The 121,276-nt window shown below is 32.7% G+C and overlaps 6 protein-coding genes, 1 long non-coding RNA gene and 1 pseudogene across 17 annotated transcripts; 5 read left to right on the top strand and 3 right to left on the bottom strand.

The window, feature by feature from the left end:
• Nucleotides 1–1,645: 1,645 nt before the first annotated feature.
• Nucleotides 1,646–11,310, bottom strand: LOC148627104 (F-box/WD repeat-containing protein 9-like). 5 transcript variants are annotated; one of them, XM_088567398.1, is made up of 10 exons: nt 11,071–11,160; nt 9,657–9,716; nt 8,931–9,267; nt 8,553–8,692; nt 7,764–7,889; nt 6,955–7,067; nt 5,997–6,231; nt 4,953–5,066; nt 4,475–4,633; nt 1,646–2,555 (listed from the first exon to the last, which is right to left on the bottom strand). In XM_088567398.1, the coding sequence occupies exons 3-10, from the start codon at nt 9,226–9,228 to the stop codon at nt 2,466–2,468; spliced, it is 1,275 nt and encodes a 424-aa protein (XP_088423524.1). In that variant the 5' UTR covers nt 9,229–9,267; nt 9,657–9,716; nt 11,071–11,160; the 3' UTR covers nt 1,646–2,465. The 5 variants fall into 5 exon arrangements, with proteins under 5 accessions (XP_088423524.1, XP_088423543.1, XP_088423515.1 ...); XM_088567417.1 differs by lacking the exons at nt 9,657–9,716; nt 11,071–11,160 and adding an exon at nt 11,202–11,310; XM_088567389.1 differs by lacking the exon at nt 9,657–9,716 and having other exon boundaries at nt 11,071–11,176.
• LOC148627103 (putative hydroxypyruvate isomerase) lies at nt 11,304–16,768 on the top strand. The gene is made up of 8 exons (XM_088567451.1): nt 11,304–11,624; nt 11,856–11,967; nt 12,400–12,499; nt 13,367–13,445; nt 13,791–13,840; nt 14,764–14,833; nt 15,890–16,024; nt 16,254–16,768. Exons 1-8 carry the CDS (start codon nt 11,345–11,347, stop codon nt 16,304–16,306), a joined length of 879 nt encoding a protein of 292 aa, XP_088423577.1. The 5' UTR covers nt 11,304–11,344; the 3' UTR covers nt 16,307–16,768.
• A 141-nt stretch (nt 16,769–16,909) lies between these two features.
• LOC148627102 (phospholipid phosphatase 3-like) lies at nt 16,910–35,600 on the top strand. 2 transcript variants are annotated; one of them, XM_088567439.1, is made up of 8 exons: nt 16,910–17,230; nt 18,053–18,188; nt 22,592–22,743; nt 23,875–24,164; nt 26,525–26,582; nt 27,138–27,314; nt 27,945–28,027; nt 30,203–30,340. In XM_088567439.1, coding segments are annotated over exons 2-8 (819 nt in total). In that variant the 5' UTR covers nt 16,910–17,230; nt 18,053–18,130; the 3' UTR covers nt 30,204–30,340. The 2 variants fall into 2 exon arrangements, with proteins under 2 accessions (XP_088423565.1, XP_088423556.1); XM_088567430.1 differs by lacking the exon at nt 27,945–28,027 and having other exon boundaries at nt 30,203–35,600.
• A 2,427-nt stretch (nt 35,601–38,027) lies between these two features.
• On the bottom strand, nt 38,028–43,488 carry LOC148627101 (uncharacterized). Its single transcript, XR_015919716.1, has 4 exons — nt 43,317–43,488; nt 40,102–40,188; nt 39,678–39,716; nt 38,028–38,240 (listed from the first exon to the last, which is right to left on the bottom strand). It is a non-coding gene; the product is annotated as an uncharacterized LOC148627101 (long non-coding RNA).
• A 9,658-nt stretch (nt 43,489–53,146) lies between these two features.
• On the top strand, nt 53,147–55,918 carry LOC148627100 (uncharacterized). Its single transcript, XM_088567356.1, has 2 exons — nt 53,147–53,595; nt 54,525–55,918. Exons 1-2 carry the CDS (start codon nt 53,331–53,333, stop codon nt 55,541–55,543), a joined length of 1,284 nt encoding a protein of 427 aa, XP_088423482.1. The 5' UTR covers nt 53,147–53,330; the 3' UTR covers nt 55,544–55,918.
• Nucleotides 55,919–60,452: 4,534 nt separating this feature from the next.
• LOC148627099 (uncharacterized) lies at nt 60,453–65,008 on the bottom strand (annotated as a pseudogene). Its single transcript, XR_015919376.1, has 3 exons — nt 64,981–65,008; nt 62,624–62,660; nt 60,453–62,178 (listed from the first exon to the last, which is right to left on the bottom strand). The product of XR_015919376.1 is annotated as an uncharacterized LOC148627099 (transcript).
• A 4,973-nt stretch (nt 65,009–69,981) lies between these two features.
• On the top strand, nt 69,982–97,669 carry LOC148627098 (uncharacterized). 4 transcript variants are annotated; one of them, XM_088567317.1, is made up of 11 exons: nt 69,982–70,129; nt 82,464–82,691; nt 84,138–84,352; nt 84,831–84,965; nt 85,766–85,895; nt 88,959–89,020; nt 90,390–90,470; nt 92,086–92,586; nt 92,915–94,204; nt 95,294–95,338; nt 95,876–97,669. In XM_088567317.1, the coding sequence occupies exons 2-10, from the start codon at nt 82,544–82,546 to the stop codon at nt 95,336–95,338; spliced, it is 2,607 nt and encodes an 868-aa protein (XP_088423443.1). In that variant the 5' UTR covers nt 69,982–70,129; nt 82,464–82,543; the 3' UTR covers nt 95,876–97,669. The 4 variants fall into 4 exon arrangements, with proteins under 4 accessions (XP_088423443.1, XP_088423470.1, XP_088423452.1 ...); XM_088567344.1 differs by lacking the exon at nt 69,982–70,129 and adding an exon at nt 70,554–70,675; XM_088567326.1 differs by lacking the exon at nt 69,982–70,129 and adding an exon at nt 78,627–78,771.
• Nucleotides 97,670–99,269: 1,600 nt separating this feature from the next.
• Nucleotides 99,270–106,588, top strand: LOC148627097 (uncharacterized). Of its 2 annotated transcripts, none has more exons than XM_088567303.1 (2): nt 99,270–99,336; nt 105,698–106,588. In XM_088567303.1, exons 1-2 carry the CDS (start codon nt 99,304–99,306, stop codon nt 106,073–106,075), a joined length of 411 nt encoding a protein of 136 aa, XP_088423429.1. In that variant the 5' UTR covers nt 99,270–99,303; the 3' UTR covers nt 106,076–106,588. The 2 variants fall into 2 exon arrangements, with proteins under 2 accessions (XP_088423429.1, XP_088423419.1); XM_088567293.1 differs by lacking the exon at nt 99,270–99,336 and adding an exon at nt 100,011–100,174.
• Nucleotides 106,589–121,276: the final 14,688 nt, after the last annotated feature.

The raw sequence follows: 121,276 nt of genomic DNA, 5'->3' as shown, positions 1-121,276 counted from the left end.
CAATATACCTACAGACAATAACAGTCACTGACGTTGCAACAATGTATTTCAACAAGCCAAGACTTCAATATGCTTGCAATAGAGACCAACCAAAGTATATTTCTCCCCCTTTTCTATGCTGTGAAAGGCTTCTGCATGGATAAAGTCCTGGTTATGCCACTGACAGGGACCATTTGAGAAATCACAAATAAAATCACATTTACAAATACTTTTGTAATAGTTCAGCTTTCATTTTTGAAGAAAAAATGACCACATCGAAGAACCAAACAGTTATATTTTTGTTATACCATATTTGTTCTTAGAACTATGAAAAATACCTATCTTATTTTGTAGATTTAAGGTCAATTTATAAAATCATTGAATTATTACTTCTTTCCCACCAAACTTAAAATTTATTAAAGAAATGCTCAGTTATATCCTGTTCACACTTGAAAATTTGTCTCTTGAGCGAATCCAGGTCAGTTAGTCCAGGTTAATTCTTCCTGTTCATACTTGTTATCCAAGCTGTCTCATTGAAGGATTTTCCCTTTGGCAAAAAAAAGAAAAGAAAAGAAAAATGCCACTAGTGACTATAAAAAGAATTTCAGCCAACCATACAAATTAAATATAAATAATCATAGATACATGCAGTATGTATAGAAAGTGTAAAATGTTAACAAAATTGTAATGCTGAGACATTGAATAATTAACAACTTCCATCATAAAAAAATAGCATATGCAATTTCTCACAACAAATTCATTAAAAGGATGTCATGGAACTTCAAGCACCTCCTCAGCAACTTCACTTTTCACATTCACACTAGCACCAAAGATAATTAAATATGATTTGCCTCACATTTACACCACCTAAATTTGAGAGGTAATTTTAACCTAGGTTCCCCTTTCTTAAAAAATGATCCAGACTAAATAATTTCAGTGGAACACAGGTTAAATAGCATAGTGTGAACAGGGTTTTAGATTTGAAGAAGGTTTTTTTTGTTGATTTACATTCTAATCAGAGCATTTCTTGTACACCCACAAAAAGTTGTCATTGTATAATGGTAAGGTAATGTCATTGTGCACATGGTCCATGTTGTCATCTATAGACACTTAGTTTTCCTACATACAAAGTCAAGAATTTCAAAAAAACTGATTGGGACCCAGGCAACTTTAAAACCATATTGGCTTTTTCTTTCAGACACTGGCTTAGGTTTTTGATATTTGCCAGTTTGATGATTTTACATGGTCAGGGCATTTTAGATTGTATTAAAGACAACACCTAGAGTTAATTAATAAGTATAAATATCAGAATCAGAACAATAATATAAATAATCAAAGACTGAAGTCTTCAAAGTCGCTAATTGTCAAATATTCAACGTCATTGATTTGGGCTTACTTTCAACATCCGATATGGTACAAATGGAATATGCTCTAAAATTAGGTGACTTCCCTAAAATCTTGGTTCCCTTGATATTATTGCATACTCTTTTATAACCATTACGATCCAAATGTTTTCAATCATCCGGAACAAGATTAAACAACTGACAATAAATATATATAGATATCAGTGTCCTGATATTATATATATGTGACCTTCATGTAATCAATTGTAACAAAAAGCCTGTGTTTGAATTGGAAACTGGGTAATATTACATAAATTCAATGCTAACTGATCATTTATCTTTTAATATAAACTTCACATTCTAATACAAGCAAAAAACACACATAGACATGTGTATGATATGTTTTAAAAAAAGTATGTAATATTGATCAGGGAACCAGTTTAGGAACCAAATTAGGCAGCTGGCAATGAATATTCATAAATATTGGGGCGCGCTAATGTATATAACCTTTTATAGTCTTGTAACGAGCCTCAGAGCCTGAATCCAAAACTGGGTAATGTTCAAAGCTAACCGATCATTTCATGTAAATTTCCTGTTCTTGTACAAGCAAGAAACACATGTAGAACATACATGTATGATACTATGACACTATGGCGGTAAACATGGTGAGGATCTGCAGCATTACGTGGCGTATAACTACATATTTATGCAAACCATATGTGAATGTGAAGTACTGAAATTACGAGTGCAAGAAGTCGCTAACAATATTAGCGACTTAAAAATTTGATACCCTGAGTGACATCCAAATAACAAGTCAAAGACAGTAGTCTTGAAGAGGCCATTCAAAATCTTGTCCAGATTTTTTTGGATATTTACGTTTGCTCTTCAATCAACAAACAGTCTATTAATTGATAATCTAATGGAAAGTCAGACATTTCTCAACATGTATTTGAGACAGAATTGAAGTCGCTTTAAGTCAGCTCAGTAGTATTATTTCTCCATTTACTATTAACTATCAATTGGAAAAGCTATAAACCAGTACTGAATCACTTTCTTCAGATATTTTTGCAGTCCATTTTTGGTCCCATGTACACAAAGCTTAACATGCCATTTAAATCTAAGTGAAAATATTCAATGTTGTATTCATAGATTGAACATAGGGTCTTTTGGCATCCATATCCTGACCGACACATCACTCCCTGCACTTGCCAGCACACCATTCTGGTAGGAGATCTATAAGAATATCAGAACAAAAATAATTACAAAAAAAAATAATTGTTTAAACACATAAGGAATACTAATTGATTTTTTTCATATCACATGCTATAACAACCCAAAAGACATGATTTTACTAAGCCAACAAAATGCTTAGAAATTGAGAAATTCAGAAGTAAAAAAAAGAAAAGCTTCGGTAAAATTTGGATTTGAAAAATCAGATTTTATGTCATAAATTGTGGGGAAAACATCATGTCTGACCCAAAGACACAATTTGGGGAAAACATCATGTCTGACCCAAAGACACAATTTGAGTCAATGGCTGATAATGCATGTGATATGGAAAACTCCATATAATATTACGATCTTGTAACCTACAATGACACTAGAAAGCTCGAAAAATTTGTGTTCCTAGTGTTATCGCAAACACAATATGTGCTGAGGAAACCCAGTTTGTTTAGCGATGTCAAGGTCACAGTAGTTTCACTTTCAGTCCAAGCAATCGTAGAAAAAGTGAGTTTGGACATACAAATTGTTTTGATTTAATTAGAAGTATTTGAATGTGATACTAGATTCATCCTTTGTCAAGTGATTGCAGAGCAGTAAGTAGTAATATGTTTGATTTTATTAGAAAATTAAAGAACTTTAGTGAGCGCGCTCACATACCCCACGCGTTCCAATGTTGGATAATCAAGTAAATTTGTTTGTAAGAGAAATACATGTAGAAGGATCCCGATAAAAAAAAAGAATAAGAGGCTTTAGACCTTTATCTTCTAACTAAATTCTGTTACTCAGAATGGTAGTTTCAAACTACAGACTGTGATTTCTTTGAGTTTTGTTAATCCAAACCAAATATCATCATAGCGGAACGAAACATACACTTGACCTGTGACTTATCATGGTAAACTTATATACCAAAAATCATGTCATAATCTGCAAGCATTTAGAAAAAAGTCCGAAAAATGGTTATTTCAGTGAATTTAGCTAAGTTCAAGGCCTGTAATTTCGGTAAAAAACATTGTAGCTGAACCAACTACTGACTTGTCCTATGACTTATCATGGTGAATTTATATACTAAAAATCATGTCAATATTTGCAAGCGTTTAAAAAAAAAGTCTGGAAAACTGAAGATGGACTTATGGACGGGTCAAAAACATACCCTTCGCAAAATATTTTGCAGGATGCAGCTTGATAAGACCACAAATGTTGAACATTAAACTGTTGGACAAGTATGGATACAACATTAAAACTTGTTTGAGCTCTACATTTGCATTCTTATAAATATGATTGATACAGGTCAAGATTCTGACAAGAATGAAAGTGGTCAAATGACATTATGACTTAAAATTTTCAATTAGACAAAAACAAATTAAGATTTATACTTGGTTGTAGAAAAAAGGCATACCCTCCTCCTTACAGGAAGTTGACATCAAACAGCATCCAAAATGGCATAGCATAACAAAATATGCCCCATCTATATCAACTGAAATCAATATATCAATTGGGAGCTGATAATTTTGTGATGAAAATTTTATCTATTAATCTATATAATATAAATGGCAAAGTCCCACAAAAAAGGAAGCTAATATCAGACATCAGCCAAAATTGTTTACAATGTATGAACCATCAATATAAATTAAGACACATACCAAATTTGAAATCAATCAATCCTTTAATAGGCAAGATAATTGCCAGGACATTCGGATGGATGGACAGATGGATGGTCAGACAGGATGATTCCAATATACCAACCATGTGCTGACAGATTTTTGTCTCAAAGGTTTAAATGTTAAGGGCATAACCCTTTAAATTTTAAATCATGGTAATTTATAACACAGATGACCACTTTGAGAAAATGTGTAATGTCAGACTGTTTGGTTTTTGACATATGTGGTTCAGAGTTAATATATTTATTTCTGATTTTTAGACCTAATTACCCTTGCAACTTCTCCATCATGATCTTTAATAGTACTGATAGTTCCTGGATTTAAGCTTGGTTCTAGAATCTTTATTGTAGTATCAGTACAACAGGTAAACAGGGCACCAGGTGAGTAGATTATTCCAGTCACTTTACCACTATGACTAACATCATAGCTCTGAAAGTAATACATGAATATGTAAGTCAGATTCTTTTTTTCTGACATATAAATTCAATACATCGACTCATTTTAACTGGGCATACAAAATCAACACTCTTCAGCAAATTGAGACTTCGCTCATACAGCACATGAAAAGAAACTTACCAACCAAGATTAAATCTTTAAATATTATTATAAAAAAAATAATGTATTTTGAAACTTGTAAAAAAAATGCATTCCAATTATTCCATCGTATTCTTATAAAAGTATTGCCAGATTATGAAAGAAATAGAAAATTGACAATAGAAGGCAGAAGTTAAATGTATATATGAAATACCTGTACATGCTCAAACTGTCCTAGTGTAGTGTCATACAGATGGATACCACCAGTCTTGTCTCCAACCCATAGCTGATTGTAGCCTAGACTTAAACTCATTGGGTAGTTCTCTAACTGCAATTAAAGAACCTTAGTGAGCGCACTCACATAACCCATGCGCCCCAATGTTGAATACTCAAGTAAATCTGTTTGTAAGAGAAATACATGTAGAAGGACCCAAATAAAAAAAAAAAGAATAAAAGTGTTTCTTCAGGCTTTAGACCTTTATCTTCTAACTAAATTCTGTTAATCAGAATGGTAGTTTCAAACTCCAGACTGTGATTTCTTTGAGTATTAGTTAATCCAAAGTAAATATCATCGTAGCGGAACAAACCTACACTTGACCTGTAACTTATCATGGTGAACTTATATACCAAAAATCATGTCAATATCTGCAATCATTTAGAAAAAAAAGAGCGGAAAACTGTTATTTCTGTGAATTTTGTTAAGGCCCGTAATTGCGGTAAAAATCATCAGAGCAGAACAAAAGTTAAACTTGACTTGTAACTTATTATGGTGAACTTATATACCAAAAATCATGTCAATATCTGCAAGCTTTTAGGAAAAAAAGTCTGGAAAACTGAAGATGGACTGACGGACAGGTCAAAAACATTATACCCTTCGTTGTGTGGGGTATAATAAAATATACTTGTATTCAATGTTAACTGTCTCTGTGTAACATACCAGTAAACATTGTATCTCAAAAAGTGTGAATCTCAAATTAGTACACATGTAACATGTGAGAAAACTGTATGCATTACTTGTGCTAGATTTTATGATTTAACCATTATTTAAGTCATACATTAATCTATGATTTTTTATGTATCAATAACCAGTACAAAGTACACTAGTGCAAATAATTCTCCACACTAATATGTTACAATATTCATAATATTATGAGGTAAAGCTATCTTTAGATATTTGTAGTCATAAGGTGAACTTACATGCCTATAGTAATTGTAAATATCATTAGAGTATCATTGACTTTGTATGTATCACATTTACCTGAACAGTTTTATAGACCATGCCTGCTCTCCTGTCATATATTTTTATTGTTTTATCTTCACTTCCTGTAACAATATAGTCATTATCAACACCTAAACAAAGAACAGGTCCACTGTGGGATTTCTTTTTTCTTATTGTGCCTTCTCTTGTATCAATAGTGTACACAAGCTGATCAAATCCACAACCTATGATCAAATTTTCCTCCATGTGTAGACCTAGGATAGCTGATCTACATCTGCAACAAAACAAAAAACTTTCCCTACATGCATCCTTGGAATTCTTTACATGTTATATCTTTGTATTTACAAAGGCCAACTAAATTTAATTTCTGGATTCTAAGGACCTCCTTATTCTCTTTACAAGGTGCATCATTACCTATTCCTATTAATGTATCAATAAAACAATTCAATAAAGTACCCAACCTATCATTTTCTGGTTCTGAACAATGTAAAAAGTGCCCTCACTACTTATTTTCAGCAATAAAAAGGTGCAAAAAATACCCCCTCCCCTCATTTGTTTTGATGAAAATGGCCCAAGAACCAGCATATTTTCTTTAAATTGTGTAATCACATCATAAAATGTAGGATGTGGAGTTATACAAGAAGAAAGTACATGTAGTGACTACAGTAATATTTTAGTATTGGCAAATATAAAAGTTGAATATAATAATGTAAGTCAAAGCTAACAACTTGCACAAAAAAAATGATTAATGGTCTGAAAAATATGGTATGAACAGTTAATCTCCACAATGCTTCAATGGTTGATCTAGAAATTTAAAATCCAGAACTTAAAAAAAAAAGAAAAAAGAGGAGGTGTTCAAGGATAACTATTGTTCATTTTTGCCAACAAATTGGGAGGGTTCTAACCTCTGAACCCCTGGCACTGCCATTGGTTTGATAAATTTTTAAGAGCTGGTTAGTTAAATGTCTAATTTACAATGTCATTGGTAAAAAATTACTTAAAGTTTTGAGTTTCCACACATCCAGCTTCCACATCCCATGTTTTGATATATCTGTCCCATGACCCTGTACACAAAGTCTTGTTATATGATGTTAAAGACCAAATCCACCCCTGCAAAGACATTTGAAATAAAGAGGTATATTTTATGTCATTACTGAAAATAGTTAATTCAGGCTAGGTACTGCTGCTATCACATTACTATTCCTTACTCAAGATTACTCCTCAAAACAGCTTTGCACACTAAAGTCAAGAATATCACAGAAAACTAGTAGAGAGTTACAATTTAGGGGCACTTAAAACTTTTTTTATTCAAAAATGTCCAACATCACAACAACAGAAAATTAGAAATAAATTAAACTTGAAAAACTGTGAGCAAGCTCACAAAGAGAATACCTCCCTTTCAAATGAACTTTAAATGTAAAATGCTTGTTAGATCATTTCCCTTTGGAGTCACCCAACAGTAATCATATCCCTTCATGCACATCTACATATGATACTCAATCTTCATATGAACCTTCATCGAAATCCCTTGAGCACTTAAAATTTGGGTTATTTCCAACAGTATTTATATTTCTTCGAGTACATCTCCAGACCATACCCAACCTTCCTATAAAATTACATTAAATCCCTATAAAATCTCATAAAAATCCCTTGAGCAATTTAGAAGGTCTTGCACTTATGAGGTTTTTTACACATTAAACCTTTTAATTTGATTATCTCCTGTTGGAGTTCTCCTACAGTAATCTTTTATTTTTGCAAATTAACATACGACACCCAACCTGATATCTATGAACAATTAAATATTACCTTGTGTGCCTTGTCACTGGCAAATACTTTCATCTGAGGTTGTTTGGAAGCTGTTGGGTCATACTTAGACAGATCTAACAAGGTTAAATATCTATCACGAGATCCAGAAGCTAGTAGTCTACCATTCTGTAAATATGAAAACAGTACAAATGGAATACAACAAATTTCTAATAAAGATAAAAGATTTACAAAACAATTTCTTCAGTGGTAAAAATCTTTCTAAATCAAGTTTTTGAAGTCACAATTTTTCTAAATTGTCAAAACATAGGCACTGGCTACAATAATGTACCGGTATCTGAAGTGACATTCTGTACTGTGGATCTAGACAGAGGTCCCATTGCCCATTACAGAGCATATAAAATTTATTTCTGCAGACATTTTATCACAAAATTACAGTATATAATATAGATTTTGAAACCCAACATGACACTTTTGGTTATTTTAAAACTAATTAAAGGTTTAAAACAGATTGAATTACATACATATTTTATACAATTATAACAGTTTAGCATTTAAGTAAAATACCAGCATGTAGTCAAGTAAATTAACCTAAAATGTGTATTTTTAGTATAGGACAATGACTACAGTTACATATACTTTTTAACATTGGTTTACCTTGAAATGCAAAAATATGATACAAAAAATGTAAGATCCTAAATATGAACCAAGTATTCATAGGAATGATAAGGATGGAAGGGAAACAGTAGAATTGTATTATCACCTTTTTGCAACTTCATTGGCAAGGGGGAGATACAAATGTAACTGTGTTTAACGAGCTAGATATACAACCTCCATAAGATGTACTGAGTCCACTGGAGCAAATATACTGTCTTTATAGACAAGAGACTCAGTTTGGGTTGCTGGATCTGACCAAATACGACTACATTTCTCCCTTTCTACACAGGCTTTCTTCCAGTTAAAATCTTCATCTGTAAACAATTTACAAAATGTTATTATTTCACACTGATAATTTTCTGGAAATAGCAGAAGGTTTATACATTTGTACTTTGTGTAGATACATGTAATTATTTTTCATGATGCAATCACTTTTCTTGATACTGACAAACCATGAAAGTGTGTATTCATAATATGCAATTTAAAACAGTTTGTGTGATTCTTTAGTTAATTGATTGTTTAAATATTTGCTAACTTCTAATATATCTTTACCTGCAACTGGTGGATACGTTTTAGGCCACCTTAACTTTATTCTTGTTATCCAGTAAGTATCACTATCAAACAGATCTCTAAACAATGTACACACTTTACATAATGTTTGCACAAATCCTGCTTCTAAAAAATTACAAATATGTATCAGAAGTTCCAAAGGAAGTTTATCTAGTGTCAGACTTTCTAGATTTAATTCTGTGATTTCAGGTAAAATGTCATTATTTTTGTCTGTATCATCAATATCTGAACATGGAAACTGGTTCTGGTTATCAACACTGTCTGGTCCTATAGCAGCCATTTTATTGCTTTTATTCTTTCACTTTTTTACACACGAATTCTAAAATATAAATAACATATGTAACTGAAAAGAATTCTTACTTTTGAATGTTTTCAATAATGCTTGTCATGCATTACTTGTAGATTATTTTACATTTAAATCCAATTTTTGGTTTAACCATCTCTAAGAAATAGTTTTTTTTCATATACCTGACTTTGGTTTCGTTTTTTTAAGATTTCAAGCAAAAAAGGAGTAACTTTCTACAAATTTGTCATTCAACAGACTGGTTTACTATCAAATTGGAGCGATTTCAGCCGTAGACTTAAAATTCAAGTATTTAATTTGTTAGAGCTGCTGTAAGTATTTGAATACTTTTAAATAACTCATTTCAAACCATTCAGGTATTAACCAAAGTGAAAATAATTTCAGTTCCCAAGAAAAATGTTTACTGCTTTTCCTCTCCCCAATGAGACCGCAACCAGGTTGTCAGGTGTTGGTGGGTAACATCCCTTTGAAAAACATGCTAAAATGGCTTGCATTAAGTAAATACAATGTATGAAAAACAACTATTTGGACCATAATATGAATATCGGTATACATGTAGCTCTTTTCGATTTCCAATATATGCAATTTCTATTTGAATATAAGTAAAGCCCTTTTCAGTTTCCAATATATGTAATTTAAGAAACACCAGTAAAGACATCCATATCCATGAACACGTGATAAACTTGTTTTTTTTAAAAGAGTCAAATAGAAAATGAAGTGCAGCAAAACTTTAACGTATTGCGTATGATTACAAATTGTTTTTTGTTTGATCATTAACTTATTATCTAATTATTTGGTAATAAATTTAAACAAATAATAATGCTAAAATTTCATGTATAACTGGACATTGTTGAGAATGTTGTGTCCTGAGAACTTCAGATTGTTTGTTTGTTTGTTGGGGTTTAACGTCCAAGCAGCAATATTTCAGCTATATTCAGACGATGAACATGAAATTAATGATAAAATGAACATGAAATGAAAAAGGGATGGGACACAAGGACAATGGGGTCGACAAATTTTGATTGCCACTAGAAATAGGGAGAGGTGGGTAGGGTCGGGCAATTTAGCCTCCTGTGGCGGAGCCCTATGGTTCCTACTCCGGGAGAATACCACAGTAGGGTTCTTTAACGTGCGAGGAACATGGCATCATTCCCAACACGGTGCACCACTATGGTTTGCGGTCAGGTTTTCCGTATTATAGCCTGACAACCCCAGCATGTAACACGCCAGGGGTACCCCATTCCACCACCTGGGGCACCCATCCCAGTTGCTCTAAGGGCAGAGCACCCTAGCCCCTGGCTAGGGTTCTGAGCACTATTTAGTCGCCTTCTACGACAAGCTTAGCGCTGCTGCAGGCCTATTCTTTTGACACCCGGACCTGCACGGGTCAAGAACTTCAGAATATTGTTGATTAAACCAGAGACATTACATTAACCTCAATAATTTATACCGCCATGCACAACAGAGAATGATTTTTAACAAATTGATACAGAAAAAAAGGTTAACCATTGTACAGCTAGTGACAAATATGAAACTTTAAATGTCAACCTCTGTAAGAATCATGCAGTGGGTGAACATGATATAAAAAAACAGCATTTTGAAAGTTTGATTTGACTAGTTGCACCATCTGAATCAAGGAAAACAGACAAGATTTTCAAATTGAGTTATAATTTCATTGAAATGCACTGAAAATAAACATTTCAAGGGCAGATAACTCTGTTGAAAATGATCGAGAGTCCAAACTACTCCTGCTATGCTAGACGTTGTCTGGCAAGCTATTTTCTGACTTGGTATTGGGGTATGGAACGGAATTCCAACCTCTGAAACCAAACCAATTATTATTATGAGTCAAAACTAAATTTGGAAATTTAACTATGCCATGTCTGAGATTTTCTTTATGGGATGTCTTAAATCCAAAATAAAATTAGTTTTCATTGGACGAGATGTACATAATATATCCAATCTAATGGTGTCGTTCAGGTTTTTCGTCTAGATCAATAAAAAGCTCCATTTTGATGGTTGCACTATTCTAGTTTAAGTGCAACAAAGACGCATTTGTCAAAAGGTAAACATCCGGTCAAAGTGAAAGCACATGTTTACCTTTCAGACTGCTGGAACCCAACGATTGGTAGCTCTCGTTGGAACGTCTATTTTTAGACGTATACATACTGTGAAAATGCCACTTAAATTTGCAGCAAATATATCTATGCTGTTTCCTGAAAAAAACTCTCTCACTGACAGATATGAACAAGCACATAAATTTGGATTCAAGCTGGTCGAGTGCACATATCCCTATGGAGAACCCTTAGACAAGCTCATAGATGCAAAACAGAAGTTTGGATTAGAATATGTGTTGATGAATAGTTACATTGGTAATCTAATTTAGTATAATTTCATGTATATTGTATAATGAGTGTTCATGTCTTATTGTTAAAATTTGAATTCTGTACAGTTTATAAAGAAAGGTCCATATTACAACCATGTTTTACACTGAAATCGTCTGAAACCAATATGATACTTTTAGTGAGCAATTATCAGTTACTACAGAGAATTAAAGTTCAGACACTCCCCTAAAATAATAAAAAAGTACTTAAATTTTGTAGGAAATCCTGCAGCAGGTGATAGGGGCCTTGCAGCTATGCCTGACAGGAAAGAAGAGTTTAAAGACAAACTTGAAATGGTGGTAGAATATGCAAAGGGCCTTAACTGCAAAAGGTAATTTACCTCAAGTACTTGATATGTATTTAGATGTGTTAATTCAGTTTTGTTGGAAGAATCAGAGAAATATTCACCTTAAATTTTAAAGTTTTGATGACAATATTCCAAATAAATCTTTTGCAATTGTAACCTTATTTATTTATCTCATGGAGTAACTAATTGATTTCCATGGACGTCCAGTGCCTTGTTTGAAATGGAAAAGTAAGACTGAAGAACTGCTTAAAAAATCATATTGAAAATAAAAGGACAGGATCATGACAATGTTCATAAATTTTTACTCCTTTATATCATTATTTCACTAGTTTAGGGTTATTTGATTTGACTTGACTAGGTGATTGGACCAAATATTTTTATCAAGAAACTTTTCTCATGACAAAATCAAATGATTGGATTCATGGAAATTTAAAAAAATAAAATATTCTCTTGTAGGGTTCATGTTTTAGCTGGGAATACAGAAGGCTTAGATCAGAAAGTTTGTGACAAAACCTACCTAGAAAATATTGGTTATGCAGCTGATAGGTTTCACAAAGTAAGGTTTAAGAACCAAAAAAATGAAGGATGCACTTGATAACTTCGCATGTATGTTGCTTTACTTTTGGAACAGTTTATTGGGGAAGTGGTTTATTGTGTGCTTATGCAATGTTACATTTCGATTGCAACTTTAAATACAATGACAAAAATGATAATTTGAGTAAAAGTGAATGGATCTCATAAATTTTACTACAAGGTGCCATACCAAAAAAGTAAGACTGGGATTGATTATTGAGGGTGTAACGTGAGCCAAGTAAGATTGAAGGGCTTCAAAGGGGACAGAAACAAGTTTTTTTTCTAATTTCTAGATGATAACTTGATTGAAAAGGAATGGATTGCTTTGAAATTGTGCCACAAGGTGCCATATTCCCACAGGAAGTTTTGGATTGATTTTGCAGGTTTTGACTGGAACCATTTAAGAATAACAGCTAAAAAGTGACCATTTGGTTCTACTCAAATTTTTATTCCGTGTCAGATATCTAATGGTAATCAAAATTCAAAGCTGTGTCAAGTTTGAATGGTGTGTCCATACTTGCCCCCCCAACTGTTCAGGGTTCGACCTCTGCAGTCATATCAAGCTATACCCTGCAAATCATTTTATTTATGTTTGTATATGTGTATTTGCATAATTTTAGGATATACAAACCCTCAAAAATAAATAATAAGTACAGAATTAAAAATGATATTTGAAGTAAATCCACCTGTAAAAATATTCATTTAAAAAACACATTTGAGCACTAGTTGTAATCAGAAATGCACAAGAAATTGTACCATATATTTTTTTCAATGGAAAAATGTCGTTCCCACAAAAATTAAACCAACTTGTGAAATATTGCCCCATTGTCATCAGTGTTATTGTTTGTAGGATGGTATAACATGCATGATTGAACCAATCAACCGTAGAGTAACTATTCCTGGTTACTACTTGAGTGATATAAAGAAAGGTATAGAGCTTAACTAAAAAAGTATTTTGACTGAAAGAATCTTTTGACAAACATCAGAAAGTAATCATTCAGATCACATACACACAAAGGCAAGAATAAAAACCTCAACATCTTATTTAAAATATATGGAGGAGACATCTTGACTATAAAAGAGCTAGAGCAAACAATGAAACTTCATTTTGAAACCAAAATAAAACTTTGAATGTTATTAATCTTATAACTGCATTTTTAAAAACTTTGTTCAAAAGAAATTAGCAAGTAGAAACACACTGCTGTGTTGCTAAGGTTTAATGTACTGAGTACATGTACATGTATTACTAGTATGTAATGATTTGTCATTTTTAGCTGTGAAGATAATTGATACACTTCAAAGACCAAACCTAAAGTTACAATTTGTAAGTACCATAACTAATATTGATACAGGCATTGATTTATTGAAACAATTATAAAAATTTGATAGGCAACAGTTGACATGGTATTTGATAGGCATCAGTTGACAAGATGGTGATATAAAAAAATTAATGTAAAAACTTAATATTAAAATTTATCTTAACCTGGAAATTAAAGTCCATATTTATACATACGCTTAATTCAAATTTAAAATAGGTTAAAAAAGAATTAACAATACATGTATGAAACAGCAGAATTCTAATACTAAAAATAACTCATAACTAGTTTTTTTTCATGGGAGTAACAAGATTTGGGAAAGACCAACATATAATGACAAGTTAGTTAATTTGACTGATAGATCCATGATTTGTGAACTTAGAACAAGTTCTCATCAACTAATGATTGAAAGAGGAAGACATCTACATATTCCTATTGCAGAAAAAAATAGGTCAAATATGTAATGTCTCTATTAAAGACAAATTTCACTTTCTTTTTTAAATTATTGCTGTTACACAACACAGTGTGATATTTTCCATCAGAAAATAAATGCTTTCTTTAAAACCTTGAATGAAAAGAACAATACACAAAAACTGAATAAAATTCTTGATAATAAACTTTCTTGCATTCTGAAGATGTCTTCCAATTTTATATCACAGTGACTAGAAATAAGGAAAAACAAGATGTAAAACCATTTCACACTTTTTTACATTTGTTATATATTCATTCAATATACTTTGAAGTCTAAGTAGCATGCAATTGTCTATATGTAATTTACACAATATTATTCTGTTGTCTCCTATGTGAGCCTAAACCACTTATTTTAACTTAGTTTGAGATAATAAAACTATTTGTATTTGCATCTTAGTGTAAGGTTTTGGTGTGAAGAAATCTGGTATGACACTTCTTTTTTCATAATTTTATATTTTAGGATTTCTTTCATGTGCAAATACTTCATGGAGACTTAACAGAGAACTTAAAGAAGTATTTACCATACATAGGTTAGTAACACACTATCAATATGTGATGATTTGATGGCTGATAAAGCAGAAGATACTAACCTTGTCGGTGCACCTAGTCCATTCTACAAGTTTTCATTGGAGTTTAGGTTGCTTATTCACTTTTGTTTTTATTAACATGTTTTTGCTTGTTTAAAGAGTTTTGTTGAGTGTATCTATTTTGTCTTTATCTCTGGATTATGTTATTTTTTATATTACTATTCAAATCCTGCTTTCCTAGATTTCACAAGATTACTATGCAATTTTAAGAAACTGATATGAAGGTTGTTCAAGGGACTCCTGGGCATTCTGGTAGTATATCTTAATGAATTATTGTTTTATAAGGTTTGCATAAGGTGAAAATGTTGATTTTAGAGAATTTTTATTATGTACTATGATGTGAATAAGGCCCAGGGTCAAAAGGTTTTGTTTTTTTATGTCAGAATATGTCTATATTATTCCTGTATATGCAACTATGCCAGTATATAATAGCAGAAAGTAGTCTATTTGTTACATGCATTGTAGGAAATTGAAGTATTATATATGTATTGTGTTTTCGTAATTTGATGAAATATTGCTGCTCGGACGTTAAACCCCAACAAACAAACAAACAAACAAACATAATTTGATGATTAAAGTAAATATCCAAGTTTGGATATGGAGTGCAGAAGATTCACTGCACAAGTCAATTATTCCGTTGATCCTGATACAAGTAATTAAACTTATGATTATTAATGATTACAAACTTATTGCCCCTTTCATTGTCTAGAATTCATTAATGTTGTTGTTATTTCAAGATTATATTTGCTGTTTTGTAAGTGACATTTGAACTGTCAATGACAAGAATTAATATGTTCACTACAATAGCAAAATTTAATAATGATTTAGCACGACCAAGTCAAAGAGGGAAAACAAAATAATTGTTCCATATGTGAAATATTGAAATTTATAACAATATAGAAATTCAAATTCAGAATTTATTTTGTGTCTTTTTGACCTTTAAGAAAATGTGATGTGTTTTTTGATGAAGCTTTATCATATTTACACTTTTATTTACAGGTCACATTCAAATAGCTCAGGTACCAAATCGTGATGAACCAGGATGTAAAGGAGAGATAGACTATTCTTATGTCTTCAAACTTCTAGAAGATGTTGGATATGATGGATGTATTGGACTTGAATATAATCCAAAAGGTACTTCTGATGTGTCTTGAAACTGAAATAAAAATTGTCACCTTTAAAAGTCATCTAAAAATTTCAAAGGGTTCCTTTTTACACTTACCACTTCTTCTCCATAATGTCACCCATGAACTAAGAAGGTTGCCTTTGCCAGGCACTGGGAAGAATTCAAATTAAAATATTTAGAGAAATGATCAGCAAATTTGTTATGCAAGACTAATTATGTTTTGTGCTTGTATTTTAGGTGAAACCATTGAAGGGTTGAAATGGCTGAAGGACATGAATATCAAGTTGTAGATACAGAAACACTGTCCATTCTTGTAGAAATAAACTTTTATTACTGTTAGATGAAATGTTTAGAGTTTGGTTTTTCAAAACATTAGAGAAATCACAATCTTAAAAATTTGTGAAATGGTAAGTTAGTTGTGTGATCAGATTCTTTTAAATATACTTATTTTTTCATAATGATGTAAAATGGAAATTTTTATAAGTTATTTAAAAATGTTCATACATTTTTTCAGTCTTTGAAATTTCATCCATAATGTGCTTCAATGTATTATTGATAGATTAATGAATTATAGAACCTAGAAATCAAAACCAGAGTTATGTCCCTTTTGAGGGATTGTCATATATTCTAGACGTATTTAGTAGTTTTTAAATGTTGATAATGATCATGTTACTTGCTAAGCAGGCTTTATTTTTATAAAACTTTTTGTGTTATTAATTTCTGTGATAGTTACAATAAATTATTTTACATGTTCTGTGTTTATAGTTTAATATCTTTTCGGTGAAGATTTGCTTTATTGTGATTTTTCTCCTCATTCTCATTCTACAGTTTAAGATGTTTAAAGGAGCATTTATTTTCAATAATGTATGAGAAACCAAGTTTTTGTATGTTAAAGTAGACCATGTTAGTCCAAGGATTATCATTTTCAGTTGCTTTGAAAAGCTTATATGCCAAAGTATTTTCTTATGATAGGAGATGATTCAGAAATTTAATACTTGAAAACATTATTTTTGACTGCACTGTATATCTTCAAAGTTTATATCTGCAAGCAACATTTGATGTTTTACAGTGGACACAAAGAATTTCTTTTAGAAATTTTGTATGAAACTTTTCTATTATGTAACTATTGGAAGGACTTATGACTGGTTTGTCAACCCTGCTTGCTTTCTGACAATAGCACTATATCATCAGCATATAAAAGACAGTTGACACAGGTACTACCTTTTTTTTACGGGATCACTGTTATGTTTTCTCAATTCTTTGACGATATCATCAATAAAGATATTAAAAAGTATTAAGGGCTGAGAACATCACCTTGTTTAACTCCACATTCTGATTTGAACGCAGTGCTTAGACACTTTGTGAATTTTATTCAATTAGTTGTATTATGATACACAGAAAAAAATAATGCGAAATATTTTGGGAGGGGTTTCTGCTTTAATAATTTATAGAAAAGTCCTATTCTCCATAGTGTCAAACGCTTTGGCGTAGGTCTATATAACCAGCAGATCAAGGGTCCAGAAATTTTGACAGCCCATGCCGGTCATTTTATCAAACTTCAGCAGATGTTTGTGTCAGTCTTGCTCAGATCGAAAAACTTTTAATAAAAAACTTGTTCACATACATGTAGTTATTTTAAGATAAATATTGGAATTTGTGTTATTTCATCCACAGGCCCTTGGGACCAGGATTTTTTTTATAGAAGCATTTGTTTATCACGCATTTGCAGGTGAACGTTTTGGTATCATGTGTGCAGAAAAACTGAATTTCTCAAGGATTATATTTAATAGTAGGAGCTAGCTTCTGTGGTTGGTCCTACTGTGTTTTGAGCTCTGTCCGTTTGTCTCATATTATGAGATAATGCAAATTAGAAAAAGTAAACTTCAGGTCAGTGTACAGTTGCTTAAATTTAAATGATTTAGATTTGAAAACGGGAAATTATAAATAGATCAAAATTATTTTATAAGCGGTGATTTCATTTTCGGAAAATTACTAGTTCCGGCACCGATCTAGGTTTTTTTTTTATCACATTCCAGATCCAGTTACTTCCCCCCTTGTATGTACAGTAGTAGGGAAAAATTAGCAGTTGACAGGCTAAATCAATCTGATCAGATATGGGGAAGAAATCATTAATTTTGAGGATATTGATAGACCTTATTTGTTTGGCTATCGGTAAGTTATGGTGATATAATACCAAAAAATAATGTTATATGTATCTACTCTACACTACACTTTCTACAGTCACGGATTTTGATTCCTGAACAAATACATGAAATATGTTGAAGTTTTTCAGAAAATCACGAGGACAGTTTCTTTAATAAAACATAATTATCATTCTAGTTAATATGAATTTGTAAGTATTCAAAAAAAAAGATAAGGGTAACAGTTCACGAGATGACAAGCTGTAATCCATTGTTGTCACTCATTTTGTTTCTTGCCATCTTGGGCTTAGCCTTAGACAAGGAGATAAGCAAGATTATAATTTATAAACAAAGCCCAGTACACTCTATCTCACACAACACCTGAGCATGCTTGATGAGTATTAGGCATGGAAATTCTGCATATGTTTTGCCAGATCTCCAACTTTTTGTATAATTTGGGTTGTCAGTTGAACTGTTCTATACTCGGCGTCACATAAATAACATACTGTTAAAATTTGAATAAAAATATTTTCTACGACTTTATTGACACCAACCTTCGTTTAAATTGTCTTAAATGACTTGCTCATTCGTTTAGCCAAACAGCTTCTCAAAAACAAGTCGCTTATTAGCTTAAATCATGCGTAACAAATCCTTACGGGAAAATCCCATACTAATATCCGCCATGTTGGTTTTTACGGGACGATTTGTTTACAAACGAAGTGCGTAAGTTCCCGTCGAACTCCGGTGACAATCGTCTGCTTGATCAACTTCTCGGTATTATACGTTGTTCGCGTAAAATAAATCCGAGATATCCGAAATAACGCCGAATTGCATTCTGGGTTCTTCGGTTTTTGGACAAACCATTTAAACGTAAACAACATCTCCTAGCAACCCGATCACTGTAAACATGGCCGACTTTTTACAATGTAAATATTGCCACCTAGAATTAAAATCTGACCGGAATTTAACGATTCAATGTTTAGGGAGAAGCCGTTTGGCTAAACGAATGAGCAAGTCATTTAAGACAATTTAAACGACGGTAGGTGTCAATAAAGTCGTAGAAAATATTTTTATTCAAATTTTAACAGTATGTTATTTATGTGACGCCGACTATAGTTAGGAATAAGGGTACGTAACAAGCATTCTTTTTAAAGATCAATAATTGAACTGTATGTGAATGGACCTCTTTAAATTTGTACCACAAGGTGCAATGCTGCATTGCAACGTAGAAAGGTTAGGATTGATTTTTAGGTTGTGTCAGACTGGAACCATTTATGAATAAAATGCCACTGATTCTGGTCAATTTCTTATCCTGTGTCAAATATTTTGTCACAATCAAAATTCAGAGCTATATCAAGTTTGAATGGTGTGTCCATACTTGCCTCAGCTATTAAATAGAAAAGGGAACAGATATTGTGAAATGCAACATCTTGCCATTGTACTAAAATGTATAAACCCTATAAAAATGGTAAATACAGATATCACTAAAAGGTCTTCAATAAGTGTTAACACACCTTCAAAGTTTGACTTCTTTTGTTGTATGAGGCTCTGTACAGCAAAGCATTTTTTTTTTAATAAATATTTTAACCAAGGTAGGAAACTCACTCAAATTCTAGCCAGTCCTGAATACAACTTTTCAATACATTTACTACATGGCTTTATAGATTTTTGCTAAAACTAGCCAGCCCTGCCAAAAAATAGCCAGTCTCAGGCTGGTGGGCAAGCTACTATTTCTAACTCTGTTTTAACGGGTGATTGATTTTTTCAGTTTTTTTTTTTTTGGAAGGCTGTATCAGAACTATTTTTGTGATACTGATCCAATTCCTCTATTAGCTAAACCAGAAGTCAAAAACAGTAATGACAGCTATAAATTTATTCTCAATCTACAGTATAAAAACACTTAAAATTTGCTGAAACTGTAAGCCACAGTAAGGGCTCAAGGCTAGTCATTTCTATAATGATTTGTACCAATATGAAGTAATAACACAAATGTGACCTACATGTATCTGTATGAATCTGAGATATAAATCAGTAAGGAAAACAATGACAATTTTCTAAAGAATCTCTATAAAATATTGTTAAAAAATGTTTTGTATTACATGTAGACACCTCTGTCTTAAAATCAAGTTCAATGGCCTATGTTTTTTATTTTAAATGTTATAATATGTTCATTAAAGGTCATTGTTTAGAAAAATTAGGAAAATTTATCCTCTAAATGTTTCAGGTATGATCCACCTTAATTTTTTCAGCTAATACAAGTAGGCACTGTGTAAAAGTAATGAAAGGGATAACCAATTTATACATCTATTTTGTACATGTACATGTATGAGGGGGAATATAGGTACAAATGTACATGTACAAAATGTAATCATTAATAAAATCTTATTATATTTGCATGAAAGAATGAGATGTAAACAGAAATCTGTTTTAGTTATCTACACTTTTGATGACCTTTTTAATAGATCCTATTTGATCATACATTATAGTTTGTGTCCAGTCAGGGACATGTATTGTGGTTGTAATACATGTTAGTTGTTGTTTCTCTCAAATACAAATGTACATGTATATGTATGTTAACTTTTTAAATGAGCCAATTAAACCTTGCCAATACATTGTGTGTATGTTGAAGGCTAGACATTTCTCACTTTTTTTTAAATTTCATCAGTACATTGTATTTTATTACTTGGGTTTTTGTTGCATTCATATCCACCAACTTACATGATTTAGATGATATTTACACGAATTCACCACTTGTCCTGTTTACAGGTTTTACCAAAAACTTGATTTTGCTGAATTGATCATGAGTTTAAATAATTAATCTTTCACCCTCATTTCATTGATCGGAAAAGCCACACAACTGACAAAAGTTGACTGTTGGTAACCAGGTATAGAAGTGATAGGTTTATACATGTACATCATCACATACAAAAACCTCCATGAAGATTTATCAGCATCTTTAATTGTTAATGAAGCAAAAGAAAAAACATAAGTGCTTATAATTATCTGCTACCAGTAAGCAATAAAAATTTACAGTTCGAATGTACCCCTCATTGGACTTTGAATATTTGTATGAAATATTCTTTATGCAATATGTGTTTCTTCAGGGAGTTGCAATGTAAATGAAATTAACAGTATAGTAATTTATTGTAAAATTTGTTAAGATTAAAATTTATTTCATTCATGGAATATAAATACTACAATTTACACCTTGTTTACATGAAAATTGATTAAAATAGTAGGAATGTTCATTGAAGTGTGACAGTTAATGGGAAGATAAGTGTTCAGGTTGTCATGTCATCAATCACCTGTTGTCAACTATCATTGGATTAAAGTTGACCTACATCCTTGTAGATAAATTATACTCAAAACACTAATCTGGAAAAAAATGATGTAACATTTTTTGGTACATGTAAAATACATATGAAATGTTCTACTGAATAACCCCCACCACTTTAATGTGTGTGTGTGTGTGGGGGGGGGGGGTTAGTGATAAAAAAAAAATACATATGAAATGTTCTACTAAATAACCCCCACCACTTTAATGGAGGGGGGTGTTAGTGATCAAAATGTCTTTCAGAATTTTTTCTTAAAATTTTCAACTTCATATGAAACTTTTTTGAAATGATAATTAAAAAAATTCCCACGTGGCATGCTTATTAATTTGTACCCGATTAAATTATGGGTTTCCATTAGTATAACATGAACTTTGCCATTGTTTCTAAACACTACACAAAAATATAGTCCAAATGTACTTCCTTTCATATCATTCAGTACATCTTTATAATCTGTAAGGAAGTTTTTGGCAATTATTCATCTCAATAATATTCTATTGTTTCCGCAAATAAAATTAAGATCTAGTCTTCAAATGAACTGAAGATTTGAGGGACTCCTTTTTGGATGTTTAGTAGTAAAATGAAGTTCTGCAGTTATGTGCCAAGAAGCATTAAATTTGCTATGCATGTCCCATTTAATACAATTATCTGTCAAATTCTCCATCCTATCATCAGTATTTTATGATCAATTAACAGGAAGTGAAGATTAGTGATTTTAACCAAATAAAATTGGCGGGAATATTCAAATTGATAAAAAGTGTCTAGTTTTGAAAATCTTCTGAATGTGATTGCAAATTAAATTTGGGACATGTTTTAAAAATTCGGGAAAAGGTGAAACAGGACAAAAATTTTGTAAATGTTTGTGAAGTTGGATACTGTTTAACTATTTATTACAGTTTTTACCACAGAAATCAGTAATTGATTGAAAATTCAGTTTATACATATTAGAACAGTTCTGATTAATATGTGAAATACAAAAGTATGATTATAGTTTTATTTTACATCATGTTATCTTCTAAATTTTGTTTATGGTACAGTTTTCACAAGAATCAAAAACCCATCAGTGCTAACAGCACTTTGATTATACTTTTGTGTTTTACAGTATCAATTCCTATCCTGATCTTAAAGCTCAGTGCCAAACCATTCAAGCGAGGATTTTACTGTGATGATGAAAGTCTTATGCACCCACACAAACCTGATACTGTACCTACTCTAGCTGTCTGCTTTGTTGGTATTTTACTTCCTGTTATATCAGTAAGTACAGATTTATTGTTGATCTATTGTTTCATCAACCAGCCTATCTAGTATGGAGTAACCCTTAATTACCAAAGTATGGAGTAACTTTCAATTACCAGGATATAGAGTAACCCTTAATTACCAAAGTCAGGGTCACCTGGTCTATTTACCTTTGATTTGCTTGTTTAACAACTCTTGTTGTGACTTGTATGCAGACATTTAAATGTCTCATAAAGGGTTAAATAATCTTATTTTTAAGAATACTCCACAATTTGTAAATTATTTTGATTAATTAGATTAGGACATTTTTCCTTTATGTAGATTTAGAACTCTAAATCATCATTTACCTATAGGAAAGGGAAAAATGGGGAAATGTTCCTAGAGAATTAAGAACTTGTTCACTCTGTAATTCAGGTGATATAGGAGAAAATTTCATTTTCTTTTTATGTGTCAAAATTTACAAAATAATAGAAATAGATTATTAAAATCCTCATATACTAAATGACCATATTGTCATAAATTTTCTGTATTGATGAACTCAAACTCGTAAATTGGTTATGGTCAATTAACTTTGACCAAGTGTCAGCTCAATTGCTTGATTTGAGGGGATGCCTGTTGCTGACAAACTTCCTGCCAATTTTAATGTACAAAACCTAAAAGCCAAGAAAATTACCTAATAGTTATTTTTGTCACCAGATCAAATTGGGAAATCAGCAAATCCCAACGCGATCCCTGTGAAGTATGGGGTAACCCTCAATTACCATGTCCATTTAGTATCAACAGTAAAAGCATTATCACAGACTTCAGAAAAAAACTGATACTTTAATACCCTACAAACATAAAAATACATGTAGATATTGAGAGTCACTTTCTGTAAGCATCCAAAACAGCTGAAAATTTGAGCTAAATCCATGACATGTCATTTCCAAAAATATCTTGCAATCTTTGATTTTTATAGAGAACAACTGTAAATCCTTTATGATTTTAGTAACACTTGACATTGTTAAAAAAAACTTTTTCATATACATGTAAGTGTTCAAATACAAGTGTAATATACTTGTATTTAGAGAAATACAATGTATTTAAAAACTCTTCCAGGATTTACCAGGTATGCATAGATAAATTAATAAATGTGTTTTTCAATTTCAGATGATTATAATAGAAGGTGTCTCCTTGTCTGTTTTCAAAAGAGATCTGAAGAATATTGTACACAACAAACCCTATCTAAAAACATTATATAGAGCAGTTGCTCCATTCTTGTTAGGGTGTGCAATAACACAGTTAACTACAGATATATGTAAATACAGCCTGGGTAGATTACGGCCACATTTCATCACCCTGTGTAATCCTACAGTACCAGCTAATTGTTCAGCTCTTACTGGGTACATAGAGAATGATGTTTGTACAACAACAGACACTAAAGCTCTACAGGAAGCTAGGTCAGTGTGCTGTATTCAGGGGCAGATCCAGGATTTGAGTATAGAGGGGGGGGGGCGTTAATTGAATTAAATGCTGTGCAAAGCAAGGCAAAAAATATTGGTGAAACTTGTGGTGAAAAATTAAGATTTCATGCAAACATTTTTTTTTCTTATCGACGTCCATCCTTGGATCAGCATGTGCTATTGAAGCACATATAGGTTTGGTGAAGCATCTATAGGTTATAAGTGAATTCAAATCAGTTTTGTGCATTCAAAAAGACAATATCAAATATATGCAATGTCAGCTATCAGTATAAATGGTACTTAGGATAGCCTCTAAGAACATGACAGAAGTTTCTTTTTAAAGATGAAATTTACCATAATAGAACTTAAAAAAAAGAAGTACATGTACACATGTACATTGTAACTGTTTACATATCTGACATGTTTTAAGTATAAATTTTTATAATAGTTATGGAAGAGTAATCAAGGGAACCAAGGTTATAGCGGTAATCAAAAGAATGTAATCCAGGGACAAAGACTGGACATGGAAAACAGACATACACAACAAAGAACATAAAGTAACTAAAATCATACATACAAAGTAACAAAAGCAAATGAGCAACTCTGACTCCACTGAAAACTGGGAGCATGGACCAGGTACACCGGTAGGGTAAGCGTCCTCTGCTTTTCTAGAAACACACACCGAGTTGCTCATAAAAAGTCAAGTCCGGGGTAGACAAATGAGGAAAGGAAAACTATGACCTGTTGAATAAATCAGTTTTCATGGTGCAGATGGATACACCATAACAATCCACAAGTTCATGATGATGACCATAAAACTTCTGTAGCGATGACTTCAATCTTGTAGCAACATAACCCTGTTCCAGAAGCCTATTTGTTAGAGTTTTAGTGCGATACAAAAAGTCTGCGTAGTTTCGGCAAGCTCTGGCATAACGTATGAGTTGTGATATGAACACTTCATATGCAGGTGCTGAAGGGATGTTGCCACATATGAAAGGAAAGTTGACAATTCTGAATGAAAAGTCATCACGTTTGTTGTAAAGTTTGGTCAGTAGTTTTCCTTTACCATCGATTTCTAAGTGTAGGTCAAGATATGAGGTTAACTTCACAGTGTCTGTAGTATCCTTTATCTCAAGTTCTTTTGGATAGATGCGATGTATCAAATCCCCGAAATTAGGATTGTTTAAAGATAATACATCATCTGTATAGCGGAAACTGAGGTTGAAGGATCTAGCCAAACGATATTCTTTCTTTCTGATCAGATCAGCTATAAAGTCAGCCTCATAAGAGTGAAGGAATAGGTCAGCAAGTAAAGGAGCACATTTTGTTCCCATTGGAATGCCGACCATTTGTTGAAAAACATGTACACCACACTGGACAAATATGTTGTCAATTAAAAATTCCATCATTTTGTAAACATCTATATTATTTTTACCAGGAAAAAATAATGCCAACATGAAATATAAATCTGTAGTTATACTAGTTTACTGTGTTCCACATCCATGTATATAATTCACTAGTAATACTAGTTTTGCTGTGTTCAACATCCATACATCCATACATCCATACTAGCCATGTATATAAATCAATAGTAATACTGGTCTACTATGTTCAACATCCATACATGTATATAAATCACTAGTAATACTGGTCTACTGTGTTCAACATCCATACATCCATGTATAAAATCACTAGTAATACTGGTCTACTGTGTTCAACATCCATACATCCATGTATAAAATCAATAGTAATATTGCTCTACTATGTTCAACATCCATACATGTATATAAATCACTAGTAATACTGGTCTACTGTGTTCAACATCCATACATGTATATAAATCACCAGTAATACTAGTATACTGTGTTCAACATCCATGCATCCATGTATATAAATCACTAGTAATACAAGTATACTGTGTACAACTTCCATACATCCATGTACTGGTATATACCTGAATGTAGTTTATTGAATATTGCAAAGAAATGCATCAGAGACAAAAACCCAACCAAACAGTAAAAAAATAAGCAAAGGCATGTGGACTCTAGTAGTCTTTTGTTTATTTCATTTTTTATGCTTGTTTAATTATGTTCCATGGTTATACAATTTAACTTAGAATTCCTTTGAATTTTAGTTTAATCATGTGTCATTGTTTATTTTGATGTCTTCCCTAAAAAAGGAGAAGGGTTGGGGTTCTATTGAACTATGTGTAGTTAATTCAATCCTGCCACAACTTTTGCACCATGGAGTCTGTAGCCTTAATTAATTGTTTGTGTTTGGAATTATGCTTGGAATAGTAAGAATGAATGAAGAAAGATTTTTATTTTGTTTCAATACATTTTTGATTTTTTTTTCAGATTATCATTTCCATCGGGTCATACATCCTTTGCATTTTATTGTATGGTATATCTTGTGGTAAGTATTTTCAGATATTTTTGTCATTTCCTAAATTTTTAGTTTTGAAGTATGGACTTATATAAGTTAACTCTACATTTTATTTTTTCCACAATATTCTCATTTTAATCTTGGAATTTAATTAAATATACATGTACTTGTACATGTGCATATACTTGCATATGGGATTAGAGGAGCTTGCATACTTGTACACTTGTACATGTTTATAAGTATGTATACATAAAATGTTCATATCATACGATGTACATGTATAATAGAAAGTGAGAAACAAAGAAAAATGTAGAGTGAATGAAACAAAAACTCCATTTATTAAAGTGAGAGTAACCATTTTTAAGGATGACCTTTAAGTGTGAATACAACAAAAAAGTGCTTATTTAGTCGAAAATGCTTCCAAATATTTCTGTTAGAAGCAAAATGACAAGGAAAAGAGCCAAAACGTACATACCACCAATCTGAATTCATTTGTACAGTTAGTTGTAGTATAAAGACTGAACTGTGTAAAATAAGACCTATATTTAACAAGGTTAATTTGAACAAGGTATTATTCTTTTATAGGTTTATCTACAAGTGAAGTTCAGATGGCGGAAGTGTATATTGGTTCGCCCATTCATCCAACTGATTCTATTTTTTTTGGCATACTACACAGCATTGACAAGGATATCAGATTACATGCATCATTGGAGTGATGTTCTGGGTGGTGCAGTCCTTGGCTGTATAGTCTGCTCCTTTATTGTAAGTTCAGGTTATGTTTGGACACATGCTGTAAAAGTGATTATATACTTGGGTATCAATTTTTGTGATTTTTTTTATTGGTCTGTAATTAGAGGTTAAAAACATGAATTGGGTATGGTTTTCGGCTGTAGTGTAGGTTTACCTATGTTTTGCTGTGTGTTGACTGGTTATGATATGATGGTAAAAGGCAGAAATTGATGCAAACATGATCTGCTTTAAGTGAAATAATAGTAGTTGTCCAGAATGGTTGCCTTCATGAAAATTGGTACCCTATTAAAAATGACTACTTTTACTGAAGTGTTAGAGTGTTCAGTGTTTCAGCATGCTTTTCTTTGGTTACCATAGCTTTCCCTCATACAGACACGTAAGATTGTTTATAATTTTTTTTTGTGATAACCATATAATATTTGTGATAGCAGTAAGTTGAAATTTCAGTTTGTTCTTGATGATTAAGAATCCTTAAAACATTATGAATTAGGACCCAGTAAAAGATACTTAGTTTTGAACTTATTTTGCCTATCAGAAAATGTGAAATACATGTACTGCTACATTGTATTTTCCTTTATCAAAAAAGGAATTGACAGTGATTAATGCATTTTTCATATATTATTTATCTAATTTGATTTTCAGCTTGTATCTTTTCCACTCAGTGAAGGAAAAATAAAAACAAAATACAGAGCAAGATCAGATTCCTATTCATATGAAATAGTTTGGTATAAATATTTGAATATCTGTTGTGTATTCCTGCATTGTCATAACCCCACCTAGCCTTGTCATGCACTAACTGTCACCTGAATTATATCACTTATATATTAGTTTGGTACTGGGACTCTGTACCTCTTCTTAGAGCTTAACAATTTAAGATACATCTAAGAATGGAATGATGTTACATTCTCATTGTGATTGTATACTTTGAAGAAATTTTTATTTTCTAGTTCAGAACTTAGGATTGCTGTACTATCTGTAATCTCAGCTTCTTATCGGAATGGAAAACTTTGTTTCACAAATATAATAGAGATATCTATGATTGAAAAAAAATTAATACATAGTGCGTATATGTTCACTTGCTTCTTAATGGCATGCAAGCTTCTGATTTTAACCTGTAACAAAAATTAAAAAAAAAATATCATTTTTACAAACTGAAAATCCTTAACATAAAAGTATAACCAGTGCCATTGATTCCAATTTCACCAGAATTGGTTTACTTGGCCCTATGATACATGAGAGCTTATCACTGTGTGCACAATATCAGTTATCTTTTTTTATATTTTGGTACTTACAATTTATTTAAGGATCATTTTCTCAGAAAATACATTGCAAATCAAAGTTGGTTGAACTAGATGGAAATGGTATATGGATGGACTCTATTACATATTTCATTTCTTATTCTGCAATGTTATACAAAATAGATGACAGGAACCCCTTTTGATTCTGGCTTTCAAAGTGCATCTTATTTGACTTTACATTCACTGGTTTTGAAAGTTTACATGGTTATGATAACAAAAAGCCACTTACTATTTGGTATACAATGTCAGTTAGAGGTTCCAAACTGATCTTACCAATGTCAAACCTTTCAAAACATAATACCTGGTGGACATTTTTCAAGCCTTTATGGTTGGTGACATTTTTGTTGCACTTTTATCAGCGGCTTCTTTCCACAGCCACTTGGTGTGTTGATACAAACTTGATAAAAGTAGGCCATATCAAAGGATTTTTTTTTAGGTTTTAACAACTTACATTTTGTACCCAGCCACATGAAGTGGAAATGTATTATGTAATACCCTATGACAATAGTGTAGCTGAGTGTCCATCTGTCTGTCCATCCAAGGGTACAAAATTTGAAAAGATTACTAAGTTTGAGAAAATTTTGAACTGTTTGTGAAAGGTTCAACTACAAAAATTTTGATTGGAGTTACTATGGAAGTTAACAATATTCTTAGACTTCAGTAGTTTTTAACTTTTGTAGTTGTGGGGCCAGATGAAAGATATCAAGGGATCTTTTTCAAAGTTTATGTAGTTATTGAATATCATGATGTACAGATCAAATTTAAATTTCAGCTATTTTAAGGTCTCACATGTTTTTTTCTTTTTTTTTTATGAATTGGAATTATCTTTCTTTGAATATTAAATAATTGTGAACGTTAGTTATTTTGGGACATTACAGAGTCTAGATAAAGAGTTTGAATTTCTCTTTCAGTACCTCTTCCTGTGCCAAATTTTGTTTAAATGATTTAGAGTGATAAATCATGGAATATGAATAGGTGAATTTTTTTTTCAATTAACTGGATAAATATTTGAATTTTAGTTTGATCTGTTTTTAAGTGTCATTGGATTTAAAATTCAACACAATGTCAGTTGGTGACTTGTCATTTGATGTCCTGTAAAATATCCTGTTTTTATAACTGGTGATTTGTTGTTTTCTTTCTTCATCCACTTTTTTTCCTTGTTCATTATCACATGTTCTGAAGACAACAAATATTCAGTACAATAGACAGGCTGCTGACGGGATTGTTTATTTATCATAGGATATTTCATGAGAAAACTCAACTCTCAAAAGAATTGAAACACTCTATGTCCTTAAGAATAGTAATTGATATGATAACTACAGAGAAGTCCCAAACACCTTCTTCATCTCCTTTCTGTTTACAATAGATATGATAACTACAGAGAAGTCCCGAACACCTTCTTCATCTCCTTTCTGTTTACAATAGATATGACAACTACAGAGAAGACCTGAACACCTTCTTCATCTCCTTTCTGTTTACAATAAGATGTTACCTAACAAAACATTTTAAAAATATGATGCCACCACACAATAAATAACTACTTGATGTTGTATTATCAATACCTTATTTGTAAAATTTCTACAATCTTATTATTTTTTTTAGATATACATGGTAACAGATTTACCCATGGCATACAACAAGTCATCAGCTTGTGCCACCAACTCAGGGCTTCCATTGTACAAATCTACAAGGACAGATGATCATATTAGTGAGGGGTCTTCAAGCACATCCACATCACGCAGTAATGGAGATGTAACATTGAATATTGCTAACAACTAGATTGTGAAGTTAATGAAAAAAGCTTTGAATATCTATGTTGATTATTGAAAAAATCTCATTTAAATATGTCAGCTGGCTTTTAGTGTTAGATCAATTATAAATACTATTTCATCCATCCCAATAAATAAAATGAAACCCAACAACTGGATGATTTGGTGGTAAACCATTTTAAAGACTAAGTTATATAATCTGAAATGATAAGACTTCAAAATTCACTTTTATCAGAGAAATCAGTGGTTAGAATAGTTTACAGAAGCAAATTAAGACATTTTGGATGGATGTCTGAATTCATGTGTTAATTTTGTAATAAGCACATGTATTCATTTGTATACATATTCAGAAATTAGTTACTACTAATACTGTGGCTAAATCAATTTGAGCATGGGGAAGCACCATTCCAATCTAATTCAAATTAGACCTAACAATTGTTTCATTCTGTCATTGCATGTAGGAATTAAACCTTCTGTTCTGATGATCTTTCTGATCAGCCAATCATAATTCATCTTTCATGATTTTGAAAGCAATATTCAAAGGGAAAAACCCGAGGATTCTGAAATGGTAATCTGAACAGAAAGTAGAATGGAGTGTTGTTTGATCCTACATGACTGAATGGAACAATTGATAGGTCTAATTTTAATTAGATTGGCACCATTCTACATGTAGTTTTGCCATAATATAACATGTACCTGATACATCTCTCTTAATTATATCCTATCACTGTATTAGTAATTTTGTTTACAAAGATAGCAGTGAATTATCAAATGTTCTATGTGTAAAAAAATTGCACTGCAAAATAAATTTGGTAATTTTACTCTTTCTCCTGCCAAAATGTCACAACATTGAAATCAATCCACCAATTAAAAAATATAAAATTTATGTAGAGAATAGCAATAATTACTGAAAAATTCAATATAATAAATAGAATAGAGAATTGGTTTTCATGAATAATCAAAATATGATCACTCATACCAAGAACACATTGACATTTAACTTATGCATGGAACAATTTCCTAACATTTATTTGTAGGCATTCTTTGGCTCTCCTGGTCATATTTTGGTTATTTACCTTGTCAAATTATATATACTATCAATATCATGGTACCTAATGAATATATATTGTTTTACTTATGCGTGAAATATTCAAGTTGTATTTGAATAATTCTGTATTTCAATTATTTTTCATGTTTTGGGAAAATTTTATTTATGAATTTAAGATGTTACTAGTGTTTGTTCAATCTTTCTAAGTATTTTAAACTCATTTAAAAAAAACATGAAAAGTAGTACACCATGATTACTAAGTCTTATAAAATTATAACTAGAATATTTTTGTCTTCCAAGTCTGCATAAAATATCTGTATTTTTATTAATATTTTCCGTGAGCATCTTAATTAAAATATGCAATATATTTTGTACAGTGTAACTCTTTTTACCCAAGAAACTAATATATAGTATACATCGATGTGATATTTATGGTATACATCGATGTGATATTTATGGTATACATCGATGTGATATTTATAGTGTACATCGATGTGATATTTATAGTATACATTGATGTTATACTGATGTTATATTTATATACATCGATGTGATATTTATAGTGTACATCGATGTGATATTTATAGTATACATTGATGTTATACTGATGTTATATTTATATACATCGATGTGATATTTATAGTGTACATCGATGTGATATTTATAGTATACATTGATGTTATATTTGTAGTATACATCGATGTGATATTTATAGTATACATCGATGTTAAATTTATAGTATACATCGATCTTATATTTATAGTATACCTCAATGTGATATTTATAGTATACATTGATGTGATATTTTTTAATATACATTGATGTTAAGAGTGCCACTTGTATATTTGAGATAAACACCATATTTGTGTTTTATTATTAGTAACATGACCATTGTTTTGTTTGTATATTTATATATGGCTCTATAACTGGAATATTGTGGTATCAACATGTAGGTTGGTAAGTACAAAATGTTCCATACCATGCAGGTCAGTACATGTTTTATTTGAAGTTCTTTTTATTGGTTATACAAGGGTTTTTTTCAAGGCTAAGTGTACAACTAGAATATATCTTATTACAAAAATATGGTGTTTTATATCATCTGAATATAGCTGAAATATTCGGACGTTAAACCCCAATAAACAAACATTTTTTTTATATAGAATTGTGTGCTTTATATGTTATTTTTTCAATATTTCTAATCTGAATGCCATATTGATACTATGAAGAGGAAAAAAAATTGAATTTTGATATTTCTGGTAAGAGATCACTTCATAATATTGCTTTCATTCAAACATTGATTTCACCAATGTTACTTTATTATCAACATTTTTAGAAAACTAAATGGTGTTCTGCAATTCCTTGGGTGTAATAATAAAAGATTATTATACTGTGTAGTGTATAGTACATAAATATTGTGTACTTATCTGTATTGGACAAGTCTTTGCAGGGATAGTGCCCAATTTCTGTTTGCATTACGATATGGAAGAGTATAAAATATTCTGTACAATACACTAAACTGTATCTTAATCTATAAATTATACAGCTACAACGAAACAAGTAAATTAGTTGCCCTGTCATAAATTACCATACACTTACAAATGGTGACACGAGTTCTTTTTATGACCCTCTTTTGTTCATCCAATGACCTACTTTTTGATAATCCAATGTGGAAATCATATGGACTGTTCATTTGGACTTTTATAAAAAGGTCATTATCCAATATGAAACTTCTGTTTGTTTATTACGTGAAAGTTAGGGACCACATGTTGTAAAACAGAACTAAAATGTAGATGTTTAAAGACACTTGATTATTTTATACATGTGCTAAGACTGTCCACCTCCGATTTTTTTCACACATGTGCTAAGACTGTCCGCCTACGATTTTTTCACACATGTGCTAAGACTTTGTCCGCCTACGATTTTTTCACACATGTGCTAAGACTTTGTCCCCCAACGATATAAATGATTATATGGTATCTCTAATCTATGATGTATTTCATTGATTATGATATTCAAAAACTAAGGAATTTTTTTTAAATTGAGTTATTTAGACACAAAAAAAACTTCTTTTTAATACAAACTGAAACAATTATCTGAATAATTGTACTGAATGCAATACATTTTATAATTCATTTAACTTAAATATTTTTACATAAAAACAAAAAATAGAAAACAGTGGGTTATGTAACTAAGCTTCAATGGGTTTGATAAAGATTCGTTTTTTAAAGGTTTGATGACCAGTTAGGCAAATAGTTAATTTTTAAAAAAAATTAGGAGTTCATCTTTGTAATAAGTGATATGCAAGATAAAGAGCATTATAATGTAGCAATGAAAAATTGGGCAATGCTAGAAATTTATTGAGTAAAAATAAGAATGCCTTATTAGCTCACATGACTGAAGGCCATGTGAGCTATTGCCATCACTTGGCATCCATCGTCATCCATCATCATCGTCTCTGTTGTCATGAACAATTCTTCAACACTTTTCTTCTCTGACAATATTTGACCAATTGGAACCAAACTGGGTAGGAATATTTCTTGGGTTATCCTGCATAGAACTGATGTGGGGATTTTTGATCCGTCGAAAAACATTAAAAAAAGAACATAGAGGTCAGACAGTACTTTTTGCATATATCTCCAAAACTGTTAGATTTAGCCAAATTCTTTCAATTGCTGATATGATCCTTATTGTAAGGCCTACAAAAGTTTCTAGGGATCAAGGTTGTCAGATGACTCCTTGTAAGAGTTATTGCCCTTGAAAGCTGAAAAAATCATCTTGAGTGAAAATTTTCGGACAACAACTTGTTAAATCTATTACCTTTGAAAGGAAAAATTTAACCAGGTGAGTTATTCAGGCTCCTGGGAGCCTCATGTTTTTAGATTTTTTCCCTTTTTTATTAAGTTGATCATATGGTTTATGATTTTTTCACGGTTATGCTTATTTTTAACTTTAATAACATTCCACAGTGACAGATTCTCATAACAATATATTTTTATTTTGGGCATTCCTTGGAGACTTAGATTGTAGTAATATTGAAAATATAAATGTGTCAATATCTGTTTTCCTGTTAGTTCCTTGTAACTATAATGTTAAGTTATTTATAGAAAATAGAAATGATAACCACAGTGACATACATGTAACAATGTATGTTAGTATGTATCTTGTGGCATTTTTAATGGTATTATGCTGTTATCATTAGATATTTCTTGTCCAGACAATAACTTGAATATAGGTTTATAGATCATTATGGAATTATACTTCAAGGTACCATACCACAGAAGGAAGCCTGAGTGATCTCTATGTAACATTTCATTAAATATTGGCCATGACAATCAGGCTTAATGGCTTAACACATACTATACTTTCAAGCCCCTCTTTTAGCTGTGCAAAATAGAATATCTTCCATAAGCTTGTATGTTGACTCTAAGGTTATACAATGTAATAACTTTTGACATTTATTTACCACTGTATTGTAATCTAAGTTGTACTGAATTGTGTATACACCATAGGTGGTTGTCAGTGGCATGGTTATTTTTAGCTTAAGGGAGCCAATATTCACTGTATCTTCTCTAGACTTCACATTTTGTCAGTAGACATTTGGTTTGTATGCAATTTTAGAATTATTTTTCACTACCTATTTCAGAGTAATTGATTTTGGACATTGTGATTTTATGACTTTTCTTTCACTTCAGCCTGCTTCCCCCCCCCTCCGACTTTAATAGAAATATTGTGAGTAAACTGTTGAAGTTCTTATAATGCTATGGTACACCAGTGGTGTATGAATTTTTTTCACGAATTAAAATGTAGATATTTAGATTGGAAGTACATGTTTGTATCCATATATTTTTCCTCACTGTTTAGGGTCCTGCATTTGCATAAGGTAGACTGTTTTATTTTATAATGAAAAACAATTAAAAACAACTTGGCTCCTTCAAGACTTACATATACTATGTTTAATACTGTTTACACTCGCTCTTATGTACCTTGTTTGTGATACGGATGCAGCACACTGGAGAGGCCTTGATATATACTGCATTATATAATTGTGATCATAATTTGCATTCATGTATTGATTTACGTGAAACCAGCTAATTTGTTGTGTGATGTTTCACTCAGGCTGTGTATTTTATAATTGTTACTGTTATTGTAAAGCAAATCAATCATATAAAATCTATTTTTCTTATTTTGTTATTATTTCTATCATCTTGTGTTACAACCTTCATTGTCCCGGGGAAACTAGAAATACTTTGAGCAAGCTCACAAAGAAAATACTCCTGCTTAAATGGACTTAGATGTAAAACACTTGTTGCATTGTCTCTTTTTGTCGTCATCCAAAAGTAATCATATTTCTTCATGCACATCTACATATAATACCAAACATTCCTACAAAATTTTATCAAAATCCCTTGAGCAATTAAGGAAGAGTAGTGCATGCAAGGTTTTGGCATGTAATACCCTTTATTTGGATTATTTCCCTTTGGAGTCCTCAGACAATGATTTTATTCCTTCATGCATGGCTACATATGATACCCAACCTTCCAATAAAATTTTATCAAAATCTCTCGAGCGGTTTAGAAGGGGTTGCACTTGCAAGGTTTGAATATGTAAAACCTAATTTGAATTATCTTCCTCTGGATTCTGGCAACATAATTTATGCTCCTTGCTGCACATCTACATATGATACCTAACCTTCCTATAAAATTTCATCAAAATCCTCTGAGCAATGTAGGAGGAGTTGGGGTTACAATGTTTTAATATGTAAAACATTTAATTTAGATTACCTCCCTTTGGAGTCTGCCAACATTTATATTCCTTCATGCACATCTACATAAGATACTAAACTTTCCTAGAAAATTTCATCAAAATCCTTTGAGGGGTTTAGGAGGAGTTGCACTTGCAAGGTTTTAACATGTAAAACCTTTAATTTGAATTATCTCCCTTTGGAGTCTGCTGACATTATTTATATTCCTTCCTGTACATCTACTGGTACATATCTTCCCAATTTTCCAATATTTCAAAAATATTTCAAAATCCCTTGAGCTGTTCAAGAGGAGTTGAGCTTATTTAACTTGTAAAACCTGTTATTTGGATTATCTCCCTTTGGAGTCTTCTGACAATAATTATGTTCCTTTATGCACATCTATATTTGATACCCAACCTTCCTAATAAATTTCATCAAAATCTCTTGAGCAGTTAAGGAGGAGTTGCACTTACAAAAAGGAATGAGGACAGACAGATTGAGGGATGGACAGTCAGACGGGGTGATACCTTATATAATCCCCAAACTCTGACTGAGGGGGTATAAAAATAGAAATTTCACTGAAATGTATACAGACCTTCAAAAAAATTGCAACAACTGTGAATAGTTTGAAGTTTATTCAACATGCCATTTCCAACATATGGGATGACATGTAAAATCTAGAGCCCTCCTTTTTAGCTCACCTGGCAAAAAGGCCATGTGAGCTATTGCCATCACTATGTGTCCGTTGTCGTCTGTAAACTTTTTCAAATATCTTCTCCTCTGAACTACTCAATATATTGTAACCAAATTTTGCATGAATGTTACTTAGGTTTTTTTTTAAAAAATCCTTGTGTAGGGATTTCTGATCTGGCAAAAAACATGGCTGTCATTACTAACTAGAGGCTGTAAAGAGCCTGTATCGCTCACCTGGTCAATAAAAGTCATTATAGTTTTTGAAAGCTGATCTCTTGACCTTACCGTACTATTGTCATTATTTGTGTGTATTCTGATTAAAAGTAGTCAAAATAAAGCTGAGAATGTGTACTTTAAAATCATCTATGTAATTTACTACCAAAGTGTATGAATATTGTTTACATGTGTGAGTAATTTGCTTCCATGCTGTCAGTTAGCAGAGAAGGTAAAATTGTGGTAAAATAGCATACTTATCAAATTGTAAGTTAACTGGAAATAACCAAGGCCCTGCAGCATGGTAGATACACTATAATGATAAGTCATTAACAAAGTGGGTCTTCGGTGTTGCTATTTTGAAGATTAATTGCTACCAGGGTAGGGGGCCTTTGTCCTTAAAATCAAACTTGTGCTTCTTGTTGCTTTTCATCATTTTTTTCAAGATAGGTTTGATATGATATTTTGCAGATGAATAGACATGTTGGCCACCACTTATTTTTACCTAAAAGTCAAATTTTTGTGTTTTTTTTTAACTTGGAAATCATGTAACATCAATGCCTTTGATAAAAGAATAATTTTTAATTTTCCATTTGTATTACCACCAGTCTTTACAAGATTAATATCAGAATTTTGTTTCAGGTGGGTCTACATATGTGATATCTACATCAATTATTAGGTTTTTGTTGATTTCTTTTAAAAAAGTCCAGAGATTCATTTTCAAAATAAAATAATTTTGGTTATTTGGTGCATTGGAAAAAATCTGTTTGTGCTGTTCTTAATGTTGAATGATTTTTCAATAGAACTTTTAAAAATGTTTAGCATGAAATCTACAGGTAACATAGTATTTTTATGGTTAATTTTAGAAGAAAAAAATACAATACTACCAAAATTTTCTTTCAAGAAAAAAAAAACAGACATTGAAAGCAAAATAAAATATGAGCAAGAAACAAATGACTTCAATTATAATTTTTTGAATGTATTACATTTTATTTACAGAGATGTACATGATTTTTACCAAACCATTAGTTCATATGATACCATAATTTGACAAAAAGCACAATAAAAGTGTCAACTTTTTTCTTCCAATTTTCTGAGTTCCTCAGACCAGTCTGTTCCTTTTGTTGATTCTAAAGTCTGGACTTTTTTCAACTTTTTTAATTTCTTCATGTATTTCTACAAAATAAAACATTTTGGTTAATAAGTTGGAGTTGGTCTGCATGGTCCTAATCTGGAAATACTTTAACTCTATTAAAATCAAGGTTTCTTCTTGAAAGCAATTTAGGGGAACTGGATCTATCTGAACAGCTGCTGAATGTCACACTGATATGTCACATTGAAATGTCACATTCAGACAGATTCAATTCCTCTAAGTTGCTTTCAAGAATTGTCCATTTCCCACATTTTCAAAAGAGGGCATTAATGGAAGATTTAGTGATACCAACAATCAACAATTAAGGTCATAACCCCCACAATCAATTACTGCCTGACCTTTGTCGTATCAAACCTTGTGATATAAGTTGTGGGTCATCACCCCCACAATCAATTTCTGCCTGACCTTTGTCGTATGAAACCTTGTGATATAAGTTGTGGGTCATAACCCCCACAATCAATTTCTGCCTGACCTTTGTCGTGTGAAACCTTGTGATATAAGTTGTGGGTCATCACCCCCACAATCAATTTCTGCCTGACCTTTGTCATATCAAACCTTGTGATATAACTTGTGAATCATATCTCAGATAATCAATTTCTGCCTGACCTTTGTCGTGTGAAACCTTGTGATATAACTTGTGAATCATATCTCAGATAATCAATTTCTGCCTGACCTTTGTTGTGTGAAACCTTGTGATATAAGTTGTGGGTCATATCTCAGATAATCAATTACTGCCTGACCTTTGTCGTGTGCAACCTTCTGATATAAGTTGTGGGTCATCACCCCCACAATCAATTTCTGCCTGACCTTTGTCATATCAAACCTTGTGATATAACTTGTGAATCATATCTCAGATAATCAATTACTGCCTGACCTTTGTCGTGTGAAACCTTGTGATATAAGTTGTGGGTCATAACCCCCACAATCAATAACTGCCTGACCTTTGTCGTGTGAAACCTTGTGATATAGCTTGTGGGTCATAACCCCCACAATCAATAACTGCCTGACCTTTGTCGTATGAAACCTTGTAATATAATTAAATTTGTTTAAAATGCTTGTTTTCTGCCCCTTATTCCAAATAAATAATGGTCATAAGGTTCATATAACGTTAGGGGTTGTGATGTGACCCATTTTACGAATTTTAGAACCCGAAAGAAGCATTTCTTGATGTCGAAATGATAACTCCAGTAAAAGTGAATGGACCTGACCTCTACGTTTGTGACAAGCTTTTGCCCTGGAAAGCATTATATTTTCGTCATAAATAAGCAACTTCAAAGCTGGCAAATAGTGAGAATTGCTTTAGTCAGTTTTATAGTGACTTTGAGTACCTAATTCTCTCTGATCAGTAGAAGTCGCACATTCCACTATCATTATTAATTCAATATATTGTGTTTGATTATATTTTTCTTTGCCCACTTAAATTCAATGATGTCATAGGTACATATATCTTAGTTACTTACTTCATCTGTCGTTAGAGGTGGCTCCTTATAATCAATACTCTGGGAAAAAAAATACTAATGATTAAACATGAAAGAAGCCTTACAAGATTCACTATCTGTACATGTTAAGCTTTTACAATAGTTTTGATTTGATGTAAACAGAAAAATGTGTTTCAGAATTCCACTGAAAAAGAAGTTTTGAGTTTTTAAAAGTTCTAGATTCCAGACACATGTAAGCCAATAACAAATAATGGTTATAAAGCATGTTCTCCCTTTTCCAGTTGTTAATCTTTTAAGAACTAAAATGTGAAAACTTTGAAAACAACAAAAAATCGAAGGGAACTTCCTTTCATAATGACAAACAGATGGAGAGCTTTATACCGTATTATGTACAATGTACACTGTTAAACAAATATTTTAAATATCAGAAACACTATATACTCACATAACTGGGAAAGAAGTACTGTACCAATGGTTCTGACTTGTGTAAAGCATAAAACATCACGATAGGGAAAGACATGTATGATGCCGCCTGAAAGTATAAAACATCACGATAGAGGAAGACATGTATGATGCTGCCTGAAAGTATAAAACATCAAGGTAGGAAAAGACAAGTATGATGCTGCCTGAAAGTATAAAACATCACGATAGAGAAAGACATATATGCTGCCTGAAAGTATAAAACATCAAGGTAGGGAAAGACATGTATGATGCTGCCTGAAAGAGGAGTTATACATGTAGTTACTGTATACATAAATTTCAATTTACAAATTTTATCAAAGTTTCTGAGAAGGCAAGTCAGTTCATTATATTAGCTATATGTTGCTTAATAGACTAGAATATCTACATAGAGGCTCTAGAGAGCCTGAATCGCTGACCTTGTCAAAAATAGTCTTTTCAGCCTTCTAAAGCAATAACTCAAAATTGGACTCTTGACCCTACTGTACTATTGTCATAAAAATCATTTAATCAATAGAGCATCTTAATTTTCCACCCAGTTTTCAAATTTTAAAATAAATCTCTCATAGTCATTTATGGGCTCTTTAAGGGAAATAACTTTAACGACATCAGGTAACAGATCTAAAAGAAATTACAGCATAGGTCTGTCTCATCATGCTGATCAATTTTACTCTGTCAGTATTAAGCTTAACCCATTGGTTTTCGTGTTAATTCCAAAAAATCTCCAATTTGACCCCAATGGTCTATTTTTAGTAATGGCAGCCATATTCTTAGCGGGATTAAAACTGTTTAAGTCCAATTCTGAGGGTATATTAGGACAATTCAAACTGTATATCAGGATGATTTATAAATGTAATTGTATTGGAAGCCAAACATGAAGTGTACCCTGTTTAAAAGGAAACCAAGTATTATTTTGCTCCTCTCACATTTAAGATTAATGCCTTTCTCATATTTACTCAAAATGGAAATGCACCTAAATTGTGTTATAAGTTTCTGGCTAAATCATCAATCACTATCATTTCACTTTTTAACCAGTCCTTTCTTGTTTTGATTTTGTCCATCCAAAGGTTGCACATATTATATACATGTAGGGGAACTTCGACTCAGAAACAGAGTTTTTTTTAATTTTGTGTTAATTTTATGAAAAATGTGTTGTCTGCATTTTCACTACCAAAAAAGGTATGATAGCCTAAATGTGGAAACAAGATATTATGTTCTAATGAATAAAGTGACAACATAGTGGTACATGTATCAAGTTATCAACACAATGATGTTGGGGAAAATCAAAAATATCTATATCTTTATTATTACTAATACAAAAAGAATGATTATGGAGTGAATGTGTGTGTGGCAACAACTCACACGATACGTTGAAAATATCCAATTTATCAAGGAACAAGACTTTAATTCCTGTTCTGCATCTTGATGTTGCATGCCCCCAGCTCCTTCAACAATGAATACATTATTTACATCCTCAAACAACATCGGCAATAGAGCAACTTCAACATATTTATGCAGCATTATTTCTTAAAATGTTGGTATACATGTAACAGACATACAATACTATATGCCCCACCCTCAGAAACTCCTGAAACTTGGTATAAATCAATAACATCATATGAAGCTGTCCATATTATCAGGGAATTTTGAGTCTCCAAATTTTATTGAAGTAATGACTTTTTGAACTTACAAATTTACCATTTGTCGTAAAATATCATGTCAGTATCAGTTTTTACTCTTAACCCCTCTGAAACTACTGAACAGAAACTCCTGAAACTTGGCATGTAGGGTATAAAATTTATGTCGGGTGCTTTGAACTTACAAATTTTCCATACAAGCAGCAATGCAACATTGAAGATCTAAATTGTTCTAATAATAATTTTACATGGCATTTAAAAAACTGTCCATCAAATTCCACATAAAATGCCCTTGTCATGCTTGTATAACAATAATTGAAAGGTTTTAAATAGTTTGTCCCTTTATATACATTTGTATCATTATCCATTGACTGTGTCTTGCAGTATAATGTGGTCCGTCAGTCAGTAAATTATTCAATTAATCTGTTCTATTCCATCTAATGCAAACGATTTACAGACAGTACTTATAAGAAAAATGTTATAAGAGGCCTTCAAGAAATCTTTTTAAAAATTGTACATATCACTTCATGTAAATCTAAGTAAATGATTACAGATAGTATTTATATGGAAATGAGCTAAAGAGGTATTATACATACAAATAAGTAACTAGAGCAATGGTTAAACAAAGCAAAAGAATATTAAAAGTTGTTATCTAAAGGGTATAGCTAAATTATTTGCATGTAGTGTCTGAGTGCTGTTTGAAAAAAGTGTCAGTAATTTGACGACAAGGAGTCCACAATTGAACTCCTACTGTCCGCATTTAGACGACGTTGTGGGATTGAAGAATCTTCTAACAATCAAGAGGCCTCGTAGTGTATATAACCAGGGGATATAGATCATGTAATACCCTTTTTCCTCTTCCGTTATATACAAGCACTAGCATGTCCTCATATAGCCTCCATAGACAATCAAACTTCCAATTTGAAAAACTGTCCACAATTAGGTGAATTTCCCCTATGTCCTGGTGTGCATCATACAATTCAGGTAGAGCCATTACAAACACTTGACAGTGTAATACCACTATTTCGGAAACCAGTCGCTAGAACATACAAGAAAGTAGTTCGTAATGACACGAAGTAGTCCCAATATTGCACCCTATCACTCTCCTTGTTTAGTAGAGGTATACAAACTTGGTGTCATCTGAAAGCTGAATGAATCAGTAATACTCTAAGTAAAAAATTCATTTTCTTTATTCATTGTACGGTAAAACAATTCTGAACAAAAACTCTAGGCCCCTTGATATGGCTTAATTTCAAAACAAAAGTAGTGATTTCTGCACATGTCTACTTTCACTTCACCGTTCTTTCTTAGAAGACACATAAGGTATGCTGATATTTTTATGAATATGAGAGTTAAGGTAAAGGGTGACCATCATAATGATACCCCTCTACCACCATCTGTACTGATGTAAAAAATGAGCCTTTTAAAAAGCTGAATTTAACATAAAAAGTAATGGAGACCAGAAATAGTGGTATTATACATTGAAACAGTCAGTCCTTGCATAATGCTTGCGCCAAGTTTGTTTGGCTGCGGAGGTTAGTGTGTTTAGTGTACAAATACTTACCCTAGCTATTTCCAGTTTCCACATCCATGGCTTCATGACTGTAAAATCAATAAAGCAATTTTTTTTTATCAACTCTATGACTATGTTAGTGAAAAAAAAACATTCTACTTGGAGCAGGTGCCTAGACGAGAGAGTAGAAACTCTCTACAAAGGAGTCTGTAAAGGCACTTGTCTACGAGATACAGAAGAAGACCAAATGAAATATATTACTGTAAAGCACAATAACGTTCCCAATCAACATATATGGCAAGCCGATGTGGAATTTATTACCTATTTATTAATATCAATAAATGAATTATTGAGATTAAGGATTAATTATTGATATCAATTACTTGTCATTTATTGATATCAATAAATATAACATATTTATTCACGCGTTCATAAATAAATATTGATATCAATAAATGATTTATCAACACATAAATAGAAATTTATCAATATGTTAATAATTCATTATTGATATCAATAAATTGTACAATTTATCAACACATTAATAAACATTTTTGAACATGTTATTGAATCATTTATTGATATCAGTAAATAGATGAATTATTAACGTGTTAATAAAGAGGGTGCCAATATAGGTGGTTTAATCATGGTCAGAAAAGAGTTTGCAATTGCCTATTTTATTTGATATTGCCCGGCATGCATATTCCTGAATAAGATTTAAGACCAGGGGCTTTATATAAGAGGGACTGATCATTCTTAACAAAGTCTATATAATGTGTAAAACATCTGTGTCTCTCCGGTCTTTATGCTGGTTAAACTTAATGCCTATATGATTTGCATTTGACATATACAAACTGGATGAAGAGAAATTATTCATGATTTTAGTTATATAAGTTATAAATTTGACAAATTGATAATGACAAAGTTATGACGAAAATACCGACGAAAGGTGTGTTCTCAAAACACTAAAATATAATAAGAATGTCAAAATTTACCTGTAAGAACCAATTATCAAGGATTGCAAGAGGGAAAATTAATGAAATTGGTCCACTTCTAACAGTGAATTAAGTATTTCAAACTCATTATTATGTAATAAAACATATATCATTTTAAAGAAGTTTCTTTAATGTGTTATTTGGTAGTAAATTCGGATGGTTAAACAAACAGAAAGACACAATGAATAACAGCTTACTGAGGTATAGTTTAAGAAAATGAAAATTTTGATATTTCTTTCTCAAGACATAGGTACATTCATTTGGTCATCATTTTATTGTTATTCAAAGCACACTTATTAAAATAGCAATTGTCATACAGCAGATTTTTCTCTTTCATTTGATGTTAATTTCATTTTAATAATTGCAAGAGTTTTCACAAACATTCAATGACAAATCATACTTAATAATATTTAGAAAGTGAATATTTTGCTTATTTGTCTAAAACGACCTCGTTTTGAAATGGAATATGTCATTTTCTTTCAATATATTTTGTTTTCGTTTCATTTCTTAGTATTGCCGATTTTGTTTTCGATTTCTTTCCGTTTCGTGGATATTGATTTTAAAAATTATTAATTTCCTTTTTTTGTGCAGTAATATCATACCAGCTAGCCATGCATATGTTTATAAATCTGACTCCTTAATACGCCACCGTTGCTGAAGAGACAGGATTTCGAACCAGGGTTATTTGAAAATACGTCTTATACGCTGCCTAAAAAGTTTAATTTAATTTAATTTTAAAGTTAAGATATCCATATCTTATTAAAAATAATCTGTTTCTAACGAACAGATTATAGATGATGGATTTTCATAATATCTATAAATAAATTTTCTGTAGTTTTGATATTATTTCATCTTTAACTTGAAGCACCTTCCACACAAGCCGTTCAAGACATTTTGAAAATCGTGGCTAGGGCTTACATCATATTTATTGTATTTAGTTCTTTTTTCCACTTATTCATTGTTCATATCCACTATACTGCCTTGAAAACTAGTTTTATCAATTTTGACTTGGTGGCAATTTGATGCTGCCAATATCTGTGTTGAAATATAAGGGAAATAGTGAACCGTAATGGAAGCGGGAGGTTTGGCGCTATAAACCTGAGTTAACTCGCCTTTCATTTTGAAATGTCTACCAAGTCAGGACCATTGCGGTGGTTTTCCGACTACGGACTTTCCATTTAGATTATATACCATTTGACTACTGCCTAGATTTTATCAGTTCGGTCATTTTGTTATTACCCTTCATTTTTTTTGTTTCCTTATATTTTTTTAAATTTTTTGTCAGGAATGAAACTTTTTCGGTTGTCATATAACTTTGGCGATAGTAAGAGCCCGTTATTTTCATCCCCGTCTGTGTCCACACTAAGCCCCTTTGGGATTCGGTGCTGGAGATATTTTTGGTTTTGACCACCACCGTCAAAACAAAAAATATCTTCAGCGCCGAATCCAAAAGGGCCAATGTCCACACGCACATTTTTTGACTGAATTTTTCTTTTAGGTATCAACCATTTAATCAGTTAGGGAATTGGAATCTTTTGGTGAAAAAAATGTTAGTCGTTTTTTCATATTTATATCTGTTTCCCTTCTACTCTCGAGGCTAAGCTTTCACACGCCATAATCCTTTCCACGTGTCACATTGTTACTCGCTAATTTTTAATTACCAACAATGCACTAGTCCAGTGGTGTTCCGGGGTTTTGATAGGGAATGCAGGCGTTAATGAAATGATCGTAAGGAACGTAATATAACGACTGGATTATTCAGGTCAGGGAAAAGGAAGAACAGTAAACATTTTTCTTTGAAACTTAAACTATTTACAATTCGGAAAACAGCAATAAATACGGGGCGCCGAATGGGAATGATCTTGTGTCACAAAAATCAATTTTGTGAGACAAAAGTCTATTTTGTTTCACAAAAATTCAATTTTGTGAGACAAAATTCAATTCTTTGTCACAAAAGTCAATTCTTTGTCACAAAAGTCAATTCTGTGTCACAAAGTTCAATTCTGCGGGACTAAGTTCAATTTTGTGTCACAAAAGTCAATTTTGTATGCAAATTACTTTACAGAATCCTTTGGATATGCAAATGAATTCAAAATGTGTTTTGTATCTAGAAATATTTGACTCTCTTTTCTTGCTATTTGTCACTATAATTCAAAAGGGAAACGAAAGTTAGACTCGTACTATGTCGGTTTTTCATCTCGCCCGACCTGTTCCACTTAACAGAATTTCTTGTGTCATACACCTATAGTATCGGAATGAAATAAGTAATCTATCTGTATCTGGCAAAAAAATCGTGAGGATAGTGGAACAAAATAATATATCGCCGACTTTAACAGATTAACAAATTTCACCGCACAACAAATTTCTAATATGATTTTCTTGGCTAATCTGACATTTCATTTTTTTCCAGCAAAATTTTTGACAAATACATTATTAATACAAATTACCTTGTTAAATTTTAACAAATTTGGTTGCGATTAACAGGTCGGGCAAAAGCATTTTATTGGTGCACCAGTGTTGTCAACAATATGTGATGAGATAGAAAATGAGCTAAATTTATATATGATAATTTTTATTTTATTATATGCAGATGACTCAGATCTGATGGTTGAAACGCCAAAGGACAGAATCAATTAGATATTTTTCTCTAGTACTGTGAAACTTTGAGACTAATGTTAACAAGACTAAGATTCTTTGTTTTTGTAATGGTAGATTGCCCGACAATATAACATTTAATTTCAATAACCGAAATATCGATATTGTCAAAGATTTCAATTATTTAGGTGTTCTCCTTTCAAAGAGTGAAAAATTTGCGAAACACAGTACAATCACAGGCAGAAAAGGGACTGAAGACTATGTATGAGATACTCAAGAGAGGTAGACACCATAACCTATCGATTTCTTGTCAACTAGATCTGTTTGGTAAGGTTGTAAAACCTATATTACTATATGGTTCAGAAGGTTGGGGCTTCGGAAATACTGAACCAATAGAAAAGGTTCATCTAAAATGTTGCAAAATTTTGCTATCGTTATGGTTCATAGTAAATTGGGTCGTCATCCATTACTTTTAGATGTAAAACATAGAATGGTAACATACTGAACTAAACTTGTTTCTGGAAAACAAACAAAATATTCGTACGTAATGTATAAATTATTGTACGAAATACAATCAAACCGTGGTATTTCATTTCCATGGCTTCTGTATGTTGAAAGGGTATTCAATGAGTGTGGTCTTTCTTATGTATAGATTACTGAGACTCTCCGTATTGATACTTGGTTAAAGGCGGTGGTTAAAACATGTTTATTAGATCAATTTCAACAAGAGTGGAATGATATGGTTCATAAAAGTGCTAAAGCTGTGAATTATAGAATTTCTAAGGGAGATCTTGTATTTGAGAAATACTTTTTTTTTCGGACCACTAATCACAGACTGCCTATAGAACAAGGTCGATGGAACAACATTTTAAGAGAAAACAGATTATGTACACTATGTGATGTTAATGATGTAGGTGGTGAATATCATTATATGATGACATGTTCCTTTTTTTCTAGAGTATCGAAAAAAGTTTATCCATAGAAAATTTTATAGTAGGCCAACTGTTTTAATATTTAATGAATTGATGTCTTCACATAACAAAAATCAATTGGTCCAAATATGTAAGTTTATACGTGTTATTATTAAGAATGTGTGCCGTCCTGGCTAAACACATACACTATGTTGTAAATACTGTAAATATTGTACATATTATGCATAATATCTCTGTACCTATGTAATATGGTGATGAGAAATAAAGATATATTCGTTGTTGAGTTGAAAGATGTCAGAAAATGATCACGTGATTCACCAGGAGAAATCCCAATAAATCGAAAGTAGAAAAATCGCCTGTTTTAAAACCTGTTTTAACAAACAAATCTCACAGAAAACGTATAATAGCAATTTTAGCAATTCCAAAACAGTTTTACTGTAGAATGCAACTTAAAGAATTTTTTAATTTCACTTAAACGGCCTTAACCGTCCTGCGCGTTGCTCGAAGTAATCTGAAACCTGCGGTTACTATGTCCAATGAGAAAACTTCTTAAAAAATCGTGATGTGAGAATTCATTTGCACATTCAAAGGATTCTGTAAACAAATTTGCATACAAAATTGACTTTTGTGACAAAATAGGGTTTGTAAGTCTCGTTCTAGTTTCAGTTTTCCTTCCGGAAATTTATATGTAAAACGTATTTCATTCTCATGAAATCATGGAGTCACGTGACGAGACTTACATACCCTACTGAATTTTGTCTCACAAAATTGACTGTAGTCACACAAAATTGAATTTTGTGCCACGGAATTGACTTTTGTGACACAAAAGTGAAAATTTGTAGTATGTTATAAATTTTGATAATCAGAATTCATATTTGTTGAACAAAATTCACTTTTATACCACTGAAATGACTAACCAAATCAAGAAAGTCTAAGAATTACAAACTGAAACTACACTCAATCGTTTGCATGTATTTCTATGGAAGCCCGTTAGTACCATGTGAAACTCTTTTTTTATCTTGTTATAACAACTTAACTAACTTGTTATATCAACTTAGCTAACTTGTTATATCAACTTAATAACTTGTTATATCAACTTAGCTATCTTGTTATATCAACTTAGCTAACTTGTTATATCAACTTAGTACATGTATATAAACGATTTAAACGGCCACATCCCAAAACAATTGCATTGAAAATGGACCGAGAAAGGATATGCCGCTTTTATTTTTACCTTCCACATTTCTTTTGAATGCAGTAAAACGTTTTTCATTTAATGGCTAAATAGTTCATATGGGACTGCATAAACTTGCTAAAAAAGGTTCTTTTTGTTTCATGACACACAGACTAGACATCTTACACGGAGATTTGCCAAGGCACCGTCCTGTGATTTTTTTTTCAATGAAAAAGACATTGATTATAATAGGTTAATCAACCAACACATTTAATTCAATTAACAAATATACCTGAGTAAAACAAACAAATCAGTGTATGAGCATATTTCATTTTTATATGTAACATAAGTTTGTGTTTATTGTACTTATCATTTTGTTTCTTCTGTGGTCATACAAAGGGTATTTCAAGGGAGTTTTAGAAGACGATGGCAAATCCATATAATTTCAGGTTTATCTAATTGTCGCTTGAAAGAAATTGAAAGGCTGCAAATCCGAAAAGTACCATATTCTGGGTGTTTTGTGTATATGATCACCATTCGAATAAACTATCGATTCCTTTGCTACTTAGAGATTAAAGGAGCAATTTCAATAATCAAACCTGTAGTGATTGGGCAACTATTGAAAACTTTGATGATTTTGTATGCCAATTAAGAGTCAACTGCAACACTTGTATAGTCTGTCCAAAGCATATGCATTATCAACTTGTTTCCATAATTCGATCACTGTCCGATGATACTATGTGATTGTGATCCTGTATTTCTTTTTAAATCGTATCGAAACTCTTATAAAGTGGAGATCCAATACCAAGGGAGACCATAATGCTGAGAATAAAAATAAAAACAAACATTTTCATGTTTTCGTACAAATTGTATATAAGTAAATGAGTTAACTGAAGTACATACAGTTATGATTTTTAAGTGATAAATTGCGCCTAGTAAGCTCCAAAATTATAAATGGGCGAAAAAATAGTTTAAAGGTACACACACGACTGAAGAAATAATTTTAATTTCTTAGCATTATTGACAAAAGATGACACTCTTTATCATTAAACAAGTGAACTATTAATTTAACATCATATCAAGAAGCTACTGTAATCCAGTAATCCATAAGTCCATATCTCACACAAAGTAATTATACAGATTTTAATAGACCGGGATCAATGTTTACAATTTGTCATAAATATACTTATAATTTCATAAGATGTGCGAAGCATGTATTAAAAAGGTAATGTTTTAAACAATTTTAGACCAGAAAATGAAAAAAGGCAGTGAAATTAAAAGCAATATATTAAACAACTTGACAGCCATATCGAACTTGCTGTTGACATCCTATACTGCCAGCACCCAACATTGGAATGCCCTTAATTCCAAACAAATTAAATCGGGATCACTACCGATATGTACAAATCTGTTCCTTTTAAATGGTTCAAATTAAAAACAAATTTAAGGAATCAAAATCTAACGAAGTCGACGTGCATCTCGACGTAAAACAAACAGGATATGGATTACAAGTCAATCATGGACACCTATCTAGTCAATGGTTGTCGTGAACCTTACACGTATCTTGTCTTCTGTTTTTTTGCAATATCATCATAGGTTAAATTGGTTATTTTTTAGAACCGCTGTAGAAAATAAGAATCGTATATTTATTATTTACATCTTTATACGTAATAATTATTTCTCGTGTTCAAAATAAGGAAAACTATGTATGAAAATGATAAGAGACTCATGGAGCAAAGTCTATAACAATAGAATTACAAACGATGCCCGGTAAAAAAGCAATTCAAAGGTTTTTCTAAGTTGTTCACTAGACTAAATAGGGAAATTGTGCACTAAAAAACTGCTAAACACACTGCAGTCAGTTGTATGATAAGTGAGTGTGTACAGTATTGTTTCCCTTTTTTACCAAGAATGAGGTTACTAATTATGTCATTCATTTAGTCACTCAATTAATTGTTGTTTTAATCATAGGAGTATTTTTATCACAGGAACTTTTTAACTTATTGACTAGTTTTAATTAAAAAAATAACCAAGGATTAAGTTACTAATCCTCGTTAAGAGTAATAAAGTTATAACAGAATACTTTATTTAGGTGTCACGAACCAATATACTACATTTTATTCAAGGAAAGATAAAATGAGTTAAAGGATTCTAACATATCATTATTTAGCAGTATTGGTATCCAGCCAATATTGGCCTATAAGAAATTATAGATAAATGTAACTTGTGTAATTATAAATGTACATTATAAAACGTCACAATCTCTGATACATAAGGAAATATCAAACAACGAAAAATACGGTTTACAGTTAAAAGGCTGTAACTTGCATCATATGTTATAAAAAATATGAACTTTTACCCCGAAATCATTACACATCTCTCCAGCTTCCAAAAATAAACCGAGTAAAAATCACATGACATTAAAAAATGTTTTCCCTCTTCAATAGCTAAACAAGTTGCAAGACTGTCTGTTGTTACATGATCGAAAGACTACAATACGCGATATATATATTCATAGCGATATTATCTTCTTCACAAATAAAATCCGTTTACGATTAATAGGAGCAGAGCAAGCATCTGCAACCCAAAGAAATATATATGATGCTGATATGTTTCAATTGGCTTATTGATAGATCAACCCCCCGAGTGTTTCTTTATGTGCGGAATTAAATTCTTACAATTATTATCATAACATCCAATTTTATTGACAGAATATGATTTCGATCTTCCATGTCTAATGAATAACAAAACCCTGACATGGGAGGATGGAACCTTACAAGAATATGTGTTTTTCACTAGATATCATGACTACGATTTTCATTTGTTGTTACAAACGTTGAGCAAGAAAGCAGGTGGATCGCGCAAACATATATGTAAATGTTCTGGGCGTACAAAAAAGTTACTTTGGATCAAGGTATTAACATGTATAGTAGTTCTAAAGAGGAAAACCAGTAAACTGTTAAAGATTATATTGCATAAGTCTTGGCTAATTTTTCCTTTTTGAATTTTATATGTTTGTACTGTTATTGTACCATCATGGACCCTTGATTTGGATCTAATAATTTTTTTAAACTTTTAGATAAAAACTCAAGTTGTTAAATTAGATAGAACGGATCTTTTAGTGTCTCAAGTATTGATACTATATCCCAAAAGTCAAGAAAATGGAGTTATTTTCTATTAACAGGTCAACATGTGAACATTGGTTCTATTTTACTTGGAATTTTCTTGTTATACGGTGTATTTAGAAACTAATTAAACATTTACTGGTTGTCTTCCATAACAATTTTGGACTTAATAATTCGAAACAGCGTATGCATTTTGATCATTATTATACTTCTTTTCGTAGTTGAAAATGCCCCTCTACAACTTGAAAAAAAATATTCTAAAAATCGAGTCCTCCGTCCTTCAACTCACAATCACTAACACGGGAAGCATTTTTGAAGTTTCCATGCACTTGACACAGAATCATTCCAAGAACGACCATTCAGTGAAATTATTGCATATAATTGTCTAGTCAAGAGTACTTTTGCACTGAAAATAATAGTAATGCTGAATTAGTTGTGAAGCATATGGAAACTAATAGCGACACGACAATTCCAAATTACAGAATTTAAAAAATACACAAATGTTCGCACATTTTATTTGATTAAACGTTAGCTCATGCAATAAGTTAAATATATAAATCCTTGGCTCATGTAAAACAAAATTTCCTAAAAAAAAAAATGACAGTCTTAATTGAAAAAAAAAACGTATAATTTGTTTTGTTTACTTTGAAATCGGATATTAACGTGACATAAATGAAAAAAGTTAAAACTGTTTATTTAAAAAACAAAAATAATTAAAAATCATTTAATTCAATCACTCATACTGAACATTTTGATGTCTCTGCTAAGAGCATTTCTTAAAGGTATTGGTTCCAAATCTACATTTAAAACCATGTGCAAACCTTATCGTACTTATATAAAAATCATTTAATTCTTTTAAGATAAATTTAGAATAAGAAATATTTCCCTCTTTCTGTTAATTTCCTGTTAATTAGTGTGTTTGTTTTGACAGTGTTGCAAAGGAAATACAATGTCGTGTGTCACCACTCTTAATTATGAGTAATAGTAAAAATTTTAGCAAGTTTTTTTGGAAAGTGGGAGGAGCTCTTGAGTATTTGCATAAAGTACTGCTATCAGTTTGAGTATATACACGCCTTGTCAAGACATTCAAACGTTATTACAGGAGAATGAAGTACGTGATAAAAGTGAATATATCTGAGGGATTTAGTCAATTTTTATAATTTAAACTCGCTTGTGAAATGCAGAAGTGATAGAAGAAGAATATAAGACAATAGGAAAAAGTGACCTAAGGGAAATTTTGAACAATGCAAATGAGAATTGGTGATAGTATAAGTATGTATTCTCCTCCCTTGGGGAATATTCCGCCAATGCAGGATGGTTACAACTACTGGCCAGAACCTTATGGATTTCATTATGCTGACCAAAGACCAATGGATTGTTCTCCATACAAAAAGGAAGAAAGGATTAGAAGACCTATGAATGCTTTCATGGTATGGGCAAAAACTGAGCGAAAGAAGTTGGCTGACGAAAATCCAGACGTCCACAACGCTGACCTCAGCAAGATGTTGGGTGAGTATTCAACTTCAAACTCACATGACATCGCATCCAATGTACATCTTGTACTTTATTTAATCGGTATAGCTTGATTGGAATTACCTGATTGTAATATTTTTTTTCATTTTATGGAACTTTTTCTTGAACAATAAAAATGTTCTTAGTTTACAAATTATCCCTATCAATATTTTTTATATAAAAATCACCAGTAAGCCACGCGTATAATATTCTTTTGATATTTATATTTTTTATATTTTTTAAATGAGGGTTTGCTCTAATTTTTATGGAATTTCATACACATTCCTTAAGGTTTATCTGAACAGATTCTCCTGTTATCCTCTGCGATATTTCTGCCTAGCATGGTGACATTTACCAGAACCCAATAAAATGCCAATGAAATAACAAGTGTGCATTTCATTATAGCGTACATTCGGTTAATAAAAAAAAAGCATGATAATATTGAATGGTTCACACCTAGAAATGATTATTTAACATCTCTTTTTCAACTAAACTTCTTATCGACTAAATATCAAAATACTTTAAATGTAGACCGGAAACGAAATAAATTTCAATGTCCTCTAAATCCACGGTTTAACTTTTATTGCATCTTTATTTGTTCTTACTTATTCTATATTTATTTAGTTGATAATGATTTAACTTGGAAACTCACTTGTTTATTAAAATCGAATGAACACTATTATGTGTTCTAGTATATTTTAGTAATACAGCAATTCATTTGAATGCAAATATTTTGCGAATAATACGTGACACTGTTAGTTTAAGAAATAAATGGCTAAACTTGAATAATTTTTTGATGATTTGGATCATTTATGATACTTTAATATTTATTCTAAAAGAACATCTCAAAATAAATTTGTAATTTAATCAAATTAACAACTATCGACTGCAAAAATGACAAAAAAATATTTCTTTTCATTTTGAAGGAAAAAAGTGGAAGGATCTCCCAGATGATGAAAAGAAACCGTTTCTAGAGGAAGCAGAACGCTTACGACAACAACACATGCAAGACCATCCTGAATATAAATATAAACCAAGAAGACGGAAAAACAACAAGAAAATGAAATCTGTTGATAAACCGAGCAGAAATTACTACCACAGTTCAGGTTCGGACCAGCTAAAGCACGCAACAGAAAACAGACGGTACAGTGAAAATGACTCCTCGGGCGACAGCTTCAGATCTTCTGGAAAGTCGACATCGATCCATTGTCCCGAGCGAACGTCATCTGCTCCGTTATATATGCAACAGTTCTGGAATGTGACTGCTGCAAATGGACAACCGAATCCGGCGGTCAGAGACATGCATTTGGAACAAAACAACACGAAGAGAAATTTCACTCCCATAGACTATAATTCGAACTTGGCAAAATCTCCGTTCTCAGATGTTTTACGCTCGGCGTCATTGCAACCTTTGAAACCAGGACCACATTTTTATACACCAACCAGTATAAATCTAAGTTCTTCATCTGACAGCCTGACAACTCTCCGGGCACTGGTCAGTCGTCAGCCATACTTTAGTGAATCAAGGGAAGGAAAACATGACAATTTAAGTGTTTCATCTGTAAATCATACACCTTCCAGCTTTACCCCCGTAGTCAACAATCACCATATCCAACCAGCTCACTTTCCGGAACATTTGAACCCTGCTCAAAACAATTTCCTGCCATGCTCAGCTAGAAATAACTCAGGGATGAATTTTCAGAGCGGCATGTGCGGGAGCGAGGTTGACCGTAATGAATTCGACCAGTACTTAGAGGAGGAACCAACTTCATTTCTTCATCATATCGACAGGTGTCAAAGAGGAGGGGAACAGTTTCCTGGGATCCAGTACGAATCAAGTTCTATACCATTCTTTAGTGAAATTAATGGAGACAATAAGAATGGAGACAATAACAGTGGAACTATGAATATGGCAAGTCCTCTGTTGCCAGAATGTGTTCATTAGTTTGAATTTGTTTATTTATTAAAACGTTATCTTGAATTTTAATTGGTGCATGTATACTAATGTTCTATTTGTACAAAGGATATAAAATCAACGAGATACTTCTAATTGTGCCAAGTCCAAGCTATACTAAGCTGAAAACGAGAATAAGAAAATTTGGCTTTGAAATTTCGATAAATGTTTTATAAAGTGCCAAACCAGTTTTAATCATAGTGCCAGTGATATAGATCCAGATTTTGGGGAATAAAAATCAAGTGCTTTATTTAATGGAACTTAATGAGTTGGTATTTTTTCAGCGAGAATGTAAAATCTGTAGATAAATTTTGATTTCATTTTTATACTTGTTACATAATGAAAATAAAACTGATTTATTTTTAATGCCGTTTGTTTTTACAAGCTATGTTGATGGAATGTGTGTGGCGCGCACCTGTTGGCAGGAACGTCACCACTGAGTGATGGGATCATATTTGGTGACACAATAAAAAAACCAAAAAACTCAAAATTTTGTTCTGTCATTGAATATATTTTGTAGCACAACATGCTCAGGAGAGAAAACTGCACGAAGTATATCATTATGTCACAAAAACAAAGATTTAGATATTCTTTAGTTGCAATCGCAGTCTTGTACATAGCATCTGTAAACTATTTTAAGAGAAGAAACCATTGACAATTATGTAAATTGTTGTACCATATCAAATAAAAGAACAATCGAAAGGGTGCCATTAAAAATTGGAAATGACAATTACGTATATAGAGCTGACTCGACTCAGTGGCGGATGGATTTAGAGGGGATGTAGAGGGTTGGCGTCTCTTTTTAATTAGAAAATTTGTCATTTCCACGTGTAAAACTGACAAAAAAATGACAAATAATGTTCTAGCAGCCCCCTCTGCGAGGAACTCCGGAAATGTCTGGATCCGCCCTTGAGGCTAAAGAGGTTTCCTCTATAAATGAAGTAAATTTTGTCGGTATGTTCATAACAACAGTCGTTTTACCCCAAAATATTTTTTTGAAAGTGAAAAAGCTCTTGTCTCTGCTTCTCTAGTGAGAACTGGTTTGTTTCGGTACAGGAGGCAAGTAGATGCACCTGCATCTGCATGTAAAGGATCGTTGTTTTTTTTTTTTAATTTAGATTGCCCTTACTTTAGAGAATCCCTTAAATTCCAACAGTGGCATTCACTCGTTCAAGGGACACATATTTTTTAAAAAGAACTTTGCAATTTGATCATAGCTGTTTTAGTTTACTCTACTGTGTGTAGACAAATGTCACAGTGACTTATGCTAGTTCATGGAATGTATCGTTTTCATATTAAAGAACTCCCTTTTCATTGCTTCGCGTCCGAGTGAAGAAAAGTCAAGCATAAACTTCGAAGATCGACATTAATGTGGTACAGACAAAGATCTTGCACTTGAATATAGCATTTGTTGATACATGTCGCTTCAACACAACAGACTGAAATGATCGTATAGATAATGAATTATTGTTGTCCGTAGGTTTGCATTGAGTATTAGTGCATGAATCTCTTCAGAAATTGTACTATAGATTTTAATACCGAAATGAAAGGATGAGGTTGATGACATGAACCGATCTGGAAATAAAGGCAATAGATGGGTAAAATACAAACATGTTTTGTGTTTCCGTGAATCAAAATTAGCAATTAAACTGTAAAGACTTAAAGACTTCATGAATTACCACAATGTTCAAAAACAAAAAACAAAAACAAACAAAAAAAAAAAACCCCTAAAAAAGTCATCTTCAGATTTTCGCTCAATAACTTGAATTTATGAGTATGGAACTACAATGTTCCATAACATAAACAAAGGAAATTTTAATTTGATATTAATGAAAAAGGATAGAATTTGAACTGTTGTTAGGATTGTTTTCAGGTAAATTGAAAAAGATTAAACCTCAAAATATTCTGGTAAACGACACACTAGAGAATTGACAATGTGGTTCCTATACACCCCTGTATTTATATTTTGGATGAAGAGTATTTTTTTATTTATATTTTAAGTTCATTAACTACTTTCATTCAGAATTCCATGTTATGTCAAACTGTATTCATCCATATAGTTATCTGGGTTCGACCTAACAATCAAAATGAAGTTCAAACTTATTTCAAAAGAAGATATTTTGAATCTTATTTGCTCGCATGCATCATGAGTATCCGAGAGAAAAAAAACAACAACAAAAATTGATCGGTGGTAAAATGGTAAAACTTCTATTGAACAAGGGAGGTAAATCTTGATAAAAGGAAAATTTCACCTGTAGCTGTTTTACCTTCATGTGTATTCCATGGTGACCTTTTCTTGAATCAGCTTAACACACATTAATAGTTTCTTCTGTTGCACATATTTCTAGGTTAGGGCATTTTTTTTCGGCTCTACTGATTGATTGCACGATGTCATTTGTTCGTCACGGTTTTCTAGTATTTTCACCATTAATTTGATAAACTCGATTTGCTCTAAATCAATTTAATACATCTATATTCCGTCTCTCCCTTACAAAATATCAGCAAACTTAAACTCGACGGTAGTGAAATAAATTATAAGCTTTTGATTATAATGGCGGTGAAGTGATCGTAAAACGCAGCTACTTCACTTAATTTACAAAGCTAGCTATCCATGTAAATCTAAAGTTGTCCACAATCGTCTTCAGTTTACGACTTAATAAAGCTCTTATGTCTAAAAACTCAACACAAAACGGCAGCGCAAACGTCAAATAAGGATTTACAGCGCAGAATAAGACAGGTAAAGCCAACACTGAACGTCAACTTGGTAGATATATTGCCGTGTAATAGTAGGATTAATATATTGCTAGCTTTTATAACTGCACCAAGGGGTAATGGGAAAGTTAGCTCTCAAAATGGACATGAGCTCAGCATACTGTTTGTCGTTATTGAAGTTGTACATCTCGTGCATTTTCTTCTCGCATGGACATTTTAAAAAAGAAATGTTAATTAAATATACACCAAAGCACTATTCATTCAGAGGAAAAGACTGAGATTATGCATTGCGATTTTAATATTTAATATTGAGAACATTGGCACAATCAGAGAAGTGTTTACTTACTTCCTATGTACAATCATATTAATTAAACGTGTAGGCTTACGTCCATTTTTCTTCGTTGCCTTTCGTAGTTTTTTTACGTGTAAATTGTTTGAAAAATTATGAAATTAAAACATGAAATGAAGTTTTTTTTGTACCGATGATTTACAGTGTGCATGTATATTTAAAAAAAAAAAAAAAAAAAAAAAAAAAAAAAAAAAAAAAAAATTGGTTAAGTTGACACACCAGTGTTAACTTTATCATATCTGTCATACCTTTGGGCCGATACAGACAAATTTTTGGTGCGTTTAAACACTGGTACAAACTACCATATATGTCGCATCACGGTAGTGAAATATGCATTGTTTTTAGCAATAATTCGAGGAAGCCACAGATATGTATTGAATTGCAACTCACAATAGTCAATTCACCGTTTTTTAGCATTTAGTGCGTCTTCAATTTTCGATAAGTTTCCGTAGGATGTCGTTAACTTCCGTCACATGACTGGGTTCTGCCAAAAACATCCTTATCAAACGAATTTTCGATGTCAAGAGGGCGGAAACCAACACTTTCATTTCTTCAATGAAACTAACACAAGGAAATAAATGAATTCACCTTAAATGGGAAATAATCCATTCCAGATTCAGATCTTAGTTTCCTAGAATATTTACATGCTTCAGGGTAATACCACCCTTTGCATGTTACGGCGACAGCTAAGGTAGAACTTCCGGTAGGGATTCAGCAGGGTGTAGGATTTTGTGAACATAATGTTCGAGCTTTTATATTCATTTATGTCTGTTCTCATATTTCATCTTTATTCTAATGAAAACCTTTGTTGTAACAAAGTATGATACAGTACAGTATAGAACAAGAATAGTTTTTAATCGTTGAATATAGGCTGATTTAGAACACTGGAAGATTCCTGTCTGAGAGCTAATCCGAATTTAGTTGTCAGAAATTTGATTGCGCTTTCTAAATTATGTTTGCTTGAAAATTAAAATATTACGTTTTATAATTTATTTAATTAATGAGTTTTATCTCTAAGTCGGGCCTAAGCTGGTACATTCCATGTTATAGTGATATTCGTCTCCAATACATATACTACATACAGATCACACAGATCACACTTTCTGGTTACATATATACGTTTTGCTTATCTCTATTGTAAGGTTGTGTTTCGTTGTCCCGAGATAAATATACATATCCTTGACATTTAGTACGTTGAATATTGCTTTACCTTACTGTTAATAGTAAATACAGCAGTTTTGAACATCTGAGACAGACAGACAGAATCAAACATTCTGACGTCACAACCTTTATCACATATTTGGAAGTGATATCGATGTTTTTGTCCCTTCAATAACACCAGATGTTGCAAACCGATATCGGTCACGGGCTGATAACAGGTTATTGGTTCGTCGTGAACGGGACAACGTCATTGATATCAGCCTTCGTCAATGGTAATGTCGTAAAGTCTGAATATAAATCAAATGAAAAGAAATTACAAATGAAGAAATTGAATTCAAATATGACTTGAAATAGTCAACTAGAGTTTTTTTGTAAGGTTTAAGATTATGAGATTGCATTGTTTTATATCGTCCCTTACATCAACCCTCGACTAACATCAGCCCTCAAACAAAGCGACTAGAAAATTTCGGAGAAAAATTCTTGACTACATGTATTTACCGAAGTAAGTTAAAGTACGAGTGTTTATACACGTTTTGCGAACCTATAATGCGTTACAATAATGCTTTGAGCATTACTTTACCCGTATTTTTTTTTTTTTTTTTGGTGGGGGGGTGGGGGGGCATTTTATATTTTATGATTACTTGTGTTTGTTATTAAGAGGAGGCTTTTTAATGATTCGTCTTATTGATTTTTTATACCATAAATTTCGTTACATGACCTAATGCCTGCGTACTATTCAACATCAATTGCGAGGTAATTTTATAATATAACAATGTTTTGAAAATATTTCTTTTTCAAACGGCCTTATTTAGAGCATGGGTATGAATTAAATTTATTATACTAACAATCAAATATCTGCCTTTTGCTCTCTGTGTAAATAAACACAACCATTAACTAAATTAACTTTATTAGCCGTTATTAAATTTTCAGTCGATCTCTCACTCGTCAAGGCTGCACGGTGTAGTTCTATGGAGGGAATCGTCAATAAACTTTTTTTGCTGGGCATTACACCCGTCAGTAAACTCATGCATGACTGAAACGTCGCATGAAATTGATTTTAAGTAATCGCGAATTAAGTTCTGGACTGCATGAGTAAAATGGTGATCGTGTTTCTGGTCTGTGTCTATTCCATCATACTCTAAAATAGCATGTCTATGTTTCTATCGAAACTTCCTGTTTTTTTTGGGTTTTTTTTTTTGGAAATAAGAAGACTGGAGTTCACACTGTTCAGTACATTTATAGTTTTCAGAGAAATCATGGATTGCAACAAAATGCGTAACTGGTAAATATGTGATTAAAATGTTTAATTGTTTCGACTGCCAGTATGCCCTAAATTGATGGGAGTGATTGTTTCATATATTCAAACATGTGACATGCCTTGGAGTCTTTCTTTACAAGAACAAGCTTCCTAATAACTTTATCTCCTTTTATTTTTTTTACATTTTGATATTCGTATCGTTCCCATGAAACCTCGTCTGCTCAACTTTTGTCCAATTCCTCATCTAAAAAGTGAAGTTTGTCAATACCACACTCGGCACATTCCCGATTCAAACAAGACATTTTATGTTGGTGCGTATTGGCAGACCGTGCACACCATGTTGTATCAACAAGTTCATGTAAGGAACCATAGATAGATACCGCACAATTTTCTTTTTCAATGAGTGTTTTCTTTCGAAATTGCATGCATGATTTAAACAAACTTTTCATTTCAACATGAAGCCGACAACAGCATGTAAGTTTATCTTTGTGAGTAGCAGGGCGAACAAAGTAAGGCTTACATTTTTCAAATGCGCGCTGTCCTATCTTTATCTCAGGATTTTCTCTTTTAAAGTCAAAATATATTTTCGTTGGTGTTTTTTTATCTAGTATGTAACACTGGTGAGAAGAATATAGTTTAGGACCTATACGGACACGTTTAAGATCATTTTTATTGTTCGTAGGTCTGCTGCTGCTTTCTTTCAACCAAAAATCGTGCACAAGCCTTTTCGTTGTATCGTCTAACGCATCGTGCCTAGTTTTCCTTGATGTATATAGAAAGGAGGATTTCCCAGAATGCAACACTTTAGCTCTGAAGGATGTGCTCTTTTGGATTGTTTTCTGATTGACGCCTAATGTACTTGCTGAACTTTTCACTGCCCCCTTTTTTCAATTAGGTTTGGACCACTGATAGCGCATGTTACTAATTTCAGACTTGCCATTGCATCTTTATTCCTTTTGCGTTTAACAGACGTGAGGATTTTCTTTTACACTTTGAAGAGCTGATGATTCTACTTTATCTTTTTCAATCGAAGAACGGAATTTATTTACGGCGGGAGATTTCGCTGACCTTTTTTCATCTAAATTTGCAGAAAGAACAGCGGCTCTTTTGGATGGATTAACCGGTAGTTCGAGTTTCTTTACTGACCTTTAAAAATACAAGAATGCACAATGCCGTGAAATTTGTTCTAGTGTATGGCAATGTCTTAGATTAATAACTTTTTCCACTCTCCTTGCAATATTATATATTTATTTTTCTATTTTCTATTTTTATCTACAGTTTTAATATGGAAAAAGGGGGGAGGGGCTTCGTTGAAAACTATTGAGTTTGGCCTATACATGTATATAGCCTGGGTAGCGGGATAGCGAATTCTTTTTTTTTACGGATTTCTTACCAATTTTGTTGAATAGTTAGTTTCGATATGATTTATTTCAACAGAAATTTGTCATGGGGGCTCTTTCCTGGTATAGTGACTTGATATTGTCTAAATAAAGCATCTATGGACGCGCACATTTGTATGTGTGGTATCGTGAACTCACTAAACTTCTTTATTTTTTTTACTGTATATAGTTTTGTCCAATTTCAGGCCTACCTTGCTTTTTCCATTCTGTTAGAAAATACAGCATCATCTTACAATTATAAGATTCTGATACTTTGGAACGCCTCCTATAAAGTTTCATATATTCATTTCTTATGCGTCTTTTGTCTTGATTTGTGTTTTTCTTTCGTTATATTCTCTTTGTCTTTTTGCCCCTGCGTTATATACTCTTGCATTCTCTTTGCAACTGGTTTATTTTTATGGTAGGATATTCTTTTCTGTTCTTTTCTTTTCTGCAATTTTAATTCTTTGTTCAGTCGAATTCTTTCCGCTGATGATAACTTCCTGTTGAAAATTTAATTTGTAAATTGCGACGTAAATTCCATGCATGATGTCAATTTTCCCCCCAGAAAACAAACGCGTAACAAGACTTATCACATATCTTTTAACTTAATCGTTCAATTGATTTCTTTTTGTAGTACAAAATAGTATAACATATGAACATTCTCGGAATAAAATATAAAATAAAAGATATATGCTAAGACCTTTGATGCGACAAAAATAAGCGACTGATTCGTGACACTTATCCAGTAATTTGCCTTAAGAGCGTAATTACTTAAAATTGTAACAAGATAATTGGACTTAAAAAAGTTAAAGGTGTTCGGCCTGAATCATTGAATCAACAATATTTAGTAGAGATATAAAAAGCCTATTGAAAAGCACATTTAGAACATTTAAGTTATTTTGAAATATAAAATAGCGATAACATGTATTTTCTTACCGATTCTTCCATTTTTCAATATTGATCCTCTAAGTATCTACTTTTTACGCGTGTCGTACAACTATTCGATCACGTATTCCGTGGCCATTTTTTAATTTTTTGCGTTGAATTTTGTATGACGTCATAGTCCGAATCCGCGAAATTCTGTCATACAAAATTTTGGAAAATCTTTGAAGTTTTTTTAAAAGTGAGAGGCAAAAACTTCAATTTATTACTACATAATGTTACAAGTTTCCCGGTATTTTTGACAGCTTTCTGTCATGTTTTATATAGAATGACAGCGATAACATAATGATTTTTGGAATAAAATAGTTGGTATTTGCTATTTTATCATGAAAGAAATATTTTCTTTTCCAAAATTATTTTTAACACGAGTGCATTGAACTACATTAGATAGCGCAAATTACAGTTGCCGTCAACTTTGTGCGCGACGTCATATACAATTTTCATACAGCACTCTTTCACATCACTTATTTTCACATCAAATGGGCATTAACATTTTTTTTATTTACCGACTGAAAGAAACCATGTTATTTTATTTATATCTTAATAGTCTGTTTGTTCTGAATTTATGATAAAACACACACACACACACACACACACACACACACACACACACACACACACACACAAACTTCCATACTCATCTATTATATGATTAAAATAAATTGGATTACCACTGTATGAAAAAGTATTGTATTATTTTCACAAAATTATGAAAATTAGAATATTACAATGTATGGATTGTAACAGCCAAGTAGTCTGCAATGCAATGGTAAGGTTCTATAGAGTGCTCATAAAAGTTCGGGACACGCACTATTCTCTTCTTTTTAAAGATATACATATATGTAAGTGATCAAAACAGTATAGAATAACAATAACAAAAATAAAGAAAAATGAAAGTACAATACATAAGTTCAAATAATGGAAATGAGAAAAGTGTTTTTTTACGAAGTTTTAATGTCAATAATTAATGCAAATTATATAGTTTACGCGTACTTTCTATAGAAGTTTTTGAATTGGCCTGTTTCAAGCCTTTTTTATCATGCTTGTGACAAAACTTGGTGTATATGGATATTCGTTGGAAGTAAAATGGGTATGGCGAATTGGACCCAGTACTATCCTCTTGTGTCGGGTATGGTGAATTGGACCCAGTACCATCCACTCATGTCAACGCAGTGGAATCGTTACCACAAGACACATGTATGAGAGTTCGTTGTTTAATACCCCTTCCCGTGTTCTTCTGATTGGAGACCGTGCAGTGGCAATAAAATGGAGAGTGAATTATCTTCAGCAAATAAACAGAAGAGGATATAAAACTTTAACAGTAGTGGTATATCAACACAATTACATATAATAATTTATGTTAAGATATTGGAATTAAATATTTGTCTATTAAATCATAAAATATTGCCGTCAAATTGCTACTGAGTTTTAAGCATTCACAAGCAAAGTGCAAGTAATGCAATACTATTAGTTACACTTCTTAAGTTAATCATAAAGCTTAATGGACACTAAAACAAGTTATATCATTGGCATCCTCGTTAAGGTTTTGCAAACTATCAGAACCATGTCGTTTGCCTTTTGGGTTATACCGAAGAAGGGTAAAAATAACTTATGGCACACTTACCGATCCTTGTGTAAAAACGAGTGCTCATGTTTTTGGAAGGTAAAATCACAACAAAAACTTCAAGGCCATAGAGAAAAATTGGTCAAACTTGCATTATTAATATATAACACCGTTCTTTATATTTTTAAAGACCAGTAGATTTACACGGGTATTTCAAACCTTACTTAAAGGTGCGTTTAGACTTGTTGACGACCGTTTGTGATCTCTGAAAACATTTATTTTGTATTTAGGTTAAACGCTGGTACATTTGTTACGTTTCACCATATCCGTTCTTTTGTACCATTAAAAGTATATGTCTAATAACTTAAAAGTACAAAACCAGGTATAGAGTATCACTCTCCCCCAAAAAATCAAAGCCTTATGGGTCTTACCATTTCTCCCAGTCTGAATATATGTTTAAACTTTATTTTAACATCTTTATCGTAAGAAAAGTCTACGAAAAGTAATGAAGGGACATGCAAAGGAATGCAAAACGTGTACCTATAAAATGTTGCGCATTGCGCATTACCTTAAATAATTACTCGCATTTTTTCCCTTGATTCTCCTTGATTCGCCGTAACAAAAAAAATTGAAAAAACTTGAGTTATCCCCCTTCTCACTTAATTACTGTGTAGTGTTGTAGGCTTAGACAATCCATAGTTAACTTCAATTTAGCAAGGTTAATTTCTGTATGTATACGAGCATGCCGAGGAAAACGATGAGGTTACGAAAACAATGATCTCTTATACTATGGATAGTCTTCTCTTTATAAGTAAGGGTTAGAAGAACTTTGTCATATCTTCTGAAATTACAAAAAAAGTTCATTTTCAATGTCAATTGTTCAATAAATAGGTGTGTGTCTTATCTAATGTATTAGAAATTAGACATGATTTAAAGAATCACAATACAGTATTATTGTTTGTAAAATGAATTGTTTTACTTATTTAAAAGTTTTGATACATTGATGCTCTACAGTGTTGGAAAAAAAAAACACGTTTGGGAGTTCAATCAGATTGCAAGGGGAGAGTGTGTGTCTTATTGCATTTTGCATCGGTTATAACAATCTACTCTTGGATTCTACTTTCTAAAGTGATAATCTCTTAGGGTTCTGATATTTGTTTTCAAAAAGTGTTACCATTACCTGGCAATTACGAAGGGCTTTTTATTTTAACCAAGCTCAAGCTAGCGAACAATAAACTACACGTAGATAATGCTAGTGAACAATAAGAAAGCGCGGGGAAACTTCAATAGATAAAAAAAAAAAACATAACACATTACAAACCCACAACGGACTGAGCCATTCACTTGTATCAATGGATAATTTCGTGATAAAATTGTTGACAATACTATTTTTATACACGTACTTCAAATGCAACTGAGATTGAAAACTTTTAAAATAGACTTAACATTGATTGGATCTAAAGGGGACAGTGTCTAGTCTACTTATTACTATTTTTTAAATGTCTCATTTTTAATGTAAAAACAGATTGAAATTTTGAAATTATTTGTTATTTAGCTTTTCCTAAACAGGCGTTAGAAAGTAGTTTTCATACTGATATAATTTATTTTGGACACTGGGTTAGGGCTCTCATTTATAGATCTGAGATTGATAACTTTATAGCACAAATCAGTGACATAAAGAAAGAATAATGTTGAAAATAAGCCATTCCACTTCTATATAGATTCAAAATATATAGATACAAAAATAAATTCCACCCCCTTTTTGTCAGAACACACACACAAAGACATATAAACAGAAAAACAAACAAATTAAAAAAAAAATAAACGAAATAAAAACAAATAATTACTCGTCATTGTTAAATTTCACTCCTAAAAAATCATTTCTGTAAATTGTTAATTCATGACTAGAATGAGAAAAATAAGGTGTTTGTGTTTGCGGGAGGGGGGCTTGTCCGATTTTGGGGGAACTATCTATATGCACATCCTAGAAATTGGGCGATTAACTAACCAAAAATGTTGAAAACTTAATTGTTAACAAAAGCTTAAGGCTACGAAATATTTCATAACTATTTGAAAATGGGTCCTCCGAGTAACATAACTGTCAAATTTGAAACGAGACTTCTTCAGAACAGTTCATATATGGATCCTAGAAATTTGGAAGTGAACTAACCGGTAGTGAAATTACCTGACCCGTAATGACATAATACTTCACCGCCAAATTATCATGGTGTGCATATGAACCGTTCTGCCAAACATGGAATTTAAAGTTGCCAAAAAACGTCATGTAGGAGACCCCTCTTCAAGGTGTCATAAAAAAATTTCCAACGGCAAAGCTTTTTCAGGACATTCAGGGTTAATTAGTCACCATACCGGTTAGTTCACCACTAAATTTTCATGGTATGCATATGAACCGTTCTCCCAAACATGGAATTTAAAGTTCCCCCAAAATCAGGATCCCCCAACACATTGTTTGTTTTTATTCAAGTCACGAATTAACTATTTATAGAAATGCTTTTTCGAGGAGGAGTGAAATTTTACAGTGGTGGGTCATAATTTGTTTTTATTTCATTTGTTTTTGTTTTGTTTTTGTTTGTTTGTTTGGTTTTTTTTGTATGTTTTTGTTTGTGAGTCTTTACAGTATTCTGTCTATATGTAACTGAATTAAGTTGTATAATTTAAGTTGACAGAGTTATAAATGTTAGATCCAGACATTTACAAATAGGGTCCAAAATTAGTTTATTAATCATATCAGTATGCAAACTTATATCTTACGTCTATGAAGGCATTCAAAATTTTATTTCAGAAGTTTTCAATCTCAGTTCCAATAAAGCAATTTGAAATGTATTATAAGTACGTACATAAAAACAATAGTGTCAAAATTTTATTACGCAATTATCCAATGATATATACAAATGTAATTAATATGAAATAAAATGGCTAAGTCCGTTGTGTGTTTGTTATGTTCTATGGTTTTTAGATATTGGAGTTTTCCCGCGCTTTCTTATTGTTCGCTAGCTTAATCTGGCTTATTGTTCGCTTGCTTGAGCTTGCTTCGTTATTTGCTAGAACTGCGTTATATATTCATCGTTCATATATTTACACGGTTGTTGCCCTCTCGTATATCGAGTGTACCGTTACATACAGTTCTAACATCGTTGGGAATTTTTCAGACCCTTCTATAAGTTTACGTTATCTTCCCTTTTATCAATTTGATCCGATGGAGAAGTGTAGCGAATTCTGAGACGTTTGTATAATATTGATTTGTTGTGACATGCATCATTAATTTGATCCTCTATCCTACATAATAACATCTAAATGAACTGTCCCGTAATATCAAGCATCGTGTACTAAGTTACAGCCCTTGATTCATCCTACGAGGAGGAATGACCCGGCCAGCGAAAGCTATATTTTTATATAGCCTAGCTGGCCGAGTGGTCTAGGGCGCTGGAGTTTGTGCAGGCGGTGTTTCCATAGATGTCACAGCGGTACGAGTTTTCGAGTCCCGCGGAGGGAACGACCAAAAATTTGCATTCTAACATCGTTGGGAATTTTTCAGACCTTTCTATATATATATATATATATTTAGCTTTGCTTTATCAAAAATAACTTGTAATCAAATATTTTGTACCGAAAAATCGTTCGTGGCCATCCCTCCCAAAAATCAACTATTTACTTGTTTCTCAACCAACCCTCGACAAAACGTTTATAGACCGCGTGATTAATTCAAAATTATGCCACAAATTACAAAGATTTTGTTTCCAGGGTAGTTCTCTTACTTTATGTATAGAAACTCATCATGAAGTTGACTCAACTTTATTCCTTCTAATACATGTACACTAATCAACTTCCTATGCATATTATTTATGATACAAACTGTATTAAATTTGTTCCCTGTATCATTGCATCGTGGTACATATATAGGTGAAATCGATTGCCATTCGATTTGTGAACGATGAGTGATTGATGATCATTCTGATCGATTAGTTATGTTTGTGAATCATCGACCGAACCCAAGAGTGTAACATTATCATTCGATTTGTGACCGAAAAGTCACTTAAATTACCTTTCCTAAATAGTGTCACGACTATGAATTGAAGATAATTCAAACTATTAAAAATGTTGCCACACTTATACTAGTATTTTGATATATATTAGAATATTATCGAATGAATCCTCCTGATATGCATATTTCATGAAAAGTGCGTTTTTTCTTTAGAAGAAGCTGTTAAAATTCTCTTTAGCATGACTCCTCAGTAAACTAAACTCCATATTTGAATTCATACTTGATATAAACCGAAAAAAAGTACCAACATTGTATTCTTAAATTTCTAAATTGATTGACTCGCATTCAGCAGTGGATCATGATTAATCGACTTAAAATAGACTAACTGCATGATTCAACTTTACTATAAGATGACTAGTCTCCTACTCCTCTACACTCACACCAAATCAGAAAGCCTGCGAGATAACCTCTGGCATTGCTTGAGTAAATAGTCTCCGTGTAAAGCAATCTGATATATTCAGACCTCATTCGGAAAAGATGTACGATCACATATCGGTCTGAATATTTTTACAAAAGTAATTCACCAAAGTGTGTCCGATAACCTTTTTGGTATTTTTATGGTTCTAAAGTCTAATCTTAACTCCCTATCTAATTACTCTTCTTTACTAAAGCACCCTGGCTTTAGCTAGCTATTTTGTTTACGTGTTCCTTTCTTGTAGGTTTGATTTCAGTTGTTTTTGTATACAGCCTCCGTTTCAGCAAGGCGGTTAAAACTTTATCGATTTCATCCTAGAAATTAAATGGACTCGCATTAATTTCCTCTTAAATTAAATCTTCGCACATTTCGGTCTATCAAGAGTAATGTTTTGAACGGGCGAAACTGAAGAACATTGCCTTACACATTGTACTATTGTGTATAATCACTCCAGGAAGGCGCCCTGATGTTCTATTCACACCATTCCCGGATATCACGAACCTAATGAGTAGGAGAAAATTAAAATCGACCCTTACACCACCGGTTTATCAGTTCTTTCAGGAGCTATCTGTTGCAATGGTTACAAGTACACGCTTATCAATGGTTTTCAATGCAGTTTAAAATTATACGGAAATTAATGTAAAGTTACACCGTGTCCGATCCGGATAATACACGGTTTTTGTTTTGATGCATGATCGCCCACCAAGAATATGGGTACATGAAAACAAAGGGTGAGTTTCCTTTAAATTTTACATTTTTATCGTTGAAGAGTAGTTTGTAATGCTTCTTTTATAACCATTTATTAAATGTTTTGTATGATGTTACTGTTTCGCTGTTCTATGTTATGATAAAGTAACTTTTTTGTGATCACCTGATCCAGAAAACTATGGAACGGGGTCAAACTTGTTGAACCGTTTATTTTTTTTGTAGAAGAGAAAAAAAAAATCACTGATCGTGCAGAGTATGCATTTTTATGTTTTGAATTAAATGAATTTCTATATTGTTGGCAAATTCTGTCATGAAAAGTGTCTTGTTTTCTTCAAAATCTTATGTTGTAGTTCTCGGATGACCCGAAGAATACGCCCCCTTTCGCCACTTGTAGATTATCGTTATGTACCATTTAGGAATATCACTGCGGTGAGAACGGGGTTGTCATTTAATTATAACACAGCCTAGTGGTTTATTTGCCTAATTAAATAAACCCAGTCATCAAAGATTCTTTGCCAATTAGTCCAGGATCTTTGAACACTGAATCAAATACAAGTGTGGTATACTTTGTAAGTACAAATGTACATGTAGCTGTGTTTTCTTATAGCCATTTGTTTGTACGCAGTCAGTAAACTTGGTACCTTATCTAAAAATTGCTTCCTCAGAAGAACTTTGAAAGATACTTATGATGAACCTTATAGTGTTTTTTGGGGGGAATATCTCAGCCAAAATGTCCTCAACTGATTACTCGGCTGGTTCAAATTGTGTATTTAAAACACTGTTTAAGATTTTTGTTTTCCATTGTTTTCTTTTTGTACATGCACTAGTGTCATGCAAGTTTTAGTGTGTGACCAATAAATTTACATTATATTTTTTTATGTTCCCTGGGGTATCCTGCATAGAACTGATGTGGGGATTTATGATAATTCGAAAAACATGGCCGCCATTACTCAAAATAGAACATAGGGGTCAGACAGTAGTTTTTCGCATATATCTCCAAAACGGTTAGGTTAAGTCGAATTCTGAGAGGGCTGAAAGTATTCAGCATGATAACATCTATCTGCAGTTAAATTTTCATTTTAATCTATTAAGCCGTGTTGGAGTTTTTGCCCTTTTTCAACATTTTTTTTGCTATTTTTTATGTTATTTCTTTCAAAGATCTTCTCCTCTGACACTACTAGACCAATTGGAACCAAACTTGGTATGAATATTCCTTGAGGATATCCTACATAGAACTGATGTGGGGATTTTTGATCCTTTGAAAAAATGGCCGCCATTACTAAAAATAGAACATAGGGGTCAGAAATAGTTTTTCACATATATCTCCAAAACAGTTAGGTTAATTCCAATCTTGACCAGGTTTAAGTGTTCAGCATGATGAGATCTATCTGTGGTTAAATTTTCATTTTAATCTGTTCAGCCATGTTGAAGTTATTGCCCTTTTTTCGAAGGTTTTTGTGCTATTTTTTATTTTATTTCTTTCAAAAATCTTTTTCACTGACACTACTGGACCAATTGGAATTAAACTTGGTATGAATGATCCTTGGGGTATCCTGCATAGAACTGATATGGGGATTTTTGATCTGTCGAAAAGCATGGCGGCCGTTACTAAAAATAGAACATAGGGCTCAGACAATAGTTTTTCACATGTATCTCCAAAATGGTTAGGTTTAGCCCATTTTGGAAGGATTAAAAGTGTTCAGCATGATAAGATCTATCTGTAGTTAAATTTTCATTTTAATCTATGGAGCCATGTTGGAGTTAATGCCCTTTTTCAACGGTTTTTGCTATTTTGAATGTTATTTCTTTCAAAAATCTTCTCCTCTGACACTATTTTACCAATTGAAACAAAACTTGGTATAAGTGTTTTTTGGGGTATCCTGCATAGAATTGAAGTGGGGTTTTTTGATCCATCGAAAAACATGGCCACTGTTACTAAAAATAGAACATAGGGGTCAGACAGTAGTTTTTCGCATATATCTCCAAAACCGTTAGGTTTAGCCAAATTCTTTCAGTAGCTGAAATGATCCTTATTTTTAGGACTACAAAAGTCTTCAGGTTTGTCAGACGCCTTCTTATTAGAGTTATTGCTCTTGATAGGGGAAAATGACTGTTTTTTTTTTTTAGTTTTCAGCCAATGTCTTGAATACTATGATAGTTTTAGACTTCCATTAACTGAAATGATCCTTATGGTAAGTCCTATCAAAGTTTTCCTGAGTCAAAATTGTTGGACAACTTCTTGTTTAATTTATTGCCCTTGAAAGGCAAAATTTAACCAGGTGAGCGATTCAGGCTCCTGGGAGCCTCTTGTTTATTAAGGTTTTCTTTGGTCAGTAAATTTTGGTCAAATGAAGTAATGCTGTGAATAGTGATGTATGTTTCTGAGGACAAATAAGATTATGTATTGGAAAGAGTGTATAACCAAAATGATATGAGCACCTAAGAAGGCTAAGATTTAAGGTCAGAGTATCTTCATTCTTGGCACAAGTAATTATATTTTGGTTGTTCAAGATAACCAGTTGATTTATCCTAGTTATGTAGATGTTCTCTGTGATTTTTTACTGTTTTCAATATGAATTTAAGTTTTTTTTTATTAGTAGATTGATATTTGTGTTGTGACATTTTTGCATGAGAAAGTTTAAGAGTGAAATTACCCAATTTATTTCATCTTATGGAAATTAAATACACGGGAAACATTTGATCAATCTCAGCTATCTATATGATTATTGTTTTTTTTTTTTGTGGTGAACACTTATGGATAAAAAAAAATGGACAAAATGAAACGGACAATTCGAAATTTGTCAAGTCTGCAACTGTCCATAAGCTAAAAAGGTTCTATTCTTGTTGTTGCCATTCAATCTGTTATGAGTTTAAGATTGTAAACATAAGGAAAATGCTCATGTCTCTGCATATTTTGTGTTATTTTATCATTTTTTGCTGTGTGAAAATTGATTAAAGCTCTCTAGTCAAGCTTGTGATTCTTTTCCACATTCATACAATGTCAGTAAAATGCCCCTGCCTGTTGGATTTGGGAAGAAAATTTGGAACAGAGTAGGATGGGTTAAACTGGTACCAGTCATTGTGAAATTTGCCGGACTGTCAGACATGACTGGTACTTTTAGCCGCCAGTCCAGTAAAATATGTGTGATTTCCAGACCAGATGTCTAGTATGTTTTTTTTATAAGACACGCCTCAACCAGAACTTCCGGTTGAAAGATGGCATCTGAATCAAGGCAAATTTAAAGGTTCACCAGATTTTGTTAAGTTGCTGGACCAAATGTCCGACAGGTTGAAAAATGATTTCGCCAGGTCTGTGGTACATGTATTTTTGAGATGTCTTCATGATTTTCAAATAATTTTGCTAGCCTATATTCATAGGTTAATTCAGGGTAACAAAATCACTTCATGTACATACTACATTTTTTGTAACCGTTGATGAGATGGTATGATATTTATTGTTTTTACATCTACATTTTTTGAGAGATATTTTGTCATAATGTAGAAATTAACTACAGCATGACACTGTGTACTTTACAAGAAGGAATATCTACCTACAATGCTCATGTAAGCTAGAAAGAAACAAGACTTTTAGAAAAGGTCAACTCACTCAAAAAAAACTTATTAAAAAACATACATGTACAATGTAACACTCATTTATGATTTAAAGACAACAAGTGATTATTAATAAATTGTACCACTTACATGTAGTATATTAGCAAGTACATTGTACATATAGAACGGCCAAATTTTTAAAACAGAGAAATTACAAAATATTACTCTTTAGAGTAGAGTAAATACCTTTTTTGTCTTTTAAGATATTTTTATATTTTTTTGTGTTAAAAGGGGTAGGGCTTACCATCTTAATAAAAAGGATAATAACAATAAATTTCTTACTGAAAAAAAAAGCTCTTTGGTACCACTGTAAGAGTGGTACTATGCTGGCATTCAGTCATGGTATGTCTATTTCTATACAGTATCATTCACAACACACTGTACATGTAACTTCATCAAATATACCCATACCCAGAAAGCAGATTTTGTCTAAAATACACAATTTTTTTTTAAGCTAGCCCATCAGAATCCCCTTCTAATTTTGAAATTTTCATAAGACTACGCCATTTCACTCAAATAAAGTGGAAACCTTTGGAAAATAACCAATCTTTGGATAGACTTCTTTATTTCATGTTTTTTATCTTATATGACCAATAGTATAAACATTGACTTTCATTTGAAGTCTTCAAGTAAAAATGACATGTCTTTGAGGATTCTCAAAATATTATTAAAATTAACATTCAGCTACAATTTAAATAGATCAAAACAGAATCAGTTAATGCCATAGTAGGCTGTGGTTAGAAATTTATTTCCTCTCTACATAAAAAATTGCTCTCATCTTTTTACAAAAGTTTGGTTTTCCTACATGTAGATATTTGCAGACATATTGAATATAGAATATCATTCAAAGGCTCAAGATTTCCATCTTATTGCAGTGTGCAAGTAAGCCCAGGGAAAGTTATTTCTAAAATTCTAGATCACTGCAATTATAAAGATTTAAAACATGATCTGATCAATGATAGGCAACGTCCTTCCTGTACAGAAGATTTTATTTATATTTTGATACAAGTGCTTTGGGTTTAGCCATTTACATTTTAAAAAATAATCAACATGTATATAATTTGAGTTTACATTTCTATAGAAAACCCAGTTTATTGTTTGTTTGCAATTAGTGCTTGTTTGAATAAAAAAATTACAGCTGAGGGATTCAAATAAGTGCTTGTCTGACCCTCAGTTACTGAAACAAGACCACTGAATTTCATTTACCCAAGTCCTGGCGCTACAATACTTTACAATTTGAAAATAAAAAGGTCAAGGACTCTTGGAAGTATTTTTGAAAATCTGAAATGAAATAATGGGTCGATAAAAGGAGTAGGTTTGGTAAGGCCCTATTTTGGCCCCTGTTTTCAACATTTTTGAAAGATATGTTTTGGCCTATACTAGTTTGTTAACTTGAAAGGATAAGGGTTGTAGTAAATACTTCTCGGCTGATTTTGGTGATATCATGAATGTTTTTGACCTGATAGTGGTTAAAATTTACACAATATTAGTGAAATCATTTGTTTTTCACAAATATGCTAAAATATTGAGATTTTATGGATTTTTTATAATTTAGGCAACTTTGCTGGTGCTACAATCATGAGATGTGTTTCTGTTTTGGCCAAATCTTATAGAACTAGCTGGTGTAAACACTTACGTGTACAAAAATTATTAAAATCTTTATCTTGAACAATTTCAAATTTTGAGGCCAGAATTTACTATAACTGAAACTTCTCCTTTATCCTGGCTTGACTTTGATACATGAATGTGTAGAATAAGATTTTGTTCAATTTTAAGTTGTTTACTACTGTGATTAAAATAGGATTGATATCACCATTAAAAACATGTTTGTTTTTAAGTCGCTAATATTGTTAGTGACTTCTTGCACTGGTAATTGCAGTACTGTACATTTGTGTATGACTTGCATAATTATATATTACTACACCATCTTATGTTGCAGATTAGTTCCATAAAAACATCATTTCTAGCTTAATACAAGATCAAAATGTACCCCTTGAATACCATACACTTGTGTTTTACATGTGTGTTTTTATTGATATGAGAGTGGGAGGTTTACTTAAAAGATGAAATGATTGTTTAGCATTAAATTTTCTGCAATATAGCTGAGAAACGCCTAGTCTCTAATTCACAAGTTGCCAGTGGTTTTGATTGAGATACATTTGGGTCATCATGATTACATAGGCACCCAATTTTAGAGCATATCAAAACTGCATTTGAGTTCGAACCATTTCGGACTTGCTTGAAGTTGCAGAACTTATGATTGACAAACTGTTGCTTAATACAACAATATAGTTCTAAAATGTCAAATAAATTTTGGAAAAGGAATACACTTATTTTGCTAGTAATGTATAAATATACGATATCAAAAGATGTGAAATGGAAAAGAACACAATTGTATATTATCAATCATCGTCCTTGCATAGTCTTCCTTAAATCTACCGAAAATCTTCAAGTTTCTGCTCACTGAAATTAGTGAAATTTTTTAAAACTTTGAACCAAGTTCATATGTATATCTATGCCAGGTTATATGATGAAAATGAGAATAATCATGAATTAACTGAGAGTTTAATTCACCTGGATGTGGAAAGCAAACCAAAATCATTTGCAAATAATATTTGATGATTAGCAACTTTGAAGACTTCAGTTTTTGATTTTACATTGTACTTAAAATTAAAATAAGGTAAAATCAAATCTCATTGGATATATTAAATGAACCAATTTCCATAACTTTTTTTTAAGTTATTTCCCTTCAAAATTATATTTTACTTATTTTCAGCTCATACATGTACTACATATACTTCACATATCTTTGTAATGATGAAAGGGCAACTGTAGTTAAATCACATTCACTTTGAGTCACAGACCAATAACCTACATGCACAATTTATGAAGGATTCTCTATTTTCATCATCCATGGCAATATAAAAGTGATATGATAAGTGTTTCGTTTGTAGAAATACTCAAGAAAAACTGACAAAGTTAATTTTCATGACACACTTTCCTGTAGAAACCAATATTTAAAAAAAATCAAGACCACAGCTACATGTACTCTAGTATCTTATTATGGCTAAACTCATAAACAGCTGATCAGAATTTGAATATCTGTATGAGAACTTTTTACAGTGATTTAATACAGATTTATATGTATACTTGTTACTGTATGTTTAGAGGCAGTATAATGCACAATATCTGAGACAAAGCATTACATTAACAAAATCACCTTTCAAGTTCTGTAGCATATTATTTAATAAAAAAAAAATCATAGCTTCACAGAAATTTGTTCAGATTCAAAAAAATATTTCATGGTTTGATGGATAAATAGAAGCACCTGCCATCTGTCTGTCTTTCGCAGTTCATTTGATTGCTTGCGATAGATAAATATACATGTACATGATATTGAATACTGTGCAGTTAGGCAGTCAATCAAGTCCTTTTTTCCTAGCCCGAAGGTAAAACTAATTAGAAATTGATGTGACTTTTTGTAGTGCTGCAGAAGTTTTGTTGTCCATAATATAGTGAATCATGGACACTTTTTTTAATACTGTTACTTGAATATAAGTTTATTGATGTCTTTAAAATTATTTTTTTCTCAATTTTTATCTATTTCATCAATAACATAGAATTGTTCTTAAATATGCTGGATGCAATCATTTATTTAAATTTTTGAATCTATATGACCGGTAAAATATTATGGTCATATAATTCAGTGTTCTAGGATTCCACTTTCCCTGTCACTCAGGGCAAGTGCAATTTTGGTTTGGGAAAGTTTATTATTATGCCCCACTTTCCCTTTGGCACTTGGAAAGCTTGATATTTTAAAGGATATTTTTAATTTGGAAAGCGAACTTCAAGTGTGGGAAAGTTACTTTTCATATAGAGTTTTCCCATGGAAACCTAAAATTTTGAAAAATCCTAGAACTGCATAGAATGGTATGGCACTGTCTATGTCTGCTTCCATAGACACCTGGTTTTAATACAATTTCCCAACCTACTTGAATAAGGGGCCAGGAACAAATAACTTGAGTAAAAGGGATCAGATATTTTAAAGTGCCTTACTACAAAACGAAAACTGGGTTTCTCTGTATTGATGGATCAAGTTGTACATCACTGTCAATGACAGTCTGTCATCACAAAACTTGTGTCTTATAATATGCATTTTTCTCATCCATTGTTTTATGTTAGTTCTTTTGCTGCTATCACTGTTGTATATGTGGTATATCTTCTTGTGTCTGTTCCTCTGCTGCTATCACTGTTGTGTATGTGGTATATCTTGTGTGTGTTCCTCTGCTGCTATCACTGTTGTACATGTATATGCAATACATCTTCTTGTGTTTGTTCCCCTGCTGATATCACTGTTGTATATGCGGTACATCTTCTTGTGTTTGTTCCCCTGCTGATATCACTGTTGTGTATGTGGTATATCTTCTTGTGTTTGTTCCTCTGCTGCTATCACTGTTGTATATGTGGTACATCTTCTTGTGTTTGTTCCCCTGCTGATATCGCTGTTGTGTATGTGGTACATCTTCTTGTGTTTGTTCCTCTGCTGCTATCACTGTTGTGTATGTGGTAAATCTTGTGTTTGTTCCTCTGCTGCTATCACTGTTGTATATGTGGTATATCTTGATTTATGGATGTCAATTCCGTAATACATGTATATGTACCTAATTTTCAGCAAGAGAATAAAGATAACAAAATAAAATGTTCTGACTGAATCAATATGGTATTCCAGTACCTACCAACTTTTATATCTGAAATATAGTTTATCATTTTTTTTTCTATTATTGTCTTTTAATACAAAATTAACACTCATTTCTGTGTATTGCTATTCATTTTATTGAATACTATAGGAAGATTGACACCCATATTAATCTATGATGTGGAAAGGACCTTCAATCTTTATTTAATGATAACATATTTAACATTTGGATTGTGGTTGATGTGAACAATTTTATCAGTTATCGGAGGATTTTTAAGCTTTTGTCATGTCTGTGCATAAGCCTTCATAGTGGAATAAATAATCACATTTAAAATCTGGAAAATTATCTCCTTAGAAGTAAGTTGAACTTGTTCAAGGAAATTTGTCAATGTTTACAGGTATTTTACATTTACTTGTAATTGAATTTTAAAATTTTGTAGAGAACACAATTTACGTCAAACTAGCTGGCAGGGACATTTTTCTTTATGTTTTTATATGGTCACAAGGTACAATTACTTACATCTATATTTTCATTTGACCTAAAAATAGAAATATTATGGTTGTTTTATGTAAGGTCTGACAAGTGTTAACAATATTTGCCGTGTTGTTAGATACATTGTGTACATGGCAGTTCCTCATTGCATTTTATTCACTTTTCTTTCGTTAGGAACATTTTTTGTTGTTGTATATAATGTAATTCCTTTTCATCCCCTTCAATTTTTTTTAAAAGTTTTTCAGTCAGTCAGTTTAACCACTGACAATTATTTTTTATAAACGAGTACTTCTTCATCTTATGTACTGGTATGTAATGTGTACATGTGGTCATAATGTATCTGTATAGAAGCTTTTTATGAAATGTCTTTATGAGATTTGTATGGAAGCTATGAATTTTTGTGATATTTAAATAGACTTTTGTATTGACTGCTGATTATATTAAAGGTAATGAAAGGAAGTACACATTATTCATAGACAAGGTTAGCAAGTTTTTTATAATGTTTATCATGATCATATTTGCAAGGGTTCAAATTAGAGCTATTTTGAGCACTGGGACACCCAATTTCTGACCACCCAATTTCTGACCTAGGACCTTTGAAATTTCATTTACCTGGGTCCTTGCTCTTTAACCTTTTAATTTTAATAAATTAAATAATTTGAAACATTTTTAAGGACTTTTGATATCCCTGAAGTGGACCATTGTCTTGAGTCCAGCACCTTTCATTCTTATAAGTAAATTTAAGCTCCTGTTTTTGTGTCCAACTTTAAAAATATAAGCTTTGAGAAGAGAATAAATCTGTCCATGTTTTATGCAAAGTTTAGTAAGTTATAAAACTTTAATAGAATTTAAGAATGATTTCAGTTGTATATGTTCAGCTTCTGTATTATGAGTTGTACTGTCTGACCTGTCTGTGGTCAGATACCATATAGGGGGTTATTTTGGTGGGTGTAAATGTAGGTAATCTTGAAATCAAAAGATTTACAAGAAATTTTGGCGGATGATAAGTGGAGTCCATATTTGGGGAAATTTATTTCAGCGTTTTTAGACAGACTGCTAAAAAATGGCAAAGTTAGCACCCCATGAAAATTGCCTGCTATATATTATCATCTTTCTGTTTTTAAGATGGAGTGATAGAGGTTATTGGCAGAAGCATCAATGATCTGTTGACGAAGGAGTAAATTCATTAACTCTAGTTTTATGCCTATTATTTTGCTGAAGTTTCAATTTACTATTTGAAAATTTCTATTTGACTATTTTAAAGCTAAAATTTTATCTGAATACTAAAATACAGAAAATACATGCTATTGTGTCATGATTTATTCACAAGGAGGGCACAAAATGCAACTTCTACACAGTTTTCAAAGAATTTTCACAAAAATGAGAAGATTTTAGGGAGTTTTTTAATCCAAAAATATAGAGCGCAAGTTATGAACAACAAAATATTTTGTCTGAAGTTGTGATGGTACAGAAGGCTATTTTTGTATAAATATCAAAGAGTTTGACAAATGCGCTCTATATATTCTAAATAAAAATGACCCATTAAATAAGCTATTTTTAACACGTTTGGCAGAATTTTCTAATTTTGCTTTATTTCCATCTACAATTTTAGTGCAAGACAGGCATTGACAGCTTGTATGTATGCAATTATCAAATTTATTTGAAATGCGTTAGTTTTTTGGGCTGATTTTGACATTTTCTGAACATACTCCTTTATGATTTTCTATGTTGATATTCAAATTATTTTTTGTGTGTGCTGCATGTGTTAATCTGTTTCTGATTCACTATATGTGACTTTAAGGATCAAACACAAGTAAGGCATGTATCTCAGGCTTTTAGGGGTATTTGCCTAGTGATTTCCTGCTAATTTAATTTGTCTGATTATTTCTCATTTTACTTTCATTACTTTGCAGAGTTGTTCATTCTTTACAGGGATGTACATGTACTTCTTGTTTCCTTAAGGTATAGAAATTACCATAAAGTCAAGTGAAAAGGAATCTAATAGCCTTAGAACTACAAAAAACGATGTAGAAGAGTTTCAATTTATTATGCATCAAAGGTGTTTCAATACATCAATTTCTTGTGAAAATTCTTGAACAAGTCAATTATATATTTCATATGGTAAGTACATGTAATTTTATAATTACCAAATGGTTAATATGAAATAAAGATTGATTTTGTTAATCCTCTTCCAACATGCATTTTACTTGTACATGTAATGACAGTAAGCATTTCAGATTTCTGCCAGTCTTAGCCACATCAGTAGGATTTATAACATTATATTTCCTTTATTGGAAGAAAACATTATGTACAGTAAGCCATACATGTATGTTTATGTGGAAATTGAAGTCAATTTATTTTTCTTAACACAATAGCTAGTACTAAATATGACTTCAATGTAGTAAAAACAATCTGATTTCTAGCCACAGCCATGAATTAATTAAAGAATTTAAACATCCTTGACTTGTCAAATTTGTAAACAAAGTAGCCATAAAGATATGTTCTTGTCACTAGATTGTTAACATTGCTACATTTTCATGGCCCCTGAGGGACTGTGTGTGACATCAGATAACCAGAAAGGTGTATTATGTTCAATAAGTTATGTAACACTGTATGGTGACCAAATCCATTTATAGGAGAAAATAGGTGGATGATATAAAATATGAATGACATTTGAGATTAAATATATCATATCTCATAATTGTTTACTGCTATATATTGGTGTTAACTACAAAACACAATGTGTACTTGCTTGTGGCCAGTATTTGTTACACATGATTGTACAATTGTAGCTCTAAATTGTAAAGACTTTACTTAATTGAAATGTACTTCATACATTTATGTAACTCTTCATTGTAATGTACTTTTTACAAGTAGTTAACTCTTAGTTGTAATGTACTTTTAAGATGTATGAAGCTCTAAATTTTAATGTACTTTATTATGATGAACTTTTATGTACAGTTGTGCAGTTGCTGTATCATATTTGATTTGTGATGTTTGTGTGTTTTTTCTTTATTGTTTTTTTTTTGTATACATTGTTTTATTTCTGGAGTCCATCTTTCACATTTTGTTAGGTTTAAAATAGAATATTATAAAATATTTTTATTTCCATATCATGGACTCATTGAAATTGTGTAAATACCAAAATAAAAATTATAGTTACAAAATGTATACTGATTAAAAAAAAAAAGTTAACTGCATTTACAACAATTGGACTTTGGTATTTTTTACACCAATGAATCCTAGCTTCTTTCAAGATGTGATTTTTTTCAAAAGAATGATATATTCATGGTATTAAAGTACATTGTACATGTAAGAAGATGTAACACAACTTCAGGTAGACTTGTGAATAAAGTATAGAATGATGTCAAAGTTGAATGTTTACTGTAATAATATATTTGACAGACATGACAAAAATGTCTTTTATGTCATAGCTAACATGTGGAAAAGGAAGATAAACACTGTCACTGTTTCATTTACTAACTTTCATAGCAGTTTAGCATTTATTTCCTTATATATTTATTGATGTTACAATGGATTTGATTTTTCATTTCAGGTGTCTGTTATAGTTTGTGATCTGAGATAAATTAGTTACAAGTGAAGCTTTATTGTTTTAAAAAAAATCTCAAAATCAAAATGTCAGCAACTGAAGAGGCTTTGCCTGCAACAGAGACACCAACTGTTACCACGGTAACTATAACCGAACCAACACCAACCACAGCTGCCTCCACAACAACAAACTCAACCAAAAGTGTCCTAGTCTACAGAGTCAATAAAAAAATTGGTAAGTTGCTTACCAGTATATGTCTAAGCTTATAGGAATTCTCAACAGTACAATGCAATTCTTTGGAAGGAAATGTAAGGTTTTATGTTATTAAATGTTTTCAGTTTTGAGCATTTCCTTTATTTTGACTCTGAAATTTTCATTCGTTTGCCAGAAAAAGGGTGGTTATTGAATATAATTTTGGGTCTTTACTTGCTTTCACCACTTATTTTTAGTCTGCCTTAATGAATGACAAGAGATACACCTTTGAGTTTTGGTGTCAGTAGATCATATGTCAAGGTCACCATGACTAATATAAACTATTGAAAATTTTGGTTTCTGTTACATAGCTTGAATAAATAGATTTAGCTTAACTTGCACAGATATAAATGTTAGAAATGATGTAAGCAGGGATTTATTCATTGAAATGTTGGGGTCAAAGGTCAAGGTGTTATACTGTAATTTGTTTTTCAAACTTTTGAGACCTTGAGCTCTGTTCTTTTAAGGCCAAGCAATTAATATTCTTGAGCCATTTATTTTTTATACAACTGCAAAAAATTTGCAGTCATATAATGGTATGGTGCTGTTGTCATCAGAAGCTTACTTATGTTTAGAGTATTATTTCACTATGGTCATACTGGGATTTATTCTGGGGGTTTAGACTTGAACTGTTGAGGACTGAGGGACTAAAAAGAGGCTAGAAACAAGTGTTTTTTCTAATGTCTGGACAATAACTTGATTTTGAGTACATAGATCTCTTTTGAATTGTACTTCTTAGTGTCATAGCACAAAAGGAAGTTTTGATTGATTTTGGCATTTGTCACATAAGCCAATTAAGTATTAGAGGCCACAAAGGAGCCAGAAACATGCAATTTCTGGATGATATTATTTGGGTAAAAGGAATTGGATCTCTTTGACATTGTACAACAAAGAGTCATACACTGAAAGGAATGTTTGGATCGATTTTGGAGGTTGTGACTTGAACAATTTAAGAAATAGGGCCCAAAATGGGTCACTTAGATTCTGGTCGAAGTCTTATCTTGCCTCAACTGTTCAGGGATACAGTTTCTGTGGTCGTATTAAGCTGTGTCCTGTGAAGAATTTGATTGCTCCTTGTGTGAGGATATTAAATAAACTAAAGTAAATGCTTGTCATATTTGTTGTCATTATTTGTTACTAGATTAATCACTGTGAAGTTAAAAAAAATGAATTTAAAAAAGCCTCCATGAAATTAGGTTTACATTATGGAATATGGTCTACATCATTTGATCCAGCTTACACATATTCTAGAGTCCCGTGTTATGTCTTCATTTGACTAACTTTTATCTGCCGCCAAAGGAATAATTAGCAGTTAGTATTATTAGCTTGAATTTGCATGCATGAAGAACAAGTAACTAAAAATCAATATTAAATTTATTAGTTTCTTTTTTATGTTTATTTGTATTTTTATATCAATGAAAATTTCAGATAAAAATGATCCTGACAGATTTAAAGGAGAAGGAATAAGTTTTAATGCCAAATTAATTGGAGTTGAAGAAGTACCAGAAGCAAGGGGAGATAAGATGTGTCAGGAGAAAATACAGAAATTAAAGGCAGAAATCAAATCATTAGGTGTACACAAACAGAAAATAATCATCAATGTATCAGAGGAGGGCATCAAACTTATAGATGTCAGACATGGTGTAAGTTACAATTATAGATATCAGACATGGTGTAAGTTACAATTATAGATATCAGGCATTGTGTAAGTTACAGTATAGATATCAGGCATGGTGTAAGTTACAATTATAGATATCAGGCATTGTGTAAGTTACAGTATAGATATCAGGCATTGTGTAAGTTACAATTACAGATATCAGGCATTGTGTAAGTTACAATTATAGATATTAGGCATTGTGTAAGTAAACATTTTCAGACTGTGTTAGTCAATATTTTAGATATGTGATGTGGTGTTAGGGAAATTCTGTTTATGTCAGACATAGTGCAAGTAAAACTTTAAGATGCCAGACATGGTATAAATCTTATATATGAATGTAAAACATGGTTCAAGTTAAATTATAATTGTCAGACATTTTTTGAGTTATTGCAATATATTGATTAATCTTTGGTACTTAAAACATTAATGCTGTATGTATAAATGGATTGTATTTTTTTTTTCAGTTTGTGGAACATTCCCACCCGGTGCACAAAGTTTCATTTATCTCCAGGGACATGAGTGATTCTAGGGCCTTTGGTTATATCTACAGTACTGAGGATAAAGTTCACAAATTTTATGGAATCAAAACAGAAAAAGCAGTATGTATATGATGTTATCAAATCTGTCAATATATTTCCTGCCAATTGACATGTATTTACAGGAACATTATACTTGAATGTTTCCTTGATTACCAAATATAATCTGATATTACAGTAAACAATTGGCTGTTATTCAGTCCGTTAGACACAGTTAAGCTATAACTGAAAACTATACAATACTTGATGCAGAATAGATCTATTCAACTTTCTTGTAAATCTTCTGTGGTATTTATTGTTTTAAATCAACATATTTTGTAAATAAATTGCATGAATATTTTCTGAATTCTGACAGGCCTTTTAAAAATAACTAGTTGGGCATAATTAGTTGAACACCTCTGCTTAAGTGGTATATAGTTCATGCAAACAAAGTTTTAGTGTTTTGAATAGATATGCATGTAGAAATTTTCTAGTCTGGTTGTTTCAGCTATGTAGTTAAATAGAGATCTTGTAGGTTTGACTGAGACAATTTTTTTTAACAAAAAATATGTGAAGTTTCATGACATTTCATTTTTCAGATTGAAAAAATATTCAAAATTACTTACTTTTGCTAAACTTTTTCTGTATCTGTCTTTGTTTAGTTAGCTTTAAAAACAGATCTTGGGAAATATTAAAAATAATTATAGTTCAATAATTATAAGATATATGTATTTCATTGTTTTACTTATCAGATTGTGTTTTAAGTTAGTAAAATTATATACTGACAGTTTGACAAAATAAAAATAAAGTTAAATAACAGGGAAAAAAAGACAGTAAATAGAAATTATCTTTTCACCTATTTTTTTTTTTTTAATGACTTACAGTCTGAAGCAGTTGTTTTGACGTTAAGAGATCTCTTTCAAATTATATTTGAAAGAAAGAAGAAAGAAATGGAAGCTGCAAAGAAGAAACAAGAAGGAGGTGAAAATAAAGAAGAAAAAGAAAATCCCAATGGTATGGTTTTAAATGTTATGAATATTTTACCAGGATTGGAACAAAGATTAGGTGTAACATAAATTTTGTCATTTGTCTGTGATTCTAAACCATTCCTGTAGTGAGGAAAACTTAAGTTTCTTTCTTCCTCCATTTGCCTCAGTCATAACAAAAATTATTGTAAAAATTGCAAGCATCATATCTGCTTATTATTTTTAGATACTTAAATTATAACCTAGTTTTTGAACAAATCAGAGTTAAAGAAGTGAACAATAAAGTAGCCCATTTTCTATGTGTATAGCAGACACACGTCATGTAACCGCTGTGATTGACTGCCCAAAACTTTAAATAATAACATTGTTAATGTTTCAGACAACTTTATTACATTGCAATAAATTGACAGAGTAATGTATATCTCATGATTCCTAGTCAATTTAATACAAAAATGGCTAAGCTGATAGGACACTATTTCCTATTCATTTTATTAAAATTTCAAGGCGAGCAACTATAGATGCAATCCGTTTTACAGGAATCATTTTCTGTGGAGTGCTATTATGGCCGAACTTCTTCAAAAACAATAGCCTTACAAGCTTGAATTTTTATGAGAATCATTTTCCAATCATTTAGTATGTTTCGTTTTGATGATATTTGCATTACAGCTATTCAATATTGAAGTGGATCTAAGTTTTAATAATGGAAAATAGAACAGATATTGTGAAAAGTAACAAATGTACCATGGTATGATGCCTATGAAAATAGTAAATACTTACAGAGATGACTGAAAGGTTTTCAACAAGTGTTAACACCATGGGTCTGGAAACGGTCAAAAATGCCGGTCATTGACTGACAAATTTTGCAAATATCGGACAAGCATTTTCCAATATCGGACATAAAAAATTGTCAACCCTTATAAATTTCAGTCTATATGGTTTTATTAGTGTATAAACATCCTGTCTACCTGTCTCCTAATTGTTTATTGGAAATTAATTGACAGGTGGATGTCAATTTTAGCCAATGTGCAGCCACATGCGATTTACCGGTAACTGATCAGTTGATTGCATAATTGCATTAACGATACACGTGCAGCCCCATTGTGTAAACGAATTAATTGAAGTGACTTGGGCAATTTTCTTACATTTATTACTTGATTTATGAAGAAAAAGATTGAGATGTCCATCGATCATTTTCCCGCCGATCTTACAGAGGTAATGAAAGCACATATGGTGCTGAAATTACGAATCAGTCATAGTTAGTAATTATTAATTTGCCGATTGAATCTTTTTAACGCAGTAGCCAACAGCCCATTTAAATCAATATACAGAATGTATTCGAGATTTTCTTTTATAAATAATAACTTTTATAACTTTTTTTTCATCACTCAGAAGTTTTTGGCTGTTTGCTGATGTGATGAAAAAGTCAGAGAGATATAATGTTTTGTTTACATGTTGAAACATCCACATGTGGTCAAACCGAACTCGTTCACTCATTCAGATATTTTATAAAAGACAGAGTATGTAATAAAATAACACAAATTCCAATATTTTTCTTAAAATAACTACATGTACATGAACAAGTTTTTTTTTTAAAAGTTTTTCGATCTAAGCAAGACTGGCACAAACGTCTGCTGAAGTTTGATAAAATGACCAGCATGGGTTGTCAAAATTTCTGGACCCTTGGTAAACACACCTTCAAGTAAGCTCCGAAAGGCTTTAACTACAAAAATAATAAAATCTATGGTAACATAAAGAAGACACTTCTTCAAAATAAACAAAAAATCAAATAACAACACGAAGACATGTTCATGACCAAAATTGATATAAGGGTGAAATGATTCATTACTAACGAAGTATCATACTGCAAGGGTAGCATACAACTTGGAAATAGTGGAAAAACATCCAGTATTGGAAAAATTAGATTAAGGCAACGAAAAATCACCAAAAACATGCTCTATTCATAAATTATTTGTTGAAAATGTTGAATTGATCTTGAACTTGATATAACAAAGCAATAAATCGTGCAGTAATAAAAATTAACTTGAAGATATCAAAAGGAATAAAATATGGAAAAAATGCGTTCATTTGAAAATATTATCATTTATTACAGCTGGACCTGCATAAGAATATGTGTATCTCGAATATAGGACATTTTAAGAGCATTTTATTAAATTAAGTATGGACTAAAACTCAAAATAAAATGTTTTTTTTAAAGTCAAGCCACAGAATAGATAGAAGTCAGTAAATGTTGAAGTTTGTTATGATCAGACACTAACAGGTAGAGGATAGAATAAATCTTCAGAAATAACCATCTAAACTTCACTTTAAGGATAATAATGTGAATTTGATTAAAAGCTGTAATAGAGAAGCATATTGAATTCTGTGACTTACCCCCCTTTGACTAGTGTCAATAGAGAAGCGTATTGAATTCTGTGACTTACCCCCCTTTGACTAGTGTCAATAGAGAAGCGTATTGAATTCTGTGACTTACCCCCCTTTGACTAGTGTCAAAGGAATTACTTTATTATGGCTGAAAGGTGTAATGTTTGGTGGGTAGTCAATGCAGTAAGATGTCAAATCTAAAAGGAACAGATATGGTGAAAAATACCACATAAAAATTGCACCTGAAATTTTCATCCAATGAAAAACTAGGTTTTAATCTAAGTATATTAAGTAAACTTATTGGATAAGAAGGGGGTCACTGACTCCTGTACTTTCCACCCTTTCTTTTCCATTAAGATTTTATCTAATGTAAGTTTTCTGTAATGATTTTTTTTAGTTTTATAAACTAGAAAAATGTCTTTACTTGATAATACACATACCAAATTTTTATAATGTGATTTGACTTCTATTTTTCATGGTATATTTGTTTTAGAATAATGGGCAGATTCAAACAATGTTAAATTCTTGCAAATGTTTATAATTTGTTTCTAGTTTGTTTTTTCATTGGTATTTTTCTGGTAAATTTAAAATAAGTTAAGAATTTGTTCACTACACTTCTGATAGTAAAATTTAAGTGATAATTGAGTAGGGATCTTTTATAGGTATTTGGGTTTGTGAAAATGCTCAGTAACTGACTTATATCTTACAGTGATAAAACTAGATGGAGATTTAAATACAGAATCAAACACAGATGAGGAACCTGTCTATGCTGTAAGTCATTCCTGATGTGGTTGAGTTACCACCCTTATTTTAATTTCAGTAGTTAAATAGAATGTATGGAGGTGCATGGTTTGGTTTGGAATGAGTTTCTTATTTTACTAACTGAAGTTCACTTTTTTAAAAGGGAGATATTTTCACATTAAATATACATGGAAGTTATGTTGAAAGATATAAAGAGAACTTTTGAATGGGGACGGTTAAAGTATTCTAATTAAAAGAAATAAAAACATAAAGTACAGTTGGCTCTATAATTAGAACTCTATAGTAGCTTATACTTTGTCTTATTATCAAAATCCTGTAGGAAAGCTTACCTTATAATCTAGCCTTCCATGTAAGTAAAATTAATAGCAGATACAAAGAAGAAAACATAACAGAGTGAAAATGATAATTTCCTGTGTTTACTCTTGCTTTGATTTGTTAAAAGGAATATTTCATTATAATAATAACTATTGTAAACTTAACCTATAGGAACTTTACCTTTACAATGGGTATGATGAGATTTCTGAACCCATCTATGATGTGAGTTTTAATGTTGTTGGGATTTAGTTGTTGTTACTATTCATGTTGTTGATTTAGTCTAATATTTAGTAATACACAATTATGTTTTGATTGCAGTCACAATGTTCTGTTATTATACGATTTAAGATTTTTTTTGTTTTCTTCACTATTTCTAAGCACAATTGGTACCCTTATTATAGCCCCACAAACTTAGTGAGATATAAAGAAAGCAATCTGTCAGTCTGTTTGACCATCCTACCATCTATTTGTTCATCTGTCCATACATATAGATATATAATATATATAATAATTATATATATAAATAAATATACTGTCTGAAGCCTCCAAAGGGAGACAATCTTACATCATAGTTTGAATTTTGATAAAATTTTATTGAATGTTTGGGCATCATATGTTGCTGTACATGAAGGAATTAGTAGATACCTGCAAGAAAAGGAGAGATAACCTAACCAAAGGATTTCATATGATTAAACCCCATGAAAAAAGTTTACTTGCTCACAGCTTTTTTTTGTTTTATACCTGAACCTGACAGTATTCTAGCTATTTAATACATTTGAGAATTTAAAATGATAAGTAGTCTGTTTCGTGTAACTTCAATTGTGGTGTTATGATGATATATTTGTAAACTTTTATTCTTTTTATTACTTGACTTATATGAATTTGACTTTAAAAAAAAAAATACTTACTTTCTCATCTAATTATGGTTTAAATGTAAAATTATATCTGAAAAGATGCAAAGCAGTACATGGTTTGTTTTTATTTTCAACTGACTATAAGTGTGCTTTGTTCACAAGATATGATATTTTGTCTACAATTGTAACTACATTTTCTTTTACTTCAGGTTCCTCAGAATAACAAACCAGTGAAAGACCAAGGAAGTTCTTTGGTTGATTTAGAAAGTGAACTGGAAACAATTGGTCAGGTTAGTTTGTTATCCAGAAATCAAATGGAGTGCTTCATAAGATATATCAAATAATTTATACTTATATTTCCTTCATTGATGAGAAGTCTGTTTTTTTAATTAAAACACACCTTTTTAAACCAAATATGTGGGCAGATCACATAAAGACAATATGTCACGTACCATGGATGGTGGCCTATGACCTTGCACTTTGACCTGAAGGTCAAATTCCTGTTCTTCAATGGCAAACAAGTGTTTGAGCTTTATTTTTTTTTTTTTGCCTTTAAAGTAGGCTTTTGATATTTTGCATGTTGGTAGATCACCTAAAGACAATGTATCCCATGCCATGGATAGTGGCCTATGACCTTGAACTTTAACTTGGAGGTCAAATTTTCTGTTTTTCAGTGACAAACTTGTGTCCGGGCTGTAACTTTTTTGTCTTTTGATGTGGGCTTTTGATATTTGTCATGTGAGTAAACCACCTAAAGACTGTGTGTTTCATACCATGGGTAGTGGCCTATGACCTTGAACTTAGACTTCAAGGTCAAATTTTGTTTTTTCAGTGACAAATCTTGTCCAGGCTGTAACTTTTTTGCCTTTCAATCTGGGCTTTTGATTTTGGCATTTGTGTAGATGACCTTAATCAATTGTATATATGGATTAATTGCCACAACAGAGATGGATTCCATATCACTGATTTATAGTTCAATCAGAATTATGTTTATTAATAAAAAGTAAATTTACTTCATAAAAATATTATATACAACAATTAAAAAAGGCATTAGGAACTCCATACATGTAATGTAATGTTTTACATACATTTGATTATTTGATTACATGGAAATCACACGTGTAATAACCAAAAAATAGATATACATTTGTAATAATACATGTATATACACAATATGAGACAGGTTAAAATTTAAATGCTTCATAAGTTCATAGGTGATGTTGTGATTCTATCTTTCCTAACGTTAACCTTCACTAAATTACGTTATTATGTTTCCTGAAGTTTGATGGAAACTTCCGCCTAAGGGATAACAGAAGCAAAACAGACAACGGTCTAAAGGTGGACACTTTGTAAGTTGCCATAAATGACGTGTTCTTATGTGCAAAGAAGTGGTGTACTTAGATGATCCAAGCTTTGATATTCATTTGTACCTGAAATTTTAGTAAATCGTCTTTTAACATAGTTATTGTGTTCGTGATATTGATTTTGTCTATGGAAAGAACTACAGCTTGGACTCTTTTCATAGCAGGTGGCTTTAGAAAATACTGACTGTTCTGTTTTTTTTTCATATTTAAGGCTATGTGAGATTTCCTTATCTTACTCATGGGTAAAATAACCATGGGACTTTTGTTATATCACAATAAAATGTTTTATGACATCTTTTTCAGCAAAGATGACATTCTGAATTTCTGTACTAATGTACTCCACAGAGCGTTTGAAATCTTACCCTTTAGTGTCTTGATTCTGTCTTGCAATGGTGTTCAATTTTTTTTCTCACTGGTAAAATTGATTTGTGATAAATACACCAATGTTAGCAGTGTAAGATTGTTATTGTCTTTACCTTTCGAGCCACACAAATCATTCAATATGAATTTACCATTAGCTTTTGCTTTGCTTTCATTGTAGGGTATTGAACAAATGAATAAACTCGAAACCTTCTTTGAGGCTGAACAAACTACACCACCGTCAAATGATCCCTGGGGAGGCTCTGCTACTCCTGCCCCTGAAGCACCCACTACATCAGCTTCATCAGACCTTCAGGATATGGACTTGTTTGGCACTAAACCAGCTTCACCGGTTGATAAAAATGCTATTTTAGGTCTATTTGGTAACACACCCACAATGCCTGCTCAGAATCCTGGAATGCTCCATGCTGGTTTTGGGGCTCAGCCTGGATTTGGAGCTCAGCCTGGGTTTGGACAGCCTGGACCACATGGTGGAGTTCCGCAGGCTGGTTTTGGACAGCCTGTACCACCAGGAGGAATTCCCCAGGCAGGTTTTGGACAACCAGCTCCTCAGCCAGGATTTGGACAGCCCCAGCCAGGGTTTGGTGCTGCTCCAGTTGCTAATCCTTTTGGAGGACAGCCCATGCCAGGGCAGCAAGCACCATTTGGACAGAATCCTATGGTAAAACTATCCATCGTGTCATGTCAACTAGAAAAGTGAAACAGAAATAATAGACATCCCTATCTGATATGTACTCATGTAGCAAAAACACACAAGTATTAGTAAATTACTTATAAGTTTTAATGGCCATGCATTGTGATTGATTAGTACCATCAACTCCTCATTTACAGTTACATCCATTTGTGAACTGTGCAAACAGTATAGGTAAATCTAGACAAAGACTCACATGTCTACATCTTTTTTTATCATGAATAAACAATCGCACTTACAGATATACTATATTTGCCTTTAATGTAAGTAAAATTAAATGGTTTTTATCTCTTTTTAGGGAGGTGGTTTTGGATCAGCACCCTTTGGAGCCCCAGCATCAACAGCTGCAAATCCTTTTGGAATGCAGACCTCTACCCCCCAGACAAGCAGTAACAGTGATCCCTTTGGTGAATCTGTATTGGCACCAGTCAAATTAACCACACAGGGAGGAGGAAGAGACTCACCAAAACCTCCTGCCGATGCTTTTGGAGACCTGTGTGAACTTGGAACAAAAAGTACCGACAAAACACCAAAACAGCTGTTTGCTGAGAAAAATACTTCACCTAAAAAACCAATGAGTGAGTTGGTAAAAGCCACTCAACCAACTCAACAGGCAAGTTTTGAAGATCCCTTTGGCACATTTGATTCCTTCAACCTTCCTGAAGCTGGTAACTTCAAAACAACTCCTGCTAGTAATGATCCTTTTGATACTTCCTATGTAAACAATCCTTCAAAAGCTATGCAGTCACAAACAATGGCATTTAAAAACTCTACCACAAGTGGTGATAAATGGCCAGTGTCATCGTCAAAACCAGATCCATGGTCTTCCCCAAAAAAACCAAATGATTGGGGTTCATTTTCTGAAAAAGCTAATGCTTGGCCAATGTCACCAGAAAGAAGTGAAGGGAGTGACAGTGACAATTTTGATATGCCTTCACCAGAAGGTCCACCACCACCATTGCCACCAGAAAGGAAAGTGGACAAAATTGCAGCTATTCCACCTGCTCCCCCACCGCGCCCTGCACTTTCTGCACCCCACCTGCAAAACTCCTGTGATAAACTTGCTCCATCACTGCCACCAAGGAATTTACCACCAGAATCTCAATCAACAAGCATAAAACCTGTTCCAAGACCCCGACCTCAAAGCAAAGGTCAAGGTGATGCAACATTAAAAGAATCTCATGCTGCTTCTAGTCATAGTAACTCAAATGACAATACTCGTAAAAAAGTGGAAGAAAATAATAATTTGTCAACTGCTGCTGAAGATAAAGTGAGTATGAACTCTTCAACATCCTCATGTTCAAGTGGGCAATTTGTAATTGAGGACCCATTTCAGAACAGTGATCCATTTGCAGACTGTGATCCATTCAATTCATCAAATGGATTTTCTAAAGCATTTGACAACAGTTTTGGTGATCCTTTTGCATCAGCATTCTCTAGTCAATTAAAAGGACAGAAAAGTGAACATTTAGATAGTAAAGATGATCCTTTCGCTGCTTTTGATAAAAATACCAGCGATACCTTCAATTTTAAAAGTAATGGTGTTCAGAAAAATATGAAAGTTTCCCCCAAGCCTGTTGTAACAAATGTAAGTATGTTACTATTTATAAATTACTAATTTGACTAATTTTAAGTGTGTACCTTTTTGTTTATATTTTTGCTTTCCTGGTACTTATTGTTTATTAACTATTTTGAAATATAATCAGGTGCTTTCCTTTTCTTTGAATGAAACCATTTTCTTTTTCTGAACATTTTAATATAAATTCCTTCAATATTGCTGACAAATGACAAGTATTTATTGCTTACTTCTTCACCACCTTTGAAAACCTGTTCACCTATTCCTCTTACAGGAGTTTACTGCTTTGTGAAATTACCTGCACCTGAATACTTCTTTTGCATGCAAATGTATGTTTTGTTGTCATTGCCTATTTTAATCAGTCTGAAGATATTTTTTTTTGCTTTTAATTTACTTAATGAATTAGTTTTTGTACATCAAATCTTTACAACACAATTATTTATGAATTCATGCGTGCATTTTTCCAACTGATGATTGCTTATTTGTTATATTGAAGAAAATGCTTCAACTCACATAGTTTTTATTCTACACTTTATTATAATTAATAAGTATTAATTTAAGTACCATTCTGTGTAAGAATCAGGCAATGGGTGGCATATCATATTTCTCAATTTGGTCTTTATTTCCTCAAATGTATTCAATAGATCTAGAGAACAACTAAAAAAGTTATTTAAATTTATTCTTAAGTATTTATGACAGATTTTTTTTTACTTCTTGCGTAAGGAAAAAGTGCAGGAAAATTTTACCACCATTTGTCCATAGTGCATTTCAACTAGACTTGACCTATCAATATCTTATAAAGGCAAATTTATATACACTTGGATGGTTGGTTAATGCAATAAAATCTCAGTGTTTTTTTTCCTCCATGTACCACCCTTTTACACATTTTGCCTGATTCTTAGATGGAGAAATACTTAAATATATGAATTTTCCATAGCTGACTTGTAACAGCGAAACTGAAGACTTACAAAGTTTTCATTCAAATCTTCCATTTCATTGATAACTGGTTTTTTTTTTTTTTTTAAGTAGTTTGAAGTTAGATAATAATGTAAAGCCATTTGAACTTTTAACAAAAAATCAATATTTATCATCTATTTACAGCAGCCACCACCTGCCAATGACCCATTTGATACCTTCTTTAAATAGGTAGGTAGTTTTACAGACCTAGGTCAGATCTCACAGCCCAATGTCATGAATTTTTTTCTCAATTCAAATTTTTACCAATCAGATCACTTAAATTTTCAATTTTAGATCTTTTATGAATACAAGCCTTGAACATTTTACTGGAAGTGATAGGTACTGCCATTTATAAGTAATCTCTTCGTTTTTGTAGTGCACTATTACTTTGTGTTATCATTATTTTTACATAAAACTGACACAGAGACATCACCAGTAAAAAGGAAGAGAACCATTTTTGAAGTTAATTCACAGAAAGCAGCACCAGTTTGACATCTTGCCCTATCAAACTTACTGGAATACTGCTGATAATTTCTGTCTTGACTATGTAGGTCACCTTATAACAGCTTCCTCCTATAATGATTTATGTTAATCCAGTAAGCAATTGAATAGAATTTACCCATTATTTTCATCACTGTAAAAGCTGCAAGCTGTAGAGTATAGAGAAGCATATTCATTATTACTAAAAAAATTACATTTATGATTGTTAAATTTCTTATTTTCCAGCCATAGATACATCTTGACACAAGTAGACAGGGTACAGCTTTAATAGATACCAGTGTTCACTGAAATAACCTACTTTTGTCTAACATTGTATACAAGTTATTGTGTTTCACTTTACAATATGATTTCCCTCACTATGTCTGTTCACTTTAATGTAGGCAAATCAATTTATGCAAATGTTTGAACCCAAAGACTATTCACAGACCAACTATTTGCTGTACATCATCTTAATGTTTACTAGTACTTGTAATTACATGTATGATAGATGTCAATGGTCAAATGCCTGTTGAACCAAGTTTTAAGTAAATGCAATATAGAAAATGATTACAATGTAATACACATGTTTTTTTCTCTACTTTGTTATTGTATTACTGCATGTGACCACATATTAGTTTGTTTATATCATTTTTATTTTTACTGTATTCAGTATTTTATAGGAAGTTCAGAATTACACAAACCTTACAGTTGTTTTTATGTCTTTTTTTCTGTATAGGTTGAAATACTCACATAGAACTTCCTTGATAAAGGTTGTTCTTTTGACTTGCTATTTTTTGTGTTGATAGATGGAAAGAATTAGATTTCTTTCCCAACAGAAATATTTAAACCTATGCAACAATATAAGGCTTTATAACTCTCTTGAAGGTATTTGATGGTGATTATAGTCAGTAAAGATTCCTTCTTTCTGCTATTGGATGTAGACATAGCTTTACCAAATGGTTCATTTTTTGTTGTTGATGAATTTGCTTACTAAAATAAGTAAAAGATAGTACAGTTCTTATAACTGTATGTGTAATCATAATGAAATGAAATTTAATATCACTTCAATTTCATCTTTGTTATCTTACTGATTTTTATGACTTTTATTATAAAGTAATAAATCTGGGACCAATAGGCCATTGCTCAAAACAAGTGCCTTACTAGAATCTGACAATAAATTAATGAAGTTAAGAAATAAAGAATTTTACTGGTAGGCGATTAAAGAATAAATCATTAGAAGGAGTGCTGGATTTCAGTCATTGCCAGTTGGACTATTAGAAACTTATCAAGCAAGGTTGTTTCAGTTTCTGCATTAATTGTTTTGTCTGTAATTTCTGTGTACTGTGTTTACTTGATGTTTGTTTGCTTGTTTGTTATGATATTTTTGGTTTTGTTTCTCTAATTACAGGAGACGTGTTGAATTCAGCCACATTTCAGCCCTCTATATTGCTTACAATGGTATTTTATGATGCATTCTTAGGGAATACTTAAATTTACATAAGGTCCATTAATTGCAGGTGAATATTCATGTTTGTAATTTGATATTATATCTTCTGTTTATCTTTGCCCTTTAGATATTTTTTTTAAGTTAGAAGAATGAACTTTGTATTGAAAAAAAAACACGCATTTTACGGATATGGTGATGTTTTAGTTTGTCATGATATTATGTTGATGTAATTAATATACCTTTCCTTTAAACAGGATAAGTGCAATAGAAAATGTTAATTGTTACACATAATTATATTGTTGTTTTATTTAAATTATATATTTACAGTATATGTCTATAGGGACAATTCATAGACACCCCATGTCTGTAAAGGCATTGTGATTTTTGGAACATTACTACCTGTTCGGTAGTTTCTTATGCTTGTCATCTATATGCAACGAGGATTATTAAAACATATTGGCTGTGTTGATATTTGTGTGCAAAACATCGGCGAAGTTATTTGAAATGGTGCCTTAGTTTTTGAAAAAAATTGTGAAAGATTAGTGGCTTATTTATACCAAGCTGTGTCAGTTAATAAATACACTATATATACACACTTTGTTCATTTTTCTTTATGTTTGCCATTCTTCACAAAATACTTAAAATATAAGTACCGTACTGCTCTAACATATGAATTGAAACTGAAAAAGGTTGCTGTCAGGTAGTTACTGTACAGAAATAAAATGATTTTTTTCGAAGGGATCTTGTCACTTTCGTTGAGAATTGAAGTAGATCCTTGTAATGGAAAACATTAAAATACGTAATACTTAATATTTGACCCAGGTGACCCATTATCAAACAAGGAAGCTAGCAAGGTGTTCGATTTCTGAAAAAAATCAAGGAGAAAATTTTTACTCATCGTTATCAACGAATGTGGGATGAAGTGACTGATTATAAATAATTCCTGTATTGACCAAATAATTATCAGCAGTGTTGTACCTGTATATATTACAAATTTAGGAATAAGGAAAGTGAATTGTATCGTAATCATTTTTCAAAAGTTCATCGGTCAACTTACCATAAAGTATAAGACTATATATGTAGGCAAGCACTAATTGGTCTTAAGATCTTCTATTTTATCTCACAAACGAAGTTTGGGGGTTTATATAGGTTTCATCCTGTCTGTCTGCCCGTCCACAACTTTTCTATGCAGCTTTCAACATTGTAATGAAACTGGGATGTATTATAACCACACTGAGATGTGCATACTGTCTTGAATACCAGTTTGGGTATAAAATGTAGAAATAACGACTGATGGACTTCGGCGCTTTTATGTGTTGCCCACAACTTGATGGAGTGTTATATTACAATATTGGGATGCACATATAATACACCGGAGAAACAAGGAAGACTATATACTGTTCGTATTACCTACTCCACTGAAAACTCTAGTGCAGATTCTTGTACGAATCAAACAGTCCGGTTTTTAGGGGTTGCGATTTCTATAGAATTTATACGGTTTCATCTGCACGGGTTTTACATCTAGATAAAGTTAAAATATATGTATGCTATGAAATCATCTTAATAATTTCAATTCATAAGCATCTAGATGAAAATACACAAGAAGCATGAAGATGCTTTGTGACACTATATATTAGCCGAGGCGATTCATATCAAAAATTGTAATGGTATCGTCATCAAGATACTTATTTTAGTCTTGTCACTAGATCGAAATTTAAAGTATTTAAATAATTTTAAGGAAAGCTTTTATCTACATACGTTTAATCAATATATCTAGATGCTTATAGATAAAAAACAAAATTTAGGTGAAACCATCGCAATTCTGATATGAACCACTACTTATGATAACAAGGAAAATCCTTAGTGACTCGACTGCCATCGAAAATAATACAGTTTAATTAATATACATGCGAATTCTTAATGTAGTGTTATTAACATTTGTGATAAAAATTTATTATTTTCAAATTTTCTTGAAACTTTGATTTCTATGATTCGAATGTGACCCATTTTTGTTGCCACAGACTTGATTGGATTGAATTTGTCTAATATGTATGCCAGACACGCTATGGCAACATATTTAGTAATTCGATTTGTACAATACAAACAAATACCTTAAATGTCACAATTCAAATAAGGGAAATCCCGAAACTAAAGGAGTATAAAAACTTATAATTACCGCCATATTGTATGGCCATTTTCCATCTCAATTTTAAATTGTTCAGGTGAAATGATGTATGCAGAATGCCAAGCTTGCTTTCCAGTAAGACATTTTGTTAAGTTGTAAAATGTAGATTTAACATTTTATATATAGAGAAAGGTGATTCCCCAAATAAAATGTAAGAACAAAACTGTTGGGAATTTCCACCTAAAAATAAATCATCTCAGGAGGTAAACAGTTTGTGGTTTCTGAGTGATTTGGATTTGATATCGGATATGAAATTGAGTTTCGAAACATGGTATGCATTCCAATTATAAAGGCGGTGCATGTAGAACGCTAATTTTCATAACTTTGAAACCTTGTCTTCTTACAATACACTTAAAACGCGACCTTTTGGTCGCCAAAATTTTGTAGAATTATTTTAGTACGTTTATAAGAAAAACCTTAATTACTTAAGTTTTATGAAAAATTTTGCCCTATTTTATTGAAAAGATACTTTGAAACGTTGGTTAGACATCGATCCCCAGTCCGTAGTAGTTTCTTCTAACGATAGGAACGGTATCTGCCATTGGTTAATAAAGTTGCAAATTATAAAAATGAACTAAATAACAAAGGTTTATGACTTTTCATCGTTTAGAGTGTTATCTTTTTTATTCTGTTTCTTTTACGCGTTTTTCATATTTTCTTTCTGTCATTCAGCTCATTATAATAGTAAGTGCGTGGTTACGGATACACTCCTAGCTCAGTAGTTACTATAATAGTCTATAGTTGGTGTATGCTCGTAAATTTGAAGGGAAACAAGTACAAAAATTACTACAATTGTATTCCTTTCGGGTACACTTCTGGTTTAGGACCCGGGTGTTGTGAGTAGGTTTCCATGAGCGCGCACACCTCACCTCTTGTGTTAAGGGGTGATTTTTGCGGGCCCTACCCCATGGAGGTGAGTACAAGGGCATTTTGTATTGGACTTGCGTATGTCATCGGTACCATCTAAACATTTTCACAAATACGACGACAATTATCCAACAACACTCTTAAACGAAACTTTAAATAAAAATAAGAAATTATACAACTCTACAAACAATTAAACAGTCTGTTACTCAAATTTTATCTTCCGCAGTTATGCTTTATTTCCAGCATTCAACATGTCGAAGGTCATAATAATAATTTGTTTACGAAAAAGAAACATTATTGTTATTATAAATGTATATATAATCATCTTAAAGTAATCAAATTATAAATCTACTATTAAGTCAATGATATCAACATTCATACTACTTTTAAGCATGTATCTCAGTCTGGTACAAATAGTAGACCACGTTCACGGCAAATGTATTTTCAAGGTGGGTGTCAATATTAGTTCCGGTTTTTTAATTCACTGTGTTGGGTCCGTCCGGTTGTAATTCACAGCGGATATCACAAAGCACCGAACCTTGTCCGTCAAATGCAGAACCATGCAGAAACAAAATACTTGTATTTTCATTGTTCAATATAATTACGTGATAACTCTGGTGTTTGATTTAGTTGTTGGTCTAATTCTTGCAGTTATAGTTAACTGACATAAAATGGCGAAAAATTTAGTTTAGTTGGCATGGGAATAAACAAACTTAAATACATACAGAATAACTTCAAACAAAATGGACACGACACAATTGTTGTACCTTTGACTATGACCGAACGTGAAGACATATTTTCAGCCAAGGCCTTGAATCGTTGATCACCTTCCGGCTTTATATGTTGACTCTATCGACACTTCGTGTCGTACATTTCAAATGAGCTTTATACAACACGGAAAATTGAACTCGCTCCCCAACCCAGTGACATATGGTCAAGTATAAATTGTAGTTGCTGTCTCTTCAGTCAAAATTGAATCTTACGATTTTATAATCTGCGCATTATACAAGAAAATGGTGTCTACACCCAAAAAACAAGTTCATATTTAGTGAATACATTCATAATTACATATTTTATCATATGTGAAAATATTCAGTTGTATCTTGGGTATGGTTATAGTTGTCAGTTTCTTAGTGTAAATATGCTCGAAAAAAAAAACACCAAAGAATTAACAATTCTTTGCAGTCTCACATACGTTTATGTAACTACAAGGGAGCTGATATTTTTGGGCAATATTGATAACCGAATGTTCATACACCTTTGTTCGTTATTTCTTTGTCTGAAACTACACATAACAGTCAGCCACTTAATATTTTGACAGAAGTATGCTATAAATATCTTAAAAAACATACGAGATATTTTATACATTTTATTAGCTATCTTTTAAATTTCATAGGATATCTCATAATGCATATAAGATGTCGGAAGTCTTTATGTTTTCTCATTTGTTATATGGATTCAAGTCTTCATATTTCAACAGTTTATGATTAGTTAGGCATATTAGAGCCTTTATCGTCCCTTCTCTTTTTTGGACATGTGCAGACGAAGGAAGAACAGGCGGACAGATGAACACTATGGTCACTGTACGCCTCTCACAAAGCGGGACAGTAAAACAATGGAATGATAGTATCACAAGTCTTTGTTTATAGACTTGATAAGTAGAGATTGCCAATCTGTCAAAGTATTTCACAACAGTAACTTGAAATTAAAAGGAATCACAAATTATAAACTGCATAAAATTCGAGTTTTCAAGAATATCGTGAATTCTTGAACATAAAAATGGGTTACATTTGTATTCAATAACTGAACGCCAGTCGTTTTGACCTTTAAATTCAGGAATATTAAGTAGCAGTCTTTGTAAGAATCATGCAAATTCTATAATATGCGATACACTAATAAAAAAAAGGCTATACATTTTTAAGTCCCTAATATTGTTAGTGACTGCTTGCACTCGTAATTCGTAATATCAATACTTTACATTCGCATATGATTTGCATAATATTGCCACACCACATTATGCTGCTGATTGGTGCGGTAAAACCAAACCATCAATTCTAGCTTCACATGAGATCAAAGTGTACCTCTTAAATATCATACACGTGTTCAACATGTGATTTTTGCTTGTATGAGAACGGGAAGTTTACATTAAAAGATAAAAAGATCGGTTAGCACTGAACTCAGTCTCTCGATTCAGACACGGGCTCGTTGCAATTGACTATATAGGCTATAAACATTATCAGGACCCGATCTATATATACACTACCAATAATTTACCAACGTTAAACTAACACATTTCTATTTTGTACTGAAACTGTACTGTAGTAATGACTACTGAAACAGTACTGTCTTTTACAGTGACGTTACAGTACTGTCTTTTACAGTAATGTTACAGTACTGTCATTTATAGTACAGTTTCATCACTGGATTTTACAGTACTATTCCATTATTTTCATTTACAGTACTGTTTCTTTACTGAAGTTTACAGTACGTTTTCAGTACCGTCTTTTACAAAAAGCATTTTAATTACTGTGTTAAACAGTATATTTTCAGTACTGTATGTTTCAGTAAGTTTTCAGTATAGTTTCAGTACTACATTTTTTTTCAGTATAATTACAGTAATGTTTACTAGGAACATCTGGTCTACCCAAAAGAACCTGAGATAAAGGATACTGCAGACACTGTGAAGTCAGCCTCATATCTTGACCTACACCTAGAAATCAATGGTAAAGGAAAACTATTGACCAAACTTTACGACAAACGTGATGACTTTTCATTCAGAATTGTCAACTTTCCTTTCATCTGTGGCAACATCCCTGCACCTGCGTATGGAATGTTCATATCACAAGTCATACGTTATGCCAGAGCTTGCCGAAACTACGCAGACTTTTTGTATCGCGCTAGAACTCTAACAAATAGGCTTCTGGAACAGGGTTATGTTGCTACAAGATTGAAGTAATCACTACAGAAGTTTTATGGTCGTCACCATGAACTCGTGGATCGTTATGGTGTATCCACCAGCACCATGAAAACTGATTTCTTCAACGGGTCATAGTTTTCTTTTCCTCGTTTGTCTACCCCGGCCTTGACTTATTATGAGCAACTCGGCGGATGTTTCTAGAAAAGCAGAGGACGCTTACCCTACCGGTGCACCTGGTCCATGCTCCCAGTTTTAGTGGAGTCCGAGTTGCTCATTTGTTTTTGTTACTTTGTATGTATGATTTTAGTTACTTTATGTTTAGTTCTGGACAACCAACTGTTAATTACTCATAAAAGCACCAAACTTGAAAATGAAATGTAACGTAAAAAACGACCACTGAATGTGAAAAAGGAACACGTTTATTATTATTTTTTTTTTGGAGGGGAGAGGGGCAAATTCTTTATTGGAGTGTAAGCATCTCATTGACAACAAAATCATGAAATCTAGGGCCGACATCACATTCCAACATCATCTATAGGAAAGCTTGACAAGCCGTTTCTACGTTATAAAACGCTATGATATTCGTATAGTTGGATAATCTCCAAATACTGAGGATGTTCTGCGGGTTGGTAACCCCTGTTTTGCTCACTTCAGCCAAAGGTTCCGAGATCAAAAACCTTCAGTTGCTGAAATATTATTTATATATTTGAACCATTCATCAATTACCAGCAACTTGTTCAATATGAATGGACTTGTCTTAAATCAGACTGATCTCCCTGTATTCGGTTTTTATCATTTAAATACTTATGTATGCATAGGTATACGAACAAACATGTCCCTCAAAAACTTTGGACATTGTACAAAGAACAAACTGAAATAGGATGATAGTAAGAAGGCATGTCTATTGATCCCCTATATGCAAAGTGGGTACTCCTGTAATCATGTTATTAGTAAAACACCAAACGAAGTACTTTTGTCTATAAGAAAAGTGACTGAAGAACGTACACATCCCTTCTGCAGTTATCTTTTAATTCTTGGACCGTGTGTACAACATATATTTTTTTGGCATATAGATATCAACGGATATCTTATAATATCAGTAGGGTCCAATTTCACAAAAAAATATTTCTATTTTCTTTCCAGAACTCCAGGACATGCTCTTTGCATGGTTTACGTCAAGGAGTTGATGACGTTAAAACATTGTGACGTCACATTTTAAAAATAACAAAGTCAAATATGTATATATCAAAATGTCTATGCATCTTCAAATATACTTTGTCAGTTTTTTAGGTCTGATAAATACACAGTGCATACTTAGTGAAATGTATTACCGTACTTGTACTTAAAATTTAACTTACTGAAATGATACTGTTACACACACAGTACTGAAAATGTACTGTAAAATTCAGTAATGGATCAGTACTGTAAAATTCAGTAATAGAACAGTACTGTGAAATTCAGTAATGAAACAGTACTGTAAAATTCAGTAAAGGGACAGTATCGTAAAATTCTGTAATGGAACAATACTGTAAAATTCAGTAATGGAACAGTACTGTACAATTTAGTGATGGAACAGTACTGTAAATGACAGTAATGGAAGAGTAATCAAGGGAACCAAGGTTATAGCGGTAATCAAAAGAATTTAATCCTGGGACAAAGACCAGACATGGAAAACAGACATACACAACAAAGAACATAAAGTAACTAAAATCATACATACAAAGTAACAAAAGCAAATGAGCAACTCGGACTCCACTAAAAACTGGGAGCATGGACCAGGTGCACCGGTAGGGTAAGCGTCCTCTGCTTTTCTAGAAACATCCGCCGAGTTGCTCATAAAAATACTTTAAAATTCAGTAATGAAATAGTACTGTAAGTAACAATACTGTAATATTACTGTAAATGACAGTAATGGAAAAGTACTTTAAAATTCAGTAATGAAATAGTACTGTAAGTAACAATACTGTAACATTACTGTAAATGACAGTAATGGAAAAGCACTTTAAAATTTAGTAATGAAATAGTACAGTAAATAACAATACTGTAACATTACCGTAAATAACAGTACTGTAACATTACTGTGACAGTAAAATACATTACCCGCACTTCCTGGAAACCAGTTGTTTTGATTGAGAACCATTCGGGTCATCACGGTGACGAAAGAGTAATCATAACAAGGGAACCAAGATTCTTGCGGAAGTCACCCGATTTTGGAAGATATCGTATTCGTGACATTTCGGATGGAAATCAAGCCAAAATCAGTGGCATAAATTATTTGACGATTAGCGACTTAAAAGACTTCAGTTTCTGATTACGTTTGTTATTAAATTGCCTTATAGGTCTTTATGATGAAATGTATCTGTCCGCTCTAAGGAGATATTCCACATTGAAAATCCAACAGTTTCTATTGTATTTTAGTGTCATTTATAGAGTTATCTCCCTTAATTATGAACTCAACAGTACATTCTATTTATTGTCATCTCATAAGAGCAGAAGTTATATGAAAAGCCACATGTTAATTTCTGATGACTATAACATTTTTGTACGATTTTTATCTAAAGTGGTACTTAAATAAGACATGCTAAAAGGTTGGTATGTTTAAGAAAATGGTTTTTAATTTCCTTCCATGACTAAATTTCATCTCAATTTCAGCCAAAAAGAGGCTGCAAAGAATATAAATGTCAATCACTAATTGACCAGTCATATCCTGTAAATAAATTACCAGACCCGGAAACCAAAGGGATTTTTACTATCCAGGAACGAGGGATCGTCATTTACGTTGGCCAATCACAAGACTGCATTCGAGAGAGATTGCTGAGCCACCTGGCGGGATACGACGCACAAGATGTCGGTAGTTACCTGAAAGATATGGGACAGGACGAGAAATTAGAGCATATTACTGTGTCGTGGGTTGTAATCATGCGTCCAAGATGCGACGAACACCACTATATCAAATGTATAGAAAGGAGACAGGGGGAATGGCCTAGGTACAATAGGAAACGTGGTCGTCCAAGGAAAAAACCCTACTAAAGTGCTTAAGTATTGTGTTGGTGGAAAATGAATAGATCGAATACGATAAATCAAGGCACATGAATATATGCACGTAGAAAATATTTTCAATTTACATGCATAACTTTCTTAGGTGTCCGTATGCCTGTCATATGAATTGTTTTTGTCTTTGTTTTTGCACTAATTACTGGTTTCCAAGCATTTTGTTTGAACTTAAGGGGTCTCATAGATAAGGATTTTCAGGTCAGCTGAAGCGTCATCTATTTGATCGTGTAAGGATATTTTATATTATCATATACTTAGAATAAATAATTATTATTTCTTACTGTATGATAAAGCAAATAAGAGGGCAAAATTTGCTATTTTCCAAGATTGCATAAGCGGGTTGATATCAAAATATTAATTGTTAAGGAATGATATTACACGGTTGTCGGTAAATGATATCGCACCTTTTTACGTAGTACGTAACTGCTATGAAATTACCGGAAGTAATTGTTTTGTTGTACAAAATGTTTTATTAAATTGTTGAACATAGATGTTTTGTTGTCAAATATATAAATAGCCTTTATTTTACAATCCTATTGTGAAGCCTATGATAAAAAGACCATTACATGTCTTTTTAAAATATCATATGCGTTATTAGCACTTGGTTGATATTGGAACTCTATCAAAAGGCTGTTGGACCAATATCTAACCTTGGGCTTGTAATACATATGATATCGTTTCATATTCAAAATACTTCACCAAATGCATCAAAAATTTTCAAATACAAAAGGGTATCGCAGGACCTAAAGATTGAGGATTTCAAGGCTATAAAACATATGACACATTGTCACAATTTCTAATTTCTACAATAATATATAGCCCTTCCAACTGGAGATAATATAAGACACTGTAGTAAACGAATCTCTGCGTGAAGTGCTTTCAAAAGGCTGTTGATACCGTGAACCACATTATTCCATCCATTAGAATTGAGTTATTTCAGTCTCTTCTGTAGGATCGGATCAAGTCCTTTCCAATGTCTTTTTTTGGTTGTGGTTGCTTCAGTCCGTGGTTGAAAACCAAGGTGTTCTCTTTCTCCTCGACGTTCGCTCTCTTTTTCCTTTTTCCTTGTGCATCCACCTGGCAGCTGACAACTGTTTTCATATTATTCTTGTTATATTAATTCTAATTCTTTCAAACCCTAACCTCATTTGTAACCTTATTGACCAGTAGCTTTTAAGTTTTCCTGAAGCTCTTGTGGTAGGGTAAGCGTCCTCTGTATATTTTTAGAAACACCCGCCGAATTTCTCGAGAAATATTACGTCCAGGGTACACGAAAGAGGAAAGGAAAACTATGATGCGGTGATCAAACCGTTTATAATGGTAGAAATACCTTAACGAGTTCATGATGACGACCATTCAACACCTGTAATTATTACTTTAATCTTGTAGCAACGTACTCTGTTTCAGAAGCTTAATTGTAAGAGGTCTAGCACAATAAAAAGTATGCATCGTAACAGCAAACTCTGGCATCACATGAGTTGTGAAATGAAAGCTCCATACACAGGTGCTAAGGGGAAGTTGCCGCAGATGAAAGGAAAGTTGACAATACGGATTGAGAAATCATAGCGTATGTCGTACAATTTGGACATGAGTTTATCCTTTCCATCGATCTTTAAGAGTAGGTCAAGATATGAGGCTGATCGTAGCGTATGTAGTATTCTTTACATCAAGTTCTTAGGGGGGGTACATGCGACGATGTACAAAATCCGCGAATCTAAAAAAATTGTTTAAAGATGAAACGTCATCTATATTGCGGAAGCTGAGATCAAAGGATCTTGACCAATGATGTTCTTTCTTTTGGATAAGTTCAGCTATAAAGTTATCTTCATAGGAGTGAAGGGATAGTTCAGCAAGTAGAGGGGTTTCTATTGGATAGTCGATCCTCAGTAGAAAAACTGGTCCACAACACTGAACAAATATGTTGTTAATCAAAACTAAATTTAGTCGTTTTTGAAAGCAGGTTTGTTATAGGTTACTTTGACGAGGCAAGTCGTCTTCTTATGTATCTATTGGTTCCTCATATGTTTGTGACTACTGCTCCTGGGTACTACATCTAGTGCATGACTAGGCATCTTCAATTTCTTTCTGTTCTGTGCAATTTTTTTCAGCTGGTTGGTGTCGGCATGGGATCTCATCACTTTAATTTTTGTTGTATTGATCTTGGTGCCTGTGGAGTGGACATATTTGTTGACACCATTAATTTTTTTCGTAATTTTTCTCCGGGAAGTAATGCAATTTCATTAGCATAGTCTAGATCATCGAATTTGGTGGTGAAATTCTATAATTCCTGTGTTGTTCTCTGCTGTTGACTCTTCAAACCATTTTATATACGAGAAAATCAAATGGGACATGTTTCAAGTTTGTTTTACACAATATTTTATTTTAAACATTTTGTAGTTCCATTTGATGTTACTATAGCATATTTGATGTCTACGTATACATGCACTGCACTAATTGAATCAGCTATTCTGGGATGTTATAGGACTAGTGTTTTATGATTTTCCGAGTGTTTCTAAATGGACTCTATCAAATGCTTTCTCTTATCAATGAAACATATAAAGGTTTGAATTCCATTCTACTCTAAGTTCAATGGTGTTTCTGAGAGTAAAAACTTTTTCTGTTGTACCTCGTCCTTCTCTAAATCCTGTATGTTCTTCCCTTAAATGTTTATTATGTTCTTCGTCTACTCTGTTAGTTGTGATTTTGTCCATAATTTTGGCTGTTGTTGGGAATAGGGTTTTGCAAATTTTCCAGTTTTCAGTTTCCAGAGCACATGAGATTGGGTAGTATTAACTATTTACCCTTTCTTCCAATCAGTTGGTATCTTTTTATCATTCCATGCACTTGTGAACTATTTGTGAATTTGTTTAGAAGACGTTTCTGGGTTATGGTGTCAATTCCAGGTGCTTTTCCATTTTTAAATTCCTGAATGACTGATCTACTTGGATGTCCTACGTTTATTGGTGGTGTTTCGCTTTCTTTTTTCACTAACTCGATTGCATATGGCGGCGGTATTTTCATCTTGACTTTATTTCGTTTTGATTGATATGTTCCATTTATTTTGGTTTATCCTTTTATATAGTGTTTAAGTTATGTGATAAACTGCCTTCATGTTTTCTTTACAGGCTGCTGTTCCAGCTTCGGTGGCAAGCTTTACAAACCACTGTTTTTGCCCATCTTCGTACCCTTTTTTTCAGATTTTGTCTTTGCTACGTACTGTAATGTTGCCACAAGTTTTCTTTAACCATCAATGATCTTGATCCATCTATCTTGTTTTTTATCGATCTTATTTTTCAAAGTTTTACTTTCGTCTACAATTTTCCACCTGCATTTGTTCATTCTTGATTCGACCTATTTCTGGAACAAATGATTGTTAGTGCGGTTTCATGGTATATTTTCATAGATTTTGATTTTCTATATCTTGCTCTTCATTTTCAATGAGGACATAAAATCTGTTTCTCAGTTGTAACGTGACTTTCTTTACAGGACTCCTTTCTCTTTGATGGTATTGATTTACCTTGTACTTTATGCAGTTTTAGCTTATCCGTTAGTATGTTTTGATCACTTTCCACGTCTGCATGTCTCATAACATTAACCGATCAGCTAGAATCGTTTGAAGCATCCATTTATTTTCACTTGGTCTCCTTTACTTTTATGCTCACCATGAGTACAGGTGGTTAACTTCATGAGTGAACGTAGTTGTTGTAATGGTAAAATTGTTAAGGCCACAAAATTTAACACATTTTCTCCTTTATCAGTTCTTCGGCGTTGTAATGTCAACTTACTATATTTTACCTCTCCTCCAAGCTTATTTCTAATTTTTTGATTGAAAATTTGATTAAAATTGAAGGAAACTGAGCAATTAAAACTTAACTTACTAATTGTTCCATTTAGTCACAAATGTAGGATATAACACCACTCCATTCTACTTTCTGCTCAAATGACCTTTCTAAACAGCCAATCAAATTTCAGCTTTCATGATTTTCTAAGTATTATTTAAAGGAGGAAGATCCCAGGATTTCTAAAAGATTGTCTGAACAGAAAGTAGATGAAATCTTATTAAACTGAAAGGACCAGTTTTAAGATCCGAGTATCATGGTGTGGTAGTAGACACTGATGATGCTTAATTATGGCAACCTAACCGATGGAGCTGACAGCCTGGCATTTCATTGGACAAAAGTGGTAACAGCTGTGAAATTGAAGGCTACAGCGGGGGCTTTTGTGTCCGAATATTTTCAATCAAAAACATATTTTGACTTTCATGAGCAATACGGCGGGTGTTTAAGAAAAGCAGAGGACGCGTATCCTACCGGTGCACCTGGTCCATGCTCCTAGTTTTTTTATTGGAGTCCGATTTGCTCATTTACTGTTGTTACTTTGTATGTATTATTTTAGTAATTTTTTGTTCTTTGTTGTGTTTGTCTGTTTTCCATGCCTGGTCTTTGTTCCTGGATTACGTTGTTTTGATCTCCGCTAGAATCTTGATTTCATTGATTACTCTTTCTCCTTCTTTTTAACTTTGACTTGTGTGCTGAAGTTTTTCTCCTTTTTTATAGTTAAGGTGGTTACTTTTACGAGCAACCTAATGCCTGCTGTTCGTGTTTTTCTGTCATGTTTTTCTTCAATCGGACGATTGCAACGCCATTGCTGACGAGCTCCAAACGTCATTAAGCCGATAGAGTCAGTCTTTCCTGCCAATTATAGCCTCTAATACAGTAAGACCAATGTGGTATCCTCCGCGAAGTGTCAGGAGGTAACTGGTTCCTCACGGTACCACAGGGTCCCGGGGAAGATTAAGCCCCTAGATGCACGGCATGCTAGGCCCACCGGCGAGTAGATATGCCCTGCAAACCTAGCCCCCCGCTATGGGTAAATACCCGGCCAGATGAGGGTCACTCGTCAGTCCTGAATAGGCAACCAATCTATAGGATTGAAACCTTGATCACAAATTCCTAGGTTCTCCAGGTTGGGGATTTAGCATTACTGCATTGGGCCAACAACCCTGTCTTTGTAAAGTCATTATGTTACAAAAACAGCAGACGATTCAGCCATATTTGTGCGCAGAAATCTTCAACCGAACAGTATGACTGCTGGTGGTAAAAACCATGAGGACGCTACCAGCAAAACCACAATTGGATTCTGGAATGTACGTACCATGTACGAAACTGGAAAACTTTAACTCACGGAAAATGGAGAAGATCGCTGATTCATATTAAAGTGAGAAGAGGTACAGATGTGGGCAGTGATCACCATCTTGTCGTTGCCTTGTTGAAAGTTAAGTTGCGGAGTACTGGCAAAACACCCACATCCAGTAAACGTTTTGAAATAGACAAACTAAAAAATCGTAAAGAACACTTTTGTCACCTAGCTCAGAAACCGTTTTGAAATCTTAGCAACAACAAAGATGTGAACAATATTTGGGATTGTGTCAAAGATATATATGACAAAAAAACAAGGTAATACTGTCTAGGCTTTAAAACCAGCAGAGCAATGAAAAAGTTGTTTATTTCTACCACTTGGGATGCTATTGATAAAAGACGGAACATTAAACTGAAAGAACTTGACGCAAAGTCACAAAGGCTAAAAGATAAAAATAAAGATGATTGCAGAAAGGCTGATAAGGAAGTTAAGAAACTAGCAAGGAAATATAAAAGATCATACAAAGAGGATATAGCTAAACAAGAAGAAGCTGCTGAAAAGAAAGAATTAACAAGGTCAACTTTACCAGTTAACCAAGCTAGTCAGTGGAAAATTCAGAGGGAACACCAACATGCCCGTGAAAGATAAAAATGGCAACCTTCTTACTACAGAGAGTGAACAAGAAGCACGATGGGAAGAACACTTTCAGAAGATACTTAAAGCTGCATTAGCTGTCATTTTCGTAATTTTTTGTTTCTGTTTAAATATGCCTTAATTTTGAATTATTTGTACTAAATTGTACTTTTCCTGTATAATTTCATATGATATCCACAAATAAAATGCATTAAATACATGAAATAGATGTCGATACATTTAAAGACCCATTTGTGCTAACGTTGGGGTAGTTGATGAGCATGCGTAGAGCATGCTCAATGTACACTTCCGCGAGGAAAATTCTTTTGTTCAACCCAAGCCCTACCTCGCGGAAGTGTATATTAAGCATGCTCACCAGCTTACCACAAAAGGGTCTATTGTCTTGCAAGACAAAAAGCCGACCTAGATAAATTCGTATACATGTAACTGCTGGTGTCCTTAATCTGCGCATGTGGTGTAAGGGTCGATATTTAAACAAAAATCTGATTGCAAAGCGAGACTGGTTAATCAACGGCAAGGCAGACCGACGGGCTCAAGCCGTAAAAGTTCAAATGTAACGCAATGGTCCTTTTGAAATTTACGTATTGTGATATAACATGGTACAAATCTGGTCAATAATTGTCATTAATTATTTGAAAACTAACTTAGAACTAGTTGAAATGAAATGTAAACAAGGTAAACAAGACACGTGCTTACCTGTGTATCCGTTATGGTAATTTTTTTTTACCAAGGTGAAATTAGTTTTAACCCAGGTAAATGTCCTGTCGGCAATCTTCGGAAGTAATGGCGAAAAATAATTAGATCAGAGCTATCGATCTTCTTTGATTAAAGCAAAAAGGTTGTTTTCACAATATTCTGTAGGCATTATCGACATTTATTGCTTCAATTGTATTACATCAAACTTATTTCATTGAATCAGCAAAATTCAGTAGAATCAAAACTGAACAAATTTGGCAGCTAATGCAGCTTCAACAGACCGCCACCTGATAAAATAATTGACATATCTGAATCAGAAAATGACTAGGAAGTAAACATAACTCCACCAACAGTTGATGAAATAGTTACAGATATAAAGTCTCTGAAAAACGGAAAAGCGCCAGGTCTAGACAACCTGAATGCTGAATTGTTCAAGGCAAATCCAACTATACTTCTAACTTGATTGGAACATGTTTGGAACAACAAAGTACTCGATGACTGGTCTAAAGGTAGCATTATCGAAATACTAAAGAAAGGGGAACTCAACAACTGCAATAACTGGTGGGGTATCACACTTAAACAATATCAGAGTTGCATACTTTCAACACTCTTGTACGGCTCTGACTGCTAGAAAATGACAGTGCAAGACCATATGAAATTGTCAACATTTCATACATATTGTTTAAGACGTATCTTGCAAATATTCTGACTCAATACCACCAGTAATGTAGAACTATTGAGAAAATGCAACCAACTTGACATGGCAACAATACTGCTGAGAAGAAAATAAAAGTGGATAGACCATGTCAGAAAAGACAATATTTCTCATACCACAGTAGCCGTACACTGGACATCAGGCGGCAAAGGAAAGAGAAAGAGACGTGAAACAATATGGAGGAGAACCATTGAAGCTGAGATGAGGAACAGAGACGAAGCCGTGGGAACTTTTGAAAGTACCAATTGGAAGAGCTGTCTTCGGACATTTCATACAGGCCTTGATGGATCCAAATATTAAAAGAAAACGGACAGTGGTTCACGTCAAGAAATTTATATAAAGAAAGGGGTTTCAGTATATCATTTGCCGCTCATTCTTTTGCAATTTTTTTTTAACAAAAGAGTAGTACTACCTCCGAAACCATCCTGATGTATCACCCACTGTATCATTTATTTTCATAACGGTTACCGCCTCGTGACATCGAGAGCTCGGAGATGACGATAGCATAGGAATTCCAGGGAATTGTAAGTCTGTGGTATGGTGTTTTACTTTTTGCAATAATCATTCTATTTGGCTATGTCTCTGGCTATGATAATAGTGTTTTAAGTGCTCCAGGGCCTTACAAGTGCATGGCTAATATTTCCTGCACCAGACACGATTGTTGAAATTACACTCTAAGACTTTGGCGTTTATGTTAATGTATGTGTCTCTAAAACTAGGTGCTAAGAAACTAAGCTCTTTGACATATATATATATAGGTATCCATGGAATAACTTGAGCTTTAAGGCTTATCAACCGAGAAATGTAGCTTGTTGAGAGGGACATGTATCTAATGATATGGTTTATTTCAATAATTGAATGATTTAACAGACCTGGAGGTCGATAAATTGAATTTCGACCGGAAAATTTAGAAACTGGGAAAGGCCAACAAGTAGTTTGTAGTTCCATTATGCAGTATGTCGGATAGTTTTATGTTCATTCATCAAGGTGTTCCATGTAAACCAATATCGCACCTGAACATTACGCAAACTAGTGCTGCTACGATGCATCATGAATTTTGGTGTGTGTGTGTTTTTTAATGTTTTTCGTAATCAGAATAGTGAATTAAAAATTATAAACAAAGAGTCCAGTATTAACCATTTACAACAATAAGCTTGTGTTTAGATACTTTAGATAATTCGATCCCCGTACTTTCCTTTTATTCCGTATTTTTGCAATTTGACGATTATTTGAGGCGTAAAATTTAAACGATTGATATAAATTGATTCAGTACATGAGTACTTTGATTAAAAACATTTTTATTATCACTAATATGGTTGTATAATCAACTGGGTTCAGTATACTTATTGCCAGAAAAACCATCAATACCGGTTTGTGCATGTAAAATCGGGAGCATCATGGCAGCTTCATTCTCGTATACTTGATAAATGCAATTGAGAACCACACCAGTCTAGGAAACATTAGCTGGCTTCGATGATTAAATACAAATCAAATCTAAGCGTTTTCCAAGATGAGGATTATCAAAACATGGCGCCCGAATGGTTACGAAAATGGCGTGATCAGCTTATCAATACCGTACATTTCGACCCAAAGACATTTCGGACCATGGCAACCCAAATTTCCTTTCCAAAGCCGGACATGTCGGCTCATACATATTCCAGACCATGGCAGTACGATAATGCATATTATAAGACAATTAAAACCGTATTTCATAACAAATTTTTCGTTTAGGAAGTTAATAATAACAGGGTTGACAAAATTGTGTATTGCACAAATTGGTTACTCCAAGACAATTCGCCAGGTTTCAAGTTGAAGCCGGCTTTTCAAAACTATCATGCAACATTTTGTTGACTTCATCCTCTATGACCTCTGTTCCATGTCAAAGAACAGACCATACAATCAGTACAAATGGGTGTGGCAGTTATACTTAATGTTAAAAGCAGTAACAATGTTGTCATCTATACTACTAAAGGAAGAGACTGATTTCTTTGAGCCGCAACTCCTCTGAAACCATACAAGGTCGAATATATTTGTGATATGAGGCATAACTGTAGTGTTGTGTACTTCCAAAATTTGTCTTAGAATCAATCTTTTTCTACGGAAAACGCGAATTTTTGGGAGAATATTCCAATGCGGAGACCGTCATTGGTCCGTGTGTTATAATACGCTTTTGCATGCTCACTCGACGTACTGTCCGGATAATGTGTACAGGTGTTACACGAGTATTGTACGTTCATTATTTTGCTTAATTAAACGAAATCCACCATTTTTCTGAGGTACAAAACTGTCCAGACATGGAAAGGCGCAGAGCGTGTCGAAGTAAACATTCCCCCTTCCATCTGCACCCGAAGTCCGGACCCCTCCCCCTTTTTATGTATAAACTGGCATGACTGGTAAACTCCCTACCCATTGTTTTGAGTAAAATATTGAATTATTTAAAATTTAAGAATTTGTCATGTACCATGTCTTTGATAACTAACAGAAAATTTCGCAGAATAATAGGACGAAATGCTAGAAAGTCCTCTTTCGAATTTTCTCGCAGTCAACCATTAAAAAATTAAGAGCGAACAAGTCCCAGTTTGGAGGTTGATCACATATTTGTATAAACATTTAAAAGGATGGTTGCGGAGTGAATGTGCGTCTGAACGAAACTCCCACGAAGCACTGAAAATAACCGATATCAAGAAACAGGACATTTATGCCTCTTCAGCGTATTGCGGTTGTATACGGGTCATCAACAATGAAGAAACGTTAAATCCCACAAACCAAGACCAAGAAGGTCCCCTATAACGTGTAAATGAGTAGAATTCTTGATAAAATAAAAATCAATGTTACTCTCTTGCTGCCCACTGGCCATGGAGTGAAAATTTGGGCGAAGCCTCAGGATAACCAGCTAATAGCACCAGGTTTACATGTAGAGACTGCTAATCTTGAACTAATCGATCGATGCAAAAATATTTCATTAACGAAACGCATGTCTGGAGCAGTCATATTGTTTATTGCAAGTGAATTTAATGGAGTTTATTTTTTTTCCTCAACGGGCGATATCAAAGTTTTCTCTGCGTTTGTCGGTGTCGTCATCGTCGTAAAACATCAGCTCCTCCCATACCCTTGGGTCAAATTAAACCTGGGACCAATAAAACAGCTTCTTAGTCCCAGGTTAAGTAAAGTGTATTGGCATGAGGCATGAAATTTTGCTTAGGGACGCACCATTTAATTTCCGGAGGCTTGGTTTTTTCTTTGGTCGTTAAAAATATCTCGATCCTGACTTTAGAGAAAAGTTAATTTGGTAAGGAATAGTTAAAAAATAAGTAATGTGAATAAAAAAATAAAAAAATAATTCGCTTACATGCATTAGAAAAGTACATATTTTTTGCGCGCTGCGCGCAAAAAAAAAAGAAAAAAAAACAAACAAAACAAGTCAAAGGAAAACCATTTCCCTTGAAAGGTTAAAGGTAAAATCCTCTTAAACCACATAAGCAACTTGAACAAAACTGTACACCATTGATGTATGGTAGATGATCGTAGATCCTTTACAACGATTACACATTTTGTTTTAATTCGTCAAATTAGTATTAATAGTATATCCACGTAGCTCAATTGATCGCGATTTCGCGGACATCCTCTAGTCTATTAAATGCCTATGTATATATTTTTAAGGACCCGTAAAGCATACAGTATGATTATTTGCATATATATATAATTAATCGTCTAAATAAAAGTCAACAATCGCTCTTACGGGGTGATGGATCGTTAAAAACGATGCGAAACATAAGATAAATTAAATAAACGTCTAAATATGTTTAACACCACCAAAAGATGGTAAATTTACATTGAATATTTCGGATAACTGATATCCGTCTTCAGCATAAAACTCATAAAGTTCAAGATCAAAACAGATTCAGACGCTGAATCACGCACACTGTTGGTGATTGTACTTTTATCAAAGGCACACTTAAGCAAATGATAAGGAACCTGAATGAAAATAACAAAGGGGGTCTTGAACTTTTGAAAACAATTAAGAAAAGTCAAAATATAGTAGTACGGCGTGTTGATGTATAGCATTTAGTACCACCCTTAGACCAAGACCTAAAAATGGATTATTTTTCTCTCGTTTCTTCCATCTGGAGAAGATGTTTGTATTTTTTTTTCATCCAAAAGCTTTCCCGAGACACTCTTTTACATTCTGACCAGTATTTATTATGTTCTATGATCGTAACAACAATGTTGTGAGGTCCTCCTGGGTGTGTCCGGCGACTTAGAGGGAGGTCTGGTTTGCATTTGTAGTCACTGCGATGACCATTGATACGCCTGTTGATAGGTTGTTCTGTTTCGCCAACGTACTGCATACCACATCGGCACTGGAGAAGGTATATGGTATTTTCGGTTTTGCAAGTCACGTCGCAAAAAAATGGCAAATTCCTTTCCAGTGCAGTAGCTTTTAAACGTTTTGGTGTGCAGTATCTGGGTACATGTCTTACATCTTTTATCTCCACATGGTCGACACTCGTCCGCTGTATTTTGTTTGGGCTAAGATGAAATATCTGCTCTTACTAGGGCATCTCTTAGGCTCCTAGGTCTACGGAATGCCAGGACCGGGGCCCCAGGAAAGAGCTTGGAGAGCTTAGGATGTTTTTGAAAGTCTTCCCAATGTGAATGCAGTAGCTGCGAGAGTTTCCCAAAGGCTGGATGGTATGTAAGCACAAAAGGAACCCTTTTGTTCTTTTTCTTGGGTTTGTACTCGAGGAGATCTTTACGTCTGATGTTGTTAGCACGTTCAAATCTCCGATCTATATCTGTTGATTTATAGCCACGCGATAATAACAAATGACCACGGAGTTCATCTAGACTTTTGTTGGTGGTATCGTCAGATGAGCAAATGCGCCGAATTCGAAGTGCCTGGCTGCATGGAATGCTTTTAGTACAATGTTTTGGATGACAACTATTGGGAGATAAATATTGGTGACTATCAGTTGGTTTGCTGTGAATATCCATTAACATTTCACCGTCTCTTACAAACGTAGTAGTATCCAAATATGTGAATTTAGTGTCAGAAATTTCATGGGTGAATTTGATTGATGGATGAACATTGTTGGCATATGTGATAAATTTGTCTCAATTTTGTTTAGTCTCATTCCATTTCATGTCAACATCATCGATGAATCGAAACCAAGAGAGGGGTTTCGATAAAGATGTTGAAAAATGATTCGATTTTCTAATTTACCCATGAAGATGTTAGCATACGAAGGCGCCAATTTCGTTCCCATAGCTGTACCATTGATTTGGAGGTAGCGTTCGTTGTTGAAAATGAAGTTGTTACACTTCAAAACTAAAGTGAGTAAATTTACTAGGCAGTCAGTAGGGGGGTCCAAAATATCTCATGAATGCCAGGCTTCTATACCGTCATCGTGTGGGATATTAGTATAGAGTGAAGTGACATCAAGGGACACCAGAAGTGTTTTGGGAGGTAAAGGATTCATTGATTCCATTTTCATCAGATAGTCCGTGGTGTCTTAAATATGACGGGAGCTTTTGGACAAGGGGTCGGAGATGGTAATCAACAAATTCAGAATTTTTTTCGGTTGGGTGACTATTAGCAGAAACTATGGGCCGTCTAGGGACATCTTTTTTTGTGAATTTTAGGCAGAAGGTAAAAACGTCCGGGTCTTGGATCCTCTGGTTTTAGGTATTCTAACTGTTCTTCAGTAATGCTGCCGTCCTTGTACATTTTGATCAATTCTGAAGTAATTTTTTCACTGAAAGATTTAGTAGGGTCGCTGAGTAGCCTTTTATGAAATCTTTCATCCGAAAGTTGATGCATTGCTTCGGAGATGTAGTTATTTTTATCCATGACTACTATGGCACTGTCTTTGTCTGCTTGTTTTATAACTATATCGTCAAAGTTTTTCAACGACTGTATTGCTTTTTTTCTCATCGGGAGTGATATTGAAGAAAGATGGAATGTAGTTGTTGGATAAGTATTTGACATCTGATTTTATTTTGTCAATAACATTTTCTAGCGTGCCACATTTATTCGGTTTAGGAGCTCATTTTTCTTTTTGAATTTTCGAGTGTATAGATCTTCATGGTCGGAGTCAGAACTGTCAGGGTCCATATCCTGGTCTTCATGTTTGTTAGCAAAATGTTCCTTGAGCCTGAGGGATCTAGCAAATTTGTCTAGGTCATCTTCAAGTTGAACTTCATCTATATTGTTAGGAGTAGGACAGAAATTCAAACCTTTAGATAAAACCCTGGTTTCAGTTTCAGATAGAGAAAAAAATGAGAGGTTGACCATTGCCTTAGTGGAAATTTGTTTCAAGTTGGATTTTCTCTTAAATCTGCGTTTACGAGACTCAGCCAAAGTATGTCCTACTAGCGGCTGGGCTGCTCTGTTGACGCTCTGGCCTACTCCCAGACCCATGGGTCCGAGAGCGTTTCCCCACTCTGTTTGGGAGTACGTCAACGTGAAGAGTGTAAATTGGCTAGTTGATGCTTAGCTTTTATATATATTTGATAGCAAGCACCTGTGAACCGTCCGTGCGAGACCCGACAGGGTAGTCAAGGACGTTAAAAACCCCCTTAGTTAGTTAGCACTATCTTGTAGTTAATTAACGAGAAGATGTTATCGCGGCGTCGGGTCAACTTAATAATTTATCCAGGAAGTAATTAATGTCATAAACTAATTAACACATAATAACGACTACATTAGATAATTAATGGTATTGTCAAAAAGAAATGACACTATGATGACAGTGCCAAGAGCTTGCATTGTGAGTTATTGACACCTAGTAATAATTGATCAGGCGGCTTCCTGGTAACAGACTTGGACAGACAGTGTAATGATGTATAAATAGTACATGTCAGTAGTACAGACATAGACTGTCCGAACAGAATAACTAATGGCTGAGAAATATACTGAGATCCATGTACTCGTCATTATCGACAGGGCCGTACTACAGAATGGCTATTGTACAGATGCCAAGTTGTCGACTGTGACAGATAAGATCAAACAACTACATGAACACCAATACAGCAAAGAAGAAAATTGTGACGAGAATGTCTCACACGACAGGAGCGGCAAGTATATAAAAAAATCAAGTAATAGACATAGTGCTGTCATTTCCTCGTCTGAACATGGAAATCACAAAATTGTCGATACGGAGAGGAAACGCAGTACACATATAAAGGATCTCCAATGTAAACAGAATATAAGAAAGAACATTGATAGCAAAGTGGAACAACGAAAAAGTAAACAATGTAGTGATCATACCAGGAAAGGATGGAAGAAGGACATAGTGAAAGATCGTAAAGATGGAAATGATTGTTCAGTTCACCAAAGCTCTAAATCTCAAAAACAACAAAGTCGTAAAGCTGAAAATGATTGTTCAATCCGCCAAAGCTCTAAATCTCAAAAGCAACAAAGTCGTCGTGAAAAAGAAACAACCGAAAGAAGAAAATCGTTCTATTTTGATGTTACACTTTCAACTTGTGTTGATACAGCTTTAAATACGTGTTATGCAGAGGCTAGACTTTCTTCGTGTAGTGAAACATTGGCTTTATATTCGTCTTTTAAATATGAAACGTGCGACCATAGAGTTTCGGTCCCTTTTAAGAGTATCCTTCAGAGTAAAACCTTTCATAAACAAAAGGAAACGCCAAAAAGAGGAAAACTATACCCTCCTTTGTGCAATAGTGAAACCCCTCTCACGGCAAATATGGTGACAAAAATGAAAAACATTTTCAAAAATGTCTTAGACAACAACAAAAATAAGAGTATTGACAGTAGCAATATAGTGTTGAAATATGACTTAAAGAAGATAAAATCGGAGCCGGTCGATGATTACGAATTCACAAAAGTTGCTATCAAATCAGAAACAATTGATACTGGATACCAAGGAAATGTCGTCAAACATGAGAAATTAAACATGCGCTGTATAAAATGTGAACCATGTGGGACGTTTGGTGGATATGGC

This window comes from Perna viridis, chromosome 1 (genome assembly GCF_037379345.1).
Source record: "Perna viridis isolate PV_CMFRI_1.1 ecotype Kerala chromosome 1, ASM3737934v1, whole genome shotgun sequence".
In the NCBI taxonomy this organism is placed as follows: Eukaryota; Metazoa; Mollusca; class Bivalvia; order Mytilida; family Mytilidae; genus Perna; species Perna viridis.
The sequence above is the reverse complement of the archived record's forward strand: the minus strand, read 5'-3'. Positions and strand labels throughout refer to the sequence as shown.

Bases quoted from the DNA above. Each gene is read 5' to 3' on its own strand.
- LOC148627104 (XM_088567417.1), bottom strand. From the start codon at position 9,228: ATGGCTGCTATAGGACCAGACAGTGTTGATAACCAGAACCAGTTTCCA. The intron at 5,067-5,996 runs GTAAATGTGATA...CTTTAATTGCAG, and splicing joins TGGTCTATAAAACTGTTCAG to TTAGAGAACTACCCAATGAG. The intron at 2,556-4,474 runs GTAATTAGGTCT...ATATTCTTATAG, and splicing joins ATGATGGAGAAGTTGCAAGG to ATCTCCTACCAGAATGGTGT.
- LOC148627103 (XM_088567451.1), top strand. From the start codon at position 11,345: ATGTTTACCTTTCAGACTGCTGGAACCCAACGATTGGTAGCTCTCGTT. The intron at 11,968-12,399 runs GTAATTTACCTC...ATTCTCTTGTAG, and splicing joins AAGGGCCTTAACTGCAAAAG to GGTTCATGTTTTAGCTGGGA. The intron at 13,841-14,763 runs GTAAGTACCATA...TTTATATTTTAG, and splicing joins CAAACCTAAAGTTACAATTT to GATTTCTTTCATGTGCAAAT.
- LOC148627102 (XM_088567430.1), top strand. From the start codon at position 18,131: ATGGGGAAGAAATCATTAATTTTGAGGATATTGATAGACCTTATTTGT. The intron at 22,744-23,874 runs GTAAGTACAGAT...TTTCAATTTCAG, and splicing joins TTTTACTTCCTGTTATATCA to ATGATTATAATAGAAGGTGT. The intron at 24,165-26,524 runs GTCAGTGTGCTG...TTTTTTTTTCAG, and splicing joins AAAGCTCTACAGGAAGCTAG to ATTATCATTTCCATCGGGTC.
- LOC148627100 (XM_088567356.1), top strand. From the start codon at position 53,331: ATGCAAATGAGAATTGGTGATAGTATAAGTATGTATTCTCCTCCCTTG. The intron at 53,596-54,524 runs GTGAGTATTCAA...TTCATTTTGAAG, and splicing joins TGACCTCAGCAAGATGTTGG to GAAAAAAGTGGAAGGATCTC.
- LOC148627098 (XM_088567317.1), top strand. From the start codon at position 82,544: ATGTCAGCAACTGAAGAGGCTTTGCCTGCAACAGAGACACCAACTGTT. The intron at 84,353-84,830 runs GTAAGTTACAAT...TTTTTTTTTCAG, and splicing joins TTATAGATGTCAGACATGGT to TTTGTGGAACATTCCCACCC. The intron at 89,021-90,389 runs GTAAGTCATTCC...CTTTTACTTCAG, and splicing joins ATGAGGAACCTGTCTATGCT to GTTCCTCAGAATAACAAACC.
- LOC148627097 (XM_088567293.1), top strand. From the start codon at position 100,112: ATGAGCGCGCACACCTCACCTCTTGTGTTAAGGGGTGATTTTTGCGGG. The intron at 100,175-105,697 runs GTGAGTACAAGG...TCTCAATTTCAG, and splicing joins GCGGGCCCTACCCCATGGAG to CCAAAAAGAGGCTGCAAAGA.